General features: G+C 47.4%; 1 protein-coding gene and 1 pseudogene across 3 annotated transcripts; one reads left to right on the top strand and one right to left on the bottom strand.

Moving 5' to 3' along the window:
- The first annotated feature begins 46,537 nt into the window (after nucleotides 1–46,537).
- SPSB4 (splA/ryanodine receptor domain and SOCS box containing 4) lies at nucleotides 46,538–138,358 on the top strand. Of its 2 annotated transcripts, none has more exons than XM_082392401.1 (3): nucleotides 46,538–47,658; nucleotides 75,493–76,339; nucleotides 136,874–138,358. In XM_082392401.1, exons 2-3 carry the CDS (start codon nucleotides 75,646–75,648, stop codon nucleotides 136,999–137,001), a joined length of 822 nt encoding a protein of 273 aa, XP_082248527.1. In that variant the 5' UTR covers nucleotides 46,538–47,658; nucleotides 75,493–75,645; the 3' UTR covers nucleotides 137,002–138,358. The 2 variants fall into 2 exon arrangements, with proteins under 2 accessions (XP_082248527.1, XP_082248526.1); XM_082392400.1 differs by lacking the exon at nucleotides 46,538–47,658 and adding an exon at nucleotides 50,649–51,275.
- On the bottom strand, nucleotides 61,073–63,469 carry LOC309628969 (PDZ and LIM domain protein 1 pseudogene; annotated as a pseudogene). Its single transcript has one exon. The product of its transcript is annotated as a PDZ and LIM domain protein 1 pseudogene (transcript).
- Nucleotides 138,359–139,098: the final 740 nt, after the last annotated feature.

Raw genomic sequence — 139,098 nt, 5'->3', positions numbered from 1 at the left:
AGAATATTAAAGGTAAAGAGCTGGAAACTTGTTATAATAACCAAATGAACCCACATATGATAGATTGAAATACAAGTGACACAGATATAAGTGTTATGTAGTGCCTACCCACTTTATATTTTGTCTGTTTTGTTTTTTTAGGTTTTCCCAAATTGTAGCAACCGTCAGACATCACCTAGTTTTGTTAGTAAGGAAACCAGGACAAATTTGTCATGTTGCATTTCTCAACGTAAAGCTGAAATTGTTTGGCCTCCTGACAGTACTCTCTCCACTGAAGACTGAAATGGTGGGTAGAGTGAAGATATTGGCAAAATAATGGTATGACTTAGCTCAAGTGTCCCAGGTTTAAATTGTGTGGATGTGTGTTCATTACCAAATATCGGGAGCTGTGATAGAAGAAGGAATCTGTGAGTTAATGATTTCTTAAGGTTCAAGTGTGACATCTGTACAACTGATACTCAGGCAAGCAAGCAAAGTGTAGTTAAATGATTTCCTTTGTTAATTTTTTGCATTGCACAGACCAGCTGACTGACTACCTTTATATATGGAGGCAACTCAGTAAATTTGTAGAGTGCTATGTTTATACAGTGATTTCATGTGATTTCCCAACAGCCTATATATTGGGTGAATAGACCCATGATATTTAAAGGGTTGTTAGTTACAGCTGGTCTTTTTCAATTTGGGTGTTCATGTTTACTCACTACACTAGGTTATTCATCAGCACTTGAGATGACACTGAGATGATTTAAAAAAAAAAAAACTAAAAGATAGATGGGGATTGGCTTAGAATGAAACATTGGGGAGTGATGAGAAATGGAGCTCAGTAAGTAAACTGGAACAACATGGCCTGTCTGTCTTTGAAACTGATCTATATAGAGCTTAGATTACCTCCTGAGGCTACTGGAACAGCAGTGGATTTTTTTTTTTTCCCCAAAGCATCATAGAAAATCAGACTTAACAAATAGGTTCAGTTTGTCTTAGATGGGCAGCCCTCAGTTATACTACCTGTGAACCTCAGGGATGTCGTATTTTCTCTGAAGTGTCATGGTGATTAATTCTGTTAGAAAAATCTGGAAAGGCTGCCTGGAAAAACATAGTATTTTTACCGAGACTTTGAAACAGGGATGGAAATATGGGCTGATACAGGGAGGGGTGTTCCTTGAAGTAAAGATCAAAGTTTTCTAATAGCCCATTAGGAAAAATAACCCATTTTCTTTTATTCTTTCCTGGAAATTGATTCAAAAGTAACTGTCTTGACATTTTGAAACTAGTGGTAGATCCAGGATTCTAAACCTAGTCAAATTCAAAGGAGCTCATTACATCTAGCCCAACAAAATTTAGTGCTAGACCCTCGTTTTCTGTTATCCAGTTCCCTACTCTTAAAAGCACCTCATAATTCCTCCTTGAGTCTCATTGTCGAGAACATATAGCCCATTTTCAACTGCTACTTCTGAACCTTAGCTTTCAAGATTATCCAATAAGATTGATGAAAATTCTATGAACTATGAGTTTTAGTGGCCCAGGTTATTTGATCTATATCTTCCTAAACTATATACTGATTTTTTGTTTTGCTTTTTGTCTCCACACCCCTGACAAGTATGCTAGGGCAACTAGACAATAATATGAATAAAAATGAACAATTACTTCATCATACACAAAAGATGGATGATAGGTCTAAAGGTAAAAATTAAAATTGTAAACCTAGAAGAAAATATCTTTGCAACCTTGGAGTAGGCAAGGATTGAAATTTACCAAAAAATGGCACTAACCATTAAAAAGAAGAAACATCAAAATTAAAAAGACAGCATTAAAAGTAAAAATGCAGCCACAGACAAAATATTCACAGTATGTCTGACAGGACATTTAATAAGGAAAATTTTTAAGGTAAAAACCTGAACAGCCACTTTACAAAAAAGTAGGCATATGAAAAGATAACATGATTAATGAATTAGAACCAAGGAAACACTACAGTGCACCCTGTACAATGACAAGTAGGCATCATACCTAGGATGTTCAAACAACTGAGACTCATACATTGTTGTTTAGAGTGTAAAATGGTACAGCTACTTTGGAAAGATGCCATTTCTAGGAAAATTTAAAACTATATCCACTCTATCACCCAGAATTATTACCAGGTGGGGAGGAAAAGTTTCCCAAGAGAAATGAAAAGTTGTCCTCAAATGTTCATAGCAGTTTTATTACTAAAGGTGGTCATCAAGAGAAGGTCACTTTATGTTCATACAGTGGAATACTGCATAGCAAAACAAAAAGCAAGATGTGAATTACTGGTACATGCCATAGCATGGATGAGTATCAAAAACATGGTAGATGCAAGAAGCCTGGCACAATAGTATATGCTCTATTCCATTTATGTGAGGGTCAAGAACAGGGAAAACTAGTCAACATGATAGAAGCCAAGTTAATGTTTACTGGAAGGTGTGGAGGAGGAGCTGACAAGGGGGCCTAGTGGAACTCTCTGGAGTAATGGCAATCTCTCACATGTTGATTTGGGTAGTGATTAAATAGGTGTGTACACAATATGAAAATCATTAACTGTACATTTAATATTTGTTCACTTTATGTATTTTAAAAGTAATAAAGTGAAATAAAGATACTTAAGGAAAAGAGTAAATTTTGAGTGAAAGCTACGGAATGAAACCCATGAAGACTTGAGATACTGGAAGTATCAAAGTACAGTTCATAAAGTAGTCATGCTTAATATGTTTCAGGAAATATATAAAATGGAGGTTTTACAGGTGAATATCTGATTTTGGTATCATGAGTAAGCCGGACCTCTGAGCAGCTCACCTCTTCCGTGACAGCTAATCTTAGAACATGCTTCTTAAGGCATTGCTGGCACAAATTCAGAAGGGTTCCCCAAGGACTTTTTCCTCTCTACTCCTCTACCCCAAGCCCAAAGCTAAACAATTAGAGTAAATCGGGATTAATCAGGGTAGGGACTGGTGCTGCAGCTTAGATGACCAGGAGCAGTTAGTTAGTTATATTTGGGGTCTGGGGCTGAAGAGTAGGGGAGTCAGAGTGGGCTGAGGTGCTTCCAGGATGGGGATACCAGTAGAAGTAGAATCAAATTGTTACAGAAAAACTTTCCAAGTTAGGCCTACAGAATTCTCACAGCATTACTTGATGATCACCAAACACGTAAGACCAGCCTCTATGAGTGGTTACAGAAACACGGAAACAACACATTTAACACTATCAAACACTTAATAGGTTCCAACTGTCAAGAGAGAAAATGCAGAGTAGCTGTAATTACTAAGATGAGCATACAATAAGAAACATAAGGGATAAACAGACCAAAAGTTAAAATATAGGAACTGACATCAACTCAATAGATAAGTCAAAAATGGACTAGACATAAGTGAAGTGATTTAAACTGTAAGATCTATCTAAATAATTGACCTAGAAGACAGCAAAGAGAGAGAAAAGGGCTGTATGAGAAGTTAGGAGACATGGAGGATGGAATGAGAATGTCTAATACTACATTATATTAAAGTAATGAAGAGAATAGAGAAGTGGTAATATTTTAAAAGGTAAAATTCCCAAAGTTGATAAACATGAATCCATAGCTCCATGAATCACAGTGTATCCTAAGTAGGATTAAATCATGCCTATACACATAGCGAAACTGAAGAACATCAAAGCAAGGTGAAGATCTTGATTTCTGCTACCTGCATAATGGGCTACGTTTAAGGGCCAAAGTTTCTAATGAGTGTGATTAAAATACTAGATAAAATACTTCAAAAATCTTATCATCCTAGAGTTAATATAATAATGAGGAACAAGCAGGCCAAAATCCAAGATACAGCAAGAACCTATAGAGTTAATAGGCACTTAGACGTGTTTGCTGATCTAACTATAATCTTGATAGCCTTTCAGAACAAGGGAGACAGAAGCAGATGACCAAGCAAGCCTCCCCTAAGTTGGGGAGCCTAGTAGACCCTTCCCGTTAAGTTGGGACCCCAGAAGTACATTTGGATTCTTTCTTCTGCCCCCTTGAGACTAGACAAAGTTTCCTTGGTGCTGAGCAGAACTGAGAAGAAAAATTGAAAGAGGAAAAGAGCCTATCCCTGAGGCTGTAGATCAAGTACTGACCCTTGAGCAGAATTAAAGCCCAAATCTGCATTATTAGAGTGGGGAGGGGGACCCTCGGGTCCTGAATTAAAGTGGTTCCAGAAATATAAATCTCAAGTGCACAACAGAAGCAAATCCCATTCATTTCTGGAAAAAGCAATCCTCATCCCTCATCCCAGGTTGTGGTAAAACCACATCGATAGTTTTTCAAGGACTCTGAGCCGCACACAGTGAATAATAAGCAAGGAAGGAGACCGCACCCATGGTGAGAACCCTCAAAATAGAAGCAAAACCAGACTATCCTCCCCCCACCAAAAAAAAAAAAACCCAGATTCTGGAGTTATCAAATAAAGATTGTAAAATGCAAATTAGTACATTTTTAAAAATATAAGGCCTACTTGAAAACAGAATGGGCCACTTAAAAATGGTAGAACAGATTTGAAAACCAAATATAACTTCTAGAAATGAAAAATAAAATTTAAAGCACAGTTGGACAATGTTGAAGGAGAATTGTTTAACTGAAAGATGGAGCAGAAGAAATGCAGAATGCAGCAAAGAGGAAGAAATTACAGAGGAGAGAGTAAGATGCAGGCAGGATACACACCAAGTCCAATAGGTGTTTGATTGGTGTCCCAGAGAAGCAGAGAGAAAATGGATCATAGAGATCATCTGAAGCTACAAAGGCTGAGAATTTTCTCAAACTGATGAAGAACAGTACTCCACAGATTCAAAATCCCAGGTAATCCCAAAGAGAATAGATAAAAATGGGCCCATATCTAGGCACAAAGTCGTGAAATTAGATAACCAAAGGCAAAGAGAAAAATTTGAGACAAAAGCATCCAGAATTTTTCCTTTGACAGAACCTTCAAAGCAATGACAGCTAGGCTGACAACTAACTCCACATTAATAACAGAAGACAATGGAACAATTCCTTCCAGGGTACTGCCAAACTAGGATTTTATACCCAGTAAAAATCTTTCAGAAATGAGGATAGAATAAAGAAATTTCAGAAAAATTAAAACTGGGAGTTTGCTATCAACAGAAGCTCACCAAAGGAAATCCTAAAAGATTTAGGCAGAAGGAATCTGAGACCAAATGGAAGGCCTAAAATGCAAGATAAAATGGTAAACAAAAAAGCAGTAAGTTAGGCAGGCAAATGCAAAAGGTGTTTAACCATATAAAAGAGATAATTGTGGCATTTTTTTAAATAACAGAAAAATACAGCACATTACAATTTTTTTTTAATGTTTTAATTTTTGGCTGCGTTGGATCTTCATCGCTGTGCGCAGGCTTTCTCTAGATGCGGCGAGCGGGGGCTACTCTTTCGTTGAGGTGCGCGGGCTTCTCATTGTGGTGGCATCCCTTGTTGCGGAGCACAGGCTCTAGGCTTGCGTGCTTCAGTAGTTGTGGCATGCGAACTCAGTAGTTGTGGCGCACGGGCTTAGTTGCTTCACAGCATGTGGGATCTTCCCAGACCAGGGCTCGAACCCGTGTCCCCTGCACTGGCAGGCTGATTTTTAACCACTGCGCCACCAGGAAAGCCCCGAGCACATTACAATTTTATGAAAGTGAGGAAGGAGGTAAGTGGGAGTTTGAACATTCTATGAACCTTGTATTAACCAGAAGGAAGACAAAGATTTTGATTCATTTAAAATTTTAAATATACATTGTAAGACATAGGATAACCAATGAAAGGCCTCTTCCTCATACTAGTAGAAGGGGAAAACATGAAATTCAGTTAAAAAGAAGGCCAGAAAGGAGAGACAAAAAGCATGAAATAATATAGTTTTAAATCCAAATATATCAGTAGTTACATTAAGTGGAAAAGGACCAAATGTTCCAGTTCAAAGATTTGCAGGCTGAATTTAAAAATGAACAACAACTTTGTGAAAGACATGGCTAAACCATAAGGACATGCTAAGGTTGAAAGTAAAAGAATTGGATAAGGTGTAAAAATACTACCCAAAGGAAAATAAGTGTAACTATATTGCTACCAGAGAAAAAAGGCTTTCAGGCAAGAAAACATTCCTAGAATTCAAGAAGGTTAGTCACCACATAATAATAAAAGATTTGTTTCACCAAAACACAGTGATTCAATGATTTAAAATTTTCATGCATCTAATGACATTTCCTCATTGTATAAAGCCAAAATGGAAAGAACCGCAAGAAGAAACAGACAAACCCACAGCAATAGAGGTAGTTTTTGAGGAAGTTCACTCAGAAATTGATAGAACAAGCAAATAAAAACAGTAAGCATATAGATTTCAACAAGATGATTAACAACTCTGACCCAATGGAAACACATAGAACACTGCATTCAACATCTGCAGAATATGCGTGCTTTTTCAAGCATACACAGAATGTTGATAAAAATGGACCCAAGCAGTCTCATCGAACTTCAAAGTATTAAAGTCATACAGAGGAGTTTCTGGGACCACAAAGCAATTAAACTGGAAATCAACAAGAAAACTGAAGAACTTTGTAAGTTTGGAAATTGAGACACATGCTTCTAAAGAATCCACAAGTCCCCTCAATCAAATGGACAAAATATTTTGAACTGGATGATAATAAAAAGTCTAAATGTCAAAACTGATAACTTTTTAAGCAGTCCTTAGAGAAAATTTTACCTTTTAAGCCCATATATTATAAAAGGAAAAAAGGCTGAAAATTAATGAGGTAAGCATTTATATTAGTTAGGGTAGGCTAGGGCACAGTAGTTTAGAGACTCAAATACATAATGGCTCAACCTAATAGGAATTTATTGCTTGCTCATTTAAGGGTCTTGGGCTGAGAACAGATTGGTTCTGCTCTAACAGTCCTTTAGGGACTCAGCTGACTGAGGCTTTGTGATTCTCAAAACTCCCCTTCCAAGGGTACACTGGGGCTGTGGTTCTCATACTTCAACATGTATCCAAATCATGCAGACAGCTTTGTTTTGTTTTGTTTTTCTGGTGTTGTCATTGTTCTTTAAAGTGCAAAATGTTACCTATCTCAGAGAAGCTATCAATAGGTAGGCAAAATTCCATCATTTGGGGAAATAGTTCAGAGAATAGAACTTTTAGATGTATTTTCCCCATACTATTACAAAAATATTTTCCCCCCAGCCTTATTGAGGTATAGTTGACATATAACATTGTATATGTTTAAGGTGTACAATATGATGATTTGAAAGTACACTTTTGTGTGCAAAATTGTTGCAGGAAAGAGAATGGGGCACGATAAGATGGTCACATCCCAGGTCACGTCTGAATCCCTGGGATGGCCACCAAGTGTGGGTTCTTGGCTTCACACAGGAAAGAATTCAAGAGTGAGCCACAGTAGTGAAAGAAGGTTTATTCAGGGAGATACACACTCCATATGTCAAAATGTGGACCATCTGGGAAGGTGAGAGAGGCCCCAGGGTATGGGGTGGTCAGTTTTTATAGGGGTGGAGAATTTCATAGGCCAACGAGTGAGAGGAGTATTCCAGCTATTTTGGGGAAGGAGTGGGGATTTCCAGGAATTGGGCCACTGCCCACTTTTTGACCTTTTGTGGTCAGCCTTGAAACTGTCATGGCGCCTGTGGATGTATCACTTAGTTTGCTGAGGTGTTACAATGAGCATATACTGAGGTTCAAGGTCTAGTCATCTGCCATCTTGGACCTATTTGGTTCTAATCAGTTTATGTCATGTCCTCGGGCTATGTCATTCTTTTAAAGGTTGTGCCCTGCTCCCTTCCTTTCTCAAAATGATTACCACAATAAGGTTAGTTAACACCTCCATCCCCTCTCATAATTACCATTTGTGTGTGTGTGTGTGTGTGTGGTAAAACATTTAAAATTGGACTCTTAGCAACTTTCAAGTATATAATACAGTATTGTAAATATTGTCACCATGCTGTACTTTAGATCCCCAGAACTCATAACTGGCAGTTTGTACCCCTTGACTAAGATCTCCCCAGATCCCCTCAATCCCAGCCCTTAGCAACTACCATTCTATTCTCTATTTCTATGAGTTCAGCTCTATTAGATTCCTATGAGATCATACAGAAGTTGCCTTTCTCTGTCTAACTTACTTCAGAAGATGTTTTAGTATGATGTAGTCCCACTTATTAATTTTTGCTGTTGGTGTCATATCTAAAAAATTGTTGCCAAGACCAATGTCAAGGAGATTTTCCCCTATTTCCTTCTAAAACTTTTACATTTTCAGGTCTTACATTTGTCTTTAATCCATTTTGACTTAAATTTTAATCCATTTTGACTTAATTTTTGTGTAAGATCGGAGTTCATTGTCATTCTTTTGCATGTGACTCTCCAGTTTTCCCACCACAATTTATTGAAGATACAATCTTTTCCATATTGAGTGTTCCTGTCTCCCTTGTCAAATATTAGTTGACTATACATGCATGGCCAGTATCCTGTTTTTCTCCATCCTGAAGCCCTTCAGGGTACACCAGGGAAGGAGTAGGGGGCAGAGGCTGTAGTGGCTGATAGCTTTAAGACCTCCAAAACATCCTTTGTTTACTGAAATGGCAGGCGACATTCTTTGTCCATAGTAGATTATGACCAAATTGGGATAATCCCAACAACACAAGGCTAGTTTAACATTAAATAATGTATTAATGCAATTCATCACATCAGCAGATTAGTGAAGAAACACCATATGATCATCACAGATATGGAAAAAGCCTCCAGTGAAATTTAATATTCAGTCATGATAACACTCTTCACAAACGAAGTAGAAGCTGAGTTCTTTAACCTGATAAGAAATATCTCCAAAAAACCTATAGTAGCCATCATACTTAGAAGTGAAATGTTACTATAGTTCCTTTGAAATCAAGAACAAGTCAAGAATTCTGCTATTACCACTTTTTGACATTGTACTTAAGATCCTAGCCAGAAACAGAGAGGAAGAGACTAAATTATTATGATTATCCACATGGAAAACTCAAAAGAATCTATAGATTAATTATTAGAGTTAACATATGTTTAACAATGTTGCTAGGTATATAGAAATAATTGTGTTTTATTGAAGCAACAAACAAAATACTACAAAATTTAAATAATACCATTTACAATAGCAACAGTGAAAAATAACATAGCTGGACCTAAAGCTCAGAAAATATGGAGAAAATGATACAAAATGATACACTCTTTTGGAAAACTATTAAAGAAGTCCCGAATAATTGTAGAAATACAACATGTTATGAGTAGGGAAACTTAGAGCAATAGCAATGGTCTCCAATAGACCTATGGATTCTATATGATTTAAGATCAACAGCATTTTTCTTAGAATTTAATTAAAGTAATCATAAGATGTACATGGTAAAACAAAGGGCCAGAATAACCTAGATGCTTCTAAAGAAGGATAAGATAAGATGACATTTTTATTATAATGTTAGAGTAATTAGGACTTCTGGTATTGGCACAAGGATATACAACTGAAACAACGGAGCAGAAGACAGAGCCCAGAAACAGACACACACCTAGACAGAGACTTGATTGTATCTGAGATAGCATCACAAATCCTTGAGAACTGGATGGACCATTCAACATGGTGCTGGTTCAAGGTTATCCATATGAAAAATTACAAAATTGGATATTCATATCCACTTGGTGGACACCTTATGCCATACTAAAAGAATCCATTTCAAATGGATTAGACGTAAATGTGAGAGGCCAAAATTTTACAATTTTAAGAAGAAAATATAGGAGAAAATCTTTATAAACTAGTGGGAGAGAAAGTTAAGCAAGACACAAAAAGTGTACATCGTACAGGAAATGACTGATAAATTGGACTACATTAAACTTTATAACTTCTTTTCCTCAAAATACTTCAAAAAGAATACAAAGATAATGCCAAATGAATATATTTGCAACACATGTAATTGACAAGGTATAGTATCAGAATGTATAAAGAACACCTGTGAATCAATCAGTTAAAGACAACCCAATAAAAACCTGGACAAAAGTCATAAGTAAGCATTGTGCAGGAGAATAAAACCTGATCTGCAATAAGCATGTGAAAAAATGTTCATCTTAGTAGTAATTAGGGAACTGCAAATTAAAATCACGAGAAGTCATTTTATAATGATCAAAAAGGATGTAGAACAGAGGAATTCTTCTGCACACCAGTTGGGAGTGTAGAGTGGTATCATCCCTTTGGAAAACATTTTCATTATATTATAAAGTTGAAGATGCTTATACATAAGCAGCCCTTTCACTCCTATGTGTCTACACCAGAGAAATCTTGGCTCACATGTTCCAGGAGTCATGCCCAAGAATGTTCACAGCAGGCTGGTGGCAATAGAAAAACACTGAAAACATTCTAAGTGTCCAAGGACAAACGAGTGGAGAAATTCACATCAGTGAAAATGAATGAACCACATGATCAGCATGGTTCAGTCTCAGGAGCTTAATTTTGAATAAGAAATGCAAATCACAGAAGCATACGTGTAACTCGATTTATATAAGATAAAGTTTAAAAACCTTCAAAACTCAACAAAATGTGTTTAGGCAAACATATATGTGTGTTTTTTAAAAAGCAAGGGAATGATAAACAAAAATTCTGGATGGTGGTTACTTCTGGCAGGAGAAAGGGGAAGAGGGTGGGATGGAGAATAGGCACAGAGGAGACACTGAAGGAACTGATGCTCTGTTTCTTCAAACTGCGGTCTGATGATTTAAAATTTTTTCCTTCCTATCTATCACTGCATAACAAATTACGCCTAAACTTTAATAACTTAAAGCAGCATATACCTACTGTCTCACGGTTTCTGTGGGTCTGAGTCCTTCATCCCAGGGACTCTCGGGGGCTGCAGTGTCAGCTGAGGCTGCAGTCAACCCAAGGCTCGCCTGGGAAAGGATCTGCCTCCAAGCCCACTCGTGTGATCATCCGCAGGATTCAGTTCCTCACTAGTTCTTGCACTGAGGGCCTCAGATGCTTGATAACTCTTGGCCAAAAGCCACTCTCAGTTCCTTGCTATAGTGCAGTTCACAACAGGGCAGCTTGTTTCATCAGAGTGAGGGAGTGAGTGGAAGCAAAAGAGGTGAGCAAGAGGGAAGCCAAAGTCTTTTTTTTTTTTTTTTTAATTATTAGCACCTTTAATTATTATTTATTTATTTATTTATTTTGGCTGTGTTGGGTCTTCGTTTCTGTGCGAGGGCTTTCTCTAGTTGCGCCAAGCGGGCCTCTCACTATCGCGGCCTCTCTTGTTGTGGAGCACAGGCTCCAGACGCGCAGGCTCAGTAGTTGTGGCTCACGGGCCCAGTTGCTCCGCGGCATGTGGGATCTTCCCAGACCAGGGCTCGAACCCGTGTCCCCTGCATTGGCAGGCAGATTCTCAACCACTGCGCCACCAGGGAAGCCTGAAGCCAAAGTCTTTATAAACAGATCTCGGGAGTGATCACCCACTATTTTTATTCTATTCAAGTAGAAGCAAGTCACAGGTCCAGCCCACCCTCAAGGGGAGGGTATTACACCAGGCGGTGAACATCAGGAGGCAGGTATCACCCACACAGCCACTTTAAAAGCTGCCTACCACACCCATCTGGGGGTGTGTGTTTTCTCTCAGTAAATATTCCACAATAAAAATCCCTATTGTGGCGATTTCCCTGGTGGTCCAGTGGTTAGGACTCTGTACTTTCACTGCCGAGGGCACAGGTTCAATCCCTGGTCAGGGAACTAAGATCCTGCAAGCTGCGCCACGCAACCAAAAAAAAAAAAAAAAAAAAAAATTTTCCCTGTTGTGGACCCCCCAGGAGCTTCAGGATCAGAACAGTTTCCTCATCATGGTAATGCCATTCAAAGAAGCCCTCTTGCATGGCCTGCCCTTGTCTGCCCTCCAGCCTCCATTGTCCTCCCATCAGACCAATTGACTTGACTTTCTCAAACAGGGCATGCGCAGTCAAGCCTCCAAGCATTTCCCCACACTGTTCTCCCACGTAGGGTGTCTTCTCCTTATTGATCTTCTTCACTTGTTTACTAACGTGCATCACCTCTCCCCAAAGCCATCTCTGCTCCCATTCCGAATCTCCCTGCCCTCAGGCCCGGGTTGGGTTTTGCTGATCTCACCGTGGCTTTGGCACTGGCTGCATTTGACTCTGGGCTCTCAGAGGGCAGGGCAGTCCTGCCTGTGTTGCCTCCCAGGACCTAGCCCAGAGCCTGGCACGTGAGCCACCCCAGGTGAAACAGCCCAGAGAGAGCAAAGGGACGCCGATGGACGTCCAGTCACAGCAAGGGGGTAAGAAGAGGCTGTGAAAGCCTGTGATGGTTCAGGTGGGCCTTTGAAGTCAAAGGAATTATGAAAAATGGTTAGTTTTTAGAGTTTTTGAATTTCGGATAAGAGATTGTGGATTTGTGTTGTTTGAAATATTCAGCGTTATCGTGAGGAGTTTTTTTTTAACTGAATTTTTTCTTTGGAAAAAATTTTAAACCCACGAAAAGTTGCAAAAATATTGCAGTTAACTTCCATATACTCTTCATTTATGGTTAACTTGTTAACATCTTAACACATTTGCTTTCTCTCTCTCTCTCTTTATTTCAGTGTGTGTGTGTGTGTGTGTGTGTGTGTGTGTGTGTGTGTGTGTGTGTGTGTGAATGATGGCCCCCAAAGATGTCTACATCCTAATCCTTGGAGCCTATGAATATATTATGCTGCATGGCAAGGAGGAATTAAGGATGCAGACAAAATTAAGGTTGCAAATCAGCTGACTAAGATAAAGAGATTATCCTGGATTATCCAGGAGGGTCCAATATAATCAAAAGAGTCCTTCCAAATGGGGACAAGGGAGGCAGAAGAGTCAGAACCAAAGAGATGGCATCGAGACAAAAACTCCACCAGCCGTAGTGAGCTTTGAAGATGGAAGGGTGTCATGAACCAAGGAATATGGGCAACCTCTAGAAGCTGGAAAAGGAAAGAAAACATTCTTCCCTAGATCCTGCAGAAAGGAATGCAGTCCTGCAGAGACTTTGATTTTAGCCCACTAAGACCCATTTCAGACTTCTGACTTCCAGAATTGTAAGATAAGAAGTTTGTGTTACTTAAAGCCACTAAGTTTGTGGTAATCTGTTAAAACCACAAGAGGAAACTAATACAATGTGCATATAATGTACACATTCACATTCAATTATTTTTTTTAGTTTAATTTTCAGTTAACAGTGAGTTTCAGAGGTCAAGGACATTCTCTTATATAACAATAGTGCAATTATTAAATTCAGGAAGAGTAGCATTTATACAATACTATCGTCTAATGTACAGTGCATGTTCAAATTGGCTGCTTGTCCCAATGATGCCCTTGAGAGCAAAACGATCCAGTTCAGAATCACATGTTGCATTTAGTTTTCATGTCTCTTTAGTCTCCCTCACTCTGGAGCAATTCTCAGCTTTTCACTCTCAGACACTAATATTTTTCAAAGCACAGACAAATTCTTTTGCAAAATGACCCGTAATTTGGGTTTGTCTTATTTTATCCTTATGATTAGATTGAGGTTATGCACTTTGGGAAGGAAGACCACAGAAGTAATATTGTGCTGTTGCAAGGCATTTAAAGAGCTGATAATTCTATTCCTGAAACCACTAGAAAATGATTACCAATGCAACCCAATTTTTAATTTACGTGAAAAGTAGCTTAGGAAAAAAATCTACCCCAACATTTCTCTCAATTCGAGCGTGTTTCTTTCTTTCTCTCTTTTTTTTTTTTTAACATCTTTATTGGAGTATAATTGCTTTACAATGGTGTGTTAGTTGCTGCTGTATAACAAAGTGAATCAGCTACATGTATACATATATCCCCATATCCCCTCCCTCTTGCATCTCCCTCCCACCCTCCCTATCCCACCCCTCTAGGTGGTCACAAAGCACTGAGCTGATCTCCCTCTGCTATGCAGCTCCTTCCCACTAGCTATCTATTTTACATTTGGTAGTGTATATATGTTCATGCCATGCTCTCACTTCGTCCCAGCAAACATGTTTCTAATTGAAAAGGCTTCAGGAATAGAAGGAGTTTAAGACTTACATAGAAATAAGGCATCTTGCCCCTTCCGAAGCTCTAGGGGGCGCCCAGCAGCTGCTGTAGGGCTCGCAGCCCGGTCTGTCTCCTGGGTTCTGCAGGGGGTTCTTCCCCTTTGAGCCCAGCAGCTCAGAACCCACGGAACCTGGAAACAGCATGGACCCACAGAGGAGTACCCCCGAAAGTTCGTTGCAGTAACATTTTAGGAAAATCTGGGTGATGCTTAAGGGCCTGGTAGATTACAAACATTAAAACATGGAGAGAAATACAGAATGATTTTATAGTCTTCTGTGATGATAGAGAACAAATTAAATGTAATTTGAATAAATATTTTCACCATCAGGTATTTGTCCTCTAAGAAAGACACAATTTGGTACTGGTTATATATGTCCAAAAGTGGGCTGCATATTAATAATTTTATGACTTAATGGTATAATTTAGCCAGAATGCAATTACGAATTTGAAAGCAGCAGCTGGGTACTCCTAGAATCTCTACCCCATAGGGACATCGTATGCAAAATATTCACATTGTATCTTTAAAACGATTAAAGATACAATTCTTTAATTGTATCTTTACAAATCTTAAAAACTGATTCTAATTGCAGTTGTGATAAATGCCCTCTTTTTATCTCCCCCTAGCCCTTCTCCTCTTGGGGCATGGGATTTTATGATGACTTGAGTGGGTATCAGAGTAAATACTTTGCTGTGTCATACAGGAAATCAAGGATTTAAAGTAATATTGTGTTTTTTGGTGCAATTTCCTCTTTGTTCCCGGAGGGTTTCCCTTTAAAGCAGGTGGGACGAGAAGAGCCAGTGACTGCAGTTGGCCTGTCCCAGCCGTTCCCTAGGCCCCCATCACCGAGAGTGTGTTCACAGTCTAGGGAAGCACAGAACACATCAGTTTTCTTGTTTATTTGTTTATTAATATTCAACAGTGTTTACTGAGTTACAGAGAAATCCTGGCAGAGCTTGCTTGAATTTAGAACTTCCTTCAACGGTTCTTCATTGTTTATGAAAGACCAATATAATTGCACTCCGTTATATTTGTGGGAGAGACAGAGCTAGGAGAGAGAACTGCTTTCCAAAGGATTTGGTAGGTAGAATTTGCATTTACAATTGCGCCCCTGGAGTTTCAGATTTGGAGACGGAGACGGAGTCCCAGGGCAGAAAGTCCAGCTCGCTGTGCCCCACAAAATAATCGTGCCTGATGGGCAGTGAACGCCCTGCCCCAGGTGAGGAGGGCAAAGCTGTTCAAACGGGGAATTATCAAAGGGGGTGAGACAATCACCATGCTTTCCTAGCTCAGACAGATCTGGGTTCAAATCCTGAGTCTGCCGCCCGCTCTGGGAACTTAAGCAAGTCATCTTCTCCGATTTTTCCCATCTATATAATGAGAATTGTGATACCTGCCCCAACAGGGCTGCTGTGAGCACTAAATGTGAGATACACTTGTGAGTAGGCCTGCTAGCCAGTAGAAGGCCAATACGTGCAGTACCCCACGGGGCATTCCATTTTGCCCAAAGGAAAGCTGTCAACTCCGCCTTTATTAAAACCCTTTATCTGCCTGACTTATGCTTTGAGAAATTTCTGTCAGTGTCAGTCTTTGCTGTCTCAAGAAAAAAAGTAGAAACTTGTGTGCAAAGGAAAGAGTTGGGTAAAGAAAGCATTTTCCTGGGCTTCCCTGGTGGCGCAGTGGTTGAGAATCTGCCTGCCAATGCAGGGGACACGGGTTCGAGCCCTGGTCTGGGAAGATCCCACATGCCATGGAGCAACTAAGCCCGTGAGCCACAATTACTGAGCCTGCGCGTCTGGAGCCTGTGCTCCGCAACAAGAGAGGCCACGATAGTGAGAGGTCTGCGCACCGTGATGAAGAGTGACCCCCACTTGCCACAACTAGAGAAAGCCCTCGCACAGAAACGAAGACCCAGCACAGCCAAAAATAAATATAAATAAAAATAAATTTTAAAAAAAAACAAGAAAGCATTTTCCTTGATTTTAAAATGAAAAACATATATGAAAACAGTGAGAGGGGCTATGTCAGTAAGTTGAGTTCACCCATTGCCTACAGAGGGAAGGAGAGAAATCATAATATAAATTTGCCATGCCCAAAGTTCTGCAAAACCAATCTGGGGTTAGAAGACAAAAAAGTTGGTCAGTTTTTTGGTAGAAGAAATATGAATTTTGGTGTATTTCGTATAATCCCTCTCACGTCACGGTTCTTGGGCACTCGTATCAGTTCCTTCTTGTGACTATCAGGCAAGGGCTAGCTTAGCACTGTGAGGCTAGAGCTCCTGCTCATCCCTCATCCTTGTCGCATTTCAGGCTGAGAGGTTGGCGGAAATCCGCCACAGATGCGTTTCCTCTCTATTCTTACGCTGCAAGCAAAGCATGGTTGGATTATAATTTCATATCACCTGAGGATTAATTAGCCAACCCAATTTAATTGGCAAGTGTCTTACGAGAAAAATGTGCAGCGTTGGCTTGGCGAGGTGTTTGTGTATAAAACAGAATTGTGTTGATGGTTACACTTATCCTTTGTTAGCTCTTCTAACAAAAATTTAGGATTTAAGTTTTCGAGGGGCTCAAGGCTCGGCTCTTTCAGCATCGGCAATTTCCCAGTGTCTACGGCTTTTTCATCCAGCAAATGGGGCCAGTGATCCCCGACCCCAGAGTCACCCTTGGAATCCAGCAGAAACCTGGCGAAGAAAGCACAGCTCTCATTGTGGTGACTCTGCTCTCGTTGTGGGGCTGCAGAGGCCATGTTTTCAGCTGTGCAGCCAGCAGTCCTCAGCCGGGACAGTCCCACACACTAGGGAGCGCTTGCGATGTGCTCTTAGCGCCCAGGTCCGCTGGAGGGGTCCACTGTCTCCTGCAATGTGTGGGACAGCTCCAAACCACAAAGCTGTCCTGCACCCCACACGAATTCTCCGTGTCCTACCAGAAACTCATGTAGATGAAACACCTGTTCCTAATTAGCTCATCCTGGAACTTTTTTATATAAACACATAGTATTTTTTTTAACATCTTTATTGGAGTATAGTTGCTTTACCATGGTGTGTTAGTTTCTGCTTTATAACAAAGTGAATCATTTATACATATACATATATCCCCATATCTCTTCCCTCTTGTGTGGTTTTAATATTGTGTTTTCTAGAAATGCATCTAACTGTGTAAATCGAGGTAAGATTATGCTTTGTTTCATTCTGATTGAAACTTTACTGAGGGTTTTGACATATTAGAAAGTTGAAACCAGTCCTGTATTTGAGTCACTAAGAAAACACCCCGGTTAGCCTGCCACACACACAGCGATTTTAGGTGTAGGTATTAGCATCTAACTATATACTTCATTGTGTCTGTATAATTGCACCCAAGCATTTATATATTTAAATACATATTTTTACAAATTACTTTCTTTTCATTTCTCCTAACATAACATTAGAATTGGGACATTATACTGATTTGGATGTACTACATGTGACTGATTTTTATTTCAAGATGATAAAGGGGACTTTGCAAGATATTTGTCATATAAAAGGAAAGTTTTCTCGGGAAAGCTGATAGCCTGTGAAGCAGGGCATCACAGAAGATCCAGAATTCTGCAGTGCTTCTGCGTCTCACATTGTTGTTTATATCTATTTGGATTAGGCTCATCTACCCTGAACAAAATACCCAAATACATGGCTTAAACAAGATAGAGTTCTGTTTCTCTCTCCCATAAAGGAAGTCCAAAGATAGGTGTCAAAGAACAAATGATTCATGACACTTGATCAAGACTGTAAGGAAGACTCTATTCAAGGGGATCCACTACGATGGGGTTTTGTAGCAGGGGATTGAGATCAGGCTTAACTCTGAACACAACAAAGACAAATAGGGATTTATACCTAAGGAGCAGGGTAGGAGGTAAATGGATGAAAAACTACTAAAAGCAAACATCAGGGATGAAGGAGGATTCTGGCTAAAATGGCCTAACAGTATTCCTGCTGAAGGCAGGCCAGTGCAATCAGACATCACCTGGACGATGGTGGAGGATGAGGAAGCTGATCTGATATTAAGGGTGATCAGATATTGATGGCGGAGGCACTGTTCTGGCTAAACTACTTTAGCAGGATTCTTGCTAAAATTGAACAATGCAGAGATGAACACGGGAAGCTCAAAAGTCAGGGTCTAATTGAGAAGAGAGCTCAGGGGAGACTGACTAGACTTTGATCAAGTAGAGAATCTTGGTCATAGGCAGTCCCACCTGGCATGGCAATTCCTCATCATCAGGGACCCAGGCTCCTTTTATCTTTTTGTTCCCTTATCCTCATGCCAGGTTTCCATTCTCAGTGCTGTTTTATGATCCAAGATGACGATGGCGCTCCAGTCATCCTGGCCACAGTGTAAGCAGGAAGCTAGGAAGGAGGAGGGCAATGGCTACCCAGCAGCTGTCTGTTCCCTTACAAGGAGCTTACCCAGAAGTCCCAGCTAACAACTTCTGCTTATATTTCATTGGCTACTCCCTAACTGCAAGGGAAGCTGGGAAATGTAGTCTTTCAGCTGTGCACATTTTTTTTCCAGAGTTCTGGTAATAAGAAAGAAAGGGAGAATGGATATTGGAGTGACATTTAGCAATTTCAGTTGCTGCTGCTAGTGTTTTTGATATTGTAAAAGCACCTCCCTCCTCAGATGTAGGGAGCTTCGTTTTTATGAAGTCCAAGAGACTTGGGTCACACTGTAACCCATCCACTTCCTTATTATGTGCTGACCTTAACCATGTGACTTAACCTCTGAGCCTCACTTTCCTTGTCTGTACAATGGGGATAGAAGTGGTACTTAGCTCTTAGGATGGATGTGAGCTTTAAATTGTTTGTGTAGGCCTTACCAAAAGCCCTTATGAAATCCACTTCTCCTCTCCCACACAGACACAATTACACACTTCGCAGTAGCACCACTGAGTCCTCCATGAGGAAACTTGTCACTCTTTGTTTGAGGTATCAGCTTGGTGAGCAGAGGAAGCAGGTCTCCAGGAAAACCCCCACCTCACACCTGTCAGCTCTTGGCCAGTTGCTCTGCGGGAAGGATGCGAAGACAGCTGGGCTTGGTTTTTCTGGGCTTTTCTCCATTGTCCTTTCCGGCAGGGCCAGCCAGAGGCCAAACTCTTGAAAGCAGTGAGGTTTCTTTGCAGCATCTGTCTCTCCTGGCGGCACCAGAAAAGATCTGAGCAGCGATTGTGGGAACTGCTTGTCTGCTTCACTTCCACAGGAGGAGAGCTTTTAAGATGATTGTGTTCTTCGCCATTGTAAAGCAGTTATACTCCAATAAAGATGTTTAATAAAAAAAAAAATTTATTAATTAATTTTTAAAAAATGATTGTGTTCTTTTAAGCACCAAAAAGGAATCAGGGCTCCTTGGAAAAATGATTAACCCCAGGGCTGGGGCAGGATGTGGACAAGATAAGCCTGGGACATCTTGTGCCAGAAAACAAGGAAGCTCTCAGGACTCCCTGGGTTCTATGGAAAGGAGGTAAATCCACTTGAAGGGACTCTCTGTGGCCAAAGATGAGACAGTTTGAGCATCAAAAAGAATAATGTTCGTAATTTATTGAAATAGCATACATACTTTAAATCCTCTTTAAATGATACTTACTAAGAGTGTATTGTGGGGTTTTTGTTTAAGTTTGGTAAGGAGTAAGTCATTATTCTGAAAACAGGTAAATAAAAAAAAAAGAAACAAGCACTTATCCTGTCTTTACTGGATAGACTATATTTCAGAGTAATCAAAGAGTTGATGGGGAAAAGTTTATCTTTAGAGAAGAATCATGGTGAATAAAAGCAAGAAACATGATTTGATTAGAAAACCACTATTTTTGCAAGCCCTGTTGAAATAATGGATCTAAGCCACAGTCATCATTGCTGCTAAAACCACGCAGTGAAAGGCAAGGGGGCTTTATGATGGTTAATGAGCCCCCTGATCCATTTTAACATCACCCAAAGTGCAGCACCCAGATGTGATATGCCTCTGGGTGCAAAGCCATGGAAAATACACAGTACTACTATGAAGTATCCCTACCCCCCCAAACTGACCCTGAATAGAACCACACTTCTAGATCTTCCTACAGAAAACGCAGGGGATGGAGGAACGTATTAAGAAGCACTGGGAGGATACGATCGGCCAAGGCCAGAATGTGGGAAATTCTACAGGATAAACGACTCTGTTTCTCCAGTAAATAAATGATGTAGGGTAAAGAATGAAAGAGGCTATTATTATAGACTAAAATAAATTAAAAAGATATTAAAACACATAAGCCGTATGCAAAAGGAACATAACTGGATTCTGATTTGGACAAACCAACTACAGAAAGACATTTTAGCACAGCTGGGGAAACACAAACATGGATTGGGTATTAGAAGATTTTAAGAAATTACCATAATTTTGTTGGGTGTGATAATGGTATTGTGGTAATGGGTTTTTTTAAATAAATTTATTTATTTATTTATTTATTTATTTATTTATTTTTGGCTGCATTGGGTCTTCGTTGTGGTACGCAGGCTTCTCATTGCAGTGGCTTCTCTTGTTGCAGATCATGGGCTCTAGGTGCGAGGGCTTCAGTAGTTGTGGCACACGGGCTCAGTAGTTGTGGCACATGGGCTCTAGAGCACAGGCTCAGTAGTTGTGGCGCATGGGCTTAGTTGCTCCGCAGCATGTGGGATCCTCCCAGACCAGGGCTCGAACCTGTGTCCCCCCTGCATTGGCAGGCGGATTCTTAACCACTGCGCCACCAGGGAAGTCCGGTAATGTTTTTTAAGTCCTTATATGAGGGTCAAATGGTAAGGTGTCTAGGATTTACTTTAGTATGATAAAAAAAAAAAAGATGAGTGGATAATGGATAGAATAGCTGAAAGAAGAATGGCTAAAACTCAGTCACATCTGCTGACTGCAAAGGAGGCTGGGAGGTACATCTTCCCATGTGCCCATCCTCTGCCCCCTGAGACCTGCCAATGGCTGATGACAATGGATCATGACTGAGGAATAGGATTAGCCCCATCATCTGAACTTGAGGTTAAAAAGAAGAGAAGGGGAGCTGGGGAAGCAGAGGGAAATAGGCAGAAAAAGAAAACCAATGGGCTTAATCAAAATTGGGTATTGCTTTGCTCACATACATGAAAGGCTCAAGCAATGCCAGACTCAGAGGACCCTCGGACTGGGTCTCACTCGTCTCTTGGTCCTGCTCTATATGGTTCAGTCTCAGGAAGGTTCTTACTCCACAGAATGCCCCCAGTCTCTCAAGGCCAACCAACCACCTGTCATTTCTGCCATTCCAGAGGAGAGAGAGCTCCTCTTTGCCAAGAAGCCATCAGAAGCCCCAGGACTGATTGAATCTCCTTGGCTGACTTGGGTCACATACACACCCCTGAGCCAATCGCTCTGTTCTATGGACTGAATTGGTGAGGGGCCCGGCTTGGTGAGGGGCCCGGCTGGGTCAGGTGTGCGTCCCGGGAACCAGGCAGCCTCACCTGGGTCATAGTTGACTGTGAGGGGGGCAAGGGTTGCTATTGCCAGAAGAAGGGGGATGCAAGCACTGGCAGGGGAGACACATAGATACCCCTTCATCACATCATCGTCTTCAGCCCCCATTCCTCATTTGTAAAATGGAGATGATCCTGCCTATGTGAGGAGTCGATGGGATCTGCAAAATCCTGGCGCAAGGTAATACGATCAGTGTAACTGTTCTCACCTCCACTCTCTCTAATGGTTCTGTTTCTATTCCTTTTCATGGAGACAGAGCTTGTGCTACAGGCAGCCCTCGAGCCAGCATGTGTGTGCTGCATGACAGCTACCTCATGTCACCACCCTCCCTGCTCGGTGGTACCAGAGAGCCCTGCAATTTGCCACCCCGCCCAGGAGTAGTGGTACCCAGCAACTGGTCAGGCCACCTCCAGATATTTGCAAAATGTGTTCAGTGGAGCCAGTGGTGGTTCAGACTGGTTGTGCTTCAGCATATCTGTGTGTGGTCAAGACTCTTTCTTTTTGAAAACAATGATTTTTAAACATCTGAAAACACACATTTTATTGTGATATGAATATCTCTAGACAAGAAATTTGGTAGCTTGATTCATTTGTCCCCATGGAGAATTCTGATATTTCCTGGCTTCTGATAACACAGGTTGAGGAATTTTTAGTGTTTTGTCTTTCTTTTTTTTTTATAAATCTATTTATTTATTTATTTTTGGCTGCATTGGGTCTTTGTTGCTGCTACTCTTGCATGGGGTTACTCTTCGTTGCGGTGCGCAGGCTTCTCACTGTGGTGGCTTCTCTTGCTGCGGAGCACGGGCTCTAGGCGGTGGGCTTCGGTAGTTGTGGCTCGTGGGCTCAGTAGTTGTGGAGCATGGGGTTAGCTGCTCCACGCCATGTGGGATCTTCCCAGACCAGGGCTCGAACCCATGTCCCCTGCGTTGGCAAGCAGATTCTTAACCACTGCGCTACCAGGGAAGTCCCAGTGTTTTGTCTTTCTGACCAAGGTTAGAAGTCGTGCAAGAGGCCAAGAGCTCAATACTTACCTTAGGGAAAGAATCAAGTGAAGCAAATCAAGAATATTGGCCTTGGAAACAGACTGCTTGGTTTAAATCCTGACGTGTGACCTTGAACAAGCATTTCTTAGACCCAGTTTCCTCATCTGTAAAATGGAAGTTAGAATTTGGCTGTGACACTTAAATGGAGAAACTCTTTGGGTCCGGCCCAGGCAGGCCAGCACACAGGGCAGCTTCCATCCCCCAGTGTCAAGATGGTCTGAGGCAGCAGGTGTGTGTGTGTGTGTGGTGGGGGGCTTGGTGAGGACCGCCCTGGGGCCTTCGCCGCCTTTGTCTGTCCCCTTTGTTCGCCATCTGTCTGGCCAGGGTGCTGCCTGCTGGCAGGGTCCCACCTGCTCCCCTCCCCCAGCCGGGAGCTGCCCGGGGCCTCCCTTAGAACAATGCAGGACGCCTTCCGGGGCCTGGGTCAGGCCTCTGCTTTGTGTCCGCCTGGGGACCTCTCTTCCTCCCAGCCAAGCCCAGATGGGCGCATGGCTGAAGCCCTTGCAGGGGACGTCAAAGGGGGGCTTTGTGGATAGGAATGTGGGGGACAGAAGACAGGGATGGCCCCAGGGCACCACAGCCTCCCAGACTCCCTCGTTGTTCACGCCAGCCCTCGGTTTCCTCAGCAGGGATGGTTCTGAGATTGTGCGGGGACCAGGCAGGCCTAGAAGCACAAGTGTGTCTGGATTTATGAGAGCTTTATGCAAAGTTAATTCTGTCTCCTGGGAACTATTTTCCCCCCTTTTGGGCACCAACCCATTGCGTGTGTTCAGGTGGCATTCTTTAAGGTAATTCTCTCTCTGCTATAATTTTCTTGCAATGACTATGTGGATTTTTTCTTTTCCAGTTTTATTATGATATTGACATATCACATGTAAGTTTAAGATATACAGTGTGATGATTTGATCCATGCATATATTCCAAAATGATTACCACAGCAAGGTTAGTTAATACCTGCATTTTCTCACATAATACCTTCTGCGTGTGTGTATAACATTTAAGATCTATTCTCTTAACAACTATCAATTATGCAATACAGTAATGGTAACTATAGTCACCATGCTGTACACTAGATTCCAAGGACTTATTCATCTTATAGCTGCAAGTTTGTAGCCTTTGACCAACATCTCCCCATTACCGCCACCCTCCAGGCCCTGGTAACCACCATTCTACTATTTATTTCTGTGAGTTCAGCTTTTTTAGATTCTACATATAAGTGAGAACATACAGTTTTGTCTTTCTCTGTCTGACTTATTTCACTTACACAATGCCCTCAAGATCCATCCATGTTGTTGCAAATGGCAGGATTTCCATCTATTTATGGCTGAATAGTATTCCATCTTCTTTATCCATTCACCTGTCAATGAACACTTATCTTGTTCCTATATCTCAGCTATGATTAATAACGCTGCAATGAACACGGGGTTGCAGCTATCTCTTCAAGATAGTGATCTGTTTTCCTTTGGAGGTATACCCAGCAGTGGAACTGCTGGATCATATAGTAATTCTATTTTTAATTTTTTGAGGAACGTCCAAATTTTTTTCCATAGTGGCTGCACCAGTTTACATTCCCAACCAACAGTGCACAAGGGTTCCCTTTACTTTGGTGGATTTTTTCTGAGTTAGACTCAAGCACAGGGAGAACTCATGGACTGAGGGTGTCTGATGATGTACAGAAGACCAGGAGGAGGGAATAGAGGAAGGTAAAACAGAGAAGGAAAAGAATAGTCTCAAAAAATCAGTGGGGTGGGGAGACAGTTCCATTTTTAATTATATACATAACATGAGGCTTCGAATGTTTAGGTTTTTTTTTTTTTTTTTTTTTTGGCTGCATTGGGTCTTCATTGCTGCACACAGGCTTCTCACTGCAGTGGCTTCTCTTGTTGCGGAGCACGGGCTCTAGGCACGCGGGCTTCAGTAGTTGTAGCATGCGGGCTCAGTAGTTGTGGCTCGTGGGCTCTAGAGCGCAGGCTCAGTAGTTGTGGCGCACAGGCTTAGTTGCTCTGCGGCAACTAGATCTGTGGGATCTTCCCGGACCAGGGATCAAACCCGTGTCCCCTGCGTTGGCAGGCGGATTCTCAACCACTGCGCCACCAGGGAAGTCCAGAATGTTTAGGTTTTAATATTTCAAAATAAAATGAGTGAGTAAAGACACTCCCAAAGGAAAAAATCACAAATAAGCAGATTTGTCTTCACAGAGAAAGAAATCAAATGAGTTCTTTGTAGAAGGTTTTATACATATTAGTGTATATATGTCAATCCCAATCTCCCAATTCATCCCACCACCACCCCTCCCCACCACTTTCCCCCCTTGGTGTCCATACGTTTGTTCTCTACATCTGTGTCTCTATTTCTGCCCTGCAAACCGGTTCATCTGTACCATTTTTCTAGGTTCCACATATATGCGTTAAAATACGATATTTGTTTTTCTCTTTCTGACTTACTTCACTCTGTATGACAGTCTCTAGATCCATCCACGTCTCTACAAATGACCCAATTTCGTTCCTTTTTATGGCTGAGTAATATTCCATTGTATATATGTACCACATCTTCTTTATCCATTTGTCTGTCGATGGGCATTTAGGTTGCTTCCATGACCTGGCTATTGTAAATAGTGCTGCAATGAACATTGGGGTGCATGTGTCTTTTTGAATTATGGTTTTCTCTGGGTATACGCCCAGTAGTGGGATTGCTGGATTATATGGTAATTCTATTTTTAGTTTTTTAAGGAACCTCCATACTGTTCTCCATAGTGGCTGTATCCATTTACATTCCCACCAACAGTGCAAGAGGGTTCCCTTTTCTCCACACCCTCTCTAGCATTTGTTGTTTGTAGATTTCTGATCATGCCCATTCTAACTGATGTGAGGTGATACCTCATTGTAGTTTTGATTTGCATTCCTCTAATAATTAGTGATGTTGAGCAGCTTTTCATGTGCTTCTTGGCCATCTGTATGTGAGTTCCTTGTAGAAGAATTTTATCTGCGTTGTGCATTTGATCATCATTAATAATCCTGGGAGGCAAGTAGTATTATTACAGCAGAGCACAGGAAATGAAAGCTCAGAGAAGGTAAGTGACTTGCCTAAAGTCACACAGCTGGCAAGTGGAAGCAAACTCAGACCTGAGTTTCTCGCAGGTTCCGAAGTCTGCACTGGTTTCAGGACTCCTGGTCTCCCATGAGACATCGGGCATCCTGTGAGCAAGGTGCTTGCTCATTTTGATGGCAGTGAGGAAGGCCCTCTGGGCCAGAGTCTCCTTCCCTCTAAAGTGAGGATTTCTCATCCCACTGCTCAGGGCAGTCCTAAGGCTTAAGTGAGCTGATAGATATGGAGGAATTCTTAAAAGTATAAAGAGCAGTTGTTCTCTGTACAGGTGCTGCTTTTTATCCCGGGAGCCCTGTTACTTCTTCTAATTTGTGGCATTCGCAGTCCAGGCATGCTCCACAGTGGCTCAGGCACCTCCCCCGACAGACAAGGGGAGAAATGCGGCAGCTCCGGCTAGAGAGCAGGCAGCTGATTGTGATGGCCTCGAGAAGGACGCGATGAAGATGAGGAGGCAGGGGCAGCCCCGGCCAGGGCAGGAGGGATGATGAGCATCCTAGAGGCAAAGCCAGGGAGGAGGCCTGACAGCAGGAGGGGAAAATACACACACAAATGAAAGGAAGGAATTCACAGGAAAGAAGCCATCTTAGCATCTTGACCTGCCAGCGACCTTGGATGCCCACAACACACACCCACACACACACGCACACACACACACACACCCCACTGGGTACCCCAGTCACCCTGTGGCCTAGTGTTTTCCCAGCCCGCATCCCTAAATAATGATCTCCAAGATACCACTTTATTTTTCCTTAAGTATAAAAAAGGGTAATTTGTACTTCTATTAACATTCTGTAGTTGTGTACAGATACACATTTTATTGCCCATTTAAATGTTTTAAATAAATTTATTTATTTATTATTTTTGGCTGCGTTGGGTCTTTGTTGCTATGCATGGGCTTTCTCTAGTTGCGGCGAGCGGGGGCTACTCTTCGTTGTGGCGCGTGGGCTTCTCATTGCGGAGTGCGGGCTCTAGGCCAGTGGGCTTCAGTAGTTGCAGCACGCGGGCTCGGTAGTTGTGGCGCACAGTTGTAGATGCTCCGCAGCATGTGGGATCTTCCCAGACCAGGGCTTGAACCCGTGTCCCCTGCATTGACAGGTGGATTCTTAACCACTGCACCACCATGGAAGTCCTTGCCCATTTTTGAAACTGACTTATTTGTTTTCTTATTATTGAGCTGTGCAAGTTCTTCATAAATTCTGGATATAAGTCCCTTATCAAATATGTGTTTGGCATGTATTTTCTCTGCATGGTGGCTTGCCTTCTCATAATCTTAACAGTCTTTCAAAGAACAGAAACTTTTCATTTTGAGGAAGTCAAATTGACCAATTTTTCTTGTAAGGTTCAGGATTTTTGTGTCCCCTTTAAGAAATCTTGGTCTAACTGTTAGGTCAGAAAGATTTTACATTAACTCTATGATTCATTTTGAATTAATTTTTGTACATGGTGCAAGTTTAAGGTCAAGGTCCTTTTTTTTTTTTTTTGAAAAGATGATGTAGAAACCATTGAATTACCTTAGCAATTTTGTTGAAGAATAATTGACTGTATATGAACCAGTGTATTTCTCAGCTCTGTTTTGTTGCATTGATCTATATGTCTATGTGATCTATATGTGCGCCAGTTCCACCCTGTCTGGATCATTGTAGCTTTATAGAAAGTTAGGAAACCAGGTAATGCGAGTCCGTTAACTTATTCTTCCTTTTCAGATGGGTTAGCTATGACAGATTCATTGTTTTTCCATATGCATTTTAGAATCAGCTTGTCAATTTAAAAAAGCCTCCTGGATTATTGATTGGGACTGTACTAAGTCTATACATCAATTTGAGGGAATTGAATCTTAGTAATGAGTCTTCTAATTTATGAACATGGCATATCTTTCTGTTTATTTAAGTCCTCTTTAATCTCTCTCATACAAAACTTGCACATACTTTAAACACTTTATCCCTACGTATTTTATGATTTTTATGCTCTTATAAATGGCACCATTTAAAAAATTTCAATGTATAATTAATCATTAATAGTATGTAAAAATACAATTGATTTTTATATTATGACTGTGTTTTCTGATTTCACTTATCTCAGTTAATAGTCTTAATAGATTTTTTGTTGATTCTTTGGAATTTTTTTACCTAGATGATCATGTCGTTGGCAAATAAAGACAGTTTTGTTTCTTTCTTTCCTATTTAAATGCCTTTCGCTTTTGTTTCTTGCCTCATTGCTCTTGCTAGGATTTCCAGTATGATGTTGGTAGGAGTGATGAGAGTGAACATTCTTTTTTTTTTTTTTTCCAGCCCAAAGTAACAAATTTATTCTTTATTTTTTATTGAGAGTGAACATTCTTGTTCCCATTCTTGGGGGAAAGCCTTCAATCTTTACCAAGGGGTATGAGTTTAGCTGTAGGTTTTTAATAGATACTCTTTCTCAGGTTGAGAAATTTCCCTTTGTCCCCTTCTAATTCTTAATTTGCTGAGAGTTTTTATCCTAAATGAAAAGAAAATTTTCAAATGCTTTTTTTGCATCTATTAAGATGATCACATAGTTTTCTTTTTAGCCTGTTGACATTATGAATTATATTGATTGACTTTTGAATGTTCAGCCAATCTTGCATTCCTGGGATAAACCGCATTTGGTCATGATGTAGTCTCTTCTTTAATAGACTGTTGGATTAAATTTGCTAAAATTTTAAAGGAATGTTTATATCTATGTTCCTATTGGTCTGTGGTTTTCTTTTCTTGCCATGTCTTGAGCTTTGGTATCAGGGTGATGCTGGCCTCATAGAATAAGTTGGGAAGTGTTCTCTTCTATTTCCTGGAAGAGTTCATGTAGAATTATAGTATAGAGTTATAATAGCTGCTTTAAAATCCTTACATGCTCATTTGAACATCTGAGTTATCTCAAGGTGGTCTTTTTTAATTTTCTTTTTTTCTTCATGATGGGCTAAATTTTCCTGATCTTCGTATTTCAAATAAATTTGAATTGTATCCCCAACATTGTGCATCTTATTTTGTAGAAACTCAAGATTCTGGTTTGTATATTTATTCATTTGTTTCTTAGCAGGCGATTACCTTTGTTGGATTCCGACTGCAAATTCTCTTTAGTAGCAGCTCAAATCTCACTTCATTTCTTTTCTCTTAATGAGGCTGTTCACAGTCTGCCCTGGGCATGCACGGGTCAGTGGTTCCGGAGATGTGAGCGGAGCTTTTGCGCTGAATTTGGGACTTCCTCTCTCTGGCTCTCTCCTTTACAGGATCCGCCTTCACTTTTCAGTGGCTACAGTTGCCCTGAACTCTGTCTTCTTTTTCAGGCCAAAAAGTGCAGGTTTTCTAGCAGAGGTTTACCGACCTTGTGTGGAGCTAACTTAGGCTTACTTTAAGTCTAAAACCCATAAATATGAGTAACTCACCCTGTGCCATTCATTTTTTTCCAAGTATAGACTCGTCCCCAGATTCTGCCTGCTTTGGTTCATTCTTCAGTGTCTTCAGATTTTTTTCTTTTTTTTTTAGTACATTTATCCAAAGTTTTCATTGTTTTCTCTGGGAGGATCAGGTCCTTTGGCCATATTGGCAGTGGAAATATCCTTTACCTTTGTTTTGTCTATATCATGTTCCTTTTAAATTTATTTTAAGCTTTTTAAACATATGTCTGACAAAATATTGTCCAATATAAAATGGACTTTCATTTTGCCAAATTCTAACAGCCATGACATCAACAAAAACGTAAGATTATTAAAAGGAAGCCTGTTGACACCCCTTCAAGCTCTCCACAAGAAAGTGTCCATTCTTGTGTGTTCTAACAGCACTGGGGGAAGCCCTTTGAGGAATGCTTTTCTGTGATGAAGGCAGTCCTTAGCTCATACTATGGGGGTAGGAAGGGCAGGAGAGGGGCCGTGCTGGATAAACAATGCCGCACTTCCACAAGGGGAGATACCCCCCAGCTCTGTAGGTGATTCATTTACTCATTAAATATTTACAGAGCACCTACTATGTGTCAGGTAAGGTGCCGGATGACAGGAATATGATTATCAGCGATTTACTAGGGGAGCCAGGCACGAAACGACCCACAGGTATAGGATTTGAAACTGTGACTCATGCCCTGCATTAAAAGCATAGATGTTACAAGAGTGAATAATGGGGAGCTTGGTCCAGCCTGAGAGGTCAGGGAAGGCCTCCTTAGGAGTGAGAAATCATGGGAAAGAGGAGTAAAAGTTAATTGTGTGTGCTAGTGGGGGTAATTGCAGGCAGGAGGAAAAGCATGTGTAAAGACTCAAAGGTGGGACTTCCCTGGTGGCGCAGTGGTTGAGAATCTGCCTGCCAATCCAGGGGACACGGGTTCGAGCCCTGGTCTGGGAAGATCCCACATGCCGTGGAGCAACTAGGCCCGTGAGCCACAATTGCTGAGCCTGCGCGTCTGGAGCCTGTGCTCCGCAACAAGAGAGGCCGCGATAGCGAGAGGCCCGCGCACCGCGATGAAGAGCGGCCCCCACTTACCGCAACTAGAGAAAGCCCTCGCACAGAAACGAAGACCCAACACAGCCATAAATAAATAAATAAATAAAATTAAAGAAAAGAAAAGAAAATAGTCCTTTAAAAAAAAAAAGACTCAGAGATGGGAGGGGGAATTGGAAATGTGCAGAAGGGAGAGACACAGGCAAGCCAGAGCGTGGAGGACCAGGAGGGCCCGGAGCACAAGATGAAGCCTTTCAGCATCACGAAAGTGCCTGATCACTCGAACTTTGTGGTCCAGTTTAGGAGTTTGTTTTTCCTTCTCCTCCCCTTCCCCATCCTCCTTCCGCTCTTATCCCTTTGTTAAATTGTTATGAAAATGACTCATGGGTTATAGTCAAAGAAAACTCAGTGCCCTCCCCGATCCCTGCCCCATGCTATAGAGATAACCATTGTCAAGGTTTCTCATATGTGCTTCCAGAGTGATTTCACACACACACACACACACACACACACGTAATATATAGCTTTTTCTAAGAAACAGCTGGTGTGTGAGGGGAAGGGGGATGGAGTTCTACTTGCAGTGTTTCATACCTTCATTTGTTCCTCTTGACAACACACGCAGAGACTTCTCCACATTAGCGCTGTTGGATATACATCAGTTTTTTCCAAGGGCTGCATGGTACCCCAATGCACGGATGTGCCATTATGTATTTACTCAATCTCTGATTGATGGATACTTTAAGTTCTTACTATTTTTTATTGTTACAAACAATGTGGCCAGGAACACTCTTATAAAGACATTTTTGGGCACATGTGTGAATATACGTGTAGGACAAATTCACTTCAGTGGAATTTCCTGGTGAAAAGTATGCACCTTTATAATTTTGAGAGGCATTACCTAATTGTCTTCTGAAGATGTTTGTCCAGGACCCTTTTACCATTAAAATGTTCTATAGGCATAGTTTAGCATCAGGGGCCTAGGAAAATGTCTGGGCACTGAACAGTATGGATTAGCTTCCTGACACAAAGGGATACTGCAAATTCGAGATCAATAAATATTTAATTAAATATCTCTACAACGTATTACTTGTAATGCTGTTATTCAGACAAAGTTCATTATATCTGAAAACAATCTGTAGGTTATATATTTTGCTGATTTTGCAAGAATTCACAAGTACGTATAATGACTGTTGAGAAATAGGCTGTTATAAATTCAATAGCTCATCATAAGAATTACTTACAGCCAAGTAACTTCAGAAGCAAAATTATTAGAACCCTTTCAATATCAGCAAAAATTGTACTTAATATCGGATATACATGTATTGTAGTGTATGATGTAGGGCATGGCTTCTGACAGTAAGAGTGCCTGAAATCCGTAAAGATCTTAAAATGGCCTTGATTATACAAACCATGTAGGGAATTGCCTGAACCCTTATACCTTCATCAACATTTTGTATTTTCAAAACTTTCAATCTATGCCAAGCTGATAAGCAACTTTTTTGTTTGTTTCTTAGTTTCATATTTATTTAGCTATGAGGGCAGTTGGGCACATTTTTTGTGTATTTCTATGCCATTTTTCTCTTTATTGTGAACTAAATTGTTGTGTTCTAGATCCATCTTGCTATTAGAGGTTGATCCTTTTCTTGTTGATTCGTGAGGTCTTTTATACAAAGGAGGAATATAGCTCTTTGTTACTCAAATATTTGTTGCAAATATTTCCCTCCAATTTGTTATTTGTTTTTAGCCTGCTTTATGATAATTTATATGTATTCTTTTTTGCCTCAGAGAGTTTGATACATTTTTCCTAGTTAAATTTAAAGTTTTCCTTTATGGCTTCCTGCAGGAAGTCCAAGAACAAAAGGAAGCCTCGAATTGTTTTTCAGCGGGAAAGTTGATACGATCTTATTTGTTTTCTAAACGTGGCTGCTGCCCAAGGAACTGGAGACCGACTCTCAGGAGGGAGAGATGAAATCCAAAGACAGTGGTTAGAAGGTGAGAGGTGATGGTGGCTTGGCTTGAAGGGGACAAATGGGAGAGCGATCAGGAGGCAAAACCAATGCAAATTATGATGGAGAATTTCCCAGATTTCTCGTTCTGATACTGAAATGCAACAGGGCAGCCACTCTCCGATACAGCAAACACTAAAGGAGGGCTGGGGATAATAGATATATTTATTGTTTGTTTATTTCGGTGGGGGGCTGGGGCTCAGGTTGGTGAGAACGTGAGTTAGGATTAGGACACGTTGAGCTGAAGTACCACTGAGATATCCAGGGGGGAAGTAGAAGAAGCAGTTGGATCCATGGCGATGGAGTGTAGAGGTGAGACATTTAGCAGGTGTGTTTCCAATTTATGAGTCTTGGTTTCCACATTGAGCATCAAAGTTCAACAAACACCTTTGTGGGGTTTTTAAATTAAATTTAATTTAATTTATTTACTTTTGGCTGCGTTGGGTCTTCATTGCTGTGCACGGGCTTTCTCTAGTTGCGGCGAGCGGGGGCTACTCTTCGTTGCGGTGCGCGGGCTTCTCATTGCAGTGGCTTCTCTTGTTGTGGAGCACGGGCTCTAGGTGCGCAGGCTTCAGTAGTTGTGGCATGTGGGCTCAGTTGTTGTGGCTCGCGGGCTCTAGAGCGCAGGCTCAGTAGCTGTGGCGCACGGGGTTAGTTGCTCCGCGGCATGTGGGATCCTCCCGGACCAGGGCTCTAACCCGTGTCCCTTGAATTGGCAGGCGGATTCTCAACCACTGCGCCACCAGGGAAGTCCCCCCTTTGTGGTATTGACTCACCAGGTTTCACTCAAAAAGTTCAACTTGGGTCTAGAGGTTGGCATAGTAATTGCTAAATGTTATTCCTGCTGAAAAAAAAGAGCTTTTGGTTTAAGCAAAAATACACACCCATTTTAACTGTGAATTGATGGCCCTAATTTTTTTTTTTACATTTAAAATTAATATCAAACATACAGAAAAGCTGCAAGAACAGCACAAAGAATGCCCTTGTAAAAATTCAATCTACCTAGTGCTAGTTATCTATTTTTGTGTAAAAAAATACTGCCCCCAAACTTAATGGCTTAAAACAACAACCATTATAGGATGTATCATGATTTTCTGAGTCCAGAATTCGGGCAGAGCTCAGGTGAGTGATCTCTGTTCCATGTGGTGTTGACAGAGGTCATGGAATGCTCTTCAGCTAGTGGATAGAATGATCTGGAGAAGCCAGGAGAGCTTCACTCGCGAGTCCGGCACCTTGGTGAAGATGGCTGCAACGCTGAGCTGAGCTGGGGGTGTCAACAGGAGCACCTATGCAGGGCCTCTTCAGTACGGTGCTCTCAGGGAGCTGGATGTCTTATAGCAGCTCAAGGCCCCTGGAGAAAGCTTTCGAAGTAGCCCAGATCGAAAGGTCAAAGCTTCTCATGACGTAATCAAGGAAGTCCCAGAGCATCACTTCCCCCACAATCTAGTGGTCTAACAAGTCACTAAGACCAGCTCAGATTTAAAGACAGGAATTAGTCTGTCTCCCAATCAGAAGAGTAACAATAAGTTTGTGACCATCTCTACTGTACCACAATTCACCAATTGTTATCTTGCCATATTTGTGTCATCATTCTTCTCTCTGAACTAGCTGAGAGTAAGTTGCATACATCATGCTCCTTGACCCCTAAATATTTCCTTATATATTTCCTAAAAGCAAAGAATCCTTTGACATATCCACAGTACAGTAGGGATTTTAACATTGAAAACTACTATTATCTAATCTATAGTCCATATTGTAATAGTTCAAATAATATAATTTATAGTAAATTTTTTTTTTTCTGGCCCAGGATCCAATCCAGGGTCGTATATTACATTTAGTTATCAGGTCTCTTTAGCCTTCTTTAATCTGGAAGGATTCCTCATCCTTTCTTTTTCTTTTATAACTTTGACATTTTTGTTTTTGTTTTTTTTAAATGAATTGACATGTTTTTATTTATTTATTTATTTATTTTTGGCTGTGTTGGGTCTTCGTTTCTGTGCGAGGGCTTTGTCTAGTTGCGGCAAGTGGGGGCCACTCTTCATTGCGGTGCGCAGGCCTCTCACTATCGCGGCCTCTCTTGTTGTGGAGCACAGGCTCCAGATGCGCAGGCTCAGTAATTGTGGCTCACGGGCCTAGTTGCTCCGCGGCATGTGGGATCCTCCCAGACCAGGGCTCGAACCGGTGTCCCCTGCATTGGCAGGCAGATTCTCAACCACTGTGCCACCAGGGAAGCCCAACTTTGACCTTTTTAAGAGTCATGTCAACTGTTTTGTAGAATGTCCCTTAATTTAGGTTTGTCTGATATTTCCTTGTTATTAGTTTTAGGTTATGTATTATACTTTGGGCCAGAACACCACAGAAGTGATGTAGTGTTCTTCTCAGTGCAACATATCAGGAGGCAGTGATGTTGATTTGTCCCATTATTGGTGGTATTAACTTTTTTTTAATTTTATAAATTTATTTATTTATTTATTTTTGGCTGCGTTGGGTCTTTGTTGCTGTGTGTGGGCTTTCTTTTGTTTTTTGGTTGTGGCGAGCAGGGGCTACTCTACGTTGTGGTGCACAGGCTTCTCATTAAGGTGGCTTCTCTTGTTGCAGAGCACGGGCTCTAGGTGTGCGAGCTTCAGTAGTTGTGGCTTGTGGGCTCAGTAGTTATGGCTCGAGGGCTCAGTAGTTGTGGCTCGAGGGCTCTAGAGCACAGGCTCAGTAGCTGTGGCTCACGGGCCTAGTTGCTCTGAGGCATGTGGGATCTTCCTGGACCAGGGCTCAAACCCGTGTCCCCTGCATTGGCAGGAGGACTCTCAACCATTGCACCACAAGGGAAGCCCGGTGGTATTAACTTTGATCATTTTGTTAAAATAGTGCCTTCAAGTTCCTATTTTTCCTTTTCTAATTAATATTACTTTTGTGGAGAGATTCGTTGAGACTGTAAATATCTTGTTCCTCAGTAGACTTTCAACCATATGTTTTAGCATCCCTTGATGATTTTTGCCTGGCTCTTTTACTAGGATGGTAGCAAAATGGTGGTTTTCTAATACCGTCATTTCTTCTGCATTTATTAGTTGGCATTCTACAGTAAGGGAGAGCTGTCCTTTAGGTATGTGTGTACAGACTTGGATGAACTTATGGATTCTTATTATACTCAATTGGTTATAACCCATAACTGTCATCTATTCGGATGTTTACTGCCTTTGGGTGTCTCCTTGTACTTTTGATCTATTCCTATTATTTCTTATTTTCTGTCACAGTCTGATGTTCCAGACTCATCTTGTACTTGCCCTGCCCCAGTCCTTGAATCAGCCATTTCTTCAGGGATCCCTGGTTCCTTTTAACAAAGAATGCTTTTTAGAAACCAAACACTGTGTGCTGTACTGTGCTCAGTGCCGGTCATGTCAACGCTTCTAGGCCCTTTCACTGGACAAAGCTAGAGATACTGATATCTCTAATTCCCATCGAACTCTGTAGGGATTTGCTTGCTTTGCCCTGTTTCAGGGTTGTGTCACCTTTCTTCCACAGTGAGAACTCTGATTCTCGACAACATTAGTATATTCATTTATTTGTTCAGATCTCAAAATATAGAAAACAATTTCAGAATTCTTGTACTCATACTACTACGGAAAACCAAATCTATTAAGTAAAATACAAGACTTATTTATTTATGTATGTAGTTGCCAGGAATGGCTGAAACCCATCGAGATTCATCCCTGAGGCTGGATATATTGCTACTGGATTAAAACTATTGTTCTGGTAATGTAAAAGGTATAGGGGAGCCTTTTCAGTGGGCAACCAATAATAATTGCCACAATCACTCTGGGTGTTAGTTGGAGACCACTAGGAAGTGAGATGGGAGAGAGGAGTCTAAACTGCCAAGATCCAGCGGAGAGATGATAAAGGCCTGAACCAGGGAAGTCTACCAGGGGCACATTGCCCATGAAATCAGCTGAGCCCTTCTGGAATCTTCACACTCTAGTCTGTACCAAGTCCCTGGATAATACATTTCAAATGTGCATCCTCCAATGTCAGGAGAATACTAGCTGTGTGACCTTGGATGAGTTATTAACCTCTCTGAGCCTCACACCGGTCACGCTGGCTCTACCAGAAAGGGTGTGGGCTTGTCCATGATGTTGCACCGAGAATGTTTCCAAATTTACTTCTAATCAATGGTTTGGGCCAATAACACACTTTTCTTTAATCGGCAATTACATATTCCTTTTAACGCTGCAGGAATCCCAGGTCCTTTTAATAGATGGCGCTGTAATTGCAGTTTTCATCTTAAACCACTTTATTTTCAGAGGGAATGAGAGACTGTGTCAAGAACATAATGAGATAATTCAGTGAAAACAATGAAATGCTTGACTACCACACAGGTAATAGCTGATAAAAAAAAAGTCTCCAGTGACAATAGATCAGGTAGCGTGGAGCGGGTAACTTGCAGTTGTGTGGGTGGAATGTATTCTGAGTTATTAATTCCCCATTTGCTCAAGGCCGGCTGTCCTCAGTGATGGCTTGACCAGGCTTCCTCTCCACAGAGGGTGTGCTATCTGTGTCAGGAGTGGGGTGTAGAGGCAGCAGTTGGGGCTCTGGAGTCAGCCAGACCTGTATTCAGATTCCAGCTCTGTTATTTATTGCTGTCTGATACTGAGGTGTTAAATGGGGTTAAGAAACATGACCCTATAAGATATTATGTGCCTTTGCTGAGATAATAAATGATGAAAGCCCAGTAGAGAGACACATTGTAAGTGTGAGTTCTCTTCTACTGTACCTCTGCAACTTCACGGATTTACTTCTGTGCCCTGACAGAGCCCTCTTATCTATACATCCTCTCAGTCACACAATGGCCTCAGCCAGCTCTGAGGATTAGACCACCAAGGAATGAGAGCAGACGGGAGCAATACTTCCTGCTACACCACACCCGGTATTTCTTCCAGGACTCAAGGAGCATTAAGTCACCTGCTTCTCTCGTTATAAAGACATTTAATAACGTTTTAAAATACCTAACCAGTGCTCAGTCTCTGTATTGGATTTTTGCGGATGACACGAAGAAGTATAAGAAGTAGTCCTTGTTTTCCAGGAACATAAAATCCCACTAAGGACCCAAAATAATTACAATGCAAAGCACAAAGACCTGGGTTCAAATCCCAGCTCTGCCACTTACTAGCTATGTGACCTTGAACAGTCACTTAACCTCTCTGTACCTCTATTTCCTCACCTGTGAAACAGAGCCACCAATAACCTACCTGGTCAGGTCATCACGAGGTTTAGAATAGCTGCTACGTGTAAGGGACCTGGCACAAAATAGGCCCTGAGAAAATCCGAGTTCCTTTGTCTTCAAACCATGTGGTAGTTAAATAATGTAACAGGAGACCTGTTACAAAATTGCCTGTAAGTAACTGGCAAGTGAGATGCCCTGAAATAAAGGCTCTTGGAGTTCGGTGGAGGAGAGAACCATTCAGGCGGAGGTGGGTGGAGTAGATTCTTACATGAAGAAGGGAGGTGACTGGCATCCTCCACGGATGGGCTGATTTTCTCAGGTGCATCATGGGAGCCTTGTTTCCTGCACCAACGATAATGAATAAAGACTTGGATGCCTAAGATAGGAGTGGCGCACTGAAGACTGAGGAAAGTCATTAAGTTATCCACCCAATGCCCAGACCACTGATACCGTTTGTCCTTGAATTGCCAGTTCTCACCATCCATCTGTCTCAGTGGCCTTTGGGCCCACTGTGAATGAATCGTTCCAACTCCTGCAGTCATCAGAGTCCTCTGGGCAATAACAAACCAAGTGGAGGACAGATATATAGCCCAGATAAAGGAAATGCTAATGGACAGAGATGTGTTCACCCCAATACTCTTTACAAAGTATAGCTTTGAACAAAAACATACAGGGAAACTTACTTGCAGAAGATATTAATAACAATCACCAGCTGTTGTAAATTATGTTTTGTTCCCAATTATCAGCTCCCTCTTCTGTAAGAGAATCATACATCCTTTCTCTGCCAGGACTCTCTGAGGATGGAGTATAGGAGTCTCCCATTGATTTTCAGGATGGCCAATGGGATATGAGAGCATGCAACAGGCACCACATCAAAGCAAAAACATTAAATGTATTTCAGTGATTTATTTGGCCTCATGCTCTTGTCTTCTCAGATGATCCTACTGTCAATCTGGGTCCCAGAATGAGAAAGCCTGGTGCTCAAGGTGAGCTAAGCACAACTGAGTCATGACAGATAAAGACCAATAAACCAGAACATCCATGAGCTAGAGGTATTTGTTATTGTAAGTCACTGAGGTGTGGAGGTTGTTTGTTGCCACAGCAAAGGCTGACAAGTACATCAACATTAACTGAACACTTGTTCTGTGCTGGCGTTGTCCTGAGCAATTATATGTGTTCTCTCATTTAATCTTCACACTAATCTTGCAAGGTAGAGTTTCATCCAGTGTTCTCCATGGTAAACATCAGAAAATTACTCTGCCTGTGTACAAAGGGAAGTACAAAAGGAAGGCTTCTGCTTCCAGCCAAGATAGAAAAACACAGGCTGAATGTGCCCTCCCACCTGAAAGAACTAAAAAGTCAGTGAAATATATAAAACAATGTTGTTGTTTTTTTTAAACAATCGTTTTTAAGATGTTGTATAATGGGCAGTGAAGGACAGTAAGCTCTGAGATATGAGAGTTTGCAAAAAAAGGGGAAGACTGGCAGAGCATGGTATTCTCCTTGGTTTAGGAATATGGAGCTGAGAGCAAGGAGGCCAAGGCAACTAAAATTTGCAGGACAGAACACTGGAAAGGAGAAAGCTACACAGAGAGAGGACCATGGAGATTTGCAAAGGGTCGCCCTAGAAGATTCAGCTGAGCACAGATCAGGGCATGCACAAGAGGAAACTATCCAAGGCATGGAAAGTAACTACCAGTAAAACTAAAGGGAACAATCTCTGGAGCTCACCTAGGACTAGAAATAGCATCTCTCCCTACCAGCCAGAGTGGACATCAGGCAAAATAAGAAAAGGGTCTTGCTCCACAGTGGGAAAAAATTACCAGACATGCAAAAAAGCAGGTACATGCAACCCAATGTGAGGAGAAAAATCAATCCATTGAAACTAACCCAGAAATGACCCAGATAATAGAATTAGTGGACAAGGACATTTTATTTTATTTATTTTTTTATTTTTTAAAATTATTTATTTATTTTTGGTTGCATTGGGTCTTCGCTGCTGCGCGCAGGCTTTCTCTAGTTGCATTGAGTAGGGGCTACTCTTCATTGTGGTGCACGGTCTTCTCATCGCGGTGACTTCTCTTGTTGTGGAGCACAGGCTCTAGGCACGCGGGCTTCAGTAGTTGTGGCACGTGGGCTCAGTAGTTGTGGGTCATGGGTTCTAGAGCGCAAGCTCAGTAGTTGTGGTGCACGGGCTTAGTTGCTCCGTGGCATGTGGGATCTTCCCAGACCAGGGAATCGAACCAATATCCCCTGCATTGGCAGGCAGATTCTTAACCACTGCGCCACCAAGGAAGTCCCAAGGACATTTTAAAAAGTACTATGACTGTATCCCATACATTTGAGATACTATTTGAGATACCAAATCTGTTAAATAAAGACATGGGAGATACAGAAAAAAAAAGGCCCAAGTTGAATTTCTAGAAACAAACCTACAGTGTTTGAGATGAAATCCCACTGGGTGGGATTAATCACAGATTAGACATGGTAGAAGGAAGAGTTAGTGAAATTGAGGACATAAAAATATAGAAACTGTTGAAAATGAAACACACAGAGGAAACAGATGAAAAACATGAACAGAATAACAGCAAGCTGTGTGACAACTTCAGGCAGCCTGGGCATGTGGAGTAGGGGTCCTTGAAGGAAATGGAGGAGCAGAAAAATATTTGAAGAAATAATAGCACCCAAATTTCCCAATATGAAGAAAACTCTAAACCCACAGATCTAAAAAGCTTAAAGAAACTCAAACACAAGACACATAAAGAAAATGACACTGAGGCACATCATAATTGAATTGATTAAAACCACTCATAAAGAAAAAATGTTGAAAGTAGCTAGAGGAAAGGAGGAAACACATTACATACAGAGGAACAAAGAGGATGACAGCAAATTTTTTGTCAGAAACAATTTAAGCTAAAAGACCATGAAGCGACATCTTTAAAGCAATGAAAGAAAAACAGTCCATCAACCTAGAATTCTTTACGAAGAGGAAAAACTTTCAAAAGTGAGGGCCAACAAGGCTTCTTCAGATATACAAAAGCTTTAAGAACTCATTACCATCAGACCTGCTCTGTAAGACCCACATAGTTTAAAAGTAAAAGGATGGAAAAGATGCATTGTGCTAACACTAATTTTAAAAAGAAGTGAGAGCAGATATAGCAATATCAAACAAAACAGATTGCAGGCACAGTATTAGCAGGCACAAAGAGAGTCATTTCATAAAGGGATATAACAACCCAAAGGTATATGCACCTAAAACAAAGCTTCAAAACACATGAAACAAAAAGTGATAGAACTGCAAGAAGCAGATAGATCCGCAGGTATAACCATACATCCTTCTCTTAACGACTGACAGAACAGATAGATAGAAAATCAGTAGGAATAGAGAAGACTTGAATAACACAACCAACCTGACCTCATTGGTATTTCCAGAACACTCCACCCAACAACAGCAGAATACACGTTCTTTTCAAGTACACGCAAAACGTTTAGAAAGTTCAACTATATTCTGAGCCATGAAATGTTTCAGTAAATTTAAAACTATTTAAGTTATACAAAGAATGTTCTCTGACCACAATAGAAATAAATTAGAAATCAATACTGGAATGATGTCTGGAAAATCTTCAAATATTTGGAAACAAAATAACACAATTCTAAGTAAGCTACGCATCAAAAAGAAAAAAAAATACGTTACAAAGTATTTTGAACTGAATGTAAGTGAAAATGCTACGTTGCAAAATTTGTGAGATGTGGTACTTGGAAAACAATTTATGGCACTAAAGGCCTATATTAGCCAAGAAAAATGGTCTAAAATCAATGATCTCAGCTTCCACCTTAAGAAACTAGTGAAAGAGCAAATGGATGCCAAAAGTAAGCAGAAGAAAGGAAATAGAGCCAAAAAACAAACAAACAAAAACAAACAAAAAAATAGAGAAAATAAATGAAACCAAAAGCTGATTATTTGAGACCATCAGTAAAATTGATAAACTGCTAGCCAGACTGAACAGGCAAAAAAAGGAGAGAAAAGACCCAGGTTACCAGTATCAGAAACAAGAGAGGTGATGTCACTACAGATTTTTCATGTTATAAAAGGACGATAAGGAAAAATTATGAACAACTTAATGTCAATATATACAATAATTAGATGAAATGACAAATGTCTTGAAAGATATAAACTACTATAGTTCATTCAAAAAGAAACAGATAAACAGAATGGCTCTATATCTATTTTAAAGTAATTGAATTTCTATTTAAAACTCTCCCCATAAAGAAAACTCCAGGAATTTCCCTGGTGGTCCAGTGGTAGAGAATCCGCCTTCCAATGCCAGGGACAGGGGTTCAATCCCTGGTCAGGGAACTAAGATCCCACAGGCTGCGGGGCAACTAAGCCTGTGCACCACAACTACTGAGCCCATGCGCCTTGGAGCCCACGCACCACAACTAGAGAGAGAACCTGCACGCCACAGCTAGAGAGAAGCCCGGGCACCACAACAAAGACTCAACGCAGGCAAAAAAATAATAATAATAAAATAAAAAAGAAAAGGAAAACTCCAGGGCCAGATTACTTCACTGGTGAATTCTATGAAACATTTAAGGAGGAAATAATACAAATTCTATATAAACTCTTCTTTTTTCTTAGAAGAAAAAGGAACATTGTTAACTCATTCTTGAAAGCCAGCATTAGTTTGGTGCCAAAGCCAGGCAAAAGATATTACAAGAAAAGAAAAGCACAGACTGTATTCCTCATGAACATATATGCTAATGGGATCCAACAATGTATTAAAAGGATAATATACCGTGGCCAAGTGGGATTTATTCCAGGAATGCAAAGCTAGTTCCACATTCAAAACTCAATCACTGTAATTCACTGTATGACTAGATTTAAAAAGAAAGGAAATTGGGAAATCACAGAATGCCTGGGAAGGCTGGAGAGCAAGATCCAGAAAAAAAACAGGCAGGAGAAACAACAACAACAATAAAATCAACAACAAATGCAGGGCAGCAGAAATACAGCTGGAATCACACCCCAAACCCAGACTACCGAGCTGCCATTCTCAGCACTGATCACTGGACACGGGAGTGGGAACCACTGCTAATGGCATCCTTGGGATCTGGATGTTGCTGCTGCCAATGCCCCCATCAGAATGAATTCTCCACCATCTTTGCTTTTTTGGAATAGCTGATTCCAGCTTTGAAAACCCAGGAGGGAGGTTCTGATTGACCAAGCTGTCAGGAAGACTGGAAAAGGGAGGGCAACAGAAGGGGTTCTTAGTTGCCAACAATAGAATCCACTCCACCTACTTCATGCAGGTGGGACTTAGTAGAACAGATTAAATAGCTTATGGAATCATTCAGATTGCTGAAAATTAGGCTCTGGACCGAGCTTTCTGGAAAATACTTCTGTCTACACTGCAGAACAGGCCTGGTAAGGGAGTTTCTGCCACAACTGAGATGAGGAAGCTGCCACTCTTACCCTGATCCCAGAAAAGAGCTGCCTCTACTTCCCCAGGAGTACCAGCCAGAACTAACGCCGTAGTCCTAGAGAATTTCCTGAAGTAGCGAACTTCTGAATCTGACTGGTGTATTTGTCTGGTAGAATCCAGATCACACCCCCATCCAGGGAAAGGGAGGCTAGGACATGAAGGGGTTTTTGTTTTTATAAATTTATTTATTTATTTTTGGCTGCGTTGGGTCTTTGCTGCTGTGTGCGTGCTTTCTCTAGTTGTGGCGAGCGGGGGCTACTCTTCGTTGCGATGCATGGGCTCTAGGCGCACAGGCTTCAGTAGTTGTGGCACGTGGGCTCATTAGTTATGTCTTGCAGGCTCTAGAGCACAGGCTCAGTAGCTGTGGTGCACAGGCTTAGTTGCTTCGCGGCGTGTGGGATCTTCCCGGACCAGGGCTCGAACCCGTGTCCCCTGCATTGGCAGGAGGATTTCTAACCACTGCCCCACCAGGGAAGTCCCATGAAGGGGGTTTATTTGTTTGATTTTACCAAAAATAAAATGCAAAGAGGGTTTGCAAGAGATTTGAGAGCCATGACTGGCGCTGGGCTTTTTGTCCATCAGCAGGAAGTGACTCTGCTTCCTACCTGGATGCATGCGGAGGGGAGCTCCTCAGGCTTAGAAAGGTGGTTCAGCCACTCAGTGTCCCAATGTGACAAATGCCACTAGAGAAAGGTACATTTATTAGTTCACAGATTGGAAACTGAGCTTCCCAGACATTTGGTAACTTGTGCAAGATCACAATTTGAAGAACAAACATTGGCCAAGCCCTTATAGACATCACCTCCTCTAATCCCTACAACTCTATGTGGTAGATAGTATCTCTCCCATTTTATATGAGAGAAAAATGAGGATTATAGAAATCCATTAAAGGCTAAAAATTCTGTGGTGTGACCCTGCCGTGTTCTGCCCTCCATCCCGCCACCTCATCCCACTGTACCAAGGTGTTTTATGACCACAGAACTCCCCAGGACTCTGGGCGTAGGTGTGTGTGTGTGTATCCTTAATATCTTGTCCTGCATCAAGTTCAGTGTTCACTGGATGAATTTGGGGGTCTCTGTCACTGAGTCTCACCTGTCTTCTTTCTTACTACAGGCTAACTCGGGTGTATTCCAGAGTGCTCCTGGGGTGCTCAGACCTCAGGGCCCCAGTAGCTCTGCTCATCTAGGAAGTAAAGGGCAACAGGAAGGGGAATGGAATAACCTGGGATCTGCAGCTATGTTGGTATGCAAATCATTTGTATGCAAATGATTCTAAGGAAATAGCGTTGGGGATCCCTGGGTCAATCATTTTTGTGTCCTGTGAATGATGCAAATTATTTTTGGTGCCTTTAACCCTCCATGTTTCGTAGCTGGACTGAAACAGTTTAAAAAAAAAAAAAAAGACTTCATTCTTAGAGTAGTTTTAGGGACACAGCAAAACTGAGTGGAAGGTACAGAGAGTTCCCATACACCCACTGCTCTGACACATGCACAGCCTCCCCCATAATCAGCATCCCCCACCAGAGTGATACATTTGTTACAATTGATGAACCTGCACTGACACATCATTAGCACTCCAAGTCCATAGTTTGTCTTAGGGTCGCTCTTGGTGTACATGCTGTGGGTTTCGACAAATGTCTAATGACCTGTATCCACCATTATAGCATCACACAGAGTAGTTTCACTGCTCTAAAAATCTGCGTTGCACCTATTCATCCCTTCCTCCCTCCTAACCCTTCGCAACCAATGATCTTCTTACTGTCTCCATACTTTTTTGCCTTTTCCAGAGTGTCATATAGTTGGAATCATACTATAAGTAGCCTTTTTAGATTGGCTTCTTTCACTTAGTAAGAAACATACATTTAAGTTTCCTCCGTGTCTTTTCATGGCTTGAGAGTTCATTTCTTTTTAGTCCTGAATAATATTGTATGGATGTACACAGTTTATTTATCCATTCACCTACAAAGGACATCTTGGTTGCTTCCAAATTTGGGCAGTTATGAATAAAGCTGCTATAAACATCCATGTGCAGGTGTTTTTGTGTAAACATAGGTTTTCAACTCCTCTAGGAGTCTGCCAAACTGTCTTCCAAAGTGGCTGCACAATTTTGCATCCCCACCAGCGATGTATGAGAGTTCCTGTTGCTCCACATCCTCGTCAGTGTTTGATGCTGTCAGTATTCTGGATTTTGCCCATTCTAACAGGTGCGTAGTGGTATCTCGTTGTTTTGATTTGCATTTCCCTGATGACATTTGATGTGGAGGATCGAAACAGTTTTTAGCATATCTTTGGATAGGCTGGCCCATGCTAGACAGTGAATCAACAAGTCCACTCCTACAAATAGGCACAAGAAAACATTAGCACAGATGCAGTAGGGAACCTGTTCAAGAATGTCCATAGCAGCACTGTTCATAATAGCCCCAAACTAGAATCAACCCCAACACTCCTTGAAAGGACCATGGAAAAATAAATTGCTGGCAAAGACTCTTTCTTTTGACCAAACTTTAATGTTTCCTCTGCTCATCCAGGCCTGACCCTGGGCTTCCCTCTCTGTTCCCCTAGAATCCAATTTGAGCAGGAATCCTGCTAAGTCAGTTTAGCAAAACTCTCCCACCCTTCAGTGTCTGACCACCCTCTAACATCTGATCAAATCTCTCATCCCTCATGCTGGCCTGCCTTCAGCAAGGACCCTGATGAGTCAGTCTAGCAAGAACCCTCCTTACCCCTGTGTTTGCTCTTAGTAATTTTCCATCCCTTGACCCCCAACCTTGCTCCTTGGCTATAAATCCCCACTTGTCTTTGTTGTATTCAGAGTTGAACCTGATAGCTCTCCCCTGCACCTCCCCGCCCCGCCCCCATGGAAGAGTTTTCCTTACCATCTTTAACAAATGTCAGGAATAATTTTTTAACATTGTGTTTGTTCACCCAATAAGCTATTATAGCCATGAAAATGAATGAGCTACAGTTGCATGCATTAATATGGATGAATCTTGTTGACTCCAGAGAGCAAGTCCTAGAAAACTACATGCAGTATAACATCTTTTAATAAAGTTCAAAAAACAAGTAAAACTAAATAAAATAATGTTTAAGCATATATATTATATATATATGTGTGTGTGTATATATATACACACATGCAAACACACACACACACATACACACACAGTTGACCCTTGGGTTTGAACCACACAAGTCTACTTACACACGGATGGTTTTCAATAAATATGTCCTACGGTTCTACACAATCTGTGGTTGGTTGAATCCCTGGATGTAGAACCTCAGATACAGAGGGTCAGAGGGCCAACTCTAAAGTTATACAAGGATCTTAAACTGCATGGGGATTGGCACCCCTAATTCCTGGGGTTGTTCAAGGGTCAACTGTATAGATATTTGAAAAGAATAATCTAAGGAAATGATAAATCTTAACAATCAGGAGAGTGGTTTTATGTGATGGGGAGGCAAAAAGATGGGCTAGAAAAGGAGCACATGGGAGATGCAGGTGCCTTGGGTTGGATGGTCGACTCATAGGTATTTACTATATTATGAATAAATACGTAACTATATAAGGGCCATGCATAGGTTAATGATGACAGTGTGTCATGAACCAAGGACTATGATTAATCCAATTCTCAGCATTGATGACAGAAGGAAGGGAGGGAGGGAGGGAGGGAGGGAGGGGGTAATGGAGATAGATTTTCTTCCTCCCAACCTTTGTCTTTCCTTCCTTCTGCCCTGCCTTCAATCATTTATTCCATGACCTTTTATTGGCTGTCTACTGCGTACCTGGCCCTAGGCTGGGTGCCAGGGGCACTGAGGTGAAACAGACACAGTCGTGCCCTTAAGAGAGCCGCTGTCTGCTGTGGGTGTCTGAGAGTTCCCAAAGGGTTTGCGAAGTGCTGTGACAGAGGTAAGACAACAAGCTGCTGTTGGGCTCCCTAACCCACCTGGGGCTGCTGGGGAAGGCTGTAGAGCTTAGAGAAATTAGTGAGTTGGAAATAGAGGTGGGAGTGCAAAAGCTGTAAAGAAAAAAAAGACAGCTCAGCCCTGGAAGTGCTCACATCTTGTGGGAGGGGAGGATGGCAAGAAAAGAGGCAGCAGCAACAGTGGAATTGGGGCCCTGAGAGAGGGCACAGGCCAGAGGGCACACACAGGAGGGGGTACACCGAGACTAGGCTTTCAGGAAGGCTTCCTGGAGGAGAGGGCATGCATACAGGCAGAGAATTGGAGTTACCTGGGCAAAGTCTGTGCCAGGGGGAAAGGTCAGTGTGTGTGAAGGCTGATGTCAGGGAGGAAGCTTGGTTCCCTGGAGTTGCTCAGAGGTGGCCTGGCCCAGAGCGAGGGTGCAGGAAAGTGAGACTAGCATGCAGGAGCCAGATTCAGCTAAGAAGTGGGAAAACCACCCTGTGGGCCATCCTCTGAAGGGGGCGGCAGGGGTGACTTTCACTTTGAGAAGCCAGCTCTAGCTGTGGAGCAGAAGTAAGGAGGTGCTGCAGCAGTTGGGGATAGAGATGGTGGTGAGTGAGCTGTAGAGAGGACCAGAGAGGAGGGCCCCTTATGGGCAACCCCACACTGTAGGCTGGGCTCAAATGGGGTTTCCTCTGAGGGAGGGCAGAAGATGTGCCGACGGCACACACCACCCTTCTCCTCCCTGGCATGCATCTCCTCGGAGCAAGCCTCAAGCGCCAGAATTTCTCAGTACTGATGGTTTTTCCTCACTTTCTATTAAACTACAGTTGATACTTTTGGAAGACTGAGAAGGAGACCAAGATTGCTGAAACCTGGTAAGTAGATTCTAAGCTGCTTGGGAGAAGAGGCAAGCAAATGGTGGGGTTCACAGCTTTGCATTACAAACAGAGGTTCTGGACCCCTGACTGTAGCAGCCCCCAGTGGACCTCCTGCTCTAGGCATGACTTCGCCTTAGCCCAAGAACTCCAAGAATGCTGCAGGTCTTCACCTACTGCTCAGAAGTAGGAGAAAAAGACTTACTGAGCAGCTACTATGTACGTAACGTGCTACAACACATAATCATACTCAGGAAATCCTTCTGTCCCCATTTTACAATGAGAAAGCTAAGACCCAAAGAGTCTGAATTGAAATTAAACCCAAAGGCTGCCTGGCCATACCCATGAAAGATTGTGTTTTCTTTGGAGTGACACTGGCTAGTTCTTTGAGGGTTTATTTTTTGAATCAACCTTGGACAGTTAAGAACATCTTACATGAGTTATCTATTGCTGCACAAGAAATTACCCCCCAAATGAGCAGCTTAATACAATAAACATTTATTCTTTTACAGTTTCTGTGGTCAGGAATCTGGGCACAGTGTAGCTGAATGTCTCTGATTCAAGGTTTCTCATGAACTTGCAGTCAAGGTGTCAGACAATGGCTGCAGTCTCATATGAAGGCTCAGCTGGGACTGGGGGCTGAGATCTGCTCCTAAGTTCGCTCACTTAGAAGTTGAAGTGAGTTGTTGGCAGGCCTCTGTCCCCACCACATGGGCCTCTCCACAAGGCTGCTTCAGCATATAGCAGCTTGCTTCTCCCAGAGAGCTAATTCAAAAGCAAGTGAGAGAGACAGAGAGAGAGACAGAGAGAGAGAATGCTCGAAGTAGAAGCCACAGTCTTTTTATAACCTAATCTTGGATGGGTCATCCATCATTTCCACATTATTCTCTTGGTGAGAAGCAAGTCCATGAGGCCAGCCCACACCTAAGAGGAGGGGTCACACAAGGGTGTGAAACCAAGAGGCAGAGACTGCTGGAGACATCTTAGAGGCTGCTTACCTCAATGTGAAGAGTTTTAATAGCCAGGTTATTCTGGCTTCTCCCAAAATGACAAATTGCTTCACCTGGTATCCAGGGGCTGGAGTATTTTAGGGCCTGCAGGGACACTTGGGGTGCTCTTGTGGCCACTCCTTTGGGCCTAAGGCATATTTGGAAGGGTCAGTACGGTGAACCTACCTGGAGCCCCCAAGGGAGAGGGAAGTTAGTTTCTCAAATTGTGGCTATTTCTCCTTCCGCATCTTGTCCTTGAAGCTGTTGTCATGTTTCCAGCAAAGAGGGCAAGTGATGGGCATCCCCCTCCCCGACCCCGTCGGCCAGATTAGGTTCAGGTGGAGAAACCACTGAAAGTCTTCTTTCAATTCCCCTTTGCTTCTGTATCTTTTTCCCCCAGATTTTCTTTTCTTGTCCCCAACCTGTGTCCATAGCCCCCTCAGTAACTTGCAGAGTAGGTGCTCCAAGAGTTTCCTGATGGGGGTTAGGAAGGCCTGCTGTGGAGACCCCCAAAATACAGTAAGTGTGAATGTACGTCAGAACTGCCACTCGGGTCAGTTCAAATCACATTTACTCAATGTCTGTTCTGTGCTGGGTACAGGGAATCCAGAGATGTATAAAATGTATTCTTGCCCTTTGAGGGGGTTCACAGCCTTAGGAGGGAGACAGACATACAAACAGGCAATGACAAAACAATAGGATAAGTGCAACAAATTCTTGATCAATACACCCTTTGGCCATCCCACCACGGCTACCCTGGTTTATGAGGCATCATCTTTTGCTCGGACTATTTCAGTAGCTTCCAAGCTGATTTCCTCCATCCACCCACTCTGCTACTGAGAGATCTTTATAGAATGCAAATCTGACAAAATATTACCCTGGTTAAAGGCCTCAACTAATCTTGGGGGAACGGTCAAACTCTTTGGATGGCTCCCAAGACCCTAGCCACTGTCCATCCCTCCAGCTACATCTTACCTTATTGTTTACATTCCAGTCATACCATAGGCTCTGTGCTGTGATAGGAACCTAGCCAGGTGACCATCCCGTCCCTCTCCCTCCAGGAGCTAATTCCAGATTGCCCTTCCCAGTCTGGGAAAGGAGCCCCAGAGCCGCCATCAAAACATTTCTCGCACTAGGTTGGATTGCCTTTACTTGCCTGTGTCCCAGATGAATGGGCGCTCTGCATCGAGGCTCTTTGGTACCTGGCACAGAGAGGGCTGGGGTCAGACCAAATGACTGTGGAATGAACTGAGGTCAACTCTGGGAACGGAGACGAAGGCACCCAGACCAGTAACTTTCAATATCCCCAAGGAAGCACTGATGCTACAAGCACTCGCTTGGCCTCCGCTCTGGCCACGCCCTCTTCCTTATCTCTGCGCCTGCTGGCAAAGAGGCTGCCCACCTTCAGCGCTGGTAGCAGGCAGAGTAGAGAGACCCACCTACTTGCGCCTCGGGTGGGCGGGGAAGGCTCCGTGAAGCAGGTGCGGTATGAAATTGGACTTTAGAAGATGAGTTGGATCCTGATCTTAAAAAATAAAGTGTGGACACGTGTCTGAGGAAGAGGTTATTAAACCACGACCTTTCCCCGGCTGCTATTTCCCACATGCATTGGGTAAAGACAGCAAAGCTGCCGAGTGACTGTGTGTGTGTCCCTTCCAGCTCAGGGGTACCCACCCCGGCGCTCCCGGAGCTCTTGAATGAATAGGGAGGGGCGCGCATGAATGAGTGCGTGAGTGAGGGAGTGCGCGGGCTAGCGGGCTGGTGAATGGCGACCGCGCCGACTCGGCACGGGGACGCGGGCGCGGGCTCCACTTCCCTCTCCCGCCAGCTGGTGGCCTCGGGAAGGTGGCGGCGCCGGCAGCGGCCCGAGCTGGGACGGGCCGGGACGCGGGATGGTGGGGGAAGGGGCGTTCCCGGCGGCCGCGCCTTCCGCGGCTATTGGATTAGTGGCCTTCAGGGATGAGCTCAGCCGGATCGGCTTTCAGCTGCAGCCTCCGGGCCGGCCGGGAAGGCGGGGAGCGGGCGGCGGCGGAGGAAGAGGGGGAGGCGGCGGCGGCTGCAGCATCCAGAGCTGGCCGCGGCGGCCGACGCGCCCCGCGCACAAAGGCGCCCAGCCCCTGGGGAGGGCGATGAGCGCACCGTAGCCCGGTCCCGGGCCCCAGCTCCAACCACCAATGCGTGCGCCCAGGGCGCGGGGGAAGTCGCAGGGCGCGCCAGGGGCCGGAGGCCGAGGCGCGGCCCGTGCGCCCTGAGCTCAGGACTCGCCGCCCTCCGGGTCTGGCGCGGAGCTTAGAAACCGCTGGAGCGCGGGCCTTGGCGCGCCCCCGGGATCCGCGCAGAAAGGCGCTTCCCCACTCCCACCCAGCCTCCTGCGCCCTCCCGCCGCGCCGGAGCGCCAACTTCCCAAGAAAGCTCCAACTCCAGGCCACCCTGCTGGGCAGAGGGGGCGCTGCTCCTGGGCACGGGCCGTGAGGACGCGCCCCTGGCCCCAGGGAGCCAGCCGGCATCTTCGGGGTCGCTCGGGCGCCCCTGAGTGGGCGGCAGCGGCTGCAGACGCCTCCCCCGGCAGTCCAGGACCTGCCAGCGCTGGCGATTCCTCCAGGGCAGGCGCTTGCCCTCTCTTTTATGGTGAGTATTCTCCATCTTCTGGTGAGGGGCGCGCGGGAGCCGAGATCTGGCCGCGCGGACCTCGTGCGGGCCGGCACTCGCCACAGCCGGCGCTCCTGGCGTGGGTCCCGTCCAGGTCCCCGGGAATTCCTCTCTGCGGGCTGTGGCAGTCCGACCTGGTTGGTTTGCGCGCAGCCTTGGGGCGTTGAGGGCTGGCCCCTGGTGCCATAGGTTCGAAGCCCGCTGCTTTTCTGCGTAATGGAGACAGCACATAAAACTACCCCCTCCCCCCAGTCACCCTGCCTGGGTTTGGGTCCATGATCTGTCATTCACTGGCTGGGTGACCTTGGGCAAGGCGCCAAACCTCGATTTCCTCATCCATAGGATGGGGATGATAATGGTACCCTTTTAATAGGGCTATTGGTAAGATCTGTGGGGTGGTCCTCGTAATGTACGTGGACCTGTGCCTGGCACATAGGAAATACTCGATCAAATGTTAGCCAGCATTATTATTAGCTGTGTGAGCCCAAGCGTGTTATCCAACTTTCCAGAGCTGCAGCAGCTCTCTCGTGTATGTATTGGGGACAGTAATTTCCAGGGGTCTGTTCCTCTGGGTTGGTGGGGGGCGGGGGCGGTTCGGAGCGGTGGAAATCAAGCGCCCGGCACGCAGTGGGCGCTGGTGAAGTGGTGGCTGTTATCGTTTACTCTTGACGCTGGATAGTGAGGCTTGTCGCCCGGTCCGGTCGCTGCTTGGGGCCAGTTCCAGGCCTCGCTTGGAGACAAACTTGGCGATGCTTAGGAAGGGAGGGGGTCGCGTGCTGCGTGAGTCACGGGCAGGGGGTGGGGGTGGGGTCTGGGAAGGAGGGAGGAGGCCAGAGCTTGGAGCGCGGTAAATGTGTCCGCCCGGGTAGCGCAAGACGCGCCACGGGCTCAGAGCCAGGAGGGGACGCGAGCCCAGGACCTCTCCCTGGCGGGAGAAGCGGGGGGGAGTGGCTGCTCCCGCCTCCCGGATGGCGGAGCGTGGGCTGTTGCGGACTGGAAAGGAGAGGAGGGCACTTCTGGGCCGCCAGCGCTAGGAGGTGGGGAGCTCTCGGCTCTGGAGTAAGGCTTGAGTTCGAATTCCGCCTCCATCACCAGCCCGCGGTGTGACCTTGGGCAAGTACTCTCATCTCTCCCAGCTCAGTTTCCTCGTCTGCCCCATCCTCCTCCTGGGGGAGTTTGGGGGGTGAAGGTAGGAGTTCTCTCCTCTCTAGGAATCTGAGCCTCCCTCCTCCATGCACCTTCTGTCCCCCTGCAATCGATGAGCATAAATCAGGAAGGCGTGCCTGAGCCTCAGAAAAACGCTATTAAAAGGAGAATCCAGGAGCTGCCCCTCCCCCCTTCCAGGAGGTCATCGCACCGAGGAAAGAAGCATCAGTGCACTACGTCTCTCCCCTCTCCCGTCTCTCCCTCTGTTTTCCCACCTTCGTGCCTCTATCCTCCAACAAAATCCTGCAGCCTCTGTCACTGAGGCTGATGGGGGAATCCCTCCTCTTCTCCCACACCTTCATTTTTCAAAAAGGGCTACTGATTAATGGAGTTTGTAGAAAGACGGTGTCAGTAACATGAAATGAACGTGCTTGACACAAGGGCATAATCCTCTTGAGATACATACCCTCTGATTGATTCCATTTTTTAAACTTCCTTTAAAAGTACTAATAAAAGGAATTTAAGACACTTTTGGCAAACAGCAAACAAAATTCAACTTGCTGGCCATTCCACTCAAATATCTCTCCAGTCTGTATTTCTATTTTATTTCAGAGACTGATAAACTCAATTATATAAAAAGAAAATCTACAGGGACATCACCAGAAACAGTTAAAAGACATATGACAAACTGGGGAGAGAATCGTCACTCCTGTCACAAAGGGCTCATCTCTTTAATGCGTAAAAATGTTCTCAAGTCAAGAAGAAAAAGAGCAAAAACAGACAAAGACCATTAACAGTTCACATGCACAAAATAAAATTGAAATAACAAACATAAGACAAGCTGCTCTACCTCACTCAGTAAGAAAAATGTAAGTTAAAACTACAATAAGGTACAATTTTTCACATATCAGATTAGCAAATAATAATAATTTATCAGAAACATCTTTTAAAAATATAAAATAGATCAAATCCCTCCCAGTCTTAGAACGTCCTCGAGGTTGCCAGGGTGTAAAATCTAGGTGCCCCCAGGGCCCTCCGGGTCTGGTTACTGCTTCCTTCACCCCTTTCTCACTGTTTGCCTCTCTCATTACCCTCCACACCCTGGCCATTTTGGTTTTGCTCCAACACTCCAAGGACTTTTTCCCTTGGCTTTTTTAAGACTGGCTCCTTCTCCTCATTTAGACAGGCCTGTCCTTGGGAGGCTTCGCTTCTACCCCAGAAAGTGGCCAAGACCTGTGCCAGTGCAGAGTTCCCCATCCCTCTGGGAAAAGACCTAGTACCATTCACCATATGGGGGCTAATTGATTCTCCCCGAGTTGCCTGACCTGTTGTAACATAGCCAGGTTCTTGAAAGGCCCCTTCTCTATTGGGACAGGAATGAAGGGTCTCAGGCAGCCCAGCAGGTAGAACAGGCCACTCGGTGCAGAAGATCAGGGGGTGTGAAGGTACCTGGAGCAAAGCTACCAGAAGTCTCTGCCTGAGTCATTTAAAAAAATAAGTACATAAATACATGCACTTAACTTATGTGAACATAACCAAACATACTTGGCAAGAAAGATCAGCAACAAAAAAATTAAATAAAACAGCAACACATTTTATTTTGTTATTATTATTTTTTTTTGGCCGTGCCGCGTGGCATGCGGGATCTTAGTTCCCCAACCAGGGAACGAACCCATGCCCCCTGCAGTGGAAGTGCAGAGTCTTAACCACTGGACCATCAGGGAAGTCCCCATTTTAAATAAAATATTTTAAATAAAACGTGGTCCCTAAATAAGTCTCACTGGCTGTATCCGTTCCAAAGCTGGAGGGAAAACAGTTGTCTGTGCTGAACCCCTTGGGAAAGAGGATGGCAGACCCAAATTGGGTGTCATGAACCTTCTTCAGAAGAACTTTCCAGGGCAGTGTTGATTGCATGTGATTTTTTGCTACACATATTGAGTTAACCCCCATTTAAAATGTTATGAAAGAAAAATGAAAGAAAAGTTACGAAAGAAAAATGTTTGTTGTTAAAAATGTAAACTATACAAGAGGTGTGGAGTGGAAGTTTCTTCTTCAGTCTGAGAAGTGCTTTCTAATGCAGACAGAGGTAGCAGGTGCCGGTACGGTGCTGGTAGGAGATAGAGGCTGGCTGGGTGCTGGCCTCGCCAGCAAGAAATGTAGCACGGGGTGCAGAAGACAGCTGTGGATGCAGGACGAGGCCGAAGGGGGATGGAGGGACGCCACAGAGGGTGCCCGGCCCCGCATGCGGGTGGGAGGAGAACGAATGACTGTCAGCCAGGCGAGGGAAGGTGGGAAGGCCCCCTGGAGGCCAAGGTATGGGCAGGATGTGGTCTCTCAGGGTAGTCTGCTATGACTGGTCTGATGGGGGCCGTGCTGGGAGACTAGGCGTGCGAGAAGTAAGCAAGAACAGGTCTTAAGGACTCTTATATGCCAAGCTAAGGGGTGCGGCTTCTCCCTGGAGAAGCCACCTGGAGAGTTGAACAAAAGGTGTGTGTGTGCCTTGGTCAGATTTACCCTGTGGCAGCATGGAGGGTGGTTTGGGGGCCACAGACTGGAGTCAGGGAGCCCCACTGGGAGACCATTGTAGTAATCCAGGCAAGATCTGAATTGAGGGAGAGCTGAAAGCATTGAGGGAGACTGAGAGACAGGGGGATCCATGGCAGAAATGGGGATGAGAGAGGAACCTGGTTTGCCGGAGAGGGAAGAGGCTGCTTTCAGTCCTGGGCGTGTAGATTCTGAGGTGCCAGTGGCCCCCGAAACCCCACGTCTGATATCTAGAGTGGGTGGGCGTGTCCAAGGGGAAAGAGACCAGCTGGCTTTACAAGGTCGTTTGAAGGAGCCCCTCGTCTGGTGTGGCCAGAGGCCTTGGGATAGGTGGGTCTGGTGCTGAGGAGAGAAAGCGGGGCTGGAGGCTCAGTTTGCGAGGATCCACAGAGGGCTGGAAATGCCGGTCGTAAGAGAAGATGCATGCAGGGAGCGAGCAGCAGGTCCTGAAGGTGCGGCAGTGGGTGTGCCCCGTTTATGAGGCCAGCCAGCGGGACCTCAGAGCCGAGAGGTGGCAGGAGACTGCCCCGAGCGCTACACCTCCATGTGCTGGTGTGTGCAGAGGGGGAGGCCCAGAGCAGTTCCCAAGTACCCCACCTGGCTTTCAGTGCTGTGAAAAGTCACTTATGAGTGAGCCTGGAGCTCTGACTTCTCCAGAAACTAGTGGGGCTGAGTCCGCAGAGGCCTCTCACCTGTCAGCCGCATTCTGTGTGATGCGCAAGTCACACAGATTCCCACAGGTCACACAGATTCCAGGGGCCAGAGTGGCTCTCTGCTCCCTGGGGCTTCCTGCCTCTCCTCTCTCTCTCTCTGGGTCTCCCTGTCTCCCCACTTCCTCTCCATCCCCTCTTCCTCTCCAACAATGCCCACCCCGCCCCGCCCCCCGGTAATCTCAAAAATGCTCCCAGAGACAGCTGAAGCTTAACAGAGGGACCTTCAGAAATCCTAGCAGGTTCCTACTATGATCTCCTAGACCAAGCCTGAGTTTCCCTTTTCATTCAGGCATCCCGAGTTTTCAGACAACCAGTTATACTAAGTGGGCAAAGTTCGGCTCATGAGATAAATGATGGGCCAGACATGAAGATCATTGTGTTTTCTTCATAGAAGTTGATCCAAGAGGGTCCCGTCATGCAGCACCCACCCTGGCCCCTTTCTCCTAGCTCTGCTCCAGCCTGAGCCATGCTGGGTCTCACAGAGGCCAGCTGTCCTGCAGAACTACCCACGTGTGCTTGGGGCACAGGGCACAGGGGCAGCTGGAGCGATGACCAGACCCGCCAGGAATGCACATGGAAATAGGGCCTCTGACCTTCCTGCCTTGGAGGTGTGTCTCTTTCAAATGACTTGGCAGAGCACGCTGGCTTGGTCACCGCCCCGCACACCTCCTCCATCCCATCCCCTGGGTTCCTTGCTGGCTGACAGCCTGAGCTTCCACCCTGGGGGCTCCTGGCTCAGTCACGCGTGGGAAGATTCCCATGGAAACCCCACAAGAAGGAGAGGCACGGGGAAGCCTCATTGATTCACACTCCAGGAAGATGGGCGTGAGATGGTTCCACCTGGAGCTGGACAGATGGCTCTCCTGGGAAGAAAGGTCCTGCCCAGCCTAGTGTCGTACGAGCTCCATGCATGTGTACAGAGAGAAAAGTTAATGGACGCCTGTGAATAAAAGCTTGGAGGTTCTTTAGCTCATTCACCACTGACAGGTTCATTCTGAATCAGCATCTTTTAGTAGAATAGCCTCTCTACTTAATATTTGCACTAAGAAAATCTTAGAAACATCCCAGCCGAACCAGGTCCAAGCGGGTACCGTTGGCACCATTGCACAGAGGTGAAAATTGAGGGCTGAAAATGTAAATGAGTTGCCCGAGCTCAGGGAGCTCTGCTCTCCCAGTCATGCCTCGGTGGAGGTTCTTTCTAAAGCGGCAGGTTGCTTTTATTTCTTTGCTCGTGCTTGTGCATCCACCACTTTCTCTGAGCCAGGGCCCTGCAGAGTCCTGGGGACTCCGGTGAGGAGACCCAGCCCCTGCTCTTGCATTGTCCCCCGTCTGGTGGGAGGGAGGCAGCTGAGGAGACGTTAAGGCCCCTCGTGATAAGTCTGTGATGGAGACAGGTGCAGGGGCTCTGAGGGCACGGGATGGGGAGCTCCCCAGGGGCACTGATACCCGAGTAGAATGAATTCCCCAGGTGTGTGTATGTGGAGGGGTGTGCAAGGGAGGGGGAAGGGGTGAAGGCAGCAGAGGGTCAGGACACGCAGGTTAGTGGGGATGCTGTGAAGGGCTTCACAGAGGGAGATGGGCCAGGGAAGCATCAGGGAGCATTTGGGGAGGGTTAGGGCTAGGAGGTTGTACTTTATCCTGAAAGCTGTGGAGATCCTGTGAAGGATTTTAAGCAGGGAGCGTGATTAGATCAGCTTTGCGTTTTTACAAGTGGTGTCGTATATAGTTGAAACCAATATGCAGTGTATTATAGGAATTCAAGTGGTATCAAAGTGCACTGCTTTTTACAGTCCTTGTCATTATTCAGACCTGTCGCTGGGTCTGACCCCCTTTGGCGTGAGCTCTCCCAGAAGGGAAGTGATCGGGTCTTACACTTTTCTGTAGCCTCAGATCCCCAGGGAGGCACCGTTACTGCTGGTTAAATGAAGGAATGAAATCCGCCCCCAACCCCTACCCCAGCAAGTCCAAAGCCACAGGCCGCCTTGAGCGGAGGGCATTTAACCGAGTCATTATCAATCCTGCGGCAGTCCTGTCTCCTGGCAGACACCGTGCCTGGCTGAGTCCAGCAGACAAGACTTCGAGAATGGGATTTTGGGTCCTGGGCCTCTGAAGACTGAGTGTCACACCTTGCAAACCGTTGAGGCTCCTTAAGAAGTGCCACATCCACGCTTCGTGTCTCCTCATTTCCCCTGTCAGGTTGCAATACCCACCAGCGTCCTGGGAAGGGCAATTGGCAATCTGAGTTTTTGTTTTCTTGCTCAGCCATCACTGAAGCCCTGGGGCGGATCCTTCCGGATAATGTCATTAAGCATCCCCATCCAAGCATGGCCTAAGAAATTAAGTTTGGTTTGAGGAAATGTGATGGAGGCATTGTTCAGTATGCTCTCTGCTTGCTGGGTTGAGAGACAATGTTATTCCTACCAGGAAGTTAGACTCTGTGGTATCTCCTCTGTGCCTGGCCCAGCGCCACGAGCTGTGGTGGAGACAAGAGGAGAAAGGTGACCAGTACCCGCTCCCTCTGTCTGGAGAGAGAGGGCAGGGGCTGAGCCTGACTTGGCCACGGCTGCGTGTCCCTAGCTCTCAGCCTCACAGAGCCTGGCACGTGACAGCCATCCACCAAGTGTTTGTTGAAAGAATAAATGAGGCTGGGAGTAGGAAGGGTGCACAGCAGTATATAACAAGGGGCAGACTGGATACAGCCCAGGGTCAGCGGCTCAGAGGCAGTGACTGTGTTAGTGGAGAACTGGGACCCATGCTCTCATCTCCTGACTCCAGCCCCGGCCCTTTCCCTGCTGAATCCTCTAGAGAGAGCAGAACGTGAGAACTTACTGAAGCCCAGAATCTCCTCTTCACATCCATACATGTATTCTGCCCTGTCTTCCAAAGCACCATGCTTGTTTGTATTATATGTGCTAGGTGGGGTTGGGTGGGGGGTGGTGAAGAAGCCCAGGGGAGAGCTTCCTGTCCCCAGAGGAATGCCCCTCAAGGTAGAAAAATGCACATCAGTGGACCAGAAAGTCGTGGCTGGCTCAGGGGTGACAAAAGTGTGAGACAGGCACCTAGAGGCCCTGGGGGATCAGGGCGGGCTTCCTGGAGGAGGTGGGGCTCTCAGGCTGAATTGGGGAGGTGAGGAAGGAAGGACTGGGGGTCCCAACTGCCTGGACAAAGACATGAAGATTGACCTGTGACTCCGGTTTAGGGGTTGGGAATCTGCATTAGTAACTCCCTGTCTCCCAGCTCTGGCTTCTGATCCTGACCACTGCCTTTGACAGGTTCCATGGAGAGTAAAACCAAGTTGCTTAGCCTGTCTTTTATTCATTTGTTAGTTCAGTCACAGTTGCAGGAGACCGTAGGAGCTGGAACTTCTCTGGGGTGAGGACTGCAGAGGCAACGTCCCAGCTGGGTGCAGGCAGAGTAGATCTGGCTGGAAGCTGGGGACCCCATGAAAAAGTTATAGCCCCCTATTGTGAGCATTTACATTGATCTCCACCGTTTGGTTCTATGAACCACGCTGCCCTTTGCTTCTGTAGCTGAATCCTAGTGCACGCCCTGGTGTTTCTTTAGGATGCATTCAGGTGCTGAAATGGCAATGTCGGAGGACATACACAGTTTAAAGGAGCACTTAACATTTACTCGGTGCCTCCCAGGTGCCCTGTGCCATTTCAGACTTTACAGATATCTCCCCTGATCCTTGCAAAGACAGGCAAGCTTAGCACATAGTTAGAGCACTTTTCAGATGAGTCTCAGAGAGGGTAAGCCCTTGCCAGGGCCCAATGGACAGGAAGGGATTCAAACCCTGCCCTTCGTTATATTGTGCTGTCACTAATTTTTCTTAGTGGATGGCCATTAGTGGACATGAGCACTCCACTCTGGGTCCTGTCTTGGGGGGAGTAGCAAAGGGCTGCTGTGTGTCCACTCCACCATCGCCAGGGTGGGCAGCTTTTGAGGCCCCCGCCTGCCACTGATGGGGCAGAGGCCGGGAGGCCAGAAGGGAAAGCACCATGCCCTCCACGACCCAGCAGGGTCTCCTCTGGGGCTGCTGCTTGGCCGCTGCTTTCAAATATGTTACAGTTGTCTTTCAACAGCTCCAAAGTTGGCATGGTGTGCACAAGGATAAAGCAATTTCCCTAAGAAATGTCCCGTGTGGGCCACAGAACTGCTTGCAGTCGGCACCGTGAGAGGCCCTGTTCTGTTTTTTGATTAGATCTTGTTGTTTTGTTTTGAAGTCTATTAATTTATTGAGTAAAAAAATCATTGTCAGACATATTAAATTCAGTTTGGTTCAAATTTGGCTGATGTCCATTTGCAGCAGAGATGAATGGAGGAGAAGAGAAGACACAGTGATGCTGGTAAGGGGACACTGAAACAAAACCATCTTCTGTTAATTATAAAAGCGGGCATCACACGGCCAGCGTGAGTCAGTTAGCTAACGAGCAGGGATAAAACCAGAGTAAGCGAGAACTTTCAAGGAAAGAGAGGCCAGAGCTTTCAGAGGACAAGATGCAGCAGGGGCTCGCTGGAGAGCAGTGTTGGGTGCAGAGCTGCCGGCTCACTTAGGGAACACGGTGATCACATCGTAGCCCTCGGGTGGAGTGACCCGCAGAGCTGCCGGCTCACTTGGGGAACACGGTGATCACATCGTAGCCCTCGGGTGGAGTGACCCGCAGAGCTGCCGGCTCACTTGGGGAACACGGTGATCACATCGTAGCCCTCGGGTGGAGTGACCCGCAGAGCTGCCGGCTCACTTGGGGAACACGGTGATCACATCGTAGCCCTCGGGTGGAGTGACCCGCAGAGCTGCCGGCTCACTTGGGGAACACGGTGATCACATCGTAGCCCTCGGGTGGAGTGACCCGCAGAGCTGCCGGCTCACTTGGGGAACACGGTGATCACATCGGAGCCCTCGGGTGGAGTGACCCGCAGAGCTGCCGGCTCACTTGGGGAACACGGTGATCACATCGTAGCCCTCGGGTGGAGTGACCCGCAGAGCTGCCGGCTCACTTGGGGAACACGGTGATCACATCGTAGCCCTCGGGTGGAGTGACCCGCAGAGCTGCCGGCTCACTTGGGGAACACGGTGATCACATCGTAGCCCTCGGGTGGAGTGACCCGCAGAGCTGCCGGCTCACTTGGGGAACACGGTGATCACATCGGAGCCCTCGGGTGGAGTGACCCGCAGAGCTGCCGGCTCACTTGGGGAACACGGTGATCACATCGGAGCCCTCGGGTGGAGTGACCCGCAGAGCTGCCGGCTCACTTGGGGAACACGGTGATCACATCGTAGCCCTCGGGTGGAGTGACCCGCAGAGCTGCCGGCTCACTTGGGGAACACGGTGATCACATCGGAGCCCTCGGGTGGAGTGACCCGCAGAGCTGCCGGCTCACTTGGGGAACACGGTGATCACATCGTAGCCCTCGGGTGGAGTGACCCGCTCCTGGGCGTGCTTTTCACAGTAGATCTGATCCTCCACAAAGAAATGGCCCTTCTGTTTCAGGTTGTTGCCACACTCGGTGCACACATAACACTCAGGGTGGCGGTGACGGTCCCGCCGCTTCACAAACATGCCGACAATGCCGGTGCCACATTTGTCACACATGGGCAGCTTCTGGGCATTTCCAATCTATGCAGCCACTTTGGTGACTGGAGCCTTAACTCTTCTGAATCCTGAGGGCTTGTTGGGATCCCCTTTCTCCTCAGACTCCAGGATTTCCTGCAAAACCAGGAATGAAGTGGACTGTTTCGGAGGCTCATTTAACTCTTGTTTCTCCTGAGGCATCTTGTAAACGTCAGATTTTTATCAATGACGAGTCCGCTTGGAAGCTGAGAATGGTCTAATGCTCTGCCATTCGTCTCCTGCCCACTGGCTGCCGTCTTTGACTCCAAGGCACTGTTGAAGTTGGATGTTTTCAGAGGAGTAGAGGCCAGCTGGGCTGTTGTACTGGTTTGTGATGACCCTGGGGCAGAAGTGGAGGCAGGTGAGGCGGTAAGAGGCAGGGCGCTCTGGTTGTGGGCGCTTCCTCTGTGTAGGACCTCTTGTGGTTCAGAGGCTAAATTCATCTTGTATGGATGATGTTTCCCTTCCTCTGTCACCAGAGGAGACCAGATTTTCTGTTCAGATCTGGTTACTGTGAGAGTCATGTTGTCTGTGCAGCCCTTGATTTTGTCCTGAGCTTCCAGGTGCGTCATGTTGCTGGTATTTTCCCCATCGATGGCTGTGATTACCTCTCCAACACATAAATTAGCTATAGCAGCCTTGCTTCCGGGAGTGACCCGGGAGATGGTGAGAGGCTGCTCGAAGTCCTTGCCCACCACAAGGCAGAAGCCCCACGGTCCCGGGCCCTGGAGGACTATTTGCTGGGTGGTCATGGCGCGGTGACGGCGGGTGGCGACTCCAGGGGACAGACGGGGCAGGACGCGGAGTGGCGCGTTGGGCTCCCCGGCAGCTGTGCTGATTAGATCTTTTATTTTTCTATTTTATTATGCTTAATTTGTATATTTTCACTCTTTTGCATTTACTAACATAAGTACACCAGCCATGACTTCCTCTGAGCTCTACTTTAATGGGATCCCACAGGTTCCAATATATGGAATGTTTTTTGATATTCTTATTTTCTAGATACTCTACAATTTCTATATAGGTCTCTTTTTTGATCCGAGTTGTTTAAAAGAGAGTTTTCAAAAACGTCCAAGTGATAGGATTTTGTGATCCATAATTTTGTGATTAATTTCTAGTTTTTCTTCTGTGTTACCAGGTTCTGTATTATGTCTGCTGTTTTGGTGAGGTTTTATTTGTGGCCTAATATATGGGCAATTTTTAGAAATACATATACATCAATTAAATGTCATTACTTATGCAATTTTGGTTTTTCTATGTCTTTACTTAATTTGGTCCATTGATCTGTCATGAGCTGAAAGAGGTGAATTAAAATCATCTGCCTCTACTGTGTATCTGTCTGACCTTTCTTGTATTTCCTGTAGCTTTTGCTTTGAATTTTGGTGCTGTTATTTGGTGTGTTCGATCTTCAATTGTGGATTATGTTCTTTATTGTTATAAAGTGTTCTTTGTCTCACTTAATATCGTTTGCCCTGAATTCACCCTTACTTGCCTCATATTAAGTTATTGTACCTGCTTAGTTTGATGTAGCCCTTACTTGATATATATTTACCTTTCCTATTTTTTCAACATTGTTGAATTACTTTGCTTTGGGGATATCTCTTAAATATGCCATATGGTGGGAGTTTTGTCTTGTTCCCCAACCTTACAATCTTTTCTTTTTAATAGTTCACTATGGCCATTCATTAACATAGCTAGTATTTTGGTCATAGTTTTACCATCATACTTTATGTCTCTGTGTTTTTGTTTCTATTGCTTCTATTTTTTTTAATTTTTGAATTTTATTTTATCTATTTTTTTATACAACAGGTTCTTATTAGTCATCAATTTTATACACATCAGTGTATACATGTCAATCTCAATTGCCCAATTCATCACACCACCATCCCCACCCCTCCGCGGCTTTCCCCCCTTGGTGTCCATACGTTTGTTCTCTACATCTGTGCCTCAACGTCTGCCCTGCAAACCGGTTCATCTGTACCATTTTTCTAGGTTCCACGTACATGCGTTAATATACGATATTTGTTTTTCTCTTTCTGACTTACTTCACTCTGTATGACAGTCTCTAGATCCATCCACATCTCAACAAATGACCCAATTTCGTTCCTTTTTATGGCTGAATAATATTCCATTGTATATATGTACCACATCTTCTTTATCCATTTGTCTGTCGATGGGCATTTAGGTTGCTTCCATGACCTGGCTATTGTAAATAGAGCTGCGATGAACATTGGGATGCATGTTTCTTTTTGAATTATGGTTTTCTCTGGGTATACGCCCAGTAGTGGGATTGCTGGATCATATGGTAATTCTATTTTTAGTTTTTAAAGGAACCTCCATACTGTTCTCCATAGTGGCTGTATCCATTTACATTCCCACCAACAGTGCAAGAGGGTTCCCTTTTCTCCACACCCTCTCCAGCATTTGTTGTTTGTAGATTTTCTGATGATGGACATTCTGACCGGTGTGAGGTGATACCTCATTGTAGTTTTGATTTGCATTTCTCTAATAATTAGTGATGTTAAGCAGCTTTTCATGTGCTTCTTGGCCATCTGTATGTCTTCTTTGGAGAAATGTCTATTTAGGTCTTCTGCCCATTTTTGGATTGGGGTGTTTGTTTCTTTAATATTGAGCTGCATGAGCTGTTTATATATTTTGGAGATTAATCCTTTGTCCGTTGACTTGTTTGCAAATATTTTCTCCCATTCTGAGGGTTGTCTTTTCATCTTGTTTATGGTCTCCTTTGCTATGCAAAAGCTTTGAAGTTTCATTAGGTCCCATTTGTTTATTTTTGTTTTTATTTCCATTACTCTAGGAGGTGGATCAAAAAAGATCTTGCTGTGATTTATGTCAAAGAGGGTTCTTCCTATGTTTTCCTCTAAGAGTTTTATAGTGTCCGGTCTTAAATTGAGGTCTTGAATCCATTTTGATTTTATTTTTGTGTATGGTGTTAGGCTGTGTTCTAATTTCATTCTTTTACAGATAGCTGTCCAGTTTTCCCAGCACCACTTATTGAAGAGACTGTCTTTTCTCCATTGTATATCCTTGCCTCCTTTGTCATAGATTAGTTGACCATAGGTGCTTGGGTATATCTCTGGGCTTTCTATCTTGTTCCATTGATCTATGTTTCTGTTTTTGTGCCAGTACCATATTGTCTTGATTACTGTAGCTTTGTAGTGTAGTCTGAAATCAGGGAGTCTGATTCCTCCCACTCTGTTTTTTTCCCTCAGAACTGCTTTGGCTATTCGGGATCTTTTGTGTCTCCATACAAATTTTAAGATTTTTTGTTCTAGTTCTGTAAAAAATGCCATTGGTAATTTGATAGGGATTGCACTGAATCTGTAGATTGCTTTGGGTAGTATAGTCATTTTCACAATATTGATTCTTCCAATCCAAGAACATGGTATATCTCTCCATCTGTTGGTATCATCTTTAATTTCTTTCGTCAGTGTCTTATAGTTTTCTGCATACAGGTCTTTTGTCTCCCTAGGTAGGTTTATTCCTAGGTATTTTATTCTTTTTGTTGCAATGGTAAATGGGAGTGTTTCCTTAATATCTCTTTCAGATTTTTCATCATTAGTGTATAGGAATGCAAGAGATTTCTGTGCATTAATTTTGTATCCTGCAACTTTACCAAATTCATTGATTAGCTCTAGTAGTTTTCTGATGGCATTTTTAGGATTCTCTATGTATAGTATCATGTCATCTGCAAACAGTGACAGTTTTACTTCTTCTTTTCCAATTTGTATTCCTTTTATTTCTTTTTCTTCTCTGATTGCTGTGGCTAGGACTTCTAAAACTATGTTGAATAATAGTGGTGAGAGTGGACATCCTTGTCTTGTTCCTGATCTCAGAGGAAATGCTTTCCGTTTTTCACCATTGAGAATGATGTTTGCTGTGGGTTTGTCGTATATTGCCTTTATTATGTTGAGGTAGGTTCCCTCTATGCCCACTTTCAGGAGAGTTTTTATCATAAATGGTGTTGAATTTTGTCCAAAGCTTTTTCTGCATCTATTGAGATGATCATATGGTTTGTATTCTTCAATTTGTTAATATGATGTATCACATTGATTGATTTGCATATAGTGAAGAATCCTTGCATCCCTGGGTAAATCCCACTTGATCATGGTGTATGATCCTTTTAATGTCTTGTTGCACTCTGTTTGCTAGTGTTTTGTTGAGGATTTTTGCATCTATATTCATCAGTGATATTGGTCTGTAATTTTCTTTTTTTGTACTATCTTTGTCTGGTTTTGGTATCAGGGTGATGGTGGCATCATAGAATGAGTTTGGGAGTGTTCCTTCCTCTGCAATATTTTGGAAGAGTTTGAGAAAGATGGGTGTTAGCTCTTCTCTAAATGTTTGATAGAATTCACCTGTGAAGCCATCTGGTCCTGGACTTTTGTTTGTTGGAAGATTTTTAATCACAGTTTCAATTTCATTACTTGTGATTGGTCTGTTCATATTTTCTGTGTCTTCCTGGTTCAGTCTTGGAAGTTTATACCTTTCTAAGAATTTGTCCATTTCTTCCAGGTTGTCCATTTTATTGTCATAGAGTTGCTTGTAGTAGTCTCTTACGATGCTTTGTATTTCTGCGGTGTCTGTTGTAACTTCTCCTTTTTCATTTCTAATTTTATTGATTTGAATCCTCTCGCCCTTTTTCTTGATGAGCATGGCTAATGGTTTATCAATTTTGTTTATCTTCTCAAAGAACCAGGTTTTAGTTTTATTGATCTTTGCTACTGTTTTCTTTCTTTCTTTTTCATTTATTTCTGCTCTGATCTTTATGATTTCTTTCCTTCTGCTAACTTTGGGTTTTGTTTGTTCTTCCTTCTCTAGTTCCTTTAGGTGTAAGGTTAGATTGTTTACTTGAGTTTTCCTTGTTTCTGGAGGTAGGCTTGTATAGCTATAAACTTCCCACTTAGAACTGCTTTTGCTGCATCCCATAGGTTTTGGATCATTGTGTTTTCATTGTCATTTGTCTCTAGGTATTTTTTGATTTCCTCTTTGATTTCTTCAGTGATCTCTTGGTTATTTAGTAACGTATTGTTTAGCCTCCATGTGTTTGTGTTTTTTACGTTTTTTTCCCTGTAATTCATTTCTAATCTCATAATATTGTGGTCCAAAAAGATGCTTGATATCATTTCAATTTTCTTAAATTTACTGAGGCTTGATTTGTGACCCAAGATGTGATCTATCCTGGAGAACGTTCCGTGCGCACTTGAGAAGAAAGTGTAATCTGCTGTTTTTGGATGGACTGTCCTATAAATATCAATGAAATCTATCTGGTCTATTGTGTCATTTAAAGCTTCTGTTTCCTTATTTATTTTCATTTTGGATGATCTGTCCATTGGTGTAAGTGAGGTGTTAAAGTCCCCCACTATTATTGTGTTACTGTCGATTTCCTCTTTTATAGCTGTTAGCAGTCACCTTATGTATTGAGGTGCTCCTATGTTGGGTGCATGTATATTTATAATTGTTATATCCTCTTCTTGAATTGATCCCTTGATCATTATGTAGTGTCCTTCTTTGTCTCTTGTAACATTCTTTATTTTAAAGTCTATTTTATCTGATATGAGTATTGCTACTACAGCTTTCTTTCTTTCTTTTTTTTTTAAACATCTTTATTGGAGTATAATTGCTTTACAATGGTGTGTTAGTTTCTGCTTTATAACAAAGTGAATCAGTTATACATATACATATGTTCCCATATCTCTTCCCTCTTGCATCTCCCTCCCTCCCGCCCTCCCTATCCCACACCTCTGGGTGGTCACAAAGCACAGAGCTGATCTCTGTGTGCTATGCGGTTGCTTCCCACTAGCTATCTATTTTACGTTTGGTAGTGTATATATGTCCATGCCACTCTCTCTTTGTCACATCTTACCCTTCCCCCTCCCCATATCCTCAAGTCCATTCTCTAGTAGTTCTGTGTCTTTATTTCCGTCTTGCCACTAGGTTCTTCATGACCTTTTTTTTTTTCTCCCTTAGATTCCATATATATATATGTTAGCATACTGTATTTGTTTTTCTCTTTCTAACTTACTTCACTCTGTATGACGGACTCTTAACTCCATCCACCTCACTACAAATAACTCCATTTCGTTTCTTTTTATGGCTGAATAATATTCCATTGTATATATGTGCCACATCTTCTTTATCCATTCATCCGATGATGGACATTTAGGTTGCTTCCATGTCCTGGCTATTGTAAATAGAGCTGCAATGAACATTTTGGTACATGACTCTTTTTGAATTATGGTTATGGTTTTCTCAGGGTATATGCCCAGTAGTGGGATTGCTGGGTCGTATGGTAGTTCTATTTTTAGTTTTTTAAGGAACCTCCATACTGTTCTCCATAGTGGCTGTATCAATTTACATTCCCACCAACAGTGCAAGAGTGTTCCCTTTTCTCCACACCCTCTCCAGCATTTATTGTTTCGAGATTTTTTGATGATGGCCATTCTGACCGGTGTGAGATGATATCTTATTGTAGTTTTAATTTGCATTTCTCTAATGATTAATGATGTTGAGCATTCTTTCATGTGTCTGTTGGCAATCTGTATATCTTCTTTGGAGAAATGTCTGTTTAGGTCTTCTGCCCATTTTTGGATTGGGTTGTTTTTTTTTTGTTATTGAGCTGCATGAGTTGCTTGTAAATCTTGGAGATTAATCCTTTGTCAGTTGCTTCATTGGCAAATATTTTCTCCCATTCTGAGGGTTGTCTTTTGGTCTTGTTTATGGTTTCCTTTGCTGTGCAAAAGCTTTTAAGTTTCATTAGGTCCCATTTGTTTATTTTTGTTTTTATTTCCATTTCTCTAGGAGGTGGATCAAAAAGGATCTTGCTGTGATTTATGTCATAGAGTGTTCTATCTATGTTTTCCTCTAAGAGTTTGATAGTGTCTGGCCTTACATTTAGGTCTTTAATCCATTTTGAGTTTATTTTTGTGTATGGTGTTAGGGAGTGTTCTAATTTCATACTTTTACATGTACCTGTCCAGTTTTCCCAGCACCACTTATGGAAGAGGCTGTCTTTTCTCCATTGTATATCCTTGCCTCCTTTATCAAAGATAAGGTGACCATATGTGCGTGGGTTTATCTCTGGGCTTTCTATCCTGTTCCATTGATCTACGTTTCTGTTTTTGTGCCAGTACCAAACTGTCTTGATTACTGTAGCTTTGTAGTATAGTCTGAAGTCAGGGAGCCTGAGTCCTCCAGCTCCATTTTTCGTTCTCAAGATTGCTTTGGCTATTCGGGGTCTTTTGTGTTTCCATACAAATTGTGAAATTTTTTGTTCAAGTTCTCTGAAAAATGCCAGTGGTAGTTTGATAGGGATTGCTTGAATCTATAGATTGCTTTGGATAGTAGAGTCATTTTCACGATGTTGATTCTTCCAATCCTAGAACTTGGTATATCTCTCCATCTATTTGTATCATCTTTAGTTTCTTTCATCAGTGTCTTATAATTTTTTGCATACAGGTCTTTTGTCTCCGTAGGTACGTTTATTCCTAGATATTTTATTCTTTTTGTTGCAATGGTAAACGGGAGTGTTTTCTTAATTTCACTTTCAGATTTTTCATCATTAGTGTATAGAAATGCAAGAGATTTCTGTGCATTAATTTTGTATCCTGCTACTTTACCAAATTCATTGATTAGCTCTAGTAGTTTTCTGGTAGCATCTTTAGGATTCTCTATGTATAGTATCATGTCATCTGCAAACAGTGACAGCTTTACTTCTTCTTTTCCAATTTGTATTCCTTTTATTTCTTTTTCTTCTCTGATTGCTGTGGCTAACACTTCCAAAACTATGTTGAATAATAGTGGTGAGAGTGGGCAACCTTGTCTTGTTCCTGATCTTAGTGGAAATGGTTTCAGTTTTTCACCATTGAGGACAATGTTGGCTGTGGGTTTGTCATATATGGCCTTTATTATGTTGAGGAAAGTTCCCTCTATGCCTCCTTTCTGCAGGGCTTTTATCATAAATCGGTGTTGAATTTTGTCAAAAGCTTTCTCTCATCTATTGAGATGATCATATGGTTTTTCTCCTTCAATTTGTGAATATGGTGTATCATGTTGATTGATTTGCGTATATTGAAGAATCCTTGCATTCCTGGAATAAACCCCACTTGATCATGGTGTATGATCCTTTTAATGTGCTGTTGGATTCTGTTTGCTAGTATTTTGTTGAGGACTTTTGCATCTATGTTCATCAGTGATATTGGCCTGTAGTTTTCTTTCTTTGTGACATCTTTGTCTGGTTTTGGTATCAGGGTGATGGTGGCCTTGTAGAATGAGTTGGGGAGTGTTCCTCCCTCTGCAATATTTTGGAAGAGTTTGAGAAGGATAGGTGTTAGGTCTTCTCTAAATGTTTGATAGAATTCACCTGTGAAGCCATCAGGTCCTGGGCTTTTGTTTGTTGGAAGATTTTTAATCACAGTTTCAATTTCAGTGCTTGTGATTGGTCTGTTCATATTTTCTATTTCTTCCTGGTTCAGTCTCGGCAGTTTGTGCATTTCTAAGAATTTGTCCATTTCTTCCAGGTTGTCCATTTTATTGGCATAGAGTTGCTTGTAGTAATCTTTCATGATCGTTTGTATTTCTGCAGTGTCAGTTGTTACTTCTCCTTTTTCATTTCTAATTCTATTGATTTGAGTCTTCTCCCTTTTTTTCTTGATGAGTCTGGCTATTGTTTTATCAATTTTGTTTATCTTCTCAAAGAACCAGCTTTCAGTTTTATTGATCTTTGCTATTGTGTCCTTCATTTCTTTTTCACTTATTTCTGATCTGATCTTTATGATTTCTTTCCTTCTGCTATCTTTGGGGTTTTTTTGTTCTTCTTTCTCTAATTGCTTTAGGTGCAAGGTTAGGTTGTTTATTCGAGATGTTTCCTGTTTCTTGAGGTAGGCTTGTATTGCTATAAACTTCCCTCTTAGAACTGCTTTTCCTGCATCCTATAGGTTTTGGGTCGTCGTGTCTCCATTGTCATTTGTTTCTAGGTATTTTTTGATTTCCCCTTTGATTTCTTCAGTGATCATTTCGTTATTAAGTAGTGTATTGTGTAGCCTCCATGTGTTTATATTTTTTACAGATCTTTTCCTGTAATTGATATCTAGTCTCATAGCGTTGTGGTCAGAAAAGATACTTGATACGATTTCAATTTTCTTAAATTTACCAAGGCTTGATTTGTGACCCAAGATATGATCTATCCTGGAGAATGTTCCATGAGCACTTGAGAAAAATGTGTAGTCTGTTGTTTTAGGATGGAATGTCCTATAAATATCAATTAAGTCCATCTTGTTTAATGTATCATTTAAAGCTTGTGTTTCCTTATTTATTTTCTGTTTGAATGATCTGTCCATTGGTGAAAGTGGGGTGTTAAAGTCCCCTACTATGATTGTGTTGCTGTCGATTTCCCCTCTTATGGCTGTTAGTATTTGCCTTATGTATTGAGGTGCTCCTATATTGGGTGCATAAATATTTACAATTGTTATATCTTCTTCTTGGATCGATCCCTTGATCATTATGTAGTGTCCTTCTTTGTCTCTTGTAATAGTCTTTATTTTAAAGTCTATTTTGTCTGATATGAGAATTGCTACTCCAGCTTTCTTTTGATGTCCTTTTGCATGGATTATCTTTTTCCATCCCCTCACTTTCAGTCTGTATATGTCCCTAGGTCTGAAGTGGGTCTCATATATATGGGGCTTGTTTTTGTATCCATTCAGCAAGCCTGTGTCTTTTGTTTGGAGCATTTAATCCATTCACGTTTAAAGTAATTATCGATATATATGTTCCTATGACTATTTTCTTAATTGTTTTGGGTTTGCTTTTGTAGGTCCTTTTCTTCTCTTGTGTTTCCCACTTAGAGAAGTTCCTTTAGCATTTGTTGTAGAGCTGGTTTGGTGATGCTGAATTCTCTTAGCTTTCGCTTGTCTGTAAAGCTTTTGATTTCTCCATCGAATCTGAATGAGATCCTTGCTGGGTAGAGTAATCTTGGTTGTAGGTTCTTCCCTGTCATCACTTTAAGTATATCATGCCACTCCCTTCTGGCTTGTAGAGTTTCTGCTGAGAAATCAGCTGTTAACCTTATGGGTGTTCCTTTGTATGTTATTTCTCGTTTTTCCCTTGCTCCTTTCAATAATTTTTCTTTGTCTTTAATTTTTGCCAATTTGATTACTATGTGTCTCGGCATGTTTCTCCTTGGGTTTATCCTGTATGGGACTCGCTGCGCTTCCTGGACTTGGGTGGATATTTCCTTTCCCATGTTAGGGAAGTTTTCGACTATAATCTCTTCAAATATTTTCTCTGGTCCGTTCTCTCTCTCTTCTCCTTCTGGGACCCCTATAATGGGAATGTTGTTGCGTTTAATGTTTTCCCAGAGGTCTCTTAGGCTGTCTTCATTTCTTTTCATTCTTTTTTCTTTATTCTGTTCCACAGCCGTGAATTCCACCATTCTGTCTTCCAGGTCACTTATCAGTTCTTCTGCCTCAGTTCTGCTATTGATTCCTTCTAGTGTAGTTTTCATTTCAGTTATTGTATTGTTCATCTCTGTTTGTTCTTTAATTCTTCCAGGTCTTTGTTAAACATTTCTTGCATCTTCTTGATCTTTGCGTCCATTCTTTTTCCGAGGTCCTGGATCATCTTCACTATCATTATTCTGAATTCTTTTCCTGGAAGGTTGCCTATCTCCACTTCATTTAGTTGTTTTTCTGGGGTTTTATCTTATTGCTTCATCTGGTACATAGCCCTCTGCCTTTTCATCTTGTCTCTCTTTCTGTGAATGTGGTTTTTGTTCCACAGGCTGCAGGATTGTATTTCTTTTTGCTTCTGCTGTCTGCCCTCTGGTGGATGAGGCTAAGGGGCTAAGAGGCTAAGAGGCTTGCGTAAGTTTCCTGATGGGAGGGACTGGTGGTGGGTAGAGCTGACTGTTGCTCTGGTGGGCAGAGCTCAGTAAAACTTTAATCCACTTGACTGCTGATGGGTGGGGCTGGGTTCCCTCCCTGTTGGCTGTTTGGCCTGAGGCAATCCAACACTGGAGCCTACCTGGGCTCTTTGGTGGGGCTAATGGTGGACTCTGGGAGGGCTTACGCCAAGGAGTACTCCCCAGAACTTCTGCTGCCAGTGTCCTTGTCCCCACGGTGAGCCACAGCCACCCCCCGCCTCTGCAGTAGACCCTCCAACACTAGCAGGTAGGTCTGGTTCAGTCTCCCCTGGGGTCACTGCTCCTTCCCCTGGGTCCCGATGCGCACACTACTTTGTGTGTGCCCTCCAAGAGTGGAGTCTCTTGTTTCCTGCAGTCCTGTCGATGTCCTGCAATCAAATCCTGCTAGCCTTCAAAGTCTGATTCTCTAGGAATTCCTCCTCTTGTTGCTGGACCCGCAGGTTGGGAAGCCTGACGTGGGGCTCAGAACCTTCACTCCGGTGGGTGGACTTCTGTGGTATAAGTGTTCTCCAATCTGTGAGTCACCCACCCAGCAGTTATGGGATTTGATTTTACTGTGATTGCGCCCCTCCTACCGTCTCATTGTGGCTTCTCCTTTGTCTTTGGATGTGGGGTATCTTTTTTGGTGAGTTCCAGTGTCTTCCTGTCGATGACTGTCCAGCAGCTAGTTGTGATTCTGGTGTTCTCACAAGAGGATGTGAGAGCACGTCCTGCTACTCCGCCATCTTGGTTCCTAGTCTCTATTGCTTCTTAAAGCAAAATCTTTCAGTATAGTCTGTTTTATTTTGTGTTCTTTTTGACAATTTGGAAGATCTGTATTTTATTCTTCTGGAGTTCTTCTGGAGGTTGCCTTTGTAACTATGTAAAAATGTATTTAATCCTGTTTTTTTTTTTTTTAGGCTGTACTAGCTGTCTCCCTTCTGAAATAAGTGATCACAAAATTAGTTTACAAATTTGCTCACAATTTTTATCTGCTTTGTGACAGCTTTTTCTTCTGGTGAGTTTTCTTGGCTTACCATATTTTTTCCTGTTCTGTTCCTCCTCTATTTCTTTTCCAGCATCTTTGACTACATCATGTGCTGGTTCCTAGTTGGAAGAGGCGGACCTTCCTGGATCAGCATTTTGCAGGGGATGCATGCAGAGGAGATGCCAGGAGGTATTTTAGGAGAGCAGGATTGCTCCCTGGTTCCTGGTAACTCTGTTCACAGGACTGTGGCAGTGATTTCTTTCAGCTTCTACACAGTCAGCAGAGATCTGCAGCCCTGGGCTTCCCCCAGTCCAGGCGCTTCTCCCACTCTGCCTCAGCAGCACACTGCTTCCTGTGAAGATGGCAGACCTGTAAAGTTTTCTCTATTAGCCCTGCCCTCCTCTTTCCCCACAGTGTCAGAGGCAGCTCCAACTGCTAGACCGCATACCCTGTTCCCATTGTTCCTGATTAGGAATCATTGGTTTTCTCCTTCAGGGAGTGCCAGCTACTGGCTGGCTCTGCCATCTTCAACTGAGATCTGCAGCCACAGGTGTCTTCTGTAGGTGTTTTCTCACACCTCGTTTGATCTTCACTGGTTTTGGCAGCCCTTGACCATTTTTTTGGCAGCCTTTCTTTATAAGTTGTGGTTGGATTACAAATGTGCTCTAGTTTTGCTGAAGACAAAATTTGCATTCCTCTTTCTCTTTCTCCTTTATTTTGGGTGATTTTGGATATGAAAAGGAGTAACTATTCTGCTATCTTAGAACTGTCTAGTGTTGTAAATTTTTATGTATTCTGGTATTTCCTTAAACATTAGCCAGAACTCTCTGGATAGGGTCAGCATGAGCTGAAGCTGGGGTCTGACAGTAGAAAGGAAAGAAAATAGGAGTCGAGAATAAAATTGGAGGGTTAAAAAAGCAATGCATACTATTGCTGCCTGTGCTGTATGGCACTTTGGCTGGGATTGTGCCACTATTTGGGTGGGAGGTCATGGCCAGGCAGAGCAGGGCATGAAAAACATCTGCCTCCTGGTCTATCTCAGGGAAAGCCTAGGAGCTCTCAGACCAGGGAGGGGAGGACACACACCTCTGCTCTGGACAGGTTGCAGGGCTCAGCTCTCCATCTCTCCCCACACCCAGGGCCCATCCAAACAGCCCAAGCACCCTGGATTCTGACTAGTCTCTTAGTGATGGTGGCCAAGTCCTGAAAACCAGGATCTTGTCTCAGAGGAGGCTGCCCAGGGTCAATGCTGTTAACTATGTTTATATGCCTAAAGAAAGAGCTTGCCCATCCAAAGGGAAGGTGTATATGCAGGATACCCAGAAGATAGAGCCAGAGAGGAAAACCTGCCCACAGAATCTCAGGCTTGACTTTTGGTATTGTCTCTTAGCTTCCCACACCACCTGGAGGGAGCATTTTATCCCCATTTAACAAATGAGGAAACTGGAGTCTTAGAGAGGCTAAGAGGCCTTCCCGTGGACACACAGCTAAGAGATGGAGAGAGGGATTTGCATATACTTCTCGCTGGCTCCAGAGTCTGGACATCAACTCTCTCATCCCCCTGCCTCCAACTCACCTTCCCATGGAGACCCCACCCCATCCTCAGATGGTTATCTTATGTCCATGTCCACGTGCCTGGGTGACCTTGGTGGATCCTTGCTCAGTGTCTGGCTTCTCAAGCCTGGCTGCACTTTAAATGCTGTTTAAGCTCCCCAGGGCAGCCAGGGATGGGAACCAATGGGCCACACCCTAAACATCTTTGACCCCCTGTCTTGGGCACTCTGTCCCCCCAACCTTGGCACAGGGCTTGTTTCTTGGGACCAAATGCATTGGGGTTCTCTATGTTCCGTGATCTTGAGCAAATCACAACTTCTCTGGGCTCAGTCCTTATTTCTAAAATAAAATTGCCTGTGACTGCTCTAAGAGCCGAATACGGACTCTGAAGCCAGATGGCCTCAGTGTGAATCTGGGCTCAGTCCCTTCTTAACCGTGGGACGTTGGTTAATTACTTATCTCCTCTATGCTCTTTACTTTTCTCATCTATAAAATGGGAATAATAATGAATGTCTTATAGGGAGGTCTTAAGGATTAAATGAGCTAATAAATATGAATCACTTAAAACAGTGTCTGGCATATGGCAAGTTCTAGATAAGTGCCAGATATCATTCGATTCATTAGTTATTATTAGTAATGCATGCCCAGGGCCCAGCCAAGGCATGGGCATAAGTGGCTGTCGAGGTTGCTATAGTAACCCGCGTCCTTTGCTTCCTTCCAGGAGCTTGGGCCCCTGCCCCAGCCCCGTAGAGGCTGTGGACGTGTACGGTCCGGAAGCCTGGTTTCCAGCCCCGTGGCCCATCCCTGGCTGCGGGGAGCGGAAGCACCCACGAGGTAGCGGTGGCCCGCAGCGGCCCCGTCCCGGCAGCGAGCCATGGGCCAGAAGCTCTCGGGGAGCCTCAAGTCGGTGGAGGTGCGAGAGCCGGCGCTGCGGCCGGCCAAGCGCGAGCTGCGGGGAGCGGAGCCGGGGCGGCCGGCGCGGCTGGACCAGCTGCTGGACATGCCGGCGGCGGGGCTGGCGGTGCAGCTGCGCCACGCGTGGAACCCCGAGGACCGCTCGCTCAACGTCTTCGTCAAGGATGACGACCGGCTCACCTTCCACCGGCACCCGGTGGCGCAGAGCACGGACGGCATCCGCGGCAAGGTGGGCCACGCCCGCGGCCTGCACGCCTGGCAGATCCACTGGCCGGCGCGGCAGCGGGGCACACACGCTGTGGTGGGCGTGGCCACGGCGCGGGCCCCGCTGCACTCGGTGGGCTACACGGCGCTGGTGGGCAGCGACGCCGAGTCCTGGGGCTGGGATCTGGGCCGCAGCCGCCTCTACCACGACGGCAAGAACCGACCCGGCGTGGCCTACCCCGCCTTCCTGGGGCCCGAGGAGGCCTTCGCGCTGCCTGACTCGCTGCTCGTGGTGCTGGACATGGACGAGGGCACACTCAGCTTCGTCGTGGACGGCCAGTACCTGGGCGTGGCCTTCCGTGGCCTCAAGGGCAAGAAGCTTTACCCGGTGGTGAGTGCCGTGTGGGGCCACTGTGAAGTCACCATGCGCTACATCAATGGCCTTGACCGTAAGTGCAGCCTGCTGAGGGGGGAAGGGGTGGGCAGGGGTGGGTCCGGAGGCTGCCTGTCCCAGGCAGAACTCAGGGGGGAGGCGGGGGAAATCAGGTGAGGCCCCATCCTCCATCAGCACTTGGGATAATCCTGCGGTGTGAACTCGTGGTGAGGACGTGGACTCTGAGGCCAGGCTCCTGGGTTTGGACCTTGACTCTTTTGTGCTCGCTGGGTGATCTTGGCGTGTGCCTCAGTTTCCCTTTCTGCAATAGTGGCTCAATGATAGTAATCTAGGTCCGCGTTGTTGTGAGAAATCAAATAAGATAATAATATATGTGAAGTGCTTAGGACAGTGCTTAAAACTGGCGCCTAATAAGTGATTTGGGTGTTGATGCTAATTACGAACGTTTCAGTCTCTGTAAGGGTTGTGCAAAACGATGTCTCCTGTGCTCCTGGCTTCAAGTTCACAGTGGGAGGAGAGTGACAAGTAGAAGACACAGTCCCTGCACTTGAATCCCATGCACTCGAGTTACTGATAAATAATAAGTAGTGATAACTATCATTTATTGAACGCCTACTGTATGCAGGGGCTGAACACTCAAATCTAGGTCTTCCTGCTGAACTCTCTGTTAAAGGGGGCATCTAGCTGATTATTGCCTCATGGGAATGAGAGCCACGAGTTGTGGAATCTTCTGATTTCTTTCACGAGGACCCAGAAATCTAGATTTTGTGTGAACTATTCCAATTTTTTTTTTTTTAAAACATACCTTAATCCTATGCTCTTTTTTTTTTTTTAATTTTTATTTATTTATTTATTTATTTATTTATTTATGGCTGTGTTGGGTCTTCGTTTCTGTGAGAGGGCTTTCTCTAGTTGCGGCAAGCGGGGGCCACTCTTCATCGTGGTGCGCGGGCCTCTCATTATCGCGGCCTCTCTTGTTGCGGAGCACAGGCTCCAGACGCGCAGGCTCAGTAATTGTGGCTCACGGGCTTAGTTGCTCCGCGGCATGTGGGATCTTCCCAGACCAGGGCTCGAACCCGTGTCCCCTGCATTGGCAGGCAGATTCTCAACCACTGCGCCACCAGGGAAGCCCCTATTCCAATTTTTAACGTTGGCAGCTGCTTAAGACACCGTGTGGACACACAAAACGCCCTCGCAGGTTGCACATAAGCCCACAGGCTGCTGTGTTTGACTGCTGACAACTCTAAGGCCTCCTCTCATTTAATATACACAACCATCCTGTGAGGCAGCTTAAAAATCCTAGTAACGAAAATAGTTACTGGTTTTAGGAGGGAGTCACTTAGGGAGGCAGGGTGGCCTCTGGACCACAGGTGCATGTGGCCGCCTGTCCCGTGTTGAATCCCAGCCGAGTGGGGCCTGGAGTCAGTCACCTGTGAGCTTGCACACACCTCATCCAAACAGACTTCCTGCCACACCCCTGACGAAGCTCCCAGAGGTGGGCGCTTAAAGCCAGAATTCCAGCGTATTCATTTTAAATGAGAGATATAGTTGCCCCCCTTCAGAGGAGAAAAACTGGAGAGCAGAGCTACGGAGAACCAGAACCCGGACCTCCCCAGGTCTGTCAGCCTCCGAAGCCCACTCTTTTCCCATGCTCCCACCTTTAGCTGAGGGGCTGAGAGTGACACTCCAGAAAAGAGGTCAAGAACAAGATTTTACTCAAGTAAAAATTGACATTGACTCAGGTTAGCGTGGGTTGACCATTTTCAAGGGTGACAGACCACCAGAAAGGGGCTGGTGTGCTCCACTCTGTGGTATCATTGGCGACACTTTTGCTCATATTTCATTTCCATAGTTGTTGGACTCGGGTGGCCATTGAATGGCAAAGTGGCCTGTTTTCTCTGATTAACTGGTTACATAAAGAGAGGTGAGTGTGTCCTGAATCGGGCTAGCTTAGTCGCCGCAGTGCCTTGTGGAGAATGTTGAGAACCCTCAAAGACATGGCGACCAGGCAAACCCCAGTGCTTAGAAAACCAACGGCAACAACAAACGCTCTTTTTAAATGGAATTGGAAAATCTACTTGCCAGAACTGATCACTGGACTACAAGGATGGCCTTGGTGTACCAAGGCTCTGGGGTCTGACATGCCTCATTTCCCACTGCATCCCCAATGCTCAGTGGTTTTGTGTCTTTGGTGAGTCACTCTAATGCTTTAGGGCTCGTTTTACTCATCTGTAAAATGGGACAGTATCAGGTCCCTTTCACAGCTGCTGTGAGATCTTGTGTGACGGCACCAATAATATGGTAGCTGGGATTAAAGGCTGGCACTGATACCCAGAGGAATTACCTGAGCCAACCATTGGGGCCCCAAGGTGGGCTTCCTCTTGGGTATTGATTCACACTTGGATTATTGTCTGTTGCTTGGTTTACTGGCACAAAACTAAGGTGCTAACAAGGTTGCAGCCAGTGGCTCCCCCACGAAGGATAGGATCAAGAGCATTCAAGCCATGGTGTTCTGCTTGGTGTGCTGCTGAGGATAGAGGCTGGGTGGGAGAGGACAGTCGTGATCAGAGCATTTTGAGCTCTTGGATCCTTCAGGTGGCTGGAGACGCTTGGTGAGACTGAAACTTGGAGCATTCTATCCTCCCTGTTGGCAGTGATTTTTTTCAGGTTGGCTGAGGCTAGAGAGCCCATCCAGGAGGCAAGGGGAGGCAAGGCCAGGATGTCATATGATGCGAGCCTGTGGCATCTCCTGTTGGGTGACAGGATTGGCTTGAGTGCTATGGTGCTGGCCCCTTCTCCAGATAGGAGTGGTGTTCTCTATCTTGGGCAGGGTGTGATTGCAGAAAGGGGGAGCTCAGCTTTTTTGAACAAGCCCTGACTACAGGGTGAGCCACCAAAGAACAGGCTGAGGGGAGTCTGACGGGCTGGTTGGGAAGGGACTGTGTGATGCCTGTAGCTAGTGACCTGGGCTGAAGTCCAGTGGATCCCTGGACACCGAGAAGGGTTTGGCCCTAGGGAGTCCCTGGGCAGGTAGCGTGACCCAAGGTGGAATTCTGTGCATGAAAAGAATTCTGAGCCAACACTGGTTGTGGACACGAAGGTCGGTCCCCAAATTCAGACCCAGCAAGGGGGTTAGGGGACCACATTTAGAGACAGGTTCTAGAGCAGAAAGGCAGGGCTGCTCTCTGGGGTTGCTTCCCCACAAGGCCATGGGGGGTAGAACAGATGGGGTTAGAGTGTGGTCCCAGGACTCACCAGGAGGCCCTGGACGATGATTACCTCCTCGCTCTGGACCTTAGTGTTCTCCTTTGTAAAAGAGGCATGATAAAGCTCGCCAGCACAGAGCAGGCCCACAGCGACTGGTGCTCGCTGCTTTGACTAACTAGGTGAGCTGGGCCAGGTCCGGGGCTTCACCTATGGATAAAAACAAAAGTGGCCTCAATAAGAGGCTTCCCTTCCAATGGGTAGGAAGGAAGTTAATGGGCATGGTTTTCTCAATTTTTGATTTTTATGACTATGAAAGCAAGACTTAGAGCTAACTGCCTGTAACTCTGAAGTATGTGTTTGTGGAGGTTAATGGGCATGATTTTCTCCATTTTTGATTTTTATGACTATGAAAGCAAGACTTAGAAAGAGCTAACTGCCTGTAACTCTGAGGTGTGTGTCTGTGGAGGACAAGAGCTCCTGGAAGTGCATTTTCCTATTACGAATGTGTTCTTTGGCTACACCATGGAACGAAACAGCTCAGAATCTTGGGGAGTTTACAGTAAAGAGCTGCAGGACGCCCAGGGGCTCTGCCATCTGAGTGAGCTGGGAAGTGCAGAACCGAGGCCAGGCAAACAGGCCAGCTGGCTCCGGATGACTGGGTCCCGGGTCAAATAATAACAGCACCACACTAACGAACACTTCTCTGATACTTAGTCTGTGCTGGGCTAGATTCTAAGCACTTTACAAATTTTAATTCATTTAAGCCTTGTAACAACTCTTTGAGCTAATACCTTTATTAGCATCTTCATTTTCCGATGAAGAAATTGAAGCCCAGAGAGCTTGAATAATTTGCTCAAGGTCACACAGCTAATAACTGGATCAAACTGAGGCACACTGGCTTAGTGGGTCCCTTGTGGAGATGTTTATAGACCAGGCAGGAAGAGAAGGAATAGGAGAGGCTGCTCCACCGGGCTGGGAGGCCACTTAGCAAAGGACTGGACCCTTTCCTTCAGCGGTGAGTTTGGAGGAAGCCCTGAGATGCTGTCCCTCCCCCCGGTTTCGCCTCCAGCCCTCAAAGCTCTTGGCTGAGCACAGCACTCCGCGAGGCGTTCTGAAAAGCTAGTTGAGTAAAGACAGTCCCAGCGGGGGCTGTGAATCAGGCATCCTTTGGTCGCTAACAGGAGAATGTCACTGAAAATGTCCCAACTGCTGTGAGGGTGGCCCGTGGGGTGGGCCAGGCCTTTGGAATCGGCTCCGGGCTGGTTTCCGGAATTGCCCCCCAGCCCCTGGCTCCTCCTTCCACATGCTGGCAGCCAGGAGGGCTGACAGAGCGGCTTTGTCTCCTGTCTTGGGAGTTCTTGTGGTAGTGAGTAGTACGCGAGTGACACAGGAAGAGGAGAGGGGACCCCGGACGGAGCAGCTTTTGATTTGAGGGTCATAATAATTATACGTTTGGGGGAATCCACCCAAGTTCTGTGCCCTGGGCCAAGTGTTTTACTCATTTTCTTTTTTTTTCAGCCCACGCAATAAACCTTGAGGCAATGTAATTGTTATTAAACCCATCTTATAGATGAGGAAACTGACTCTTGGAAAGGTGAAGAGTTAGCCCAAGGCCACACGGCTAGCCAGTGGCAGAGCTGCCCTGAAACCCAGGTCGTCATGACCACTCCCGTGCCTCCTGCTACCTGGGCCAGCCCTGCCCGCCGATTCCAAGGAGCAGGTGTCCGAGCCCAGGGCTGACTCAGTGGGGGTTAGGGAGCGGGACCCCAGGATCTCAGGCCCAGTGGGCAGGGAAGCCTTCTCCACCTGCTTCGAGCCAGGGAAACTGTCGTTCCAGACGTCATTCCTAGATGGTTTAATTGATCTGCCAACAAGCATTTATTGGCGCATCAGCTCAGCAGAGGAGGCTGGCGTCCAGCCAAGGCTTCTGGTACTGCTGAAGGCCAGAGAGAGTTTTCTACCGGGGTGGCTGCAAGCACACCGTCGCCTTGCCAGAGCTGTCTGCACTGCACTCACAACCTTCCTGCCCAGCTCCCCCGTGTCTCCTGGGTGGCACCATCCTCTGGACTCTGCTCCCCCTCCCTCCTGAGCCAGGTCCAGGCCTGGTCTCCCCTTTGCCCCGCACCCTATCATTTTGCCCTGACTCCGGCTCACCACAGCCCTCAGCCCAGGGCTCTGTCCCCTGCACCCCCAATTCAAGGCTGAGTCCTCCTCCTACCCCACCCTCCAATCGCCGCTTTGCCCCAGTCACTCACTTTTCCACATGTGTATGCCTTCTTTCCCCAGGTGGGTGTGCAGTTCCCCAGGGCACAGATGGTCAGCCAGGAGGCATGTGTGGGGAAGCGGGCAGACTGGGGACTTTAAAATACTTTTGAAAGGTAAATGATGCATGTGGCAACAAATAGCAGCGCTACAAAAGCGTGCCTGGTGAAGTACCTCCACCCCGAAGCTCCCCAGCCTCTCTTCCTGCTGGTAACCCCCATTATCACTTTCTCCTACGTCCTTCCAGAATTTTATGACAGAGAAGTTTCAGGCAAATGTGATCATCCTGTGAACATTGCTCTGCATCTCGTTTTCCCCCTTAATAGATCTTGGTGATTGTTTCATATGATTAACGTAGAGCTGCCTCATTCCTTATTAACAGCTGCATGGGTTTCCATGGTATGGTTGTATCATAATTGGATTATCCAGACCCTTATTTTTGGACATGTAGGCAGTTTCCAGTCTTTGAGAATGAACTTTTGATCCTGATTTGAATTTTATTTCTGCCCCCCTGCTGGCTAATTGACATCCTCAAGCCTTTGTTTTGCCATCTGTGCAGTGGGAATAATTATACGTACCTTGCCGAGTTGGTGAGTATTAAGATTGATGCAGAAACGCAGCGTGGTCCAGCATGTGGCTCACGTGAGGTGCCGGGGTGGAGGGGAGCTGTTGATATCACACACTTAGGCTGCATTATTGATTGTGCTGTGCCCACTGCTGAGCTCGTCTTGGGCACCCGATGAATGCTTGTGAAAGATTTGGTTTCTGATTTAAAATACGGCACAATCACATTAATTTGCAATTAAGACGGCTTCAGACTCATTGTTGGACTATGGTCATTTGAGATATATAATTCAGTCTGTCCTTACATGGGGTGCATGTCAGCACAGTGAGACCCCTGGACCCCTTACTTGCACAGAGCAGGTTCATAAGAGGTGTGTTTTGCTGTTTTGTTATTGCTGCTGCTGCTACTGCTGAGGGTGGCAGTTCTTTGAGGCGGGACTGCATCCTAGCCTCCTCAGCCACCCTCATAGCAGAGTACATAGTAGGTGCTCAATAAGTGCATGTTTTCTCCATCGCAGCGGGACTGGAGTCATAGTTGCCTGGAACGAAGTGAGGCTGGCTCTGAGCTGTCACCCCCTGGAAGCCTGACCCCGGAGTGATCCACTTCCACCCCTCATTGTGCACCGTGCACAGCACGTCTGTCCCCACACCTGGGCCAAGCAGAGGCTGCATGATGGCCCAGCAATTCAATTCAGGATCTCAGCATTCAGAAACTGGCCCCTACCCTTTGTTTCCCACCAAAAAGGAACAGACTTGCAGCTGAAAAAACGTTTCACTCAGACGCTGTGGCCCTGCTTTGAGGGTTTTTTCCCACATTTAACACAGTCACGAGTAGGTTCAGTCCAGGAAGTCCTGCCTGCAGAAGGGAGCTTTGAAACGCAGGCGTGTTTGGGACAGGTGTCACCGTGGGCCACCGCAGAGCTGCTGCCATCTTCCTCAGAGGGTCACAGCCTGGTGTCATGGGAAGAACTGCGGCTCAGGGGTCTCCCAGCCCCGGGCTCAGTCCCGACTTGGCTGCTAGTTGGCTGTGACCCTGAGCGAGTCACTTCACCCCTGAGCCGGTTTCCTCATCTGTAATAGTAATAGAAATTTACTTTGCCACGAGCCATCAGGATCGTGGGTCATATATAGAAAGTGACTAGGCTGGTGCCTGTCACATAGAAGGTACTGAAAAAGGTAGGTTTAAAAATTGCCAGTTGTAACTATTACAGCTCCCGTAGGTTGTTAAAGTTACTTAGTGTTACTAGATGTGGGAATAATTATTATTATTAAATTTGGGTCCACATTGTGAACTCTGAGGGATTCCACACAAGGGAATACATTGGTTTGGGGAGGTTTTTGACTCTTTCCTCTTTAGGATACGTGAAGGAAATGCCACCTGAGGTTCAGAGGCCACTGTGAGTTTGTCACAAATGAGCTGGGAGCGTTCAGCCTTCCCTGTGAGCAGTTTTAAAGGCTTCCAGCTAAATGTCTGGCTCAAACACTCTGTAGCTCCTGGTGGTGACTTGCCTAGTGAGCGTGTGTTCAGCACGGATGTCCAAGCAAGTGGTGTCCTCGCCAGCTGTGCCCACATGTGTGTTCAGCAGGGATGGGCTGTGCGGTGGTGGGCCTGAGGAACAGCATCTGCCGCTGAACAGATGGTTGCTAGGCCCGGCTGTGGGCTGGCCGCCACTGGACCTTGGAGGAAAGGGAGTGAGGAAGAGACGGCCAGTCTCCATCTTTCTGGGACTAGCAGGGGTTGAAGGCAGGCCCCAGGCTTTAGGGCTGGAACGTGCCATTCAGCAGCCTGTGCAAGACCCACATTTTACAGCTGGGCGCTGAATGGACTAGAGAGCCGGGAGGACTTGCCCAAGGTCACCCGCTAATTAGCGGCAGAACCAGACTAAAACCCAGGCCTCCAACCCCTCCTTGACAGTGCACCTTGCCAGAAACAAGAGAGTAAAAATTCAGTGCAGTTTATGAGTCCATATTGAAAAGCCCGACATAGGTGAAGGAGGACGTAGGAGTTCAGGAGGAGAATGATGGGTGAGGGTGGAAGGGCCTTTGGAGCTTGGGTGGAATTTAGAATAGGTGCTCCCCACTCCCACATCCACACATAGGAAGACCTTCCATGGCCTCTCAGTGCCTCCCACGTGTCAGATACCCCCCTCCTGCTCAGACCACAGAACTAGGGGGGTTCAGTGCCGTCAGGACCAGACATAACTGGTCTCTCCATTTACTACCTGGATGACCTGGGCATAGGTTTCCTAACTTCTCCGTCCTGTACAGTGGGTGTGATGCTGGGACTTCCCCATAGACTTGCTGTCGGCTGTGCACCTCAGACTTTCATGTGCCACTCACGTCAGCTGGGGATCTTGTTAAAAGCAGGTTCTGACTTAGCAGGTCTGGGGAGGGCCCCAGACTGCATTTCTGACCAGCCCCTGAGGATGCTAATGATGCAGCCTGTTGAGGCACCAGGCAGTCTGTTTAGCCCAAGGGTTTCCCGAAGCTGGTGTCGGCACTGCCACTGCATGGAAACACCCTTAAATACAGCACAGCCGGACCATTCGTTCTCACCCCTGCCGATGGGCGTCGGCGGGACTGGCGGGGGTGCCGCTGGGAGGGGGCATAGGGCAAGGCCTCCACGGCAGCTCGTCGCCCACTCCCCACCATCCCCCCCGCCTAGCCCCACTCTGATCCTGCAGCCCAGCTGATCTGCCTGGGCCTGTGCCGACCTCTTTATTGGAAATGGCCTGCTTCCCGCCCCGCCCCCCCCCCAGCAAGGCCCAGGGTGGCCTAGCCTGGCTCTGCCCTCCGCCCCTCCCACCTGGCTGATGGGAGGGCAAGTCCTGTCCCTCAGCGGCCCAGCGGTGCCTTCTACATCCCCTCCCTTTCCCATCCAGCCCCACTTCCCTCATGTTCTCAGCTTTCCCAACCACCCCTGGACTCAGTTTACGGGACCCAAGTTCTCACAGTTGCTGGCGAGGGGTACCCAAGTGAATCCATACTGTTATCCATGAATTTCCCGCGAGGGCGACTTCATTTGGGAAGGGATTACCGCAAATAGAAACAGCTCTGTGTTAGAAACAGTCATCGCGTGAGCACTTAACAAGAGGCCAGGCGCTGCTCAGCATGGCGCGTGCGCCATCTGATTTAACCTGCCACAGCCCCATGCAAACGCCAGTGAGCGTCCTGTGCATGTTATCTCGTTCCATCCACGGATGACAAGGCACTGCTCTCCCACTTCACTCGTGAGGAGGCTGAGGCTGAGGCTGAGGGGGGACGAAGAGCCCGCTCGTGGCAGGAGCTTGGCAGGCAACCATCCGGCAGCCTTGAACCCACGCCTCTCACCTCCGTGCCGCTCGGGGTCACGTGAGCCTGCCGTGGCTCTGTGGGTGGTCCCAGGCCTCGGCTTTCCTGTGCTCCGCAGAAGGGCTTCCCGACGCTGGTGCCGGCAGCTCCCACTGCCACAGCCTGTGAACACCCTTAAATACCGCACAGCCGGGTCCTCCGTCCTCACCCCTGCCCGTGGGAGTGGGTGCTGCTGGGAAGGCAACGCACGGAGCAAAACACATTTGCAGGAGGGTGTTTAAACCGCTGGGAGAGCAGACAGCCTGCTGGGCTATGCCTGCGGCCAGGGAGCCGGCTGATTCTCCCCGTCTCCTCACTTGGTTAAGGCCAGGGGGCGGTTAGCATGAGTTATGGCCTAACCCAGACACTAATAAGGCTGCTTGTCTGAGGCCTTCCATAATTCAAATTAAGGCTGTGCCGTTTAATGGCCCTTCTTCATCAGATCTTCCAGGACTTGGTGCCTCCTTAATGATTTATTTGCTTGGGATGAAATTAAGCCGAGACAGCGTGAGCTTGGAAAACACTGTCGAGCCGGTTCTCCCCAGTTCTTCATCCTCCGCAGCAGCTGCTTTCTATAAATAGAGCTGCGAGCCCCGCTTCGTGACCTGCCTGCTGGGAACCCCAACGGGTACAGGCTGCCCCATCCTGGGGCCCTGGGGCCCCACTTGACGAGGCACCTGAGGTCCCCATCTCTCACACCTCCAAGGCCCATGACCTCACCAGGGAGCACTGAGGGCCAGAGCTGCCAGCAGAGACATGGCCGTCTGGCTTTGGAGTCACTTAAGTAGAAGCGTTGACCCATTTGGATCCATTTGAGTCAATCCATTTGGAGCCGCAGCGGCATTCCAGATCTTGTCCCATTTGTTGAGGTTTCTCCCTCAAAATGCATCCACGATGGTGTCCCAGGGTGAGGGCAGTTTTGCCCTAGTGTTTACTGAGGTGGACAGCTCGCTGCTTGTGGTCTGGGCCCTGCTGGGGGTGCCAGTGGGATCCCGGTCTTCTCCCTGAGGGGGGCTACCTCTGGGGTGAGGGGCCAGAGTCACAGCCCAGGGCCACTCACAAAGCTCACCCAGGGGCCAAGCATCGAGAAAAGGGGAGGGACGTTTAGTTGAGGCTCCCTTGGAAATCCAGACCCCAGGAGATCCAAGTTGCCTGAGGGAAGGGGTGAGCGTAAGGTTGCATGTGTAGTGGGTGGGTCCAGGAATGAGTTGCTCTCAGGCACCCCACTGCTGCCTCCGCTGCACGTCTGGCCCAGACCCCCTCCCGTCCACCTGTGCCCCACCTCTCCTATGTCATCTCTGTTCCCTCATAATTTGGGTAACCCTTGGGGTTAGCTCACCAGGGCCCTGACCCCTCCTTGGTCCCTGACTGCTTCCGCCTCGCTGTTAGCTGGCACGTTGTTTTCCCAGGTCTTGGTTTAAAGTCCTGAGCGTCTCTGATGGGTCAGCGCTTCTCAGGTGCAGACAGAGTTTCCCACCTGCCCTCTGATTGGTGCCTCTGGGTCGGGTCCCACCTGCTGGTTCCCTTAGTTGTGGGGAATCCTGGAGCTGGTCACGGCACACTTGCCTGGACCTCAGCGACCCTCAGGGAGAGTGGGAGAAACACAGATTCTGGCTGTCTCTGAATCCATGGGCCCTGGATTCAGAGTGTGTGTGTGTGTGAGTGTGTGTGTGTGTGTGTGTGTATTATAAGCTTCCCAGTTGATGATGCCATCAACCCAGCACTGGCTGGAAGTCAGCTCCTTGAGATGCCTGGCTGGAAGGAGGCTGCTGGGGTGAGTAGGGGTGCAGAGTCATGTAGTGAGGGGTTGCTGGTGGCTAAGCAGAGATGTCCCAGGTTTACAGGTACTAGTTGTTGGGAGGTGCTTGGAAAAGGTGGGGGGGATAGGTCCTTGAAGGAGCACTGTACTAGGAGCCAGGAAACCTGGCTGGGCCCCTCCAGCTGGGCAACTGGCTGTGTGACCTTGGGCGAATCACCTCGCCTCTCTGTGCCTCTGTTTCTCCATCACAGGAAGGAAGGGATTAGACAAGATGGCCTGGAAGAGTCCATTATTCATTGGTATCTAATATCCAGAGGCTGTCTGCACGTCTGATTTTTTGGATGACAAACTTTATACAGCTGTGCTGTGCAATACAGTAGCCACTAGCCACGTGTGGCTATTTACATTTAAGTTTAATGAAAATAAAGTTAAAAATCCAGTTTTTCAGTTGCGGTAGCCACATTCGAGTACTCCGTAGCCGCGTGTGGCTGGTGGCTACCATACCGGACAGGGCAGATGTAGAACATTTCCATCCTCGCCCGAAACTCTAGTGGACAAGCTGCTTTAGAGCCACTGGGAGGACTGGGGAGCCTCACGGAGAGGGCGTTGGCCACCGTTTCCGTCATGGGGCTCTTTCCATCTGGGGCTGCAAGGAGGTTCAGCTCTCCCATGAGTTAGTCATTCTAGGGCCCAGCTCAAGGATGGTGGGTCACGAAGAAGATTCAGCACAGACGCCTGCGCAAGGGGAGTTGGGCAGCACACTACCAGGAATCCTTGGAGAACGTTGAAGGTTCTGGGTGGGGAGAGCCAGGAGGGGGGCAACACAGGAGGTATGCCAGGAATGCGAGGAGGAGGGCCTGGGGGACTGCAGGGTTCAGGAGCCCTGGTGGGGGGGAGGGGCAGCTGCACCAGAGAAGCAGGAGCCCAGGTACACCCAGCCGCAGGGTGGGGAAGCAGCAGAACCCCCTCACTGGTCTGTGTCCTTGGGAGCATCGCTGAGCCCGCGGAGCCTCCACCTCATGGGTGAAAGGGGAGGAATGAGAAAGAGGCTTGTTACAGAGATGAAATAAAACCAGACCCTTGAGATCCCTTCGTAAATGGTGGCCCGGATCGCGGTAGAGACTGCTTCACAAGGCATGGTTGAGTGTTTGTTTTGACTTGTGATCGTAGCTACCCTCAGTGGTGATTTTAAGGTTCTGGGGTGTCTGTCCTGTCTCTCCATCTGGTCAGTAGGCTCTTTGGAGAAGCGGTGGGTGTGTTCTTCCCATGTCCCTGCAGCCCTGGGCACGCAGGCGGCTTCCGTCCGTTCTGTCCCACTGCAGCTGAACAGAACGGCACTGGTGGCCGCCATGCGGGGGCCACTGGCTCTTCCTCCTTCCTCCTGACCTGGTGGCCCTTCGCCGGCACGTACTCATGCCCCGGGAGTTGTCCAACACTTTCCTTGTCCCTGACACATGTGTGTGTCTGCCTGGGTCTGGTTGTCATTTTCTGACCCCAGCCCCGCCATGTATAAACAAACCAAGGGCAGAGGTCAAAGGCCAGAGCGGGGCTTTGCTGGCATCTCGCAAGGGGTGCACTTGGCAGGAAGTAGCCTGGTGTCTAGTTTCATGATGAAATGGGCTTTCATCTGCATTCCTCACTGGGAGGTGACTTGACTGGCTGACTGTGGATGATGGATTGCCTGCTGCACCCCAGCCCTGGATGGGTTCATGGCTCAGGTCTGGCTCTGGCTTTTCATGAAGTCCCTACCAGGACACGCAGAACATAGAAAGGGGAGTTGATCCCCACCAGAGCCACCTGTCCCACCATATGGTTGGTGGGCTTCCCCACAGAAGTGGCTGTGAAGATAAGTCAAAGTAACCGTTTGCTAAACACTTCCCTGCCCCAAACTAAGTGCTTTATATATATGCAATTCCATTAAATCCTTTTTGGTGAGTCATGTTAACATCCCCATTTCATGGATAAGGAAACTGAGGCTGTGAGAGGCCAAATGGTCACAGGGTCAGAACTGGAATGTGGACCCTAGTCTCTCTGATTCCCAGGTTCAAATGTCCTGAAAGTCTCCTTCTTGCCTCTGGTATCTTCCATCTGATCACACTGAGGTTTTTCAACACCTGAAATGCTCCCTGCTCTCATTGTTTAGCCTCAGCGTGATGATCTGAACTTCTCTAGGTGTGGGCTTAGGGCCAGGTTTTGCAGAGCTGTGTGACCTGGGCCAGCCACAGAACCCCTCTGAGCCCCAGGTGCCCTCACTAGACAGTGGGTGCACCTCACATATCCAAGAAACTGGAGTGGTGGGGTGCCAGGTACATGGAGGGGCCCAGGGGAACTGTGCTCCGTGGTTTCTGAGGAGACAGTCACTGCTGTCCCCATGCTACCCACCCTCACCACCCCCGGTAGGACCCTGGTGGTGCCTCTCTTGATCCCAGGACATGTCCAGCAGAGGACATGGGAAAGGCATCAGCCCCGCGTGGGCCCCGTGTTCTCAGCCTTCTGAGAGCACAGCTGACTCTGCCCTGGGAAGTGAGGGCTCTTAGTTGCACCCCTTTCTCGGGGCAGACCCAAGGAGATGGACCTTGTATGTGGCCTCCCTCACCAGAGCCGGCTTCTCAGCACCTCTGTCACAAGAGTGGGCCCCCAGTGCTCAGGCCAGCATTCACATCTCACCAGGCAGATTTCACCTCTGCTTTTGCCTGTGTTGTGCCTCCTGCCTGGATGCCGTCTTCTCCATCTCCATCTGCCCAGAGCTTTCCTTTCTCAAGGCTCAGAGAGATGCCAACTTCGTTTGTAAAGCGCTCCCTAAAGACCTCAGTCCATACTGACAGCTCTGCTCTGTGCTGCTGGAGCGCACTTGGGTGGATGGAGGGTGTGCGGGGCTTTACAACTCAGAAAACTTGAAGGCACGACCACATTCTTAGTGACCAGCCCTCCGACGCCTCTCTCCGTGGCTCCTCTTCCTTAGACTCTGGCCCCCCAGCTTACCTCTCCTCCTCTGAACTCCGGAATCCTCTGGGGTCCCTGCAGAGTAGAGGGAAAGGCTCTGAAGTCAGGCAGAAAGCCCGGGTTTGAATCCTAGCTCCGCCATTCCGGGCTGCGGCCTCTCTGTGCTTCCCCTTTGGTGTCATCACCTGCAAAGGGCGGCTAACGATGGCCGTGCTGGAGGGTGGCAGAGAGAGGGCAGGGAACCTGTCAGCTTGGCAAGCCCAGCTCAGTGCTGGAGGGGGGCTGCCCTGGAAGGCGCTCACGTGGATTCCCTTCCTCTCCCAGATAGGAACAGCCTGAGATACAGCCCTGAGTAGACAGTGGGCACACAATAAAGACTTCTTGGCTCTTCCAATACTTTCTTTTGCCATGTTTCTCTGTTAAAAGCACCCTGAGGTGCTCGAGGCTGAGAGCAGAAGCGCGGTGCTCGCTCAGCCTCTGAGGGGGCCCCTGCCTGGCCCTTCCCTCCTCCTCCCCCCACACCCCTGCCCTGGCCTCCCTGTGCCCTCCCTCCATGCCGCCTGGGCGGCTGCACCGGCCTATAAATCAAACCTGTCCCTGGAGACCTCTGACCCAAACCAGATGGCTGTACAACGCCAGCACAGAGTAGGCTCAGCTTCCAACAATGCCTGACCCCCCCCCGCCGCTGCCTGACCTGGGGCCTTGGAGATTCTTTAGGCAGCTGCCCTGTCAATCACTACCAATTGGTGATCCAGGCCTGGCAGCAGCTAGGGGCCATGACCTCAGAGAGACGCTTAAGAGACTGTCTTGGAGACATTCCATTAAGCCATATATAAAGATCTCTTGAGGGTTTGTGGTGTCTACTTTCTGTGCCACAGGCAGTAGCCTGGCCCAATAGCCTGAGCTGGTATGCTCTGTGCCACTGTCTGCCTCCTCCTCCTGGAAGTCTTCCCTGGCTAGAGCCACTGCTGGAGCTTCTGTAGCAGAGCCTGTCTGACCCTCCAGACACTCATTCAGACACTGTTCATTCTGTCTACAGCCTTTCACTGTGCTTCCTTGCCTGGGCCCATGGGGACGCTTGGACATTGCCTTGCTACCAGGAGCCCCCCGAGACAGCTATAGATAATTACAGGACAGGGTGAGCAGGGCACCCAGAGCACCATAAGAACTCAGAAGGTGGATGCACTATAGCCTGGGAATCCAGGACAGCTTCTCTAGGTTGAGCTGTCTTGAAGGATGATTTGGAGTTTGCCAACTAGAGGAGGGGGAGAGTGTGTTTCAGACAGAAGAACGGCATGCGGCAGGTACTGGCTCGGGGTGCAAAGCAGCTTGATAGATTCAGGGGCCTGCAAATTGGAGAGCATGCCAGAAGTACACCTGGAGGATGATTGAGGGTTAGAGGTATATCAGTATGAATTAGGTTTGATTGTGTGCAACCCCAAATCCCTAATAATAGGCTTAAACACGAGTAGAGGTTCATTTCTCTCTCACTTAAGACAAGTCTGGAAACAGGCAATCCAAGGATATTGTGGGGCTCCAGGAGGTGATCAGCACCTCAGGCTCCACCTGCCTGTTGCTCTAGCTTCCCGGCTTGTGATTTTCATTCTCTAAGTTACCTCATGGTCTCAAATGGCTGCCAGACCTCCAGCCTTGGCACCTACATTCCAGGAAGTAGGATGGGAAAAGAGCAGGAGGGCACACTGGCTATCTTTAAAAGGATGTCTCAGAAATACCCTACTATGCTTCTGCTTATAGCTCAGTGGTTAAAACATCACATACCACTCTTAGCTGCAAGGAAGCTGAGAAATGTAGTTCTGACCAATAGGTGCTGACTAGAACATTGTTCTGCAAAGGATCCAGAGGCCCTGCCTTGCCTCTATGGGAAAGAACACTGCTCGATTAATGATGTCTGCCTTCACTGCGGGCATGGAGCCAACAAGATGCATCCCAGTGTTTGTCTTGCTGGTCTGCCGCCAGAAGCTCCTCTCCCCAGGGATTCCCAAGGTGTTTGGTGCAATTCCTGCAAACAGAGCCAGCCACATGGCCAGCCACTCTCCAAAGCCCCAGAGCTGAGCAGAATTCTGGGTGAAGGGTTTCTTGGTGCTTTGCAGTCTGATTTTGTGTCTGATCTACAGCGTCCTTAAGGCATCCATTGAGCTTCGGCAAGCCTAGAGTCTGCAGAATGGGCCGTGCCGTTAGAGCATGGACTTGGAGGACAAGAAAGGAATACAGTGTCACTAAGGTAACTGCAGCCTCATCCCCCAGTGAGAGCTTTTCCAGAAGGTAATAATAGAGAAAGGATTTGAGGAAAGTTCTGAGCCATTTTATTTCACAGCTGGAAGTGCATTGTCTCCTGGTTTAATTTCACACCTGCTGTGTGTCAGAGCCCCAGTTTCCTTAGCTGTGAAATGGGGTTAATACTACCTGTCTTCAGGGGTTGCTGGAAGGATCGCATGTAACAAAGGAAGGCAAAGCAGGGAAGAGACACAGAGGGTAGCAGTTAGGAGTACAGGCTCTGGCCTCAAACTGCCTGGGTTCCAATTCTGGCCTTGCTGCTGGTATATGTTACTTAACCTTGTGTAACCTTGTGTGTGATAACTTAACCTCTCAGTTCCTTTGTCTCCTTATCTGTGAAATGATGATGATAATAATAGTACCTACCTTGAAGGGCTGTTGTAAGGCCCATACGTGTCATAATATACACATAAAGGGTTTACACATCCGGCACACGGTATGTGCGTGTAAGAGGTAACGGCTCTGAAGAGCAGTCTTTGTGACCAGGCAGGTGTGGGCTAGGATTCTGGGTAAATTACTCCTCTGGGTCTTAGCTTCCTCATTTGTAAAACAAGGCTAATAGGACCTGCCTTGCAGAGTGAGGATTAGTGACAGAATAGCTGTAAAGTGACACATAGGACACACTCAACGAGTCAGCACTATGGTGGCATGAGACCGTGACCCAGGCTCTGTTATCAGCATCTTTTCCTCCTAAGAACACTAGACAGCTAGGTTGCTAGTGACATTCCTCCTGGGGAAAGTGAGGCCTAGGGACTTGCCCAGGGTCACTCAGCTGGTGAAAAATGAAGCCGAGCTTTGACCTCCCGGGTCAGCTGACCCGCAGCCCGTGCTGTCTTACGTGGGAACATTGGTCCTGAAGAGGAGCAGGCCTTGTGTTTAAGGGGGGGAAGGGCTGGGCGTGGAGGTTGCCCAGAGCTTCAGGGACAGCTGCCCCAGAGGTGCCATGCGACACAGAGGACCAGGGCTTCTGAGCCCTTGTAGTCAAATTCGCCTGCAGGACCCTGACCCTTGCTCGGAGCACGAGCTCTCTGGGCCTGTCTCGAAGAAGGGCTGTCCTCGTGGGACTCCCGTGGCAGGCAGTGTGGACGGCGGTGGGGCAGCAGGCGTGCGGCTCGCTCCCTCAGAGTTGAGATCCGCAGGTAGACAGTGGGAGGCGAGGGAGGGGCTGGAGGAGCATGTGAAAGCCAGGTGTCCACAGAGGATTCCGCGTTAGCGGGGGGTAGGGGGGGGATTGTGGACGGGGGGCAGACAGGATGCCAGCAGATGGTGGAGGGAGGTAGGCCACGCAGGGAGGTGGGCCCAGGGGAGGGACCCAGCAGGAGGTGAAAAGTCCCGGGTGTGCTCTCGGGGCCCCCAGTTTTGGGGCCCCAACAGTGTCAGGCACCGTGGCAGCTGCTTCACATCCATGTCCTTGTTTGATCCCCAAATTGTCCTGGGGAGCAGGTGTGACGTACCCATTTTCCAGGTAAGGAAGCAGAGGCTCCAGAGGCGAAGGGGCTTGCCTGGGCTGGCCGGGGGCAGCAGAGCTGGACCTGGGCCCAGAGCCGAGTGCCAAGCCCACCTGCCGAGGCTGGCGGGGGGGGGTGTGGGGGGGTGGCGGGGAGGGATGGTGAGTGTCCCCAGCCACCTCCTTGAGGAGTCCCTGCCTTGTCTGTGGCGGGGACCCGGGTGCTGGGATACTTCTGCGCTTACAACCTTAAAGGATAGACTTTTCTTTAGGAAGCCAAAGTTTGGTCGTGCTCAGTGAGCAGGAAAATGGAAGTGACCCCGGGGCAGAGATTTAAGGCCCTGTTGGCCCCTTGGGCAGTACCGTGTTTAATAGCTGGGACGGAGGCGGCGGTGTCGGCGATAAATCCGCTCTGTGCCGTGGGGTGGGGGGCCGCCCTCCCCTCTGAGTTCCATCTGGACCTCAAACTCCTTCCCAAGCCTGGCTTGGAAGTGGGCCGGCGGCCGGCCATCCCCCTGCCCTGGACAGCTGAGCTGTTAGCACCAGCTCCAAGGGGAGGCGTCCCCCGTGCTACATGGGGACACACAAAGAGGGCACAAAGTTACAGGGACCGCACTGACACACACTATAAAAAATAATGCTGGAAGGCTGTGCTCCAAGCAGGTTATCTAGGTGGCGGGAGAAGAGGTGAATTTCCTGCTTCTTTGTGCTTAATGTCCTTTCCAAATCAACACTTACAAAAGGATAGAACTGTGGAAAGTCTAACGCTTTCTAACCATCCCCATTTCCTATATGATTCCTGGGGTGCCCACCCCCCATCCCCTCCACCCCACAGTGGCAGGCAGTCCCAGGCCTGGTGCTTCCTGCAGGGCAGGATCCATCCGCTGTGCTCTCCCCGGAGCTGCAGGTGGCCACGCAGCTGGGCACAGGTACAACCTTGAGGGCTCCCCTCAACCATTGGGAGCACAGGGGTCAGCGGATAAGTGTCCCCGGCTCCCCAGCCTCCAGTGGGGCAGCTCTGAGGCGCATTCTACACAGCTGCTCAGAGGGGCCGAGCACGAGCCCCCGGCTGTGTCCACTCATTAACACTCCCTCTCTAGTCTTCCTCCCTTTCCTGTTTCACTCTCCCCTCTCCCTCACTTTTATTTCCTGAGATTGCCTCCCCCCAAAACTACCGGCACCCAAAGCCTCGTCTCAGGGGAACCCCAACTAAGACAGGCCCACTCTGACCACTTTCTTGTAGAGCATCTCAGATGTGTTCTAGGCATACACAAGTGCATCTGTATCCGTATCCAAATACTGATTTCCAGATTCCTGTCTTGTTCTCTTTATGCTTATGCCATCTACTCAATAAATTTACTGAATAAACTAAAAAAAAAAATCCACAAATGGGACCATTCTGCAACGTGCTTCCTTTGTGACTGGATGAGACACTCAGGAGGATTTCAGGTGCCGGTCGGTGCACCTAGGAGCCCTTCCTGGCAACCTCGATCCTGTTTATGGGGGCATCCACATCCCCCAAGAGTGGGACCAACCCCAGCTAGAGGTTACTGGTCCTCAAGGAAAGGGAGTGTGGGACAAATCCTCCTCTTCATCCAGCCGGTCAGTATGCACTGTCCAAACACTGGCTGAGCCTTCTCTACCTCCCCCAGCAGGCCAGACCTGGGCAGCTGCAAAGATGGGCTGACATGGTCCAGTCCGTATGTCCAGCAAGAGTAGGACAGTCTAGTAGGAGCCCCAGGTTCCCACAGTCCTCAGACAGGGACAGAGGGCACACAGGGGACACAGATATCCAATCAAGGAGGGCTCTGCAGAGGAAGGGACTTCTGCCAGGTTGGGCAGAGCCTGAAGGAGCAGGGCAGGCCACGGGGGGCTGCTAGAGCGAAGGTGTGGAGGTGTGACAGACGGGGTCGGGGGAGGGAGGGAGAGTAGGACGGTGAGCACATGGGGTGTTTCTAACAACTGACCCTGTCATTTTCCTCGACTGCAATGACTTCTTTACGCAGACTTTCACAAGCAGGTCTGTGTGTGCCAGCGGCCTCAGGGTCAGGAACCAGATGAGATGATGAATGCACTTGGACAGAAGCCCTTACCTTATTCCGTAGGGAATTTGCCAATAGCCAGTTATCTTTGAAAAACCAATTTTCAGGGATTTCACAGAAATCTTTTCAGAATTTGTGGATGTTGACAGCTCTGCCACTAATCAGCTGGCTGACCTGGGGAAAGTCACTTTAGAGCCTGCTTGGAACTGCGCTTTTTGTTTCTTCAAAGCAGCAAGTGAGATGTAGGTATATCTACTGTGGGAGGGACGGGGGCATTTATGAACACCAGTCTTGGGTGATGCTGGCCACCCACCCCTTTTTTCTGCTCCTGCTGCCCTTCTAGACTGTTCATAAATTGAGGGGAATACTAAGCAGAATACTTTTTCTCTCTCTCTCTTTCTCTCTCTCTCTCTCCCTCGCCCTCCACTGCCTCCCAGATTGGGAATATACATAGGGTCAGCCCAGAATTTAGACCCCAGTTCTACTACCATGGGACCCTGGGCAAGTAATTTTTTAAAAATTCACTCTGTACATATTAATTGAGCACCTCCTACTATCCCATGCACTGGGGATACAGAACTTCAGGGACAAAACAGACAAAAATCCCTGTCCTTATGAAGCATATGTTTTAGTAGGAGGAGATAGACAATCAGTCAATAAGTGAATAATAAACTGTTAGCTGGTGATATGTGCTATGGAGAAAAATGAATCAGGGACGGGGCTAGGGTGTGTTGGGGGAAGTTGGAGTTTGTGATTTTTAAATAAAGTGGCTGAGGAAGGCCTTGTTGAGAAAGTGACATTTGAGCAAAGAACTTGAAAGAGGAGTGGGAATGAGCCATGTGGGTGTATCTGGGAAGAGCTCTCCAGGCAGAACTAACAGCAGGTGCAAAGGCCCTGAGTCACATGGTCACATGTGCTGGAACTGAAAGGTGAAGGGAAGAGGCACAGGGGGTGAGGCCAGAGAGGAACCAGGCGGTGGGGGGAGGCAGACCAAGTATGACCTTCAGTTTTCTCTCTGAACGAGATGGGGAGTCACTACAGAATTTGGGGAAGAGGAGTGACCTGATTTGCCTTAGGTTTCAGCCATCACTTTAATTGCAGTCTTGGGAATAAATTTTTTGGGGGGGTGAGGGTAAAAGCAGGGAGGCCAGTTAGGAGGCTGTTTCAATACAAATGAGAGACGCTAGTGGCTTGGATCAGGATGGTAATGGTGGTGATGAAAGGTAGCTGATGCTGGATGTATTCTGAAAGTGAGACCAACACTTTCTCTTTTTGAGAGAAAAAGAAAAGTCAAAGAGTAAAGGATGATCCCCAGGTTTGGGGCCCAGGCAACTAGAAGGATGAAGGTGCCTTTATCCAAGATGGGCAAGACTACAGGTTGGGGGTGGTCGTCAGGAGCTGGACTTGGGACATGTAAGGGTTGAGATGCCCATCGGGCATCCAAGAAGAGGTGCAGTTGGATATGGAGTGCAGGGGAGAGGTCCAGCATATAGATGGCTTTTGTAACCATGACACAGTGCGAAATCCCTGGGGTAATGGATGTACCTACTAAAGAGAAGAGGTATCAGGACCAAGCCCTGGGGCACCGTAATGCTTGGAAACCAAGCCTCAATTTCTCCTTCTGTAAAACAGGGATGAAAACCATAATTACCTTCTAGGGGCTGTTGTGGAGATTATGTGAAATGGTGCATGTAAAGTCTCTAATAATAAATGGCATAGAGTAAGAGTACCATAAACAAGCATTGTTATTAATGATAGAAATTATTGTCTCAGCAAGCATAATGCCTCTTACAGGTGGTTTTCAACTTTTAAATCCACTTTCTATGGTTTTTGACCCTCCAAAGTGTCCTGAGCAAAAAGACAGGACATACTTAGCCCCATCTGGCAAGTGAGAAGCCTGCGGTTCAGAGAGTTTTAAGGGAGGTGCTCCGCTCTCCCCTGCATGTTAGTGACAGAGCCCGGGCTCGAGTGCAGACCCCAGACTCCTGCTTCTCTGATCTTTCTGCCACAGTCTGTTAATGCTGACAAACGACTTAATTAAGCAGAGCAGGTGCTGCTTGCCCTCCAGAATGTGGACGCCAGCTCTGCTTGGGACAAGCTCCCATGGCAGTGCCCACCGCAGGTAGTGCCAGGGGCCCAGGTTCATGCTGAAAGGCCAGGGGACACAGGCTGAAACCTACAGCGATAGTGACGGGGGAGGACAACCTCCTTTTGTTGCAGAACTTCCTTTTGAAAAGCAGCTGCAGAGGTAGGGCTCATTCACATCCTAGCTAGTTCAGCAAAACTGGCATTCACTGGGGCCGGCCCACCCAGCTGCTGCTTGTCTCAGTGGTCAGTGTGTCGTCCGACCCAGCAGGAAGCAAACTTTGCAAGAAGCCATGAACCCAGAGTTAGCAGTATGGGGACGAGGAGCCTGGGGTGGCTTTGAGTCAAGCTGAGCGGGGTTCACGTCTCAGTTTCCTTTGTCCCCAGCTGGGAGCCCTGGTGCAGGGTATTTCACCTCTTCGAGCTTCAGCTTCTTCTTCTGCAAGGTGGGGCGGGGGGCTTGATTCTTAGCATCATTCACGAACTGGAAGTAAAGAATGTGGTGCAAAACAGGACTGGATAACTAATAGATGATATCATTATGGGCAAACAAAAGGAAGACTTCCAGGGTGAAATCAACCTGTGCCCAACCAAGCCCTGCTCCCTCACTAACCACATCTTCCGTTCTCGACCATCACGGAGGGGTGATTAGGACATAGTGCCCTGAAGGCCTTCATCACCGTTACAGTTAGCACCTCTGCGGGCCCCTGTGCACCAGGAGTGAGGCTTGAGGCTGGGACGCAGCGAGACTCTGCTGGAGCAGCCCAGGCAGCTGCCGGCTTTGCCATGCCTTGCCCATGAGTTGGTCCTCTGGAGGAATGGCTGGCAAGAGGGCTCAGTCCCCTGCTGTGGGGTTCGCAGCCTCTCCAATGGCTTCCCAAGCTTGCTGACTGCTTGGGGTGATCGTCCAGCCCTCAGCTCCCCGGAACAGGAAGAGCAGGGAGGAAAACAGGCTGGGTGAGCAGCCCGGCACCGACCCAAGGCAGGGAGAGAGAGGAGGCATTGCCCCCTCCACCCGGAGGGAGCCCCTCCCTGTGCCAGCATACACTGGCTATCTTATCAACTCCTTCACCCGTGCTCCACTGCAGGGAGGGGCTGCTCTCCCTTATTAAGAGGCTCAGAGAGGTAAAGCAACTTGCCCGGTCTGTTTCCAGGACAGTCTGATGCTCGGGCTTGGGCTCCTCCTCCTCCGTCTCCCTCCCTCGGCCCTGCTCAGCAGGGGCTGTGGGCCGCACTGTGGCTCTGAGCAGAGGGGTGGTGTGGGGTGCTGAGCCTGACCTGCCTGGAGATGAAAGGTGCCAGGACCCCCACTCAGAGGCAGGAGAGGAGGTCAGGGGTCTGGGCAGCCCCGCGGATGCGGGAACATTTGCAGAGGTCACGCAGGGAGATGAAGCGGATCCTTTTCATAATAAGAGTCTGTAGGGAGAAATCAAGGCTTCTTGGAACTTAAAGCTAAAAATGCCAGCTGGACATAATGACAACAACAACAATGATAAAATATGTAGTCATGCCATATATTGTGGTCAGCACTTTTCATAGTGTAAATCTTCCCAGCAATCTGCTGCGCGGATGTTACTTCCTTTTCTACTTTGTAAATGAGGTAATTGGGCTCAGAGAGGTCACTTAACTCGCCCAAGGTCACCCAGCCAATAAGTGGCGGAGCCAGGATCCAAACCAGAGTCTCTCTCATTCCCCAAACATGCTTATTCTGCTACACTAACTGAGGTGTAATTTAATTCATCAGAAGGTTCCACCTTAGGTGACAAAGAGGAGGCCCAGAGAGGTTAACCCGCGCTCGAGGCCCCAGTGGATTAGTCACAGCTGGGGAAGCTTCCGGATCTCCAGAGCCACCTTGCCGCCCTGCAGTGCTGGAGGAGAGCTGTGTGCCAGCTGCCAGGCCCAGCTGCGCCCTCCCCTCCCCTCCCCCCTCCTCCGACACACATCGATCACACACATACACATTTTCATGAAGCAGCTCAACCTCTGCAAGAGGGCCCAGACAGGAAGCCAAGGGTCCTTCTTACCAGCTGGGTATGAAGAGCCATGTGCCTACTTCCTCAACCATCCAGAGCCTGAGCCACGCCTTGCTGAACTCGGGCCAAACAGCCCCTTCCCCTAATACCACATAACCCTCCTGTGTGACCTTGGGCAGTCTTGGCCATGTTCTGGGCCTCAGTTTCCTCTTCTGGGAAGTGGGGGGTAGCGGCACCTCCCCCCTGGGATGTCGGGGGGCTTTAGTGTGGTGGTGTCTATAAAAAAAGGCAGCCAAGTGTCCGGCATGCCGTGGACGTTGAACAAATGCCACCCGGCCTGGCCTGGTTCCCTTTAGTTACTGGTAGCTGGGCACGCTCGCGCTGTTTCTAGAGCAGTGTCTGCAGCAGCCGGGCTGCCCGGGGCCCGGTGGAGTCCAGTGGGCACCCTCTGCAGCTGGCACAGCTCGTGCCCATCTTCCTCCTCCTCCTGTGGTCCCACCGGCAGCCCCTGTTGTCCCGCCCGGGCGTCCCCACGCTGACTGGGCGCTGCCCACCCCTCTCTCCACCGCGGCGCTGCACACAGTAGGTGCTTGGGAACTTGGTGAATCACGGAATTTGTGCTCTGGCCCCGGGCAGGTCTGTGCTGGCTCCCACAGCGCATCCCGAGGAGCGACTCTGCCGGCCTTCACCAGGCCAACGTGGCCGACGGGGCAGCCGCCCAGCTGCTCCCTGGTCCTGCCTCATCTTGTGAGGGTCCCTCTGCCCACAGTGCCGGAGCAGATGCGGCATTATTAGAGATCTTGAGTTCAAACCGGTGGGCAGCCAGGAGACCCTTGCAGGCAAGTCTGGGCTGAGTCTGTGCCTGGATTCGGGGAGCCTCCTCGGAGGCGGTGGAGCTGCACAGCTGCTCCCTGCACACACTCTGTGCCCTGAGCCCAGGGAAGGGCGAGCAGAGCAGGGCAGGCTTCTCGGAGGAGGCAATTTTTGAGTCGGCCTGAGGAGAACACGGGTTGGATCTTGCGCTTGCTCCTGGCCTTTTGTTTAGCCCATCCCAAAAGTCCTGCAACAAACAAGTGGAAACCACTCGCCTGGTAGGGCTGAGACTGGAGGAGGCCCCGTCACTCTCGGCCGACCCTCCGGGCCCCGTGGCCTGAGCTCTGCGCCTGCCCCAGCGCTGAAACCTCCCTCTGGCCGTGGGCCCCGGCTGGCCACCCACTGCCCTGGAGCAGCTGCAGTCACTCTCTAGAGGGGCGTTGTGAACGCCCCAGTTCCCTCGCCCCTCAGGTGGGGTCACCCTGAGTGAGGCTGTGCCCCCGGCGCTCACGGCAGTAGCTGCAGTAAGGGCACTCCCCTCCTGGTGTCACCTCCACCCTCCTGCCCGTGACTCTCTTGTCCCCGACCCGACACTTTTTCTCTGCAGCTGCACTTTCCTTCTCAGAGAACAGGGGGGATCTAGCAGCGTCCTCACAGGGCACCAGGGAAGCATTTTACGAGAAAGTGTGTCAGATAAAGTCCTGACTATCTAACTATATATTCTTGCTGCCCGACAGGGCGTGACCAGCCTGTCCCCACTTGAAGAGCGGCCCCGGCCCCTGTCTTGGGCCTGCCTGGACGTGGCAGTGGGGACGGGAGGCCCGGGCAGGCGGGGACCGCTGCCCGGCGTGATGCTAGGTTTGCGGGCGATCCTGCAGCCCCTGCAGTGCCCCGGGAGGGACCTGCCCCAGGGCAGACTGCAGAGGGCATGTTCAGGAAGGGAGTTCCGGGCTACTCCGAGGCGGAAAATTTGAGACTGTAAGCTCCTCAACAGCTGTGTCCTCTGTATTGTTTGGGCCCCTGCCTGGAGCACCATGGCTACAGGATGAATACAAATGCATAATGGAAGGGGCTGTCCTGGGGCTCAGAACAGACTTTTTCATTCCTTGCTCCCCCAGCTGCTCCCTTCCCCGGCTCCCCTGAGACTGTGCTGGGACTTGATGTTGTCAAAACTCATATAAATCCTAATGTCATCTGGCTCTGTTGACTGCAAGGCCCCAGACATCAGGAGGAAGGAGGGAATTTTCACTTTTCTCTGTGAGGGGAGTGACTGGGGAGGGCCCATGCCTACCCAGACTTCCTGGGAAGCAGCTGGGACCTGGCATGCTGGAATGGCACGGAACCCTCGGTGCCCTGTCCCCCTGGAACATTTTAGGTAATCTGCCCCCACTGCTTTCGGCTTAGAAGGCTGGGCGGGGCCGGGGGTGGGGGTGCGTAACCCAGGGCTGGCACTGTGGACAGAGGAACTCTCACAGGATGGGGAAGGACCAGGGAGCAGATGTGGCATTATTAGAGATCTTGAGTTCAAACTGGTGGGCAACCAGGAGACCCTTGCAAGCAAGTCTGGGCTGAGTCTGTGCCTGGATTCAGGAATCTGTAAGAAGAGCATCGACGGCGTAGAAATAACACCCAAGGCAGAAGAACTGGAGGCATCTTCTGCCTCAGTCAGAAGCTTCTTATATGCTTTCCTCTGGAAGAGGAAAACCTAGGATGTGATGACCACCCGGGGCCAGAGGTGGAAGCAGCTAAGTAGGTTAATAAGACAGCAAGTGAGTTTAGTGGCCAAAGGAGGTAGATGGTATGATGCATAGTCAGGGCCTCTCCAACCCAAGTTATAGTGGGACCTCGCCTCCTTTCATATGGACCTCGTACTTCTTTTGATGTGGCCTCTGTTAGTCTTAGCTAACTGAGCAGGCAGCTCTCATTGTCCAGCCTCAGGGAGCTTGTGACTCTCTTTCGCAGAATATTATGTCACAGAATAATATTGTCACAGAATATTATTGTCACAGAATATTATTGTCACAGAATAATATGTCCTGCCAGCCAGATTTACTTCCAAGGCCTAAAAGCAGGACTTTATAGGAATCCCCGATGGGTTCCATCCTATGGCACTATGCCAGATAGTTTCATAGACTATGGAGGGCATTTGGGTTTCTAATTCCCTGCTCGGTATTATCTATCATTTCCAGCTTGTGCTGCTTACACAGGTGGTAACATCATCATAACAAACATGTTAAAAATGCACAACATCCTACATTAAATATAATGAAGGTGTAACTGTCAGCTGAGTTGCACTTGACTTCTTGACACAATGCTTTTTTTTTGGTAAATATTTAATTAACATGTATTAATTTTAATTTTGCAACCTTCTTTCAGTAGCTTTTGAATCAATACATTCACCCTAGTGCTCAAACATTTTTTAAGGCCCTTGAAAAATTTGTGGTCCAGAGCCTTATGCCTGACGTGCCCCATGGTTGAAACAGGCCCATTGTCTTCTCCCCTCTTTCCTGGTCAGCTGCATCAGTGTCCTGGCTGACCTTCCTGTCTCTGGGTCCCCTGTCCTCAACCTGGTGTCTTTGGTGCATGGCTTCCAGCTTATCACCCTGAAATACCATTTCTTTTTGTTCCATTCTCTCTTGAAAGTCTGTGTTGGTGGCCAGAACGAGGCCAGACCACTCAGCCTGCAGGGGGGACTCTCCATCACTAGCTCCCAGCCCCTGTGTGACCCAGTGACCCTCTGCCCTAACGCAGGCCATCCTTGAAGTCAGGCCAGGGCCTTCGTTGACTCCTGGGCCCACGATGCCGATTCCTCCATCTCCTCCACTGCTGCTCTCACCCACCCTGAGAAGGGGAAGAGCTTCAATGATACCATCCTGGGCCCACGACCAAGGCTTTGAAACAAGAGAGACTGTGTTTCCGAGGCTGACCACCATCTCTCGGAAGACTCACATTTCCCAAAGTCTTGATCCTTTCTTGGGAGCATCTCTTAAGGTCTCTTCACTTGGACTTTCTGCTTGTCTCCCATGAAGGACGTGGACTGGCCTCTCTCTGTTAGGCGAGGAAGGATGGGTCGGGGATCTGCAGGCAGCTCTATTATGGAGGGAGGACCAGATGGGGAGCTGGGGTGTGGCTAGTGCCACAGAACACAAGGCCAGGGGGCCTCTGATTGGGTGGCAGAGTGGTAATAGTCAATAGTTAAATTAATTTTACTTTTTTTTTGGCTGCATTGGGTCTTCGTTGCTGCGCATGGGCTTTCTCTAGCTGCGGCGAGCAGGGGCTATTCTTCGTGGTGGTGCACGGGCTTCTCATTGCGGTGGCTTCTCTTGTTGTAGAGCACAGGCTCTAGGCACGTGGGCTTCAGTAGTTGCAGCACACAGGCTCAGTAGTTGCAGCACGTGGGCTCTAGGGTGCACGGGCTTCTGTAGTTGTGGTGCACAGTCTCAGTAGTTGTGGCTCACAGGCTTAGTTGCTCCACGGCATGTGGGATCTTCCCGGACCAGGGCTCGAACCCGTGTCTCCTGCATTGGCAGGCGGATTCTTAACCACTGCGCCACCAGGGAAGTCCTAAATTAATTTTAAAATAAAAATAATATTGATAATAAATTATTGTTAGTAATAGTGACCTTTCAGTGAGTACATTTGAGACCCTGTTCTGAGCACTTTACATACATAACCTTCTTAAGTTCTCACGATACTCACATGAAACAAAAACAGGCTCAGAACAGAAGCCACAGGCGTCCAAGGCCACACAGGCTGGGAGGACAGCCCAGGTCTGTCTGGCTCTCAAATCCATGCCCTTCCTTCTCCACCAGACCACTTTCTTACAAGCAGCAGCTTTTTGCCGATTCTTGGAGAAATGCAGCATTCCATTGATCCATCCGTCTAGGCCTTCACCAGGACCACATGGTTTTAATTACTGTAGCGCTATGATTAAAAATCTTTTAATAACCCGTAGGACTGCTCCTGCCTCATTATTCTTTATTTTAGTGTTTTTCTGTTTCTTCTTTTGTGTTTACTTTTCCAGACAAACCTTAGTTAATCATTTTGGTAAGGTCCCCCAAAACCTGAAGGTATTTTAATTGAGATCATACTGCATTTATACGTTATTTTAGGGGATAATTGGCGTTTTTGAGTTATTGAGTACTCCTCTGCAAACATAAAATGCCTTTCCATTATTCAAGTTTTCTGTCATGTCCTTTAGTCTGATTTAAATTTTTATTCTTACAAGTCTTACGCATATCTTGTTATGTTTAGCCCTAGGTATTTCATTTTTTTTGTAGTTATTATGGAAGGAATCCTATCTTCCGCTATATTTCCTAGCTGGTTCTGTGTCTAGTGGGAAGCTGCTGATTTTTGATTACCAGTGATTTTCTGCTTCACTGAATTCATATTTCTCTAGTAGGTTCCCTTCTGATTCTCTTGGGTATTGTAGGTATACAAGCATATTGTCTGCAGATAATGACAATTTTTCTTTCTTTCTCTTACTAATTATTTGGCCAGTACTTCTAGAAGAGTGCTAAGTAGTGGTGGTGTTGGTGGGATAATTTAATTGTTAATGAGTAAATAATATGTCACTATTTGGTTATATCGTCATGTAATTAACCATCCTCACTTCTGTACATTTAGGTTGTTTCCAATTTTTCCCTTTTGCACATAATGTTTCAGTGAATGCTTCTGCTTATAATTGCTGTCCTTTTTATTTCGATCAGCATGGTAGATTGTTAGGAGTAAAAATAATGGCTCGCTTTTGAGATTGCTGATACTGAGTGCCAACTGATTTTCCAGGAAAGGATTCTCTAATTAATTAAACTAACATGTATATTTTGAAGCTTCAAACTTTTGGTTAGTGCCTCGCACAGTCTCAGGACCAGGGTCAGGGGTTAGGGGGTGGGCACCATTTCCTTAGAGGGAATTTATGTTAAGTGAGCTTGGTCGTTAGTCCTGTCGGGAAGGCTTTTTATTGTGAATTCAGATTTAGTTAAGAACAAGAGATTGGGGCATCAGAATAGGCTGGTGCTGAGGTTGTCCGGCCTCTAGGGGCCCCCTGACCTAAAGTCCAACATGGCTTATGTTTACCTTCTGAGAATCCCCTCTGTTCGGGGCTGTCGTAGACTGTGCAGCCCTCAGATGTGTGCTGCGGCGTTGTCTTGACTGGTCTTGCCCTGGCCTGACTGGGCAACCACGGGTCTGCGGCAGTGGTTGTTATGGCCCCGCGGCGGCCACGTGGCCCCCTGCTCTGGCTGCCATGGCTCTGCCCACCCTGTGCTGTCTTCTGCACAAAGTCTCACTTTCTTTCGTGGCTCTCCAGTGGTGTTCTGGGGGCTCTTGTCAACCCAGCTATGCTATAGTCAGCTGCTGGGCTGCATCATTCTTCCCTATCACCCTGGTCTCCCCTGGCATAAAGTAAACAGAGTGTTATGGGTTGAACTGTGTCCCCCTAAAATTCATTTGTTGAAGTCCTAACTCCCAGTACCTCAGAAGGTGACCTCACTTGGAAATAAGATGTAATAAGTTAAGATGGGGTCATGAGAGTGGGCCCTAATCTAATACGACTGGTGTCCTTATAAAAAGGGGAAATTTGGACACAGAGACACAGCTGCTGGGAGAATGCCACGTGAACATGAAGGCAGAGATCGGTGTGCTGTGTCTACAAGCCAAGGACCACCAGAGATAGCCGGCACGCCACCAGAAGCTAGGGGAGAGGCCTGGAACAGACTCTCTCTCTCAGCCTCCAAAGGAACCAACCCTGCCGACACCTGGATCTTGGCCTTCCTGCCTCCGGAACTGTGAGACAATACATTCCTGTGGCCCTTTACAGCGGCAGTCCTAGCTAACTAGTACAGAGGGTAAAGTCTCATCTGCTCAACACAGGTCTCCGTTTGCTCAGGAATGATGCCTCAGGATGGCTTGAACAGGTGGAGAGGGATGGAGGGGACTAGAGCCTGTATAGGGGACACCCTGCCTCCCAGGACCTGGCTGCCCTAGGCTTGAGCCTGGAGCCTAGAGAGAGAAGGCAAGGGTGCCCTCGGTGCCCAGAGCGTTAACCACACAGTAGCTCTCTGGGGAATGCTTCTTGCATGCACCTGACAAGGAGTTCCTGTGAACGGCTCAGAGGCCCCCCGTTTCCAGGGCCCAAGCCAACTAGCTGCTCTTCTGGTGGTGGAGATACATGGTGACCACGCAGGGATGTAACTCCCAGAAGGCCAAGGACGGGCTTTATGGGACCTGCAGCTCTGCAGTTACGGAAGGACAGGTGGGAGGTGAATGGGGCCGCCCTTAACCGTGCCCCCCAGACTGTGCAAGGCCGGCAATGGAGGCGCTCCCTGTGGAGAAGGACGGGGACCTTAGAGCCCGACTGCCATCCCCTTGGGAACGGCCACCACCGCCCCACCACAGGCTGGCCCCATGTGCCCTAGTGGCCTGGCCTGCATGGTCTGAGAGCTGCCCTTCCCCTCCTCCCTGGTCACTGCAGACCCCCAGGCTGGGAGGCTGGGGGAGACCTGGTTAAAGACTCGGGAAGCAGACCTGGCAGGGCCGGAAGCTGGGAACCTTGTTTCCATGGCAGCACTTCACCTTCAGCTTGGGGGACGCCTGCCCAGAGACCCCTGACCAGCAGCTCGCTCTGTAGCCGGGGCAGAGACTTGGGAGTCCAGCTGCTTGGGGTAAAGCCCACCTCTGCCGCAGCGAGTTCTGTGACCTTGGCCGAGCTACTCAACCTCTCCGAACCCCCATCTTCTCATCTGCAACATGGACATAACTCCCGCCTTTCAAAGTTCTCTCGAGGATTCAATAATATAAGGCATACAAACTGCCCAGCACAGTGCTGGCATGCTGACGTGATCACTGCCAGTTAGCTCTTATTACTACCTGCGTAATATTCTCCAGATGACGGACACCTAGGTTCTTTCCACTGTATGAATGTTTTCCCCTTCCTTAAGCTGAACAACAGACAGCACACGAAGTTCAAGATGCACTGATGACGCGTGCCCATCTCAAATTCATCATAGTACGTTCCGCACGACTCATTTCCACTCACCAGCCCTTGCTCACCAGAGACTTTTTAGGATTTCCCAAAAGCATTTGAGAAGGACGCTTGTGCATTCCTTGAGCTTTGTTGTGGGCAGTACTCCCACGCAAGGGCCTTTTCCTCTGTGAATACTTCTCTTGCCACACATTTGGTGCCTTTTCAGTTGTGCAGTGGAGGCCCTCAGAGAATTATAAGTTCTCTGACATTCTGATAGTTTGTTTATTGGTTCATGCTTTCATTGATTTAGTCATTCCTTCATCAAAGAGCAGGAATTACTTAGGCAAGAAAGGTATATCCAGGCAGAAAGAGCAAGGGATTAGAGTTATGAGAGGGCTTGGGGTCTGGGGGCAGCTCGGCATGGCTCGAGTTGGAGAGAAGGGTGTGGGCATTGATTAATAGCAAGTATTTACTGACTGTGAACTATGTGCCAGGCCCTGTGCTAGGTGCTGGAGATAAGGCCATGAACAAGCAGCCAGGGACCCCACCCCATGGAACTTATAAGTCCACAGGGAGACATGTCACAGCCAAGTACAGAGATTATCCTGTGGTTCCTATTGTGTTAGGCGTCACACTGGGGAAGCAGAGGGTGCTGAGAGAGTGTGTGAGGGGCCTGGTCTGTCTTGGGCATCAGAGAAGGCCAATCTAGGGACCCTGTAAGCTCAGAGGAAACATGAACAAACTAGTAAAGTGTCTGCTATGGGGTGAGAGTGAACAAAATGGTGTTCCAGGCAGAAGGAGCAGCATGTGCAAAGGCCCTGAGGCGGGAAGGAGCCTGGTACAGTTTAGGAATGGAGATGGCAGGTGGCACACATGGAGCATGGCAGGAAACAAAGCTGGCGGTGGGGGGCAGGCAGGGTCTCACAAAGGTTAAAGGAAGTTGGACCTCCCTGGCGGTCCAGTGGTTAAGAATCCACGCTTCCACTGCAGGGGGCGTGGGTTCAATCCCTGGTCGGGGAACTAAGATCCTGCATTCTCAGCAGTGCAGCCAAAAAAAAAAAAAAAGGTCAAAGGAAGCAAGCAGGAAGTAAAGCTTTGTGTATATAAGAATTTTGAGTGAGGATAATTTGGGGTATGGGCGAGATTACAAGCTCACTAACAGCGCCCAAGGCCAGGTGGCCAAGGGGTACCTTCGAGATGCCTCGTGGTCAAAGTAGCCGCTCGAGGAAAGCAACATCGCCGGGGGGAACACGCTGCCCGGCAGAGCTCATCAACCTCAGGGCAGCAGGGCCACCCTACCTGGAGGAGAGAGGCCACATCTGTGCCTCCACACCCAACCTGGTCTCCCGGGCCCTCCTAGGCCCTTTCTTCCCCCGTCCCTGGACCCTGACAGTGCAGTGTAGTCACTGCACCCAGCTTGCGCTTTGTGCAGCCCCTCTGTTCCCCGGGCTTAAAAGAGGATTTACTGCAGCCCGAACCAGCTGTGGTAACTTACAAGAAACCAGATGGTTCCTAAGTGGCCATGCCTGTCTTGTGTGCTGCATAAAGTTGTTGGACATCTCTGTTTTCCCAAGAACCACAGATCAGATGCAGCGATTGTTTGCAACAAGGCTTTAGAAATCTTTACCCGTCCCAAACCTACATCCTTTGGAGACGGCAGCCGCCAGCGACCTGAAGCCACGGCCCCTGGGAGCCCGTGATGAGGCTGAGCCAGCTCCACCTGCAGGCCCAGCTGCCCTTTTAGGATGCAATTGATTCTAAAGTAAGAGCTGATGATGGAGCTCTGGGATGAGCCACATCCAGGTCACGCATCCCAAAGCAAGTCAGCTGGGTCCTGTCTCTGAGCTACCCTGGGTCAGGCTCTGTATGGGCACAGGGGACCCCACTCATCACCCCACGGATGCATCAGCATAGGAACAATGCCCTTATGTGGCACCCTCAGCTCTACACAACCCCAACCCTGAGAGCGAACGGGAAGACTCACTTGGGGCCTTGAAAGGAACCCTTCTCAGATACTGTTTGCTGTTCATCTACATCCTACTGGCATTGACACACGCTTTGTCATCTGCGTCCCCCTCCCTTCACAGAATAGAAACAGCAGATGGGAGCGTAGGGGGTAGGTGAGGCCAGAGGCAAGCACACCAACTGCATCCCCCGCAGCATGGACCACCTACCCATGTGGAGGGACACAGAACAGCGACAGCACGCGTGAGCCCCCAAAGCATAGCCATCTGGGGCCAGTCAGCAAAGGGGCACACAGCCCCCAGCTCGGGAGCCGAACAGAGCAAGGTCACGGTACCAGAAGTGGCATTTTCTTTTCTAATTCTGCATCCTCAAAAATGGATTCCATTCCATCTAGGGATAATTCATTTAAGAGGAGGACATAGTACCCTTTTTGCAGTATATGCATATATCAAATTATTGTGGTACACCTTAAACTTATACAGTATCATGTATCAATCATATCTCAGTAAAACGGAAAACATAAAATTTAAAAACAGTGAAGGCATAATGCATTTTAGAAAAATTCCCACCCAAAGAGATCAAGCTGAAAGTAAGTTGGTGCTTACAAGGATAATTTATCAGACAAATTCACTGATGTTGACAAAGCTCTTTCCCTAAGTTTCAAATAAATGAGGTGTCAGTGAAATAAATAATCCCAGCATTAAGTAATAAGAGGCACCCCAAGAAGGGTGTGATTCATTACCTCATGAGAGGCACAGGCAGTGAGTGCTGTCAGCTCGTGCAAAGGAACAGTCCCTGTGGGCCCAGAGTGACAGAGGCACTGGGCTGAGAGGGGGATGCTGGGCAGGACTGGGAAGGCGTGGGTGGAGAGGACAGGGAGAGGTGGTCCAGGCAGGGGGGATGGCAGGAACAAGGGCAGGGAGGCTGGGAAGCATGAGGGTGGATTCCTTGAGGGGAGCCCTCCTGGGGCCAGACCATGACCCAGACACACTGCAGACCTCTCCTGGGTGGCTGTCACTGACGAGTCCACAGAAGCTTCTTTGAGGGCCTCCCTGCCCCCCGAGGATCCCCCCCTGCAGGGCCAATGGCTGGTGTTGTTTTTGGCAGCTCAGGGTCTGGAAGGGTGTGGGAGGAGATGGCCTGGCGGGGCTGAGAGGCTGCCAGGCCTCTGCACGCAGGTGGCCGGTGTCAAGCGGGCAGTGGTTGTCTGCGGACCTCGCTGCCCAGACCTGGGCAGGGCCACCCATCACAACTGAGCCTTTGTGGCCCCGGCTTACAAAACCAGCCAAATATTTTCCCGGTCACTTTATGAGGTGCTAGCTCTGCCCGTTCAACCTGGGAAAAATAAGGTGTCACATAATTTGCTCCTTTAGAGTTGAGAAGGTTTGAAGTTAAGCGAATTCTGTGCCCCTGGGAAGGCCAGTCAGCCCAAGGGGGAGGGGTGTTCCCTCTGGAGGGGACGTGGGCACCAGCCAAGCCAGCTGCAGGTTTTGCAGAGGGAGAGAATGAGGCCCTGAGCCTGGGAAGTCAGCCCTCGAGCCGGTGTTAGATGAGGAGACCCTGTTCCCCGAGAATCTTCTTTAACACCATGCTCTGGGGACCGTTAGCCCCCTGCCCACAGGTGAGGCCAGGGAGCTCACGGAGAGACTTGAATGGGAATTGTCCTGCAGACCCTCCTCACGAGGCAGAGAGGATTCCAGAAGGGTTTCAGAGCCGAGGTGCATGGTGAGGGGGGATGATGTGCGCTGAGGTTGAAAAGCATCAACCTTATGCAGTAAGCTCGTGGGCAGCCATGGACACACTGTGATTTCTGGCCTCCGGTGAGTTCTCACATCCCCTACAAACCCCCCTCCCTTTTTTTTTTTTTAACTGCCCATGGCCTGTAATTTCACTGGTAGACCTGCTTCCCTTCTGCCTCTGATAAGAAGTGTCATTTATAGAGTACTTGCTGTATTATGCCAAACACTTCAGTAGGTGCGGCATTCATTGCTTCAACTGAGACCTAATCAGCACCTGCTGTATGCTAGCCCTGGGGATGCAACAAGGAAGTTCTCCTTCACGGCAGCCCTGTCCAGAGTAGTAGTGAACCCATCGTTACAGATGGACGGAAGTGTGGAGCTCAAAGAGGAGTGACTTTCGAAGACATACAGCTAAGACCTACAGCTAAGACACATACAGCTAACACACAGCTAAGCAGAGCTGGGTTTCACAGCCAGGCCAGTCTGACTTCAAAGCTTGGCTTCTCTCCATTCCCTCCTCAGCAGGGTTAGAAAGAGGCAAGTAATTAGTAAAGAAGAGACAATGTGTGTAACCCTATTATAATCTTGTGGTTTGTCCTCGAGGTTTTATTCAAATTAATCATAGCTTTATATGCCAATTATCTTTTGAGATGAATAAAGATACATTTTTATGTAAAAGGAAATCTATGAGGCCCACTGAATTCCACGCCGAATGCGGTAACTCCATATTGCCACCTGGTGGCAGAATCTTTGCATACATAGCAGGGGAGAGAGATTTAAAAGAGAAGAGCAAAGACTTAACCCGGGTAAGCTGGGACGAAGTGAGAGAGTGGCATGGACATATATACACTACCAAACGTAAAATAGAAAGCTAGTGGGAAGCAGCCACATAGCACAGGGAGATCAGCTCGGTGCTTTGTGACCACCTAGAGGGGTGGGATAGGGAGGGTGGGAGGGATGGAGATGCAAGAGGGAAGAGATATGGGAACATATGTATATGTATAACTGATTCACTTTGTTATACAGCAGAAACTAACACACCATTGTAACGCAATTATACTCCAATAAAGATGTTAAAAAAAAAAAAAAGACTTAACCAGAGAGCAGCTGTGGCCAGTGGGAGGGACTCTGTGTTGGAAGTGAGAACCCAGGGGCTCCAGTCTGTGCCCTGCCCTAGACCCACCCCGCTGGCCCTGAGTCAGACGCTTCAGCTCTCTGGACAGCAGATCCTTGATTGTGCAGCTCCGGCATCGGCTGGTATTCTTCCTGGAGATCCCTTCTAACAGACATTCCCTGACTCTTCGTTGTCTCTCTTATGTTGCATTGAACTTGGGAAAATTGTGCAGGTAGATTTTGAGGCACCACAGGGGGAAGTGGGGTTGGGCAAGGAGGGCTTTCCGGAGCCCTCAGGCCTCTGTGTGAAACACCTTGTAGTAGCATCTTCACTTGAAGTAGCACCTTCTCCTGCATGTGGGCGGCTTGGCCCACTGTGGGTTCTCACTCTCTCTCTGGGATTCTCTCAGACCCCAGGCGCTTAAGGTCAGTTCTCGCCCCCTGCCTTTCTTCAGGGGACCAGAGATCCTCTTCCACACACTAGGGTGTTTCCACCAGGAATGACCTCTGATCGTAGCCCAAGAACTTAAGTTCAGGATCTAGCGAAGACTTAGCACAGTGGGGGAGGTTACTAGTTGTATTCACTTGTAAGGAACTGGAAACCTGACCCGAACTGCCTTACGTTGATAAAGGGAATGTATGTGCTTTTTAGTTATGGGGTAAATCTGGCTTCAACTTCACCTGTATCCAGGGTTCAGACACCGTTGCCAGGATCTAGATCTGGTTTCTCTCTATTTCTCAGCCCTTCTTCCTTCAAGCCTAGTGGTGCCTTAGGGGTGTCTTATGGGGCTTTAGGTCCTCATCCTCTCAACCTACATGAAAAGACACAATCTAAGTAAAGACAGTGATTCCACACTGATCTCCAGATCTCCCATCCCACAGAGCACCATCCTTAAGCGCCTCCAACACACACACATTCTGGATGGAGGCCCCATGGTTGGGGGTCTTCTTCTTTCTAGGGTCCCAAAATGACTGCAGGAGCCCCTGGGGGCACCCCTTCCCTCCTTATCCAGCAGGAGCCAGCATGCTTGCGCCAGCTTTGCCTAGCACAGGTCCTGGAATGCATTCTGATTGGTCCCATTTGGGTCACATTCCCCGCCCCCCGCCCCCACCCCCAACCAATCACCGTGGCCACTGGATTGGAATGTGCTGACTGGCTCAGCCCCTGTCACAGGCTCCACCCCTGAAGGTGGGAGGGGGCAAAGTCTCGAAACAAACACCCTCCACAAGGGAATCCAAAGATGTTTTACTTAAAAAAGGAAGCAGAGGATGCTGGAGGCAAAACCATTAGGAATCCATTAGTAACTAACATAAGGGTTAGTAGAATGGAAGTTTATAAATGATTGATCTTTCAGTTAAATCAGGGTGATAAGGCCATCCTTCTGATAGCATCACTTCATTGCCCCTGGGAAGTTTCATTTGGTAGCAACCATGTCCTGTCCTACCATGCTACCATCCACAGAAGACAGTCACGCCAAGGACACATTTCAATGGTGACTTCCATTCAGAGACCTGAAAGAAGAGAGGTATTTCCTTAGGGTTCGGGGTTTACACATGGGTGTGTGCCTTGCATGTGACTATCTTCCTGTAACTATTGGGGCTTCCTTACATCCCCTGCTCTTGTCTCTGATGTTCAATGGGAGATTTTACTTATTTATCTAGAGTGGGCTTCTCTCACTGTTCTGCCCTGCTTGGCTGATGTTTAAAATTCCAGATAGAGTTCCAAATAGGGAGGGCTTTAGGGACCTGGTCCAAGCCCCCTCCAAGGTATAGATGGGGACCAGAGAGGGTCAGAGGGACCCTGGTCCAAGCCCTCCAGGCAGTGGATGGGACGAGTGAGGGTCAGGGCCTTGCTGAGCTCCTCCAGCCAGTTAAATTGCAGAGCCAAGACACTCTGCCTGGCAGCCCCTTCTCCAGGGGTGCCTCGTTACCATGGGATTCCTGAGCTGGCAGGCAGGAAGGCAGCCGAGGTGAAGGCCCAGACGACAACTTTGCCATGAATAATCCACAAAATCAGTTATCCCCAGTCAGGCAGTAGGCAGGCCCCTCACCGTGGCATTGCTGGCACCTCTGTTGCAAGTACTTGTTGCTACAGGGCTTCCCTTCCTAATTGTATTTTGCTCAGGCCGATGTTACAAATTAACTTTCCCAGCACATTCAGATGAGGCCAAGGGAGGAGGTGGTGTGAGAGCAGAGACTTGATTTTCTGCAGACAAACCACAAGGGGATCATCGGTAATGAATGCTCTGTGCGTGTGCGTGAGTCCTCAGAGACCCAGAGTGTTGTACTGAGTGGCACCCTGTGCCAGGTCCCAGTATACACCCTAGAATCAGACCTGGGCCCTGCTGAGAAAGGCATTTCAGGGGTGGGCACAGCATGTGCAAAGGCACAGAGGCTTAAAACACACAGCCAAGTTGAGGAGCACATAAGGCAGAGAGTAGTAGCGAAGAGACTAGTTCATGGAAAGAGACCCCACTGGTCTAGTTAGTCATTTATTCATTCGTTAAAACCTGGGCCTTCTGAAGTCCCGTATTTTTTAAATTTAGATTTTATTTACACTGAATACATTCATAAGGTTTATTTAAAATAACAGTTATAAGTTCCCTGCCTACCCCTGTTTCCAGCCACCCTCCCCAGAAGCAGCCAGTGCTGTCAGATTCTCCCGTTTTCTTCTAAGATACCTTTTGAAAATACACAAACAGCAGTATTCCCCTCCCGGCTGACATGCACCCTTCTTTCTTCTTCTTTTTTAAAAAATTAATTAATTAATTAATTTTTGGCTCTGTTGGGTCTTCGTTGCTGCGCGCGGGCTTTCTCTAGTTGCGGCGAGCGGGGGCTACTCTTCATTACGGTGCGTGGGCTTCTCATTGCGGTGGCTTCTCTCGTTGCGGAGCATGGGCTCTAGGCGTGTGGGCTTCAGTAGTTGTGGCACATGGGCTCAGTAGTTGTGGCTCACAGGCTTAGCTGCTCCATGGCATGTGGGATCTTCCCAGACCAGGGCTTGAACCCATGTCCCCTGCATTGGCAGGTGGATTCTTAACCACTGCTCCACCAGGAAGTCCCACACCCTTCTTTCTCCACTTCCTGGACCTTGGAGGTTACTCAGCATACGATGGGCTTCTTCCTTCTTCTTGACGTTGGTGGGAGTTCCGAGGTAGCGCCCCAGGCTGAGCATCTAGAGTTTAGAGACCTCTCGTGCCGCCCTCGTGTTGCAGTGGAAAAGACCAGAGACCCAGGGAAAGTGGGGAGCCCCCCACCCAGGTCTCCCAGCTGTCCAGTGACTGAGCCAGGACCGAAACGCTAGTCTTCTGCCCTCACATCTACCCAGGGCCAACCAGGCCCACTTCCCTGCCTTGGTGGTCCTCATTTGTCAGACCAGCGGTTGGAAAAGGTGAGGGGTGAGGCTGCCGTTTTGGGTGGTCATTGCAGGCCGTCAGCTGATGTAGCACCACCTCTTGTGGTGTGGCTCCAGACTTCCACAGTCACCTTCAGACGTGTGCCCTCCCCTCCCCTTTCTCTCTCCTCCTCCTCCTTCCCACCTTTGCAGCAGCAGCCCTGTGTCCAGCCTCTGCCCCATGCCTAGCCCAGCAGCTGGTCCCTATGACAACACGGGCCTTCCATCCAAAAGTGGCATCCCAGGTATTTTATTATGAGCCCCAATTAAGCAGGGCAGGCTGCTGGCTCGGAGCGATGCAGGGAAGTATGTTTTATGGCCTGTGAAAGAGCTCAGGTGCTATTTATAGCTCCTTAATCGGTGTTGCTAAATGGGGTCTTAATGCAAGTCCCCTGGCAACTGCGCATTCTCATCACGGAGAATATCCTCCACGCAGCCTTGCTCCCTGCATCTGGTGCCCCTCTCAGAGGAAGTGGTGCCTCCCCCGTGCTCAGCAGCTGTCAGCAGGCTGCCTGGCCCTCCTAACCTCCTCCTGACACAAGCGGGCCCTTTGCAGTCCCGCCTTTGGGGATATTTGGTCCACAGCTGTCACTTCCATCAGGAACCTGAAGTCCTTGGGCAGCTGTTTGTCTCAGGGCTGACATTCTGTCCCCAACCTCCCTCCACTTCCACCCAGCCTCTCCGTCAATGCTAGGGTGGCATGAGGGACACATATGACTCAGTACATTGGTAAACATCCACAAAATCCTTTCCATGAATACCTCATGGGTTAACAGTATTTTCAGTTATTTAAACGGAGCAAGGTAACTATTACCGCCTTTCTCCACTCTCCCTCCCCCACCCTTCTTTACAGCTGGGGAATTCAGGCTGAGCATGGGAAAGGGAATCAACTAATGTCATTGGCCGGGCACTCTCCTGGAACTTTACATGTGCCACTTAATTCAGTCTTCGCACCACTTACTTTATAGAGAAGGAGCCTGTATCAGTCAGGATGGGCCAGGTCTTGCTGCAGTAATAGACAAGCCCCAAGTCACACTGACTTCAAACAACCAAGATTTGTCTTTGCCCTTGGTGCATGCTCATCACTAGTCCCCTGGAGGCTCTATTCTGCAAGGTTTGTGTCCTCACTTCAGGTCCGGGTCACTAGGATCAGCCCCTAATGGTCACTAATGGAAGAGGGAAGGCAGCAATGCCCTGACCAGCTAGCTGCTAAAGCTTCCAGTTGGAAGTGACACACAGCACTTCCACTCATTGGCCAAGGCAAGACTTATGACCGCACCTAACTTCGGTGAGTAGGAAAGGGCAAGGTGATTCTGTGCCCGGAGGGTGAGAGCTGGAATATTTGAGAATAGTCCTAACAACCTCCACAGAAGCCGAGGGTCCCAGGGTGAAGCCAGATCCCAGAGCTCCAAAGTGGCAGAGCAGGGATTCGAACACTCTGTTGTTTCTCCCAGATATCTGTGCTCTTTTCCCATGTTTAGACATGGGCGCTCTAGTCAGACTTCCGGCTTGAATCCTACCTCCAGTACCCACCTGTTGCGTCACACTCACTAGGCAAGCCACTCCACCTCTAGAGCCTCATTTCTCCATCAAATGAAGATGTTAGCACAAGACTATGTTCTGAAAAACAAAAACTTCATTCTTAAGTTTGGGGCAAACTCCTTTGGCAGCCAGATCAACCTGAACTGGTGTGAGGCTATTTTGAGTCGTTTACTTATTTCACTCAGTGTGACTATTCATAGGTTTCGCTGTAGAAATATCAACGTGTGTGATTGCAGACGCTGCCCCAGACCCCTGGGATGTTAGGCAACACGTGGCATATGCAACCTGATGACTAAACTCTGGAACTCTGAATTCCCAAACAGTCTGCCCCAGGGTTTTGGATAAGGGACCACAGATCTGTCTCACCTCCCTCAAGGGGTTGTAGTGAGGATGAAGGGAGACGATGTGTCAGAAGTTCTGAGCACGTGGGCTTCCCTGGTGGCACAGTGGTTAAGAATCCGCCTGCCAATGCAGGGGACACGGGTTCGAGCCCTGGCCCGGGAAGATTCCCACATGCCGCGGAGCAACTAAGCCTCTTCGCCACAACTACTGAGCCTGCGCTCTAGCACCCTTGAGCCACAACTCCTGAGCCCACGTGCCACATCTACTGAAGCCCGCGTGCCTAGAGCCCGTGCTCTGCAGCAAGAGAAGCCACCGCAATGAGAAGTCCACACATCACAACGAAGAGTAGCCCCCGCTTGCTGCAACTAGAGAAAAGCAATGAAGCAGCAACAAAGACCCAACGCAGCCAGAAACAATAAATAAATAAAATAAAATAATAAAATAAATAAATTTATAAAAAAAAAAAAAAAGAAGAAGTTCTGAGCTCAGGCCCAGCACATAGTAAGTGCACAGACATTGGTGGTGATTCTGGGTCCCTAGGTTGGACGGACGAGGCAGGAAAGAGGTCCCACAAGAGCTGAAACAAAAGCAGGAAAACAGTGGGGCTGCTCCAGTTGGCACATGATTGAAATCAGCGCCTCTCCCTCGTTCCTGAGTACTGTATCCTAGTCAATAGAGGTTCTTTAGGACCTCATAAATCCTTGAATGTGTTTTGGAATGGTTCACTCTGACAGCAAATAGGATGTTTGTGCAGGTCCTCGGAAAAGACAACATGCTTTGTAAATCTAAGGTATTGTTCTCACACATTAAATTTAAAAGCAGAAGGGTGTGCCCTTGCCCGCCATTGGGCAAGAGTCCGAGATTTTGTCTTCTCACTCACTTCTCAGTATCTCACTCAGAATCACGGAATTTGCAAGAGGGTTCCAAAACCCTCTTCCTCCGAAGTCCCCAAGGCCCCACCTTAAGGTGGGAAACTGGGACCCCATCCTTCCAGCAGCTTCCCTTCTATCTGCTAAATAGACTGGGGTCGTACGTAAAATTTCATCTGGCAAAGGGGTTCTCCTGCTTTGGCAAAGAGACCTGCCCTTCCTCGTCACACAGGCTGAGAACTGTTGCCGTGTGTGCCCCTTAGACCTGGGTTAAGACTGCCTGGGTTGGAATCCCAGATCACTAGCTGTGTGACCTTGGCCAATTATGACCCCCCCGTGACTCACTTTCCTCATCTGTAAAGAAAGATGTTGATGGTTGTGGGGATTAAATAAGTTAATTTATGGAAGTTCTTAAGACAGTGCCTGGTGCAGTAAACTCACTAGAAATGTTAACTGTCATTATTATTATTAATCAATATATATATGTTATTATGTTATTACTCTCACAATGAATTTGTGGCAGAGCCAGACCTGTGTCTCCTGTCTCTCACTTCAGAATCTTATCCAACTAAAGTCAAATGTTTGAAAATAAGAAATGGTGAGGGTACGGACAAATTGCTGGTGGGAATATACAGTGATACAGCTGCTGTGGAAAGCTGTCTGGCAGGTTCCTCAAAAACTTAAACATGGAATCGACATGACCCAGCAATTCCACTCCTAGGTGTATACCCGAGAGAAATGAAAACAGGTTCTCAAACAGATACTTATACACTAATATTCATAGAAGCACTGATCACAATAGCCAAAAGGGGAATACACCCCAAAATGTCCATCGGTGGCTGAAAGGATAAACAAAATGTGGTATATCAATACAATGGAGTATTACTTAGCCATTAAAAGAAACGAAATTCTGGGCTTCCCTGGTGGCACAGTGGTTAAGAATCTGCCTGCCAATGCAGGGGACATGGGTTCGAGTCCTGGTCTGGGAAGATCCCACATGCCGCGGAGCAACTAAGCCCGTGAGCCACAATTACTGAGCGAGCCTGCGCGTCTGGAGCCTGTGCTACGCAACGGGAGAGGCCGCGACAGCGAGAGGCCCATGCACCACGATGAAGAGTGGCCCCCGCTCGCCACAGTTGGAGAAAGCCCTCGCACAGAAACGAAGACCCAACACAGCCATAAATAAATAAATAAATAAATTTATTAAAAAAAGAAACGAAATTCTGATACATGCTACAGCACAGATGAACCTCGAAGACGTGCTGAGTGAAGAAGGCCAGATACAAAGGTCATGTATTGTATCATCCCATTTATATGGAATATCCAGAATAGATCAGTTCATAGAGATAGAAAGCAGGTTAGCTGTTTCTGAAGGAATGGGGAGGAACTGCTGAATGGATACAGGGTTTCCTCTGTGGGTGATGAGAATGGTTTGGAACTTGACAGAGGTGATGGTTGCCCAACATTGTGAATGTGCCAAATGCCACTGAATCACGCATTTTAAAACAGTCCCTTTTATGTTATGCAAACTTCACCTCAATTAAAAAATAAAATTCAGTGCAAGGAAGTTGTCACCAGACTTCAATCAACAGGGCAACTATGTGCATGCAGAAAATACCCGAGGGGTGAACTTAGTCACTCTGAGCATGGCACGGGGGGAAGCACCCTTCACCTCCCAGGCCCCTCAGGAAGCTGTGTGCTTCTCAAATTCAGGGTGTCCGACTTTTGTGATTCCCCAGCGCCTGGCCTGGCACACAGCGGATCCTCAAGAAATATGGGACTCCTGGTGGTAAAAACATAGCGAATACACATCGGGTCTGCCCGCCCCTCACCCTCTATGTAGTATTGTGCCAGTAGCTCAGTCTCGATTGATTCCCTCACTGCGAAATAACACGGGACATGGTGCTGTGTCTACACTCACTGTGTTGGCCCAGTGACATGATGCATCTAAGCCCCCCTTTGGCCGGGCCAGTCTTGGCCTAGAGGCAGGGCTCAGCAAAGGGCAGCTGCTACTTGCCTTAGGCTATTAGTATTGTTATTTCAATTGGGAAATAAGCCTTTTATTTCTGCAGCTTTATTGAGATACAGTTGACATATAACCTTGTGTAAGTTTAAGGGACAAAACGTGTTGATCTGATATACTTATATATCACAAAATGATTGCCACCGTAGTGTCAGCTGACACCTCCGTCATCTCACATAATTACCATTTCTTATTTGTGGTGGGAACATTTAAGATCTACTCTCCTAGCAACTTGCGAGTATATAATACAGTATTAGTTGGTTATTATTACTGTTATCCAAGGTCAAGGGGATTCTCAAACTACGTTCCTTTAGGAAACTGGTTTTGCCATATCCTGAACTAAGGGATTTTTCTGCATTTTCTCAACTCCCACGATCAAAAAAGTTGATTTTGTCTGTCGTTTTTCTCTGCTAATATGTTTTTGTCCGTAAATCTCTACCATCCGCCACCGCTTGTCCAGAGTAAAATAAGAAATAAGAAGATACCTGATTTTATGGGAAGACAGATGTTATAGGCATCTTACACCAAATACAGAAATGTTCTGGGCGTTGAGGCGTGTCTTGTGAGGAACACAGACTCTGGAGCCCACGGCTGTGCCATTTCTCGGAAGCCCCTCTCTGTGCCTGAGCCCCCTTGTCTCTAAAGTGAGGGCACACGGGGCCTGCGCAGAGGCGCTGAGGACTGATCAGCTGCCCAAGGGCAGTGCTCGCACAGCACCTGCCCGGGCGAACTCCGTATTTGCCGCAGTGGTGGTGGTACCACTACCATCCCCCTGTGGGGATCTCTGCGGTGCCCTCTCCTCCCAGTGTTCTCACCCCTGCACACTCACGGAGAACTGGTGGGGAGAAGGAGTGGGTGTGTCTGAGGACCGGGCGAGTGACATTTGCTCAATCTAGACTCTCAGAATCCACGCGGAGACCAAAGGGAGAAAATGGGTTTTCGTGAAGCTCTGGTTTTCACATGTAGTTGTGGATATTATGGCTGTGGAAGGACGGGGAGCAAACTCATGGATCCCTTGGAGTTTGTGCCTCTGTGGTTGGATCAGACCTTCTGGCAGTTCATGGGGGATGGGCTGCCCCCTGGGTGGGATGGGCAGGTTCCGACTTCCCATCAAGGTGGTAGATAAGCTTCACTCTGAGCAGAGATGACACTGTCAGCCCAGGGCTGTGTCTGGGCCTAGAAATGTCAATATTTTGTTTGGCCATACTAAATTAAAGTAACTCAGAAATGTCACATAAAAAAATCTGGATTCTTGGCTTTTTTGGAAAGGGCAGGGAATCTGGTAACAGGGGCCCACATTCCTGCTTGGAGCTGAGGCCAGAGCTGAGTGATGACCCCCGGCGTGTGTCTCCGGTGTCCGTGGACCCCACCACTCTCCCCCTGCCCGCTGCTTTCATCTGCTCCGCGCTGGTCACTTAGGGTACCTGCCTGGCCCCTGGGCATTGGAGTTTGCAGCCTCTGGTCTAAAACCCAAACATACTGGTGATACTAGAAGTGGTTTCATTCATGCACTGATCATTAACTTTTTGAAAAGTTATTTTAAAACAAGAAATCATTTGCCTTGAAACTGGAAGTGAAAATAGAGCAGTCATTGCTAAATATACTAGCGATTATCCTTTATCAGGGCTCTTGACACACTGAAAATATTTATCTGCAGACCTCATCATTTAGCACTTCTTAGTAGACACAGTTTTCCTCTTCCAGAGCTATCCCATAAACACAGGTTCCTCTTGAGTCTAATTGGATCTTGTAACTGAGGGAGGCGGGGAGCCAGGGTGAGAAAACTCAGCAGACTCCATCCAAGAATTCAGTTTACTCATCAGTTTTCCTTAGCTTAAGAAAAACAAGCTTCTGCCATCCTCCTCTGGGCCTGTTTCTGGGCTCACACTGGGAAAGGTCAAATAAACACAATAAATCCATTAGAAGGCCTTCATAGTAAATCCCTGGGGCTGGTGCTGTTTAGCAAGAGGCTAAAGTGATGCCGTTTCCCAAGTGGAAGTTGGCCTGACCTTGGCAATTTGCTAGAAAACAAGAGTCAACTGTGCCAGTTGGCTTTAGTGGTTGCAAGGAGCACAGCCCCAGGGCTGCTTCGGGAAGGGATGGGTGATTCTGGTGGTTGGCCCTGGAGAGGAGAAGACCCCTCACGTGGTCTGCACCTGCTTCCTTCTCCTCTCCAATGTCTTCAGGCCAAATCCCAGACAGAACCAGGTGGATTGAACAACCCGTTAGGAACTATCCCCATAGGCAGGGTCCTTCATCGAGGCCACCTCATCGCTTACCTGCCAGCCAGGGCTGGGCTTTGTGGGGTCAGGGGCCCACCTCCAGTCCATTCAGGGGCCTCTAGTGCACAGACAGTGATCTAGCGCTACCACATGGCGCTGGGTTGGGGTCTGGGGCATGGGGGCACTGTCACTGAGGGACAGAATCAGTAGGGCTGCATTTCCTTTGCAGTGACTGTCACCCTGCCTTCCCAGGAGAGTTTGGCAACAGAATGCGCCCCAAACCACACTGCCTGAATTCCAGTCCCATTTTTCACTACTTAACTGTGGCTTTCGGTGAGTTACTCTGTGCCTTGGTTTCCTCAGTCTATAAATGGGCTTTCATGATAGTAACTACCTCGCTGGGTCATAGTGAAGTATAAGTACAGTAAGACATAAACTGCTTAGAACATCTCACGACATAGGAAGTGCTAGGTAAGTCCTTGCTGTGACTATTCACATCATTATCATTATTATTGCCAGCAATCCAGCCAAAGAGCCCAGAACACCAAGATGGGCTTTGAAAATCTACCAGCACTCATGAGTGCCCTCATGCTTCTGCTTACGATGAAAGATTGGAAGGAACATCCCCCAAAGTAGAAGAGGCTGAGGGATAGGGCTGGATCAGGGTCCCACAGGGCCGGGGCTGGACCCCGGCTCCTGGCCTGCTCAGACCTCTGGTCGGAATTATCTGTAGTTGTCGACATGCAGGCATCCCACACAGGGCGTCAGGTCCTCCGCTCACCACACCAGCTGCCTCTTTTTTTTGCACTTTGTCCTAAAGGACTACCTGCTCTGAAAACAAAATAGCTGTCATGTGACGATGGCCCACATGTGCCAGGGCCTATGCCGGGTACCTATCCTCCGTCCCCGTCTCGTCCTGCCACTGCTCCCCATGAGGCGGGACTTGTTCCCCTGCTACAGAGGAAGCAACTGCCCTGTGAGACCAGACCTGGCTCTATGGCTTCTCACCCCAGGCCTGTGCTTCTCCTTCCCAGTGACGCCTTCCCCGCAGCTATGCTAAGTTCTCAACAGACAAGAGCATTATTACCCATTAACTAGAATTTAACTGTAATTCATCTTCTAGCCAAGCTCTCATTTGAGCCAGGTTAAGGCCAACTCATGACTCTTCTCATTCGCTTTTGCCCTTTCTCTTTTTCTGCTTTTAACTGATACACAGAATTGGATTAAACAGAATCTTTGGTTGTAATACACTGTCATCATTGGTCCCGTGCATAGCCCTCTTTTATTCTGCTTTGCTGATTCCTATATTTATTTCTTACTAATTTAATGCCACCACGAATCCGTCATCCAACCCAAGGACTAGAAAATTGACAACCAGCACTTCTGTGCCTCCGTGGTCTAGCCTTGCCCACCCCCATCCCCTCTGCCTCAAGGCAACCACTCCTCTGAATTCTGTGTTTCCTGTTCCTTGCAGACTTTTTAGACACCTATAGTGTGTGTCTAAATAATGCCTTGCTTAGTTTAGTTCTCGAACTTTCGAGTTTGCCTCTTCCTTTCCCAATACCACACTGTGTTCATCGCCATGGCTTTAAGTAAGTCCTGCTCTCCAGCTGGCAAGTTCTGCTATCCCCACGCTCATTTTTCTTCTTTAGAAGGGGACACACCATGAGGAATCGGGGGTCCCATCCCTGAGGGCCCCAACCTTGCCCTGGATGGGATGAGTACCCCCTGTCTCTGAAGGGCCCTGCTCCCCTCCCTGGTCTCCCTATGTCGGACGTGCTTCTTTCCGCGTCTGTAGGAGCCGCCAGGTTGTTCCCATGGCTGCAGCAGCAGAGGTAACTTCTAGGGGTGTTGGGATGATCCGTGGTGCAGGGTACACGCCAGCCAGGCCCTCCCCCACTGAGGCTCTCCCCACGTGACCAGAGGCTGTCCTCGGCCAGGGCCAGGGTGTCCAGCCATCGTGCAGCTCCCTGGGGCGAGCTCCAAATCGAAAACAGTCAGATTTTCTGGGAAATTTTTCAGCTGAGTCAGGAGCATCCCTCCAGCAGACCCGCGGAGCCGGCACAGCGTGTTGCTAATTCTGTCCGCCTGCAGGAACCTTGCTGGAGGGTTCTTTACCTGCCTTAGGGCAGTAGGAAAGGGCTGCTTTTAAAATTCATTCCCTGCACCAGAAGAGCTGGGCCATAGTTTGCTTTGTAGAGATGAAGGCTCATTGCAGCTGTCTCGCCTCCCCCAGATACCCTCCCACTGGCCCAGCACCCACGATGTCCAAAGCAGAGCCACGGGGCTGGGCAGCGAGGACAAGAGCCAGTCCCTGCCTGTGGGAGCCCACAGTCTGCAGGGGTTAAGACGACATCACCACTATGTCAGGTGATGCACAAGGTGTCACATGGTGTGGGTCCATCCCCCAGATGCTCCCAGTCGCCCACACGGGCACTTGGCTGAGACACCTAGGGTACAGCCTCTGTTCCCAATGAGATAAGGACACTGACTTTTTTTTTTTTAACAGACAAGACTTTCTCCAACAACTGATTATTGTTTCCTCAAAGTGTCTTCTGGGAAAACTGTGAACTTTTCCCAATGTTACACAAAAGAGATTTCTTTGAACGCATCTTAGAGATATGCCTTCAGAGCCAACAGACATCCTTCTCAGCCCTCAGCGGAGATAACTCTTATTCATCCTCTAAAACTTCTCTTAGCTGCAGTCTCCTCCAGGAAGCCGTCCTGGACACCCCCTGGCTGGGTTAGGTGCCCTTCTTCCTGGCTCCCTCAGCTCCCCCTCCAATTCCTTCTCTTAAGCACAGACCCCTCTGTGCTTATTTCCGTCTCCCTGTCCTGTCTGTAGCCCCATGAGCCTCTGTGTGTCTGGCTGTCTACTCAGGACCTGCAAAGCACGTTTGTAAGTAGAAGTCTGATGAATACACGCATGTGTGGTGAGCGTCACAAGTTGGACAAGACTTCATCCCCAGAGTCCACAAAATGACATTAGAACTCTGATATCCCTCCAAACCCTTCTTGAGAAGCCTTTAACCAAAACAGTGATGTTCTTTGTGCCTTGATTTTTCCATCTGCAGAACGCACCAATCATCTTACATGGTTCAAGTTTGCTGCTGAAACTGACTGGCCTTGGCCATGTACTAGGGTGGAGGCTGAGCTCGGGGTCCTATCCAGCACAGCTCCCTACACCCCAGCCAGGCTCTCAGAGGCTGGGCAGGTGATGGGCCCCTCTTCCCTCTGTCCACTCCTTCCCAGCCCAAGCACACAGAGGTTTCTCCAGGCTGCATCTGCTTGGAGGTTGAGAAGGCCCAGTAGGGGCCAAGGCCACAAACCACCCCAGGAGGGGAGGCCCCAGTGCCCACCTGGAGCCATTCATTCAGCCTCAGAGCTGGGAGAGGGCAACAGCTAACACCCCCCTGGCTTCAGCAGGGCCAGGCATGGCTGCAAGGTGGGCGGACAGGCAGCTCCAACCCTGCCGAGATCTTGGCCAGCGGAGTAGAGAGTACTGGTGGATGGAAGGCCCTCGGACAGGGGATTCAGGTCACCGGATCCCTCGTCCTTCTGACAATGCTGTGGCTAAAATGAACCTCACCTGGTAAAGCTGAGGACAGCCTTTGAGCAGCCAGCCTTGCTTTTGATATAATAGCAGATTGTAACCAGCTAGCCCCCTGGACCTGGCTCAGCACCACCTCCCCCAGGAAGCCTGCCTGGCTTGTGCCAGCAGCTTGGGAGCCACGGCCCTGGATCACCAAGGCTCATCTAACATGTATTTCACAGGCATCCCTGGCCTTGCCATTCACTTTTTCTTGTGTGTTGAAGCCTGATTTGATTGGGTGCAGTCAGAGTCCTTCCACTGCCAGGATTAAACGTGACGTCTGTTCTGTCAAGTGTCAGCTGGTAGAAAGGACCCCCAGCCTTCTTGCCAAGCCACTTGCTGCACTGGTACAGGCTGAGGCCCCAAGGAGGATGGAGAGGCCGCTCTGCCAGACGGTAGCCGAGGCCGGCCGGAGCCCAGGCCTGCCAGCTGCTCAGCCACTTCCCAGGCAGCTGTGAGGCCGGCTCGGGAAGAAGGAGCTCTGAAGTGGCACTGAACACAGACGACCTGAATGCCAGAGGCTTCTTGTCCCCAGTTCATTGTCCAGCCCCCAACCCGGTGACCCCACAGCTACTCACCGCCCGCCCCCGCCCCTCACCGTCCTGCCTGCCTTGCCCCCGTACGCTTTGTCCCTGAGAATAGCGAACTGGTCAGCTGGGTGAGGAGGGAGGTGAAGAAAGGCAATGCTGATGGGCTGAGCAAAAGAGAGTGGGAAGTAATGGTCACAGTGGGGGTGGCTGATTCAGCATCCCTGGGGTCCTGGAAGGGGCATTTGGAGCAATGCTGCAGTCCGTGGTGTGGCCCAGGATGTGGGTAGCCGGGTGGGGGAGCGTGGCCCTGAGGAGGAGGCAGTCCAGACACAGGAGGCTGCATGGTGAGAGGGTCGTGCCTGTGGAGGATTCTGTCATCGGGGAGGTGGCAGGTATGGGTTGAGAAGGGACCAGGGAGGCCAGGCCAGAGCCCTGACAGGGACCAGAAGAGGACCCGGCCAAGTGGTGTGAGCCACGGAGGGGCTGGGACTTCTTCTAGCAGACAGAGGCTGCAGAGCTTTGTATGTGGCAGAGGAGCGAGGGGTCCTGCCCACCTCCTGGCCCTGAGACACCAACAGCGCCCGGGCAAGGCTGAAGGGCAGTGGTGTCCTGGAAGAGGAAGCTGGGTTCAGTTAGGGCGGGAGGTGGAGGGAGCTCTCAGAAAAGAAGTCGAGTTGCAGTTTTCTGTGTGGAGTGGCATTTCCAGAGGGCACAATGGGAGCTCTGAGGGTGGGGAAGCCAAGGGCTGGGGTCAGAGGTCAGGAGGCACGGAGCTTTGTGGGTGTGGCACTTTAGAGACACGACGGCCCCTGGAAGGAGGCTGTTCCAAGCATCACAGTCTAATGGACCTTCATATCACTCATTCTACCTTCCTTTGCTTCTGTGTTCCACTTACTCCCCCCACCCCCTTTCCTGGAAGCTTGTGCCATCCTGTTTCTTGGATTCCTTTTTCATTTTGCTGGAATAACTCCTTAAGTAACTTTCAGGCTGGGTGGGTAGAGGCTCTTCTTTTAGAGCCACTGAACACATCTAAAAATGCAGCTGCTCTTCACTTCACAGTCATGTAGCTAGCTCCCCTTTGCCTGGGAGCACCGCAGAGTCTTTAGGTGAGAATATTTTGCTGTCTAGTACTGTGTCGGGGAGCTGGTGGACAGGCCAGCCCCTCGGGCACGTCCTCCGGTGGAAGTGTCTGTGCCCGTGATGCTTGCTGGCACCAAGTTCATCTGAAGATGCTGCTTTTGTCCTGGCTGTAGTCATACCCTTTTTGTTGGGGAAACAGTGACGCTTGCTAAGAGAAACCTCCAGATTCCAGGGGCTTTCTAGATGTGAGCTGAGGTCTCTGTTGGCCATGATAGGGCCAATTGGTAGAGGTATGGCGTATTTTAGAAGTGAGCAGGTAATGACACATTTGTCCATTTGTGTAGTTAGCTAAGTGGGTTGACACTTGACAGGTGCAGACCCAGAAGGTGGGGGAGCCATGTCATTGGGGAGCAGGTGACACTTGGTTTACATCCTGAAAGGGGAGACAGGCTTCTGGCAGGCAGTACAGGGGAAGGTGTTCTAGCTGAAGGAATAGCAGGAGGGGAGGCCCAGAGGCATGCAGACAATCCTCTGAGTCTTTGGACACCAAAACCATGGTCTGCAGAAAGTGATTAGCACAGTGTCGGATACGTAGAGTGTGTGTGCTTGCCCACATGCGTGTCTTCTCCTTTTTTCCCCCGAAAACCATGTCTACTTAAGTTCAGATTTCAGGGCTGTCACTGAAAACTTCCCTCATCTGCTGACCATTGTCTAAACTGTTCCAAAAGAATTTCACCTCTTGACCTTAAAAATGTTGATCTTCTTTTTTTTTCAAAATATAAATGCAGGAATGGGGGTAGGGTGATGACTCACGTCTTGGCATCTCCTCACCATCAGCAGAGGAGACTTAAAGGGGCCCAGAGAAGAAGCTTAAGGCACAAGGTGCCTAGCTCTCCACTGTTTCATCATAGACATAGACCATCAAAACCAGATGAGCTAACACCCCCATTTTATTGACAGCAAAACAGAGTCCCTGGGCAGTTCTGTGGCTTACTGAGGGTCATGTAGGGGGTGAGTGGTGGAGAATTATGGAAAATACAGCTCCCTGGAGAACTTTGGAAATGATTGCCTTGCGATATTTTTAGCGCAGAACAAGACATCCAGCCCTGGCTCCAGTAAGTCTTCATCAAGAGCAGAGCATTGTTGTCAATTAGGATGATGTAATGGGACATTTTTAGGACCACGATAAGTAAATTAGTACTATTTTTTAAAGGTACCTCTTGGGCTGATGGCCTGGATTAAGACATATTGTAGAGAGAATGACTTTGGAACAAGGAGCATGTTGTGTCATACCATTGTCACAAGGCATGGATGGAGGTGTTGCTGCCCCCATTTTACAGATGAGAAAAATGTGGCTCTGTGAAGGTGAGCCAGCTGTCTGGCCCGCTGGTGGTGGGAGCAGAAGCTGGATAGTTTTCTTTTAATAAATGTTTACTGCATTCTTTTTTCCTTTGGCCTTGCCACACGGCATGCAGGATCTTAGTTCCCCAGCCAGGGATCAAACCCGGGCCCCCTGCAGTGGAAGCGCGGAGTCTTAACCACTGGACCACCAGGGAAGTCCCTGGGAGCAGAAGCTGGGATTCCAAACTAGTCCCTTCCACCCACTTTGCCTGTTGGGACAGGTGGGAAGGTGCCCGGCTTGTGTCATATCCACACCTACCCACCAGAGAGCCAGGGCACTCCTAACTCAGTCAGTGACTGATTTTTTTTTAATGTAAACTTGTTTTTGAAGTATAACATATATGCTGAAAGTGTACAAGTCTCAGGTGATTAAGCCTGATGATTTTTACAAACTGACCACACTGGTATTGCCAGAGCTCAAATCAAGGAGCAGAACAATACCCACCCCCCAATCACTGCTCCCCACTAATGTCACCACTACCTTAACTTCATCATCCTGCTATTGAACTCTATACAGATGAGGTTACACAAAATGTACTTCTTTCACTCAAAATTATGTTTGAGTGATTCATCCATGTTTTTCTTGCATGTAATTGTGGTTCCTTCATTCTCACGGCTGATTAGTATTCTACTATAAGAAGAGACACAGTTTGTGTGTGCATTCCACTGATGGCGGAGAGTAGAATTCTTGTTTCTAGTTTGGCACTTCTCTAAGCATCCGTGTACGTGCATTTTGGTGAGCATGTGTACAGCAGGGGGAGACTGTGGGCCCTAGGTTCAGTCTTAGTAGATGCTCCCAGTTTTCCAAAATGGTTGTGCCAGTTTACACGCCCACTGGAAGCCATATGAGAGTTCCAGTTGCCCCACATCCTCACCAGCACTTGCTACTGTCTTATTTTCATTTTAGCCATCCTTGTTGGCATATAGCAGAGTCACATTATGCTGTTAATTTGCATTTTTCTGATGGTTCTTGAAGTTGAGCACTTTTTCATATATTTATTGGTTATTTGGATATCCACTTTTGCAAAAATGATTCCTTTTTAAGTTTATCTCTGTCAGAAAATATTTCTAAGAATGGCTTCCAGGCTGAAAGATGCTGTGTTTCTCTTGCCACCTGGGTGATCATTTCTAAACCTTGACACTTGGCAGTTCTAAAGCCAAAGGGAGTTAGAAAGAGGAGTTGGGGGATGGCCCAGGCCACACGGGACATCCTTGGAGCTCTGAAAGTCACTTTCTCTGTGCGCTTTGGGGTTACTGTGAAGTCGTCAGTTAAAGTTCCCTCAGAAATTAGGAGAGATTTTTTTTTTTTTAAACAATTGCAAGATCTTTTTTTTTTAATTAATTAATTTATTTGTTTATTTTTGGCTGCGTTGGGTCTTTGTTGCGGTGCGCGAGCTTCTCATGGCGGCGGCTTCTCTTGTTGCACTGGCTCTAGGCGCGCGGGCTTCAGTAGTTGTGGCACGTGGGCTTAGTAGTTGTGTCTGCGGGCTCTAGAGCGCAGGCTCAGTAGTTGTGGCACACGGGCTTAGTTGCTCCGCGGCATGTGGGATCTTCCCGGACCAGGGATCATACCCGTGTCCCCTGCATTGGCAGGCGGATTCTTAACCACTGTGCCACCAGGGAAGCCCCGGGAAAGATGGTTTATATTTCACATTTAGAGCTAAAGGTGTGCTCTGAACCCCAGCCCCTCCCCCCTCCCTCGCTTCCTTTGGAGTTTGGGCTCTGGAGTGATTTCAGTGACTGCAGAGGAATGAATGGAAACAGAGCTTTTTCCTTCTCTTCAGCACCTACCGGGGCAGGGAACACACAGGGAATTGAGTTTGCTGACCAGGCTTAGCATTTTGGACATTGAGGACCTAGTATGTGCCTAGAGCTTTAAAGTGATTACAAAAGTTCTTAAGCCCTGGCAATGATTCTCAAACGTTAACAGCTCAAAATTTTCCCGATGCAGAATGCGAGCCCATCTCCCGACATTTAGAGAAAGAACTGCTAGCCTCCTAGCAGACCCCACCTCATTAACAGCCCTGCCCAAGCTCATCCTCACAAAGGGTGACCAAACAAATGCCTGGATGGGGACGAGATAGCTAGAAGTGCTGAATGTCGGACACCTACTATGTGCTGGTCACTGTGCCAAGTGCTTTCTACTCTCTAACTCGGTTTAACTCTCACCTCAAGCCTCCTGTCAATTAAGACCTGCCCTGTTCTCAGGGGGTTTACAGGAGAGTGGGAACTCAGACAGCAACCTTGTCAGGTAAGAACAATTTATTTCAATAGCTTGAAACAACTGTAGAAGACACGCCCCAAAGAAGCAAGTCAATTCGTTCATTTAACAGATGTTTCTGGGCCATCCCCCTGTGACAGGCCCAGGTTGGGGATTGTTGGTCCATTTTACAAATGAAGAAACAAGCGCTCAGAGTACCCTTCACAAAGGCACAAACTTGCAGTTGGCAGAGCTGGAGCTGGAAATCAGGGACTCCAAATTTCTGAGGATCCCTGGGATGTGCCAGAGGAGAGGGGTCTGATGGCCGTGAAGAAAGGGAAAGTGGCTGACCGGGTCCACGTTGAAATGTGTGGGCATGAGAGCAGAAAAGGCATCTTGGTGGCAGGGCGGCCCATTTAGGTGGGTGCAGACCTCACGGCAGGAGAGGTGGGCACCGGTGAACTGGAAAGCGGTCGGAGCCAGAGTAAGAGCCTGTGGACTGTGTGAGCCTGGGAGACAGGTGACCCTCTCCTTCGCTTCATACCTTAAAGCGATCTTCCATTATTGCATGGTGTTTAAGGGAGGCACCGTGAAGCTCCACCTGTAGGCTTTTGGGCTGTGTGATTCTGGACAAGCCCCTTCACCTCTGAGCCTCAGTTTCCTTTTCTCTGAAGTAGGCATCTCTAAATGAGATACAGTAAGTCCCCTACACACAGTCATCTCTAAATGAGATACAGTAAGTCCCCTACATACGAACCTTCAAGTTGCGAACTTTCAAAGATGCGAACATTCATTCGCATGTCCAATCACGTAAGTTAGTCCACGTGTCTGGCGTACATTGTCAAGTGCGTGCATCCTCTACAAGTGGTTGTGCTTTTGTGTACAGTACTGTATAGAGTACAGTAGTACAGTATCTTTATTTCAAGCCCAGGATGTCCGGAAGCAAGCGTAAAAGTGGCGGTGTTGTAGCTGGTACTGCTAAGAGGTGCCAAGCGATAATGATGGAAACAAAAGTGAAAATAATTGAGAGAGTGGAGTGAGGCAAAAAGATGGTTAGACGTCGCTCGTTCTTATAACATGAATGGTTCAACCATCAGCACGATTCTAAAGAACAAGTACAAGATAATGGAGCATGTGAAGTCCGCTGTGCTGATGATGTCGACAGTGATATTGAAGAAGTGTGGAAAAGTGATGGAGGAAATGAGGAACTTCTCAGCGTGTGGTTGCAGCATCAGCGTCAGCGTTGAGTCCTGCTCAGCTTAATGCTGATTCAAGAGAAAGCTAAAAGCCTTTATGAAGACTTGAAGAAGAAACACGGCGAAGAATCAGAGGGTGCATCTTTTAATGCCAGCCATGGCTGGTTTCATCGGTTCAAGGCTAGAGACAACCTTCACAAGGTAAAAGTAAGTGGCAAGGCAGCGAGTGCAGATATGGTAGCTGCCCGGGAATTTCTTGAATTCTCTTCGTCCCAGAGAAAGGACTAAGAGAGACAAGAGGAAGAAAAAGTAACTGAAGAACCGAAGAGATTCACGATGCAGGAAATGGCGGGGGATTTTCTTTATTTGAGGAGGCACTGTTAGTCTCTGAGGCACAGACCCGGATGTAAAAAGCTACACAGAGGTTGCAGCAGCCGTGCAGAATGCAATCCAGTGCTACCGTGTCATCTATGGCGAGAGAAAAAGAGCTACTACCCAGATATCACTGGACCATTTTTTCAAGAGGGTAGATAGAATTGAATCCAGCAAGGAACCAGAACCTGTGCCGTCACCATCAGGTGTGAGTGAAATTGCAGCTTGCCCTCCGTCTCCTATTGCTGACGATCCTTCAGCTCTACCATCTCCCTCCTCCAGTCAGTAACTCTTCTTGCCTGTTCACTCGATGCCAGCCCCTGTATGCCAGCTGTTGTACTGCACTACTGTGCTTTTCAAGGTACTGTACTGTAAGATTTAAAATGTTTGCTTATTTATTTTTTCTTTTTTATGTATTATTTGTGTGAAAAGTATTATAAACCTATTACAGTACAGTACTATATAGCTGATTGTGCTAGTTGGGTACCTAGGCTAACTTTGTTGGACTTACGATCAAATTGGACTTACGAACGCACTCTCGGAATGGAACTTGTTCATATGTAGGTGACTTAACTGTAAACCTAACGTAGCAAAGGGACAGAACAGATGCTCAATAAATGTGGTTAAATATAAGGCAGTTTCCAGTTTCCAGCTGCCTGGGTCCAACTCCCAGCTTTGCCATTTACCAGCTGTGTGTCCTTGGGCAAGTGACTTACCCACTCTGTGTTTCTGTTTCTTCCTCCTTAAAATGGGGATAATAATAATAGTTCCTACCCTAAGAGGTAATTTTTTTTTTTTACTGTATTACCTTTTTATTTTATTTTTTTTTACGTCTTTATTGGAGTATAATTGCTTTACAATGTTGTGTTAGTTTCTGCTATACAACAAAGTGAATCAGCTATACATATACATATATCCCCATATCCCATCCCTCTTGTGTCTCCCTCCCACCCTCCCTATCCCACCCCTCTAGGTCGTCACTAGGCATCGAGCTGATCTCCCTGTGCTATGCAGCAGCTTCCCACTAGCTATCTGTTTTACATTTGGTAGTGTATATATGTCAACGTTACTCTCTCACTTCGTCCCAGCTTCCCCTCCCCACCACCGTTTCCTCAAGTCCGTTCTCTACGTCTGCATTTTTATTCCTGCCCTGCCACTAGGTTCATCAGTACCAATTTTTTAGATTCCATATATATGCATTAGCATACGGTACTTGTTTTTCTATTTCTGACTTACTTCACTCTGTATGACAGACTCTAGGTCCATCCACCCCTAAGAGGTAACTGTGATATGAGTTTGATACATACATTCACGTGAGTTGGTACAGATAAAGAGCTTAGCACAGCACCTGGCCACATAATATGTCTTCAATAAACAGTAGCTACAATTATATTTCATCTCTCATGTTGCCTGGTAAATAAGTAACAATTGATCATTAAATAAGGCTTTTAAGGTTTTTTTCTCCCCAGCGTCCAGTGGCACAGGCAGCAAGCATTAGTGCTATAGGAACTAAAAGGAAATCATGGGAACTTGCAGTGGGCAGGTCAAGATGTCAAGGATGGGAAGATTTGGGTGGGGAGGCAGGGAAAGGGGTTCACAGAGGCATAATTTGGGGGACTGTGCAAAGCTTGGATGAGAACCGGGTGGGAGACAGTGAGAGGAGAGCTGGGTGCAGGGGCATTGCTAGGGGAGAGATGGGGACACCTCGAGGGGGGTGTCAGGTGTTGGCCTAGGCATGGTGACCATGTGACCGCAAGACTCGGGGTGAGTAATCTGCTTTCTAGGCCTGGGAAAGAGGGGATGCCCAGGCCTCCCTAGCTAACTTCAAGGGTTTGTATGAGGATCAAAAGAGGATACGGAGGTGGGAGTGTTTAAAACCACCAACACTCCGCAAGGATACGCAGCCTCGCCCCATGTGAAGGAGGGCTGGGTACGCTTTTGTGTGTGGCTTCCAACGCACCAGCCAAGTCCGGGTTTGATTTTAATGGCTCTCCTCATTAACTCTGCAGCTCCAGTAAACGAAAATTCCTATAAAACGCACTCTCAACAACCTTCCCATTCCTTCCCTTCCCTTGTGATATTATTCCTCTCACAACTCTTGTATTAGTGTTTACCACTTACAGTTTTATTGTATCTTAACACGTCATAGAATGCTTTTAAAACATCACTTGTTCTGTTGACAAAAAAACAAGTGCTAAGATGCAGCATCAGGCCTCTAGCATGTTCCTGTGGGTTTGGGGAAACTAGGGCTGCAGAAGCCACATGAAACAGCATGTGACCACCACCCTCTTCATTCCAGATCCAGCTGATCAGCACCATTCCTCTCCCTCCAGACCTCCCAGCCTGTCCTGTCTTATGCCTCCATGCTTTTACCCGTTCTCTCTGCCTAGAATACCCTCCCCAACCTCACATCACATAAAACTCCTATTCACCCTTCAAAACCCCTTTCCAGTATCCTCTCTTGGAAGCTTTCAAACAACTCTTCCATATAGGAACTTCTCAGTTTCTGTCCTTGTGCATTTAAGAATTATTGCATATGTTACACTCTACTACAATTATTCACATATTTAAACTTCCAGACCTCGAGCCTTCCTTCACACCCAGGGCTGCCATTGGCCTTGGCTTAGTTATCTTTGTATCCCCGGGGTCCAATTAGAGGGCCCGGAAGAGAATAAGAGCTTCATAAATATGTCTGCAATAAACCTAACTAAACCTCGGTCCTATGTCCAGAGGTTCCATGGCTTATGAATTCTAATTCATGAATTTTTTCTAGAACTGGACATTTGAAGAAAATGCATTCTTCCATTCACCATCAAAAGAGGCTAGAGGAGAAGTTGGAGGGTTCAAGGACATTTCAAACAGCCCCCTCCACCTCACCTGTTTCTAAGAGGAAGTCCCCTGCAGATGCACCCTAGGTCAATGTCTCTCATTTTATCACGACCTGCAGTGAAAAGTATTTTTTACATTGAGACACACTGAACACTTACATCAGAGACAGAGCTTTCGTGGAGCAGTATTCACCCCTTGCTGTGGGCATTGCTCTCTGTTTCTTCTTTCTTTTCTTTTTTTCTTTTTTTTAAATCGCTGGTCACCACCTAATGAATTGATTCCATGTGTCCTTAGTCGGGTTGGTTGCATCCCACAATTTGAAAGACACTGCTCTAAGCCTTCAGCTACTATAACCAGAGAAGGCTTCTCTGAGGAACCTGGGGCCCTGAAGGGCAGCTCAGGAGCAGGCGGGCAGGGGGTGGGCAGGGGGTGGGTAGGGGTGAGAGGTGTAGGGACGGCTCTGGTGAGACTCTAACTCTCTTCCCTCTCGTTGTAGCCGAGCCCCTGCCGTTGATGGACCTGTGCCGGAGGTGCATCCGCCTGGCTCTGGGCCGCCAGCGCCTACAGGACATCGGCTCCCTGCCGCTGCCTCAATCTCTCAAAAACTATCTGCAGTACCAGTGAGCCGGGGACGGAGGGGCAGCGGAGGGCACCCACATCCCCAGGCCTGTCACTTCACGGTCACACTGTACATCAGGAAGGAGTCTCCCTCCTCACCCTGGTTTCCCAGGACATTCACTTCTTTGAAAGGCCAGGACATCTTCCCAACTTTGAAAATGAAATGTCTGTTGCCAACAGTATTTGCTGCCTTGGAAGCAGCTCTCCCAAGTCAGACACCTCCTTGGAAGCCGGGAAGAGCCCGAAGCCTGCGCTGGGTGGAGATCCTGCCCGCTGAGCAGGACACAGCAGCCAAGCGGCCACCGGTATTGATCCGAGAGCCTGTTTCCTTATCCAAGAGAATGAATAAAACATTTGGGCAGGAGACTTTCTGTTGTGTGCCCCGCTGCAGACAGGGCCAGGGGAAAACTGGCCAGCTCCGGGAGAACATTGCCTCTGAATAATGCATGGTGAAAGCAGCTTGATGCCCTTGCCCCTCTGGTTCCCCACCCTTCCCAGGGCAGCAGGATCGTCATGACACTTTAGGACTTTGCACCCCTTTGAGAGACCGTTACCTAGGGATGCCCAGCTGCGGAATTGGCAAGTGGACAAAACCGTGTTGAGACACCTCCCAGCTTACCTCTCTGAACGTTGTTTACTTCCCCTCTCTCTCGCCGTCCTTCCCCACCCGGACCCCCAGTCTCTGGATGCCCAGGGCACCTCTATTCAGGGAAGCTGAGTCTGACAAATTCACCCCAGGGAATGAGCGTATCCTTTATTATTATTGTTTTAAGTAGCGTCGCATTTTGAAAGAGTGTGGTGAGGGCAGTACTTAGTCCAAAGGTGCTAATGGGGGAATTGGGGGCCTTGTGACACCCACGGGGGTGATGTCCTCGGGCTGGGGAGCCTTCCTGGGGGGCTGAGGGTCTCCAGGCAACCGTCCATTCAGGATGCAGCCTGGCCGCCACAAAGCTTTATTTGAGCGAATTATTTTTTCACTTGAGGAGACTTGTACGAGTTTGTTTCTGTTTCACGTGTGTGTGTGTGTGTGTGTGTGTGTGTGTGTGTGTGTGTGTGTGTGTGTGTGTGATGTGCTGCTTATTTATCAGCTTGGGGCCATGGGGGCAGCTTTGTAACTGGAAGGGTGGATGTGAGGCATCTTCTCCGCCCGCCCCAGCCTGTCGTCCCCCCGGGAAAAATGCTGCTGCCGCCACTGCCACCACCAGGCATCTCTCGCGTTTCCAACACTCTCTGCCCAGACTGATTTTTAACTGGAAATTGTCACAGCAGCGGGACACCAGAGCCCCAGACGGCACTGCCCCCTGCCACTTTAATGTGAATTCGATGAATGAAGAGCGTTTCTAATAAAGTTTGGCATTCAGTCCTTCAGTTTATTCAGTGCTCTTTGGGAAGGGACCGGGAAGGAGTCTTCTATCAACCTGGCTGCCAGACCTTCAGAAGGCAGGACTGTGCATCTCTCTCCAGGCACTCCCCGTCTCTTCTGTCTGGTTGTTCCCATGTAATCCCAGACTCTAGTCATTTTACAGAGGCCTGCCCCGGCGGAGACAATGGGCCTGGGGCCTGGAGCCATATAATGCTAGCTTCCATGGTGGAAAAACAGGCCAAATTATTGATGCCAGGGCCGTGATGTCCACAGGGTGGCTCTTTAGGGGGCAGAGGGTCAAGCAGGGTAAACCCTAAGGGCCAGCAAAGTGACCCAGAGGTGGGGCTGGATGCGACTTTGGAAGTGCATGGTGTCACCAAGGAGCAGTGCAAGTTGCTGAAGGGTGAGTGCGTGAGGTGAGGAGCCAGTTCAGGCTGGGGTCTAGGTCAGGACTAGTGCAGTATCCACTCAGTAGTACAGGCCACCGACACACACTGTGTCAACCTCTGAGGACCCAGCGCTCAAGCAGATCTATCCCATCTCCAGCGGAGACATTTACGGCACAGCCTAATAAAGTGATAGGGAGCTCACGAAGGGGTTGGGGAAGATAGGGCCTGAAGGGAGGGCTTCCTGGAGGAAGAAGCACTCTTCACACCCGCTTTTTAAGGGAAGACAACCTTGGTGAGAACAGACCAAAGGAACCAGACATGCTGCACCTGCCCCCAGGGGCTGTGTCCTCT

The sequence above is a fragment of the Balaenoptera borealis genome (genome assembly GCF_965194805.1).
Source record: "Balaenoptera borealis genome assembly, chromosome: 5".
Classification (NCBI taxonomy): domain Eukaryota; kingdom Metazoa; phylum Chordata; class Mammalia; order Artiodactyla; family Balaenopteridae; genus Balaenoptera; species Balaenoptera borealis.
This window is presented reverse-complemented; position numbering and strand designations above follow the sequence as displayed.

Excerpts from the sequence above, each read along its gene's own strand:
- SPSB4 (XM_082392401.1), top strand. The coding sequence starts at position 75,646 with ATGGGCCAGAAGCTCTCGGGGAGCCTCAAGTCGGTGGAGGTGCGAGAG. Across the intron at positions 76,340-136,873 it reads CTACATCAATGGCCTTGACC|CCGAGCCCCTGCCGTTGATG; the intron begins GTAAGTGCAGCC and ends CTCTCGTTGTAG.